The sequence below is a fragment of the Callionymus lyra genome, chromosome 9 (assembly GCF_982586985.1).
Source record: "Callionymus lyra chromosome 9, fCalLyr1.hap1.1, whole genome shotgun sequence".
Taxonomy (NCBI): Eukaryota; Metazoa; Chordata; class Actinopteri; order Syngnathiformes; family Callionymidae; genus Callionymus; species Callionymus lyra.
Genome location: NC_141826.1, coordinates 24,024,146 through 24,168,324, shown reverse-complemented (window position 1 = coordinate 24,168,324; position 144,179 = coordinate 24,024,146). Strand labels below are relative to the sequence as shown.

General features: G+C 37.8%; 3 protein-coding genes across 3 annotated transcripts; all 3 read right to left on the bottom strand.

The window, feature by feature from the left end:
* Positions 1–13,400: 13,400 nt before the first annotated feature.
* On the bottom strand, positions 13,401–33,433 carry LOC148072336 (protein diaphanous homolog 1-like). The gene is made up of 10 exons (XM_087799970.1): positions 33,336–33,433; positions 33,165–33,259; positions 32,478–32,579; positions 31,842–32,081; positions 31,425–31,554; positions 30,459–30,583; positions 30,198–30,362; positions 29,860–29,992; positions 23,286–23,375; positions 13,401–14,296 (listed from the first exon to the last, which is right to left on the bottom strand). Exons 2-10 carry the CDS (start codon positions 33,171–33,173, stop codon positions 14,112–14,114), a joined length of 1,179 nt encoding a protein of 392 aa, XP_087656096.1. The 5' UTR covers positions 33,174–33,259; positions 33,336–33,433; the 3' UTR covers positions 13,401–14,111.
* Positions 33,434–60,382: 26,949 nt separating this feature from the next.
* Positions 60,383–103,728, bottom strand: diaph1 (diaphanous related formin 1). The gene is made up of 18 exons (XM_087798663.1): positions 103,020–103,728; positions 87,198–87,224; positions 85,973–86,143; positions 85,635–85,736; positions 85,079–85,209; positions 84,907–84,990; positions 84,773–84,836; positions 84,299–84,438; positions 84,091–84,196; positions 83,897–84,007; positions 83,714–83,832; positions 83,429–83,545; positions 80,666–80,781; positions 79,185–79,249; positions 77,493–77,672; positions 72,158–72,733; positions 69,796–70,062; positions 60,383–60,475 (listed from the first exon to the last, which is right to left on the bottom strand). The coding sequence occupies exons 1-18, from the start codon at positions 103,116–103,118 to the stop codon at positions 60,383–60,385; spliced, it is 2,568 nt and encodes an 855-aa protein (XP_087654789.1). The 5' UTR covers positions 103,119–103,728.
* An 8,329-nt stretch (positions 103,729–112,057) lies between these two features.
* Positions 112,058–117,778, bottom strand: smim32 (small integral membrane protein 32). Its single transcript, XM_087799559.1, has 2 exons — positions 117,213–117,778; positions 112,058–115,266 (listed from the first exon to the last, which is right to left on the bottom strand). The coding sequence occupies exon 2, from the start codon at positions 115,243–115,245 to the stop codon at positions 114,898–114,900; it is 348 nt and encodes a 115-aa protein (XP_087655685.1). The 5' UTR covers positions 115,246–115,266; positions 117,213–117,778; the 3' UTR covers positions 112,058–114,897.
* Between the last annotated feature and the right edge of the window lie 26,401 nt (positions 117,779–144,179).

Here is a 144,179-nt window from a genome sequence, read left to right as displayed (position 1 = left end):
TCAAGAGAAAGAACACAAGTAAGACAAACAGTTTCATTTTTAATTTAATTGTGTTTTTTATTTACACACAAACAACAAAATAATAGTTTTTTTCTCCCATAAAATAATTACCACGTAAATTAAAGAAATATGAAAAGAAAACATGCATTTTATCGTACTTTATGTATAGAAATGCATTGTTATTATTTAGTAGGTTATCTTTGTTATACAATGTCATGACCCCTTACAAAAGTCACATTATATCATTTATAATTTATTTAATTTATCTTTTTATCATTATAAAATTCAAAGATATAATGATCAACTGAGAGTAAATGAGTCAGTTAACCCACATAAAGTCGTTTATCTTTTAATCCCAAATGTAATCATCAGATCTGAAAATCACTTTAAAACCACAGTGACACACTAAAGTGTGTAACCTGATTTATGGTCATGACAATTTTCCAACATTTTCTATATATATTCTTCAATAATGATAAGGTTCCAAGGTTGAGTCAGTACTTGGGTGACTTAGGTCAGTCTGTTAAACCGGGCCTGAGAAACCTGGGTGTTGTATTTGATAAAGACATGTCTCTTGTTCGACACTGAAGAAAACTGACACAAACAACTGAGAAAAATCTATAAACTTATGTATAAAGTTATGCGTTTGTGACGTCTCGCCTGGACTATTGTAACATTTTATTTTAGTTTCTAAACAAGAAGGATCTGTGTCGCCTGCAGTTCATACAAAACTCTGCAGCCAGAATTCTGAGCCGCTCTAGTAGAAGAACTTACATTTCTCCTTCAAACTCTTCACTGGCTGACAGTTTCTTTCAGGATCAACTTTAAAATTCTGGTTCTTACTTTCAGATCTATTCATGGTCAGACCTTCCATCAGTGATCTGATCCAGACTTACACCCCAGCTCAGGCTCTGAGGTCTGTGGATCAGAATCTGCTGATGGTTCCTGAACTTCCGGACCAGAGGAGAGAAATCCTTCCAGACTGTTGCTCCTAAGCTTTGGAACCATCTCTGTGTTTGATGATCTACTGACTCCTTCAAGAAACATCTGTGTTTGATGATCTACTGACTCCTTCAAGAAACATCTCTGTGTTTGATGATCTACTGACTCCTTCAAGAAACATCTGTGTTTGATGATCTACTGACTCCTTCAAGAAACATCTCTGTGTTTGATGATCTACTGACTCCTTCAAGAAACATCTGTGTTTGATGATCTACTGACTCCTTCAAGAAACATCTGTGTTTGATGATCTACTGACTCCTTCAAGAAACATCTCTGTGTTTGATGATCTACTGACTCCTTCAAGAAACATCTGTGTTTGATGATCTACTGACTCCTTCAAGAAACATCTGTGTTTGATGATCTACTGACTCCTTCAAGAAACATCTGTGTTTGATGATCTACTGACTCCTTCAAGAAACATCTGTGTTTGATGATCTACTGACTCCTTCAAGAAACATCTGTGTTTGATGATCTACTGACTCCTTCAAGAAACATCTGAGTTTGATGATCTACTGACTCCTTCAAGAAACATCTGTGTTTGATGATCTACTGACTCCTTCAAGAAACATCTTTGTGTTTGATGATCTACTGACTCCTTCAAGAACCATCTGTGTTTGATGATCTACTGACTCCTTCAAGAAACATCTGTGTTTGATGATCTACTGACTCCTTCAAGAAACTTCTGTGTTTGATGATCTACTGACTCCTTCAAGAAACATCTGTGTTTGATGATCTACTGACTCCTTCAAGAAACATCTCAAGACACTTTTATTTGAGCTTTTCCTTAATTATCTTGTTTCTGCCATGATTGTCTCTATGTTATCTCTGCCTTTTAAAGTATATATTTATGAATATTCGCTTTACTAATAAATACTTACTTTAGGAAAATAATTAAATAAAAGGAATATTAATCACTCGTCACAAATATTTAATTCCACAAATTCTGTCTTAAACAGTCATTTTTTAACTGAGAAATGTTGGTTTTATTTCTGCACTTTCCATCAGCGTCACCTAACGTCTCACAAGTCTGTGTTCAAATCATCTTCAGCCTCTTCGTCTGCAAACCTCTCCTGATCTCGAGTTAAATCCCGATGTAAACACAGATCATCTCGGACTCTTTGTTCAAACCAAACATTTTTGGTAATAAATGAGACGAATATTTACACCAGAAACGTCAAAACATTTCCAAGTATGTCACGATTATATAATGACGGATTTCCATGAGATTTATTAATCTCCTGGGAAAAGAAAGAGGAGAAAACAACATCTGATGGAGGGATTGTGGGAATATTTCATCACATTCGGAGTGGGATTGGGGCCACCGGACCGCCTGTCATGGACCTTTGGGGACACATGTTGAACCCATCAGGACCTCACTGAGCTGGGACAACAAACCAGGGACGCAAGAAGATTTTTGGTGAGGAACACAGGAGGTCCGAGGATGAATCTAAAGACCGAGTCGTCGCTGCATCGTTTGGAATCGACTCCTGATTCACGACGGATCTTCGGTAAATGCTGCAGAAGAAACAAAGCGAGGGGGTGAGGGGAAAAGAGGGGAAAACAAGCTCCGGTGGCCTCGTTTACTGCTCCCATGCTCTCATGCTACGTCACTCTTCCTCCTTCCAGCTCTTTGTTCTCCCTCCTCCTCCTCCTCCTCCTCCCGTCGCCGACTCGGGTTTTTTTCCACCTAAAAAAAAAAAACTCATTCACTCGCACAAACTCCTTCTTCATTTCCATCGTTCTATTCTCATCTCTTTCTTCTCCTCCCTTAACCCAGTTCACCAGACGCCGCCCCAGATAAAGATGGAGGTCTGTCCGTCACTGTGACCCCCCCAAGACCCCCCCACCACACACACACACACACACACACACACACACACACTGATCCCTCTGTTTGGATGTGAGGTGCTGGTCCGGCAGTTTAGTGTGTCACTGGCCTGTCTGTGTCCATGGATCTCAAATATTCATGCGCCCCCGACGACAGACGAGGTACATGCTCTCAGTTTCCATGGCAACCTGCACCATCCATCCCCTCCCTTCCTCCCTTCCTCCCTTCCTCCCTCTCTCCTCCTCCCTCCGGCTGAGACAGAAATGATGGCGGTCGTTTTTTTGGTGAAGAGAGAAGAAGGAAACGAGGAGAGACTTCAAAAAAGGAACGACTTCCTGTGTTTGTTGTCCGGTCGGCACATGTGTGTGTGTGTGTGTGTGTGTGTGTGTGTGTGTGTAAGCTGCTTAACATAATACACTTTTAATACCCCCCCCCTCTCCTTCCTCTCATCAGTCTCTTAAATCTCTTTTCTTTAGCACATCAGGGCGAAGACAGTCATGTGAACCTGCATCACAGACACATCTGGATCCATCCAGGTCATCTTTCCCTGACGTTCCTTTGAACCGAAAATGCAAACTCAGCTTTAATTTTGGCCAAAAACAAAGCTCAAAAAAAAGGAGCTTCAGGAAGCAGGATGTTGTAAAAAAAAAAAAAAAGAACAAAGGAATCACGGAGGGCGGCAGATGTGAGGAGCGAGAGGCTGGATATGGAGCAGGTGAGAGAAAAACAGAGAAGGTGAGATGAAAAAAAAAGGGAAAAAGGGAGGATGCAGAATGTGAGGGTTGCCATGGAAACCGGGAGTGACGTCATCGTCCGCTGCAGATGTTTCTCTCGCTTCTTCACCGAGAGACTGAATGTTGCATGTGAAGGTCGGGGGTTCGAATCTGCAGAGGGACCCTCTCAAGATTCTGTGACATTATATTCAACGTTGAAGTTTGTGTGTGATGGACAGGTGACGTGACTCCGCCCCCTTCCTCAGGAGATCAAACAGCCGCTGCTAGTTAAGTGTTCTGAGGTACAAAGAAAGAAGATTTAATGTGTCCAAATATTATAAAAAGTCCAAAATTCCAAATCAAATAATAAAAACATGTAAATGTAAATATAAAAATTAATTAATTGAATCAAAGTCCAATAATAAAAATGTCCAAATATTTAAAAGGATCAAACTATTCTAAGTAAGGATATAAACACTAATGACTAATATTGTCATTTTATTTTATTTATTTTACATATTTTTTATTTATTAATAAAGATCTGTGGGCAAAACTAGTAGGTTGACTAGACTTTTATTTTGTCTTTTTTTTTTCTTTCTCTTTTAATTATTCATTTTTGAGAGAAAGAAATACAGAAAACCCCCAAAATTAAAGAATAAAGAGGAAAATAAGTGAAAAATAACTGATCAGTTTTGTAGATTCACCTTGAACACTTGAAGGCCAACTACATACTCAGGGACTCATTCTTTCCTCGTGCTGTTAGACTATTAGAGCAGAGTGAAGGGATGATGTTATTCTGTTTTTAATCTTTAATCCCTTTTATTTGTTATTTCCTTTGACCCATGTTCTTTTTATTTGCACTTTGTTCTTGTTTTTAGGAAACTATTGTCTGCTGTGAACTGGGAACCTAATTTCCTCGAAGGAGCTCTCAGGAGGGATTAATAAAGTCAATCTAATCTAATCTAAACACAGACAAAGGGCCACACCTGGCCCTCAGGCTGCACTTTCCTCAGGTCTACTTTAAAAAAAGTATTTTATTTTTTAAATCACACACATGAATATGGACGTTTCGAGGACACACAAAATGACTGAAACATATATTTTGTGTGCGTCTCTTATATTAACACAAACAAAAGGTTCACTTGTTTGCACTGAACAAAGAGACACAAAAACAACAGACGTACACAAACAAAGAAAGATATTCCTGGTGAGAGAAGGACATTTCAACCTTCCTCAGATACACACAAAGAACAACACAACTGTGTGTGGACAAAAACATTTGACTTGAACATTCTCTCCATCGATTGTTTAGGTGTTACCGTGCCTGACCTCCATCTGTCCACACTCATCGACGGAGGAGGGGCCTTCAGATGTCTATTGACCCGGATCGGAGACGCCTTCGGGCCCTTCGGCTCCTGCACTAAAATACAAGTGTGCGATTGTGTGTACAGTTTAACGACACTATGAGCTCAACAAAACTCGGATCCCCGTGATCCTCGGCGGATGACTTCACACAGACACAACAGCCCGAGGAGGATGTTGTACGTGAACCCTCCGAACTATACTACGACTCGTACAAAAAAGACACAAGAGACAAACGTGTCTTTATTCTGGTCGCACACTTGCCCGAATGGTAAATACACAAACAACAACTCCAGGGTAGACAACACTACATCAAATTTCATAAAAACTACTGCATTGTTCGGCATGAAATAAATATTAGGATCCACTTCCTGTTTATTACCTCTGCCAAGGAGGTAATAAGTGTGTTTTGGTCATGAATTACAACCAAAAAAACAGCTAAATAGACTTAAATAATTGTTTGGAAATGTGTAGAAAACCCAGACGTGATAATGGATTTGTCCTGGATTACCATCTGGATCCACACATCCTTTGAAGTATTTATCACTGGTGAGATGTGTTGCGTGGGTTTACTCCGGTTTACTCTCACAGTCCAGGAACATACAGAGGTTGATTCAGAACTTGGGGAAACTCTCCGTAAGTATGAGTGTGTGTATGTGTGTGGGTGAATGGTCGTCTGTCCAGGGTGTCCCCTGCCTCTCACCCAATCAAACTGGGATAGACTCCCGTCTCCATGTGACCCCGATAAGGGATAAAGCGATAGAAAATGAATGAATGAGATGCAGCGTGAGCCCAAAGAACTCTTCTTCTTCTTCTTCAATCTTTCTCCGGTTGTTGTGCGAGCGAGTTAGGAACGTCACTGCCCCCTGCTGTCTTATTCAACTCATCAATGATATTATAAAGAGGTCAAAAGGTGGAGGAAATAACCATAGGTGTGAGAATAAACCACATTATTTGTTCACCTAGTATGGTAGTCTGCACTCTCTGAGTACTTCTCCAGTTATTAACATGTGTGTTCGGGAAGAGAACAATACTATGAGACATGAAAGTAAACCCTACACCAGCTTGTACACAGTTTTAAGGAGATGAGTTGGGGTCTCAAAGGTATCTCACAAAAAAAAATCCACCATCAACAACGACAATGATCAATAACTGCATAGACACACGAATAATGTAGTTTATTGACGCTAACATGGAACTGAACGATGAGCTGGTGTCTAAAGATTAGACGTGCTAGCTTGGCCAGCTATCTGGTCTAGCCAGAGAAGTACTTATCTCGTCTGATAACCTCGGTAAAGAGGTCTTGGCCGGAGAGACGCTCATGTCAGCTCAGATCAGCACAAACATCCTGAGTTGAAGGTCAACGAAGGTGAAACTTCAAGTCTCCTGACATGTTTCAAATGTTCAAGTCTTGGTTTGAACTTGTTTCTTGATAAAGTTGCTCTGAAATCTGGGCGAACGAGAGGTTACGAGAGGTCTCTCCGTCCGTCCTGCTACTGGGAAACATTTGATTAAAGTAGAAAAAAATTGCAATATTTGGTCTTTTTGTAAAATCAGTTTGACTGTGAGAAAAAAACGGAATATTTTTTGGTTTTATTTCGGCACTTTCCATCAGCGTATATTTTTAAAAAATACTGTAATTTATAAATATCTTAATAATGTTGTTGGTCGATCTCAAATCTCAAGCCACGAAGTCAGGATACAAAACAAAAACACAGACGACCAGAGAGTCTCTCATCATGACCGTGTTTTGAACTCATTACTTTATAAAGTTGCTCCGAAATCTGGGCGAACAAGAGGTTACGAGAGTCCATTACGACGTAATTATGGCTTCACTCCTCGTCCAGCCAGCTGTAATCACACCCCCGCTTTGTTTACACGACGACTCCCTTGGAGGTGGAGACTTTTTGGGATTGACGACGCGCGGTGACAAACCTACACACTCCACCAATCACAGGAGTAGGTGTGGTTATGGTAAACAAGATTTAATCTCCAGAAAAAAACAATTAACATTACAAAAGTATAAAATGAGTTAAAAAAATTGTAATGCCGACTGGAATTTGACTTGGTTCACAGGTGCATTGTGGGTAGACCCCCTAGAGTCCTCCATAACCATAAACTTTGCTTCTTCTGTCTTTATTTCCCAAAGGAATTTCCTCAGGGATCAATGAAGGTCATCGATCCACATGTGATGTTCTTGTGATGGACGGACACAAACATGAGTTTTGCCTTATTGTCCTCCTGAGGCCACCGTAGAAAACCACTCAAGAGCCGTTTTAATGACATAAACAGTGGATTAAAAACTTCTATATAATGGATCAAATTTGACAAATTGAGTCATTTTCATCTTCAAAATGTATTTGTTTTCAAGAAAACTGTTTGTGGATTGATTGACAAACAACAAGACATTAGCGTAAGTGTGTTAAAAGTGTGTGTGTGTACACACCCTGTTATTGACCACACACTCGTCTCCGGCCTCACAAACCCGGAGCTGGACCTGAAAGAAGTGTCCGAGCATGTTTTTGGAGAAGATCTGTTTTGACAAAAGGTCCATCTGGTCTTCTAACTGGATTAAAGGCTCAGGTTCGTCTCCACAGGGGACATCACACATGCACACATAGACACATGCACACATGCACACAAACGCACTTCACACGGAACTCCTGGCCGTGAACACACACAGGTCACGGGTCTTCTGGGTAAATGATTGTGTCACGTATTGTGTGGAGAACCAGAGCTTCGAGAAGAACGTGAACAAACGTGACAAAGCTTTTTCTTGACTCAAAAATATGTTGTTGCCAAATACTGTATATGATCTACAGCAGTGGTACCTTGAGGCGTTTAAAACTGGGCCCCAAGGAAAGAAAAAAAAATGTATAAAATGTATTTCCGTTGGTATTAAAGGTATTTTGAACAAATATTACCATCAGCTCATGACTCTTAGTGAAAATGAATGAAACACAAACTATACGATTCATTTTTAATGTTTTATCTGAAGGTTGACCCCTGAATATGAAGCCAACATTAACCAGTCCCATGCCAAAATAGGATGGAGACCGCTGGTTTAACTCTGGGTCAAGATGACCCGAAGGCCCGAGAACAAATGTATTTGTGGTATCCCTTGTGTTGTCTCTGGATCAATGTGACCCGAAGGCCCGAGAACAAATGTGTTTGTGGTATCCCTTTTGTTGTCTCTGGGTGAAGGTCATCGACCTCCCTGGCTTACATAAATACATATGCAGTGGTGGAGGTCGTTCACCAAGAGACAACACACGGGATACCACAAACACATTTGTTCTCGGGCCTTCGGGTCGTCTTGACCCTATGACACCACAATGGATACCACAAACACATTTATTTCAAGCCTCTGGGTCACGTTGACCCACAGAAAACACAAAGGATACCACAAACACATTTGTTTTCTGGCCGCTGGGTCACCTTGACCCAGAGACAACACAAGGGACACCACAAACACATTTATTTCAAGCCTCTGGGTCACGTTGACCCACAGAAAACACAAAGGATACCACAAACACATTTGTTTTCTGGCCGCTGGGTCACCTTGACCCAGAGACAACACAAGGGACACCACAAACACATTTATTTCAGACCTCCGGGTCATGTTAACCCACAGACAACACAAAGGATACCACAAACACATTTGTTCTCAGGCCTTCGGGTCGTCTTCACACTATGACAACACAAGGGATACCACAAACACACATTTTCTGGCCACGGGTCATCTTGACCCAGAGACAACACAAGGGACACCACAAACACATTTATTTCAGACCTCCGGGTCATGTTAACCCACAGACAACACAAAGGATACCACAAACACATTTGTTCTCAGGCCTTCGGGTCGTCTTCACACTATGACAATACAAGGGATACCACAAACACATATTTTCTGGCCACGGGTCATCTTGACCCAGAGACAACACAAGGGACACCACAAACACAATTATTTCAGACCTTGCGGGTCATGTTAACCCACAGACAACACAAAGGATACCACAAACACATTTGTTTTCGGGCCACCGGGTCACCTTGACCCAGAGACAACACAAGGCATACCACAAACACATTTGTTTTCTGGCCACAGGTCACCTTGACCCAGAAACATCACAAGTATGAATGGTTTATATTTCCGGCTCACACAACCGTGGACTCGACGCCAAACGCCGCGGGGGCTTCACGACGAAGATGTCACTCGGCTCCACCACAGCCAATCGGTTGACACCGACCAACCCTTGTTAATTCTCGGCTAATCGCGTGTCATGTGGAGATGTTTGAACAAGCGGGCGAGAAATTTGACGACAGGATAATATGAAGACGTCAGGAGAGAGAGAGAGAGAAAAGAGAGGGAGAGAGAGAGAGAGAGAGAGAAAAGAGATAGAGAGAAAGGGTGTCAAGACTAGAGTGTTTTCTCCACAGCTTCAGCGAGGAATGCTGTTGAAATGTCACTCAAGTGTGTATATCTCTGGAGCTGCAGGAACGTCGAGTCTAAACACACGAGCAGGAACTTTAAATCCTGGTTCCTGCTGACGGACCAGACAGGAAGCTCTGGGGTGTGGAGCCAGGAAAAAAAAAATAAAGGCCAGACGTGGAACGTTTAATCAGGAAAAATAAGAACCGAGATGCGAGGAGGTCGCACTGACTCTCCTCCTCCTCCTCCTCCTGCAGGAGGCAGATTAGCTCCGAGCTTCTCTTCGCTACCTGGAGACCGACAGCCTCGCCGGTCCGGCCAATCACGGGAGGAGAAAAACAGCCTCCTGCCCTCCCATTGGTCGACGGCGGAGCACAACTCACTGGGCTATCAATGGCCGTGTCACTGTTTTGTCTGGCAGCATGGAAGCCAATTATACTGACCCCCCCCCCCCGCCCTTTGTTCCGACACACACATGCACACACACACATGCAGACACGCACATGCACACACATTTTGTTAAAGCGCTTTGTGACCCTGGTCTCGAAAAGCGCTATATAAATATATATTACTTACTTACACACACTCAGGACCCACAACAACAAGAGACTGTGGGACTCTTGTGGACCTGAAGCTCATAGTAATGAGAGGATGAAGAGCCTCAGACGGCATCAGTGAGACTCAAGTGACTCAGTGTTTCTTTTAAACTAAAAAAACTAAAAAAACATTTGTTTGTTTGTTTCCTTCAGCAGAAACACAAAATATCATCTCAGAATCATGATCAATATTCAACAAGTTTAATATCTATAATAATAATTAAGACACGAAATAAAGACTAATTGCAAATATTACCATTATTATTCATTGTTTATTTTGTTATTATTGCAATATGTGAGTAGGTTTGTGTTTAGAACATTGTCACGGTTTATTTTTGTGTCTAAACAATGTTTAATCTTCGTATTTCTGTTTGTACTGTTATCTTGCTCCTGTGGAAAGTATTTTTTAAAAGATAAATCGTAGTGAAAACGAATGAAACACAAACTTTACGATTCATTTTTACTGATTTATCTGAAGGTTGGTACATGAAGCCGACATAAAACCCATGCGGGAAAAATGGATGGGAACAACTCAGGGTCAAGATGACCCGAAAGGCCTTGATTACAAATGTGTTTGTTGTATCCCTTCGTGTTGTCTCTGCCGCCGTGGCTTCCATAAATACAGTGTTGGAGGTCGTTCACCTTGACCCAGAGACAGCACAAGGGATACCACAAACACGTAATTTTTTTGTATGTTCTCCCCGTGTTGTGTGGGTTTACTCCTGGCACTCCGGTTTCCTCCCACAGTCCGAAAACATACAGAGGTTGTTTGAGAATTTGGGGAAATTGACCGTAGGTATGAGTGTGTGTGTGAATGATTATGTCTCTTTGCGTGTCCTGCGACAGTGTGGCTTCCTATCCAGTGTGTCCCCTGCCTCTTGCCCTAAGAAACTGGGATAGACTCCGGCCCCCACCGCGACCCTCATAAGCGGCAGAGTTTAGTTTCTAAAACTAGTTCTGGTCTGTCGTGGTTTCGTGATTTGTTGATGTGTCATGAAGCCTCAGCGCATGTTTAGCTCACCGTGTGTCGAGAGGAGACGCACAAAGACGCACAAAGACACACAAAGACGCACAAAGACGGGCGCGTGTCGACATCAGCTCAGGTTTACAAACGAGTTCAAGGACATTTGTGAGTAACGATTGCTTATGTACTCGAGACGCATGATGACCTTCGGTTTTACTCGTGTTAATCCTTGATATGAAACAGTTTGGACATTATTTTGGAGACTTTGAACTTGTATACAGTTTTTAAAAAGACAAAAACGGTGGATCTCAAGTCACTCATTCGGATGATTCCTATGACAACACATTTGCAAAAGATAAAAAGTGAATCAACCATGAGGAGATAATAAATTAATATAATTTAAATTAGGTGAAAGGCTAACGATCACATAAACGGCGATACATGTTTAGAGCAAAAAATACAAATCACTGAAATCCTGAAGCACATCTGACGATCATGTGACAACACAAGGGATACCAGAAACACATTTGTTTTCAGGCTTGGGTCACCTTGACCCAGAGACAACACAAGGGATACCACAAACATTTATTTTCTGGCCTTCGGGTCACCTTGACCCAGAGACAACACAAAAATGGATGGGGACACCCGTTTTAACTTAGGGTCAAGATGACCCGAAGGCCTCGATAACAAATATGTTTGTTGTATCCCTTCTGTTGTCCCTGCAGCCCTGGCTTCCATAAATACAGTGTTGGAGGTCGTTCACCTTGACCCAGAGACAGCACAAGGGATACCACAAACATGTAATTTTTGTGTGAAATGAAACCATTAGGACATTATTTCCAAGACTTAAAACTATTTATACCGTTTTTAAAAAGACAAAAATCTCAGTCACTCATTCCTATGACAACACATTTGCAAAAGATGAATCAACCACGAGGAGAACATAAACTCTTCATCTAAATTAGGTGAAAGGCTAACATCACATTAACGGCATCAGATGTTTAAAGCAAACAAATCACTGACATCCTGAAGCACATCTGAAGATCATGTGACGTAAACGTTCTAAATATAGATCTCATTATTGTCTCAGGCCTGTGGGTTGAGCATGTGACCAAAATTCAAACGGGGAGAGAAAAAAAATCTATGTATATAAAAAAAAACTAAAAGCGAGTGGAGAACATGACATCTGAGATGAGGGAGTGACCGTCTGTTCCGTCTTTAGTGCCGCCTTAAGGTTTGTGGTCGTTTTTTTTAGAAATTCCTAGAATCAAGTGAGAAACACTGGTCAACCTCAACAGGGATCGTTTTTGGGAGGCTGGAAATCTTTCAGTTGGATTGTTCCAACTCTGACTCAGGCTTAGTGAGGAAGGATCAGATGCTATATATGCTATATATTCTGTGTGTAGTTAGTATGTTCTCCCTGTGTGTTGTGTGGGTTTACTCCGGGCACTCCGGTTTCCTCCCACAGTCCAAAAACATACAGAGATTAATTGAGAACTTGGAGAAATTGTCCATAGGTATGAGTGTGTATGTGAATTGTTGTCTGTATTGTGTTGGTGTCCTGTCCAGGGTGTCCCCCCCTGCCTCTCTCCCTATGATACTGGGATAGACTCCAGTCTCCCCGTGACCCCCACAAGGGATAAAGCGATAGAAAATGAATGAATAAAAAGTTGTCCATGTTTGTGTTACGACTAAAAAGGGTAGATTTCCATTCACAATGACATTGAATCACGTTTTATGAAATGATGTTTGTGGTATCCCTTGTGTTGTCTCTGGGTGAAGGTCATCGACCTCCCTGGCATCCATAAATACATACGCAGTGGTGGAGGTCGTTCACCTTGACCCAAAGATAACACAAGGTACAACCACAAACACATTTTTTTCTCGGGCCTTCGGGTCGTCTTGACCCTATGACACCCTAAGGGATACCACAATAACATTTGTTCTCGGGCCTTGACCCACAGACAACACAAGGGATACCACAAACACATTTGTTCTCGGGCCTTGACCCAGAGACACCTCAAGGGATACCAAAAAACACGAACATTTTATGAAATGATTTCTTCTTTTTTTTTTTTTTTAACATCCTCTTGGCGACCAGCGAGTCATGGGCAGATTTTGGGGGAAAATGAAAACAGAAATCCTGTGTCAAGGCTCTTCAAAGAAAGGATGGTAGAAAAGTATGACATCAACTATTCCTTTGTCCACATATCATTCTTTCTCTCACACACACACACTGACTTACTCTTGCCAGGGATCATGCTGGAGTCCATCTTGGAAACTATCTGGAGGCCCCGGAGCCACAGCCGACCATGGAATGCGTCTTTGAAAAGCGGCTCCTTCTCCCACTCGCTCCACTCATTCCTCTGCAGTGGGTTTGAGTCACAAGTTTGGCGGAAAAAAATGTGGTCGAATCCGCTCCCGAATTTTTTTTTTAAGTTCCTGCTGTTGTGGGGGAAACGAACACAAGACATAAACACACGGACCGAACGTAAACACATGGAGCTACTGCGGACATTTTAATAGATCTGCGTTGGAACAGAGTCGTTATGTGCGTTTTACAGGAAGAAATCTGAAGGAAAAAACAAAACAAAAAAAACATCTCCATTGAAATACATTAAAAAAAAAAAAACAGCAATAAAAATTCGCATAGAAAAAAGAAGAATTTTTAAAAATAATTATAACAAAATCAAATTAGAAAACATTCATTACAGTGACGCTGGGATCCGTTGAATCAGTGGGAATGATAAAGTTTCCTCTAAGTGTGTGTGACACACGTGTGCGATCGTTATAGTCTCCAGTGTGTGTCGCTCCTCAGCTCCAAGATCGTGTTCACGGAAGGTGTATCTTCCTACACACACACACACATACACACAAGTGTGTATCCATACATGTGTTAACACAACAAACTAATACACAAACCCATGTGATGACAAGACGCTGGTCCAGTTGGCACTTAATAAATCACAAATTCCCATCATGCATTAGCGATACAAAAAAAAAAGCAAAGTGGTCATAAACAATGTGTTACAAACAAATTATTTCTGGAATTTTAAGAGTGAGTGCACCCCGTGTGTGTGTGTGTGTGTGTGTGCGCGCTCAGGGTGACCCATGAAGCTCTTTATAAGTGAATGTGCTCTAAAACATGTGGAGTCTCTGGAATGATGAGAAGCTATTGTTAGCTTAGCGCTGATGTTAGCCTAGCGCTGATGTTAGCCTAGCTTGAGCGCGAGGGCGCGGCCTCCAGCAGCTCCTCCAGCGAGTCGGCTCCTTCCATCGCCGGCTGCTTGTCGTCCATCTTGCTCTTCTTGAGGGGCAGCTTTCCGGGCGAGGCCGCGTCCTCCTGCATCAGCTCTTTGGCCAGGATGTTGGTCACGGCGTGACCGGCTCGTCTGTGGTTGGCTGAGAGAGGAAGTCGTAGATGTCAGCGCAGCAAAAATAAAGGTCAGCTTTTATTCCAGTTTTTTTTTTTTTTAAAGTGAGTGATGTCGTCCGGGCTGCACAACCACAGGCTGATGTACTTTATGAGCGTATAAAACAAAACAATTAATACACAACAGTGTGTTGCAAAGGGCAGGGCCTATTGTGTTTGACTGCATGTACGTGGCCCTGATGAGGCTCGTAAAAAAATATTAAACTAAAAAAGCCCTTTTAGCCAATTATCACAAAATAAATAAATAATAAATAAAATAATAATAATAAGTAGTTCTAATAAATATAATAATGAATAAAATAACAATAATAACTAAAATAAATATAATAATAATAGTTTAATAAATATAATAAAAAAAGAATTAAAAATAATAATAATAACAAAGGATAAAGAAAACACAAAAAAGCAATCATAAATATAATAATAATAATATAAAAACACTAATAAATGAATAAGGAAATTAAAAAAACAGTCATACATATAATGAAAATAATATATATAAAAAACAATAATAAATGAACAATGAAAAAATATATATATAATAATATAAAAAAAACAATAGTAAATGATTAATAAAATAAAAAAGATCATAAATAAAATTATAATAAATCAATAAAAATAAAAACAAGCAAATATAATATTAATATAAAAAATATAATAAATGAATAATAAATAAAAACAAGCAAATATAATAATAATAATAATAATAATAATAATATAAAGAAAACAATTATAAATAAATTATACAAATAAAAAAACAATCCTAAATATAATAATAATGATAAAAGAAAAAACAATAAATGTATAATATAAATAAATGAAAACAATAATAAATTAATAATGAAAATAAAAATAAAATCATAAATATAATAAAAATAATATATAAAAAACAAAATATAACAAACATAAATGATTAATCTAAATACATTAAAAAAAATCATAAATATAATAATTTAAAAAAAAAGAAAAAAAAGGAAATTATTAATTAAATAAAAACGATAATAAATAAAATAATAATTAATCAATAAAAATAAAAAATATAAAAAATATAATATTAATATACAAAACTATAACTGAAAAATAAAAAAATCAAATATTACAATAATAATATTAAGAAAACAATAGTAAATAAATAACACAAATAAAAAGACAATCATAAATATAATAATAATAATAATAATAGAAAAAACAATAATAAATGAATAATGTAAATAAATGAAAACAATAATATAATAATAATATTAAAAAAATAATACAAATAAAAAAACAATCATAAATATAATAATAATAATATAAAAAGGCAATAATAAATGATTAATAAAAAAATTTAAAAACCCAATCATAAATATAATGATATTAAAAAACAAAGATAAATGATTAATAAAAATAAATAAAAAACAATTATAAATAAAATAATAATATTTTTTTTTATAATAAATGAATAATAATACATTTAAAAATATGATAAATATAATATGATAATATATCAAAATAATAGATTTTATTTGTATAGCACATTTGGACAACAACATTTTAAAGTGCTAGTTTAAAAAATATATATAATAATAACATCAATTCATTAAAACAAGACAAAAAACATTACAATATTAAAAGTTATTTATTTAAAAAAAAGAATAAGCACCTCCATCTGTGGAGCTTTGAATTGTATTTAGTACTTGTTTAAGTAAATTAATTATCTTTGTGTCAACTTTATCTTGTCTTGCCAAAATAAAGAAACAAATATAAAGTTTATAAAAAAAATAGCTATGTGATCTCGAGAAAATCTGTTCTTTTTTTTATTTTTATAAATAAACATCTTGTAGATCAATAATATGCTTCGAACGCGTCACTGACCAGAACCAGTCCGCAGTTCCATCATTTCAGAATTGTGCAGCCCGAAATAATTTCAAATGAATTTAGTATTTGCAAACACAAACACACAATTAGTTCACTGCAAACAAACACAGGTCAGTTATTGTTAAAACCACGCGACAAAACCTTCCTGAGGTTCTGAACGACGACGTGAACCACGAGCAGCTTAATGGAATGTTTGGATTAAATGAATCTGGAGCGGCTGCAGCGACTGTCAGATTACCAGGACGGGAAAACATACAGATGGAAGACAAAGGGTGTCGAGCTCAGCTCGGCAGCTTGAAGGGATGAAAAAAACGAGAGCATGAAACCGTGGAGGAAGTTTAACGGAAACACTGGAGTCGCCCAATGGGCGATGAGGAGGGATAAGTGAGACAGAACGTGCCCGGAGGACGCCGTCGTTCTGTTCACTCCACCTGCTGCTTCCCTTCTCTCTCTCGCCGACACTCGCTACTCCTCTCTTTCATCTCCTGCCCTCCCTTTCTTCTTCTCTTTCCTCCTGTGTGGGAGGACAGCTGCGCTGCACGGCGGCCATTTTGAAAAATATAGGTCAGTGGGAGATTGTGTTTGTGCTCAACGGCGCTTCGTAATCTCAACTTTTTCACTCTCGCCGCGTCACGTGTTCGCGGCGTTCGTGACGCACGACGTCGAGCGAAAAAGTTTAGCATCTCATGTGGTTTGAGATGCTAGCGGTTAAGACACAAAACATGCATGTGTGCAACGTCACGGCAAACAAAAAAAAACAGGGCAGACGCGTCAACAGTTACCGGACAGGTCTCCAGAATTAGCTGCGACAGAGACACAATCGAGTCTGGAAATAAAAAGAAGGAGCAGATTCTTACATTCCGAGAACAGATGACTTTTTGTAAGCAAGAAGAGAACGACAGTATCTCCAGATTCACAAATAGCTAAGAAAATCCTGATCCCAGATTCATCCTGTTGTATTTAATGAGATATCTGCTTAGTATATGAATATATACTGTATCTTTGTATATCTAGTTATACAATGTTATATTGCGTTTTATTACATTTACTTTTACGGGGATATATATATTTATATGTATATACATTGTATGATTTAATAATTTTACATTAATACATATTAACATTATATGTATATATATATATATATATACATATAAGTATATACAGATATGCATGTAGTGTTTATATATTATGTGGTTATATGAATATCTGTGTAGCAATAGTTGTGCAACAAACTGAAGAAAAGTTAAAAACTATGAATTTAAACACATTTTTTTACCTTCCTGCTACCCCCTTTCAAACTACATTGTTATCATCTTTAGTTTCAGTTTTTTTTCTTTCCTTTTTGCACGTATAAAAAGTTACATATTTTAGTATTAAAAAAAGAAGTCACGTGAGCTCAGGTCAGGACACCTAAAAAATAGGAGATGACCCTTCGTTACATGATACAAAGTGATGACTTGAATTTCATTTGATTATTTTTATTTGATTATTCAGTCATGATTTAATAATAAAACTATCCATACTCCAATATCTTGATCTTGACTTTTAGAAGTTGAATCTTATTCAGTTTGGTAGTACAACCAAAAGAAGAAAATGTCATAAACTCCTAGTGAGGATGAGACCTTGAATGCAGCACCGATGACTTCACTGCAAAGTTGTAGATGAAACTTTTTTTTATTTTATACAATACTTTGTATCCACTTTAATTTAAATAAACAAGTTAAAGTTGACATGTATCTTTTGTTGGTTTTAGATTTTACTACCAGAAAAAATAGAAAAAAATTAAATAAGATATGAAACATATTATACGTTTATCTTTCTATTGTGTAACAACCAATTCAATGTAATGCTTACGTTTTTATTTACATATAAAACACATTTGAAAAGAAAATGTTGGTTTTTAACGATCAGCTTTTTAAAAGAGGAATTTAAATGAATAAATAAAAGATTTCCAAAATCAAATATTTCTTTTAAGAAAACAAATCAAACTTAACGTGTTGACATTCAAGTCATAAACACAAACCTCCCGTGTAAATATCAGAGTTCGTTCCACTCGAGCAACATGGGAACAAGTCTCTGTTTATTGAAGTCGAGACGTCGCAGCTTAGATTCCTATCGTTGTTTAAATCTGCAGTGAAGCAGCCCGAAGTTCTGGTCGCGTCACGGCCGACTTGGTGCCGACAGTTTGATCTCCCGGACAATATAAACTCATTAATAATTAAATTAAACTCTTCAATTCAGAGTTCAACTGAGGTTTACCGACATATCTTCATGCTTTAAATGCATATTCTTGCTTCAATCTTCAGATTTCCATGGATTTCTGTCTATTAAATAATCAAAATAACGCATTTTCTCGCGCACGATTAAGGATCTAACTTAAACACTCCCCAGAGAAAGTGTGACACGCTGCACTCCCTCAACATGTGCCACACAGGAAACTCGGTGCATGCGTGTCGGATCCAGATCTCGGCGCAATCTGGCTTTTGAGTCAACGATCCATGAAGCTGGCGTGATGCCTGGACTCCCAGCGCTTGGAAATTAGGCGTCCAGACGCACAACAAAGGCTTGTTTACAAGTAAGAAAACGAGAGCGAGAGAGAGAGACCTGTGGCATAAGAAGAAGTGAAGAGATAATCTGGCATAGATTAAGCCACAAAGCACTTGATGACTTCCTGTTAAGAGAAAAGCTTTACTGTGCGCTGTGGACGTGCTGCTTTTATGAGGGAGGGGGAGGAAACCTGAGGGTAATGAGAGAAAGTGTGTGGGGCAGCTGGAGTTCACTGATTAAACCAGAACTCAGCACTTTTTGTTGGAGTGAAGCTCACTCCTCAAGATGGTAAACAACATTTTCATGTGGTACTACATGATAATAACAGGATGTTTGCCAAACGTGCGTCTGATGAAGCAGGGTTGGACATCGCCCTCTTCAGGCCAAACGGGGTAGCACAGGCAACGTGGTCATAACAGGGTTCCTGCACCTTAAAGGGACAGTTTCACCAAAACATTTCCTACTCACCCTCGCTGAGTAAGGGTTAGGATTTCTTCTGACAAATCTGTGTTGTTTTCGAACGTTCACAAGACTGAAGCGACCGGTGCTTACCTTTGTTTGTTCAAAAAACACTTCCTAATACTTCCTAATACTTGTACTGCTAACCTTAATAAAAATCATTTTGAATTACCCTGAGGTACTAACTAAGCTAACAACAAGATTCAAATAAGGATTAAATGAAAACTATTCAGAACAATTTCTCATGACGGGGCATTAATAGAAAAGGGAGATAAAGAATATTTGGTAGTTTTTTTTTACCAGGGATTCTCTTCAGTAACTCAGAAAAGTATCAGATGACTCTGAAAATAATCCCAACCCTAAATCGACATGAGGATGAGCGGAAAATGTGTGACATTTGAATTCAGTGTGAACTATCACTTAAATGCAAGTTAAATTTAATCCTTTAAAATACTTTTTAATGCCATTTCAAGGTTTATAAACAACTCGACAATCAACGGAAATGTCAGATATATGGGTTTAGGGACAATTTTACTTAAATAAAGATGACATTAAAGTCCACCTTTAACTTTCCTTGACTCCAATCCAGCAGGTTTCAGGAAACAAATCTACACAAAGTAGAATGTCCCTTGAACAAGTTGCCCGTTATCGCTTTCAGCCATGAAGAAAAATATATTACAGTAGTAGTATTACGTGCATCTGGACTGCAACCAGTGTTTTGTTCTGCTGTTGTGATTATTTTTAAAATGTATACATTTTACCAAATATTCTGAGACACGAAACTAACCACAAATATTACTCATCTTTTGTTCACATTTTAAGAAGTTTGAAATATTGATTTAAGACGTTTTATTGCAGAATAAGGCCTTATTTTTCGAATAATTAATCTAATGAGATTTAAGACCTTTTCTTTAGGATCAATGTAACCCTGCATAAGGGTCATCCACCACCTGCTGCTATTGGTTGTGTCTGCAGATAAACTCCGACAATGTCGTAAAATGACTCGACCGGGGAGCACCGGGGGGGTTATTGTCTCGCTAGTAAGTGTGTCTGTGACGTCACAGTTGCTACAGCGATGGAGAGATCGATCGTCTTTGTGGGGGGGGGGAACATCTGTGAGAGCACCAATCTTCGGCTCTTTCTTCTGGTTGCGGGGGAGCGTCTGCGAAGCGTGTGCCCCCTTTGTTTGCTTTGGTAACTTGTTCTGGGGGCTTCCCTGTTGTGATTGGTCGTGCTGGCATAAAAGGTCGCGACCCAGCAGATGGGTGTTTGGATCCGTCATTCCTGTACATGAACAAATCTCCGGTTTAAAAAAAATAAAAAATTTTGCTGATAAGACAGAGATTCGGACACACCCCGGCCTTGATGGCGAGCGAGAACTGATAAATAATTCAAGGATGTCTGCGTTCCCGAGGAGAACACGTCTGTGTTTGCATGTGATGGTATGTCCGTGTCAGAGGAGCATCTGTCGTGCGTGCGTCTGAATGGTTTCGGGGGTTCGACAGCTGAGGGGTGCCCACAGTCTGTCTGCTCCATACAGCCGACACAAACACGCTCAAAGTGAGCTGCGGCACAGGTCAAAGGTGAACGGCGTGCACCCTTCCGAAGCCTCGTGGCCCGACCATTAAGTCCGGCAGCTGTGACACAATGACCACGAAATCGCAGCACAATGGGCTGTTGGTGACGTTTGCGTTTTCATTCCTTCAACTTTGTGGACTCGCACAGCTGCGAAGGATGTTTCTGTTTATCCTCCGACGTTTTACTGCCTGTTTGTGCTTCGGTTCGTCTAATAATAGAAATCGTCTGAAGGCAGACTCTGAAATGGTTTATTTTCTCTGACAATATATTGTTTCAATGTATTTTTGTGACTCGTTCCTGTCAAACACATAATAAAAAGGTGAAAAAAAAACGACATCTTCGTGCCAAGTTAAAGATATCATTCATTACCCAACTATGTTTAATCCATTTTATTTTATATTAAATAGTAGATCCTGATTTTAATGCAGCACTTTGTTAGTTGAAAGCTATTAACTATACTTTTATTTACTGGAAACAGGATTTCTTAAATCTTTCCTAGAGAAGCTTGAGGATAGATTTTGGAGACAAACGACTGAGCGAGGTTGCGATTATGTCAGAGCGAGATGTGTGTGTTGCCAAAGAATGTCCATATAAAACGTGCATACATCCCTCAGCCTGCAAACACAAGGATAAAACACCTTATAAGGGGAAGTATTTTGGCCATAAATGAGCTGCTGCTGGACAGAAAGCTCGACTTACCACCACTTTAATCACTTAGAAAAGCAAACAGGGGTCTTACTAATTCATTTTAAGGGTTTGGGTTCTTGCTGTCGCAGCCATGTGGGGAGAAGGAAACGACCAACAGTAGTGTGCAAGATTTACAAGACCTTTAAGAGGGCCCCTGGACTTGTTTTTTAACATTTCCTCCTCTTAGCTCCTCTACTCTCCACATCCATGATGAGTATGATCAACATATTCCCATCATCAGATCGTGACTCAAACAAAGAGACACTATTGTTGAAGCAACACTGAAGGACAATGAAACGCAGAGAGACTGGAGGCAGCTTCACTCTGGAGTACACGGCTTCACATCTGGCTTCTATTGGAAGGAGGATTGGGTTTCACATTTTCTCCTGCAGCTCTCTTGTTCCCTCATGTGTGAATGCACGACCCACAAAGGCACTAACCCGCGCTCGCCACCGCACACACTTGCACGTCCGGAGGTGTGGAATCCGTCTCCACATATGGTTAAAGTAGGTTCATAAAAGTATAATCTTACACTGGGATCGTGTTGCAGGAGCTACAGGACGTTTGTGGAGAGGGCAAATCCTGGCTTGATTTTAACAATTCTTGGGGGGTTGGAACTTCCTTTGAAACTAAGCAGCCACACACATATCTTCACAGCTTTTTCGGGGTTAAAAACCGACACTTTATGCTTCTATTAAACACAGAAATATTATAACATTCCTTCCAGAAATCATCAGCATCAACAATTGTTCTAAACTTAAAGCACTGGAGCTCTCACAAGAGCTGTAAGCTACGCTTCTACTCAACTCTTTGGCGACATGTGTGCGACATTTTCATTCAAAATATCAGGTTAGTCCTGCAATTGTTGTCCAGGAAATAAACCCAAATTGACCAAAGATGTTTAGTATAAATCAGTCAAAAATGATGATACTTTAATCAGTCAATTGACAAGTTATTCTAAAAATATTCAAGTCACTCATTACAAAGTTCTATTTTTAGACCTTTCAGAAACATGCGAGTCTTCTTGTTTTATAGTAGTTTAGTTTTAACTATATTCAGTTTTTTTTTATATTGCAACCGAGAAAAACTTTGGATAAAGCTATTCGTATATTTATTTTTTCAATTTTATTTCATTTTTTTTATCTCATCAGTATATTTGTAAGTTTTATACTATCACACACAGATTGTTTTGTATACGCCACACATGCACAATAAGAAAAAGAGAATTACAAGATTATAATGAATTAATTTAAGGCACTGTTCATGTTCTTCATTGAGAATGTTTGTAATATGAGATTTTCTTTTTGTTAAAAAAAAAGTGGTTATCAAGATAAATACAACAACAACAACAACAACAACAGCTACTTTCGGCAAGAAACTGCTCCAAAATAAAGTTTTATAGGAAGTTGTGACTTGAACCTAATGTTTCTAAACTATATTCAGAGAAAAGCCTGTTTGCTTGTTCAGCTAGTTTTTAACACTCAAACTTCACACTTATTGTCACAAGAAATTGAAACAAGAAATACGAGATACAATATGATATCATAGATGCAAATTACAAATTATTTCTGACTATTAACAAAAGAGAAAATTGACTAAAAATTCCAATAATTCTTGACTTTATTTTTAAACTGACCTTAGTGTTTCGTTATTGAAATATTTTTTTATATTTTAAATAGCAGTTTACTCTCACATTCATTTAACCAACTAGTGTAAACACAAGAGTGATAAAAAGTATAAGAAATACATTAAAGTAATAGAAATATAAGAAATATATTATTTAAAGTGATAGAAAGTATAAGAAATAAGTGATTTAAAGACGTGTACCTGCTTGGCGAGGACCTCGTTTCCTCCTGAAAGCAGCACCAGACTGCAGAGCTTCCAGAAGTCCATCCATGATGCCGGTCTCGTCACCCCCTGCAAACAGATCATAATCCGTTAATCATCCTTCAATACATTTGGATTTTTTGAGTTTCACAACAAAAGGTCAGACAAACATCCTGTTTGCACACGTGGGAACACAGTGTTGCAGCCACGTGGTCATGTTGGTAACTTACCATTAACCTACATGAGCAGTGACCCAGTTTCACGCTGCACTTACCAGGCTTATGACCTGTACATCAGAGGGACACGCCCTTCAAATCAGAGACAGTATTCAGCTGCAGTCGACAAGAGTTAGAGCTCATCACTAGTGTTGGTTCATAAATTAAAATAAAAATCACTTTTTTTTTAAACTTACATAAAGCTGTATCTATGTGGCAGACATGGGAAAAGTAGGACTCAGGAGCTGAATACCGCCCTTTGACTGTATATATGTTGCCCCCATTATGTCAGCGACAACTAACAATTATATTTTGTATTAATTAATGATTTTACTCTAAATAAAACTTGCTAAAGTAATATGTTTAGGACGTTTTTTTCCACTTTGGAGAATATTTCTGGCCCCTCAAAATAATTTGATTGAATATTTTATTTGCATTATTTATTTTATATATTTTTTTATCATTATTCCCATATTTAGGTTTATTTGATGTTTTATTAGAGTATTTCTTCCATCACATTTTGCTCTTCTCTTTTGGCTTGACGGCCCCTCACAGTCACAATTTATAATGGGGCCCCTGAGGAAATTTACCTGCGTACCATTGCTATATAGTAATAAAATAAAATAACAATACATTTTATAATTAAGGCGCCTCTTACAGCTGTAGTGAAAAACAACAGACAGAATTAAAAAGTTAAGAGGTACAAATGAGTTTAAAAACTATACTTTAAAAGAAGAAACTACTAGGCATGAATTACAGTAACTAAACTAGTAGTAATTGTAAGTTAGGAAGGTGTTATTCTACATTATTTCATTCTAATTCTATTCTCTAAAGTGACTTCTTGAAGTAACCAAGCTGGGCTAAAGAAAGAGGATCAACTGTAAATCTCTCTCAGGACAAAAAGTGAGATTTATTTGAGTGTCACTGCCTAAGCAGATGGTTTTAATTGTATCCATTTTAACCTGGAGCCGGGGGTCTGCGAGGGATACACAGAGGTCAAGGGTCGGAGGTTCACGTCGCCACCTCCCTCAGTCACACACTTTAAGATACAATAATCCTGCAGACAGATGGTTCTGCAGTGTTTGCCAGTCAGTTCCACAGCCCACGTGCACCACTTAACGTCGAAAAGAGGAAACTGCACAGCCGGCGCACAGGAAGTGGGTCATGTTTTCCTCCTCCTTCATGGGAATTACAACCAGATTTTTTTTTTTTTCCATTCGCCCATAATCACAGGGTTTGGATGAACCAGCAGAAGAAACGCACAAACATAATTCTACATAAATACAAGTTTAAAGTGAACAAAATAATGTTTTTGACTCCAAAGCCTTTAACTAAAAATAAACAATGAGATCATAGATAGAACAGAAGGCGTAGAGGTCTATGATTAAACAGTAAATAAAGGTATATAAATCATGTTAAAAAGATTATTTTTAGAATTCATACAGTACAATAAAAAAAAGATATGAATATAATATAATGATTATGCAACTTCATCTTAAGCAGGTCAATAGCGCCTCTAGTGGTTCAACACACTATAGAAACAGAGAAAATCCGCTGGAATACAGCAGTTAATGAAAAGTAAACACTACAGTTAGTGAGTAAACCAACCACTCCCTCTCTAGCCGCCTGTTCTCTGCCCCTCCCGAGATAAAAGTCTAATCCTAACCACAGCATCTGCTGCTCAACTCCTCCCCTCCCCCAACAACCACCGGCAGGACTCATGCGTGGAGCGTGAGCACTCCTAGTGTCGGTCGGAGGCATACGAGGGGGGCGTTGACGAAAAACACACAATCACAGCGACGCCATCCCACGGCAACTCTCACGAGCGGCAGCGGCCTCTATCGGCAGCAGGAGGGAACTGCACATGATTCCGGGTCGTGAGAGAAAGAGAGAGAAAAAAAGGACGGAGCGATGACTGAGGAGGAGCAGAGAGCCTCAAGAATAATACTCTGAATTAAAACAATGATGTTTTCGGTTCCTATTAATATGATCTATGATCATCATCACTCACAGGGGGGATTCCACTAGTGACCTCGGGTCTGGACTGGGAAACAGTCGACCTTGCGTGGGTTAATAAGCAACACAAAGTGTGAGAGCAGGTTGGTGGGAAACAAAGACTCTGAGAGGAACGAGGAGAACAAAGAACAGATCAGTTCTCCTGCACCTGAACGTTGGTAAAGTGGAGGAATAAACAAATCCAGGGACAAAGACCAGGTGCATGTGTGGGCACTTGTGGAGTGTCATTTCAATAAAGTTATTTGAATGAGTTAAAGGTCAAATGCCTGGAGTTACCACCTGTATGCAAATGTGTCGGAGCAGAGATTTGAACAAAGAGTCTTTTGTGCTTCACTCTCCTGCTGCTGAATATGAAACTTGATGGAAACGGATATTTTATTTTTAAATTACTGTATGGATTATGACAAATATGACAAATATAATATTTACATGTTTTATTTAAAACGTTTATACTTGTTTTGTTTCTTATATTAACGTTTTAATTCCTCTTAATGAATAAAATGTTTTTTTTATAACTTTTGAAAACACAAAAGGAATACAAATGTATATGTAAATAATAGCTAAAACCTTTTTGCTGCCTTTAATTTAATTAATAATATTTAATCTTTACCTAAATATTTAGATTAAGCTGATATATATATATATAATTATAATATTATTATATTACAATTATATAGATAAATAATAATTCATTATAAATATATACGTGTATATATATATATATATATATATATATATATATATACGTGTATATATATACGTGTATATATATATATATATATATATATATATATATATATATATATATACATTAAATATTTTTATTATATATTATAATTATAATATTATTATATTACAATTATATAGATAAATAATAATTCATTATAAATATATACGTGTATATATATATGTGTATATATATATATATATATATATATATATATATACATAATTAATTATTATTTATCTATATAATTACAATATAATAATATTATAATTATAATATATAATAAAAATATTTAATGTAAGCACTTAGCAGTTGTGTTGAAACAACAACTTTGTGTTGATTTAAGTGTGTGTTGTTGTGATGCGTGACTCTATTGTATCATCAGTGTGTGTTTGTACAAAACTCTCTTTTCATTGAAATATTGACATTAGAAAATGATCTTAAGCTCCGCCCACTGAAAACACTGTTTCAACATGTAACTTTATAATTTGCTCTGAAATCTGGGCGGACGAGAGGTTACAAGAGTCCATTAGGATGTAATAATGGCTTCACTCCTCCTCCAGCTGTAATCACACCCCGCTTTGTTTATACAACCAGTCCCTTGGAGGCGGAGACTTCCCGTATGGATGCCTTGCTGTGGTTATGGTCAACAAGATTTAATCTCCAGAACACATCACAACAACACACACTTAAATCAACACAAAGTTGTTGTTTCAACACAACTGCAAAGTGCTTACATTAAATATTTTAATTATATATTATGATTATAATATTATTATATTATATGGATATTAAATCTTGTTGACCATAACCACACCCACTCTGCTCTGATTGGTCGATCATGAAGGTTTGTCACTCGTATCCATAAGGGAAGTCTCCGCCTCCAAGGACATGTTGTATAAACAAAGCGGGGCATGATAACAGCTGGCTGGAGGAGGAGTGAAGCCTTTATAACATCATAAAGGACTCTCGTAACCTCTCGTTCGCCCAGATTTCAGAGCTTTATAAAGTACCGTATTTTCCGCACTACAGTAAGGTAAGGTAAGGTAAAACTTTATTGATCCCTCAGGAGGTCTCCTTTGGGAAATTGTTTTTTACCAATAGCCAGCAATTTTTCATAAACAATAAAAAATAATACATAAAAAAATAAAGTAAGAAGAACATAAAGAGGAAGAACAAGATGACACAATCTAAGTCTAAAGACAAAGACAAAGAACATAGGTCAAGGAAAAAAAACAAAAAAAACAACAAAGACAAAGATACAAAGACTAACATGGAACAGAACATCCAGATACTTTCACTCCACTCCTGCCCCCGAACTCAGAATTGTACAATTTAATAGCCCGAGGGATGAATGAGTCCCTGAGTCTATTTGTTTTGCACCTGGGTAGGAGCATTCGTGCACTCATTCTGCTTCTCTGCTCACTGATGACAGTGTTCAGAGGATGACTGTCATCATCCATGATGGACAGCAGTTTGTTCAACGACATCCTCTCAGCAACTGTCACCAGTGAGTCCAGCTTCATTCCAACCACAGAACCAGCCCTCCTGATCAACCTTTCCAACCTGTTGACACTCCTCTTGGACACATTTCCACCCCAACACACCACAGCATAGAACAGGACACTGGCCACCACAGACTGGTAGAACATGCAGAGGAGCTTCTTGCAGATGTTAAATGATCGAAGCCTCCTCAGAAAGTACAGTCTACTCTGAACCTTCTTATACACATGGTCTGTGTTGCAGGACCAGTCCAGTTTACTGTCCATCCACACACCGAGGTACTTATAGTTGTCCACTATCTCCACCTCGTCGCCTCTGATGGACACTGGACGTGGCTTTGTCCTGGACCTCCCGAAATCCAAGACCAGCTCCTTGGTTTTTGAGGTGTTCAGCTGCAAGTGGTTCCTCTCACTCCAGTCCACAAAGTCACGTATCAGACTCCTGTACTCGTCTTCGCTGTTGTCCCTGATGCATCCAACAATGGCAGTGTCGTCAGCATACTTCTGGACGAGACTCAGCTCTGAGTTGTAGCAGAAGTCTGAAGTGTAGATGGTGAAGAGGAGAGGGGCCAGTACTGTCCCCTGAGGTGCTCCTGTACTGCACACCATAGTGTCAGACTTGATATAGTATAAGGTGCACTTAAAAGCCAAGATAATTTTCTCAAAAAACAACAGTTCCCCTTATAATCCAGGGCTCTTTATATATGAACATTACCTGGTGGATGACCTGTTCACTAACACTTGACTCATGACTCTACCCCGACACGCCGTGGTCGGGATTACTTCTTTGCCTCATCAGGGGGACTAGGATTTACGACGCACGTCACATCATGGCGGACGTCTATGCCGTGATATTACTGCCACCGGTTTGAGCGAGTGCGTTCAACATGTCATACATGCACATAAAGTTTGACTTTATCTGGCTGTTTCGTCGACGTTCCCTTTAGCACAGCTTTATCTAGTGGTTGCATAACGCAACCCCAGTCAAACGTTTGACTGTATCTTTTATTCTATGCGCATTATAATCCGGTGCAAACTATTTATGAAAACACTTCTAAAATAGGCCATTCATTGAAGGTGCGCCTTATAATCCGGTGCGCCTAATAGTGCGGAAAAATACGGTAATAAGTGTAAAACATGGTCATGATGAGGGACTTCATCTTGGAGAGGAAGAACATTCACTACATGTCAGGAGAGTTGATTATTAGTTGACCTTTAACCCTTGTCAAATCTGGGTCAAGGTGACCCGGAGGCCCGAAAATAAATATGTTTGTGGTATCACTTGTGTTGCCTCTGGGTCAAGGTGAATCCTCGTCAATTTCTGGAAGCCAGAGAGGTCGTTGAACTTGACCCAGAGACAACACAAGGGTTAAAGAGTTGAAGGTTACATAGATCAACAAGGCAATTATTATTAATAAAGAAAATAAATGGAAAGACAACCTTTGGGAAAATAAAAACAGAGAAGCTTGTGGACGAGCAGGAAGTCCAGGAAGACTTTTCATTAGGACACAAAGAAACACAGGACAATATATATATACATATATACTAATAAAACACACTAAAATGTTTACACACAGGCTGCACATGAAGTCTATGCTGGCTCACTAGTCCTGGCAGTGTCGTGCACAGAATGAAGGGAAAGAATGCACTCAATCTAGGTCAAAGCAGGCAGAGCAGAGGAAAAAGTGCCTCTGAGTTGCCAATTGGCCAAATGCGTCTATTGAATTGAAATCACTTCAACTTTTAGCTCTAAATCGGCTAAACAAAAAGTTCAATAATGGACGATGGAAGCTTCTCCTCACATCCAGAGAAAAGAGGTCAGCAAGTTTATCATGTCCTCCGAAGAACTCTCTGAAAAGATTCATTGTTGTTGTTTTTTTTCTCCAGCAACACGCTGGTCATCAACATTGAATTAACTCTGGTCTTTAAATGTTTCCCCTCCTCCTCCTCTCTCCTTCTCTCTCACACACACACAGACAAACACACACACATTGATTCAAGTGTGGACTCTGACTGCCCCCAACAGGCACATGAAGGGAATGCAGACATGGCGGCTGCATTTTTCTCCTCATGATAACAAACCTGGGGGCGGATGAGTGACATGTTTGCTTCACCTGTGTTGATATCCAGGAGCTGGTTCCGCTTCAGCTTCTCCTCCTTCTCCTTCTCCGCCTTCTCTCGGGCCAACTTGGCTTTCTTGATTTTCTCCTCGGCCTCTTTTCTCTTCTGGTTCTCTTTCACCGCTTGCTGTCGGGAACACAAACAAATCAGCCTACGTGGAGAGAATGTCGGCCCGCAGGAAGGGAGTTCTATAAACTGCAGATCAAGAGAAACGGAGGATGTGTGCAAACACAACTTAATAACAGACGGTTCATCATAACAGATGAAACAAGTTATGATCAGCAGGAATCTGTTTACACATCAACAAGCTGAACTGCTGAGGCGAACACACCTGGAACATGTTTTTGAAGTTGTTGAGGTCGCCGAAGAACTCCTCCGCCGCGACCTTCCTGGGGTCGAAGACAAAGTATTCCCCCAGCTCCAAGTACTGCTTCTCCATATTCTTATGCAGCATGTCCAGCTTCTCGTACTGCTCGTGGGAAACGCTCACAAAGTTGTGAGAACATGAGGTCAAGGGAAATATCGTTTACCGTCATCAACCCTTAAGATATATTTTTTTATTGGTGATCATTAGCTCGACTGATCAGGATATCGACATCTTCTCCACAAATTGATCTTTGTCGCTCTGCGGAGGAGGGAATGTTTCCAGGTCCTTCTCCAGGCTTTTAATCTGACGACCCATCAGCTCCAGGTTCTTCTGGATCATCTCTGCCGACACTGTTCGTGACAGAAGGAAAAAATACAGTTGGTAAAAACATTAGTGGCTTGTTGACACATAGCCGGGCATTTATAAAATAAATATTATATAAAAAAAACAACAACATTGTTGAAAAAAAAAGTTGTCATTGACATCATAGTCAAGCAGTGTCATTATAAGGGTTAGGGTTCTATTTCTATGGAAGTGTATAACTTCCATCAGAATATTTAATTGTTAATTGTTAATTAATTAGGTCTGTTCTAAACGTTTGATTTTAAAAATATATATTTTAATTCAATAAGGTCTGTATTGAAAGTTGTTTCTTTTACTTTTTTTATAAAAAAGAATATTGAATATTTTTAAAACGTATTCATTTTATTAACACAAACTTGATTATCTTTCCAATAAATACATTTTAAAAATGTTCTACATTCAATATTTCTTCATTTGTAGCCTTTTAAATTCATTTGGTTTTTTTTTTGGTGTTTTTTTTTATTATTAAAACATGTTGGGGGGGGGGGGGGGGACAAAGATGTGTCTTATTATAAACTCTTCTGCACAAATATGTGTTTTGCAATGTCTTTATTCCGTGGAAAAGACTGATCTGGGAACTCTTTCTGGGAAATATGCAGCTTGTTTACTCGTACTTGGTGTGAACCTTTTTCGCTGTTCACACCGAAACCCAGATTATTTTCAATTGCACAAGACATAATTGAAGGTTTAAAAAAGGGCATCAAAACAAGGAAGTCACTCCTCAAATACATGTTAAATTCTCCTTATACGTAAACATACCGGTGCAGAGTGTGTACAGCACGAGGTAATATGAGGGTTTATACAGACAAGATGGAGGATTTGAAATACCTCTGCTGGCTTTTTCCACGTGGATGAGCTCATCTGGAAAGCTCATGATTTCAGGATACTGTTCTTGGCACACGTCAGCCAGGAAGTGAAGAAGCGTCTGCTTGAGATCCGCCGACTTTGTGTCCCGTAGCTGTTCGAGAGACAATGTAACGAGACTTAAAATGATCAGATGAAGACAACTTCACACAGGACGTTCTGTAGAGCGTAATCTGACAACATCCAAGTCATATTAAAGTTATTTTCTTAGCACTTAAACTCATCTAAGAGGAGATAGAAAACAAGGCTCGTTAACTACTTATAAGAGCCGAATTTAAGTTGTTAAAATGTGCATAAATGAAAACCTATTTTTATTTCACAGCTTCCGTCTGATCGCTGGACTGTGGGAGGAAAGCGGAGTGCCCTGGTGTTTCTCTTTACCTTGCACAGGTATGATATGTGGAAGCCAAACGACTTCCCGTTGCGTGACCCGGCGTTCATATAGTTCCCCACCAGGAGGATGATCTCAAGGAGTTTGGTGAAGGAGTCGCTCTTCCTGAGCTCCTCGCAGGCCGCCGTCACCGACACCACGTCCGGCTTGATGTTGTTGATCTGCTCGTCGAACTGGATCTTGAAGAGGATCGCCTGTAGCCGCGGTTTCAACCTCTTCACCGTGGACATCTGGAGGAGAGGAGGAGGAAAAAAAAACACTTTTTCTTCCAAACAATAATGTTCACGGTAGAGAGAGGAAACACGAGGATAGTAACAGGAAGTACATTTTATTCTGGAGCAGGAAGAGTCTCTTAAGGTGATTTAAAGGGAAGGAAACAAGAGATAAGGGGCCACTAAAGATGGCTAAAAAAAAGTTGTTTTGATGCTGTATGCGGTCGTTTCACTGCACATTACGACAGATCTTTGTCTCGGTCACAAGGCTACAATTCATCAGCTGTGGTGTGACTTATCCATGCGTCATTCCTGCTCCTCATTTTAACGTCCGTATCAGACGTTTCACCAGTCAGGAGGCCACTGAAAGCTATTAGTATCTACTTTATTTTATCTTGTTTTTCTTGTCCTCACCACGACTCCGAACTGCTCCGACTCGGCCATGTCTTCGTACTCGTCCTTCATCTCCCCGAGGTCCTCCAGCTGTTTCGGTTCCGGCATCTGCTTTATCAGGTTCTGAAGGAAAAACAAAAAAAAGGGAAAATAAAATGCTTTATCGCTCTCTATGGCAACAATGTCATCCCTTATCGGGGAATGTTCTGACTTTAATTCCATCTCCTGCCCCTGAATGTTCCTGATAATAACAACATGATATCATGAGTCACTAAAGGAAAACAAGAAAAAAAGAGAATAAATTTGCCTAAACTTCTTAAGACTCGTCTGGTGTGTACTTTTTTATTTATCTGTTTTAGAATAAGAAGAAGCAGCAGAAGAAGGTATAATTACTAAACTTGATATTACTTGCTCATTATTTCGAGGCTTTATTTTACAGACAGAAATTTGTTTCTTTCTCAATATTTGGATTCAAAATTTAAACTTTTCATTTGGTAGCTGTTGTAGAAATCTTCTGTATTTTTACTGAAAAGAGTAAAAATGAGTGCAAGATGGTGCAGATTGTGCCTCTCAATGTGGCAAAATAAGTCAAAGTCTTTCAAGTATCGGGTGCACGAATAAAATATGCTCCTATGAGGACACATTATAGAGATATTCACTGATTTTTAACACACTTTATAAAATAAATACTTGCTCAATAAGACTTACCGAAACCATCGACTCTGTGAGAACTTTCTCGTTCACCTCCAGGATGGAGCTTTTAATCTCTTCGTACGGGACGCGGAAGGATCCCAGGAAAATAGCTGTCGAGACACAAAAATGAACTCCATTAAACCTCAATAAAAACCCAGTCAAACTGTCGATTTAATTAATACTCACAAAGGTTTTGAGAAATCTTTGCGTCGATCACCTTCAGCTCCTTCACTTTCTTCTTCTGCACTTGCTTATTTTCATTTTGACCGTCCTGCTCCTTTTTAGCTGGGGAGTCAAATGGAAAAAATGATAATTTTAAACACTTTCATTTCTATAAAAACAAACATAAAAACTTATTTAGTGATGCTTTTAGGGCTTGTTAAGGGACATGACTCAAGTCTTCTTTAAATCACACGCTTATACAGTAATATGGCGTGACAAAAGACAATGTATGACACATTCACACTTGGCAACGACACTTGTGATAAATGTGCTCGGACAAGGTCAGCGTTGTTGCCGTCAGGGGGGTTTTGCGAGTCCGAGGTCGACTGTGTAGACTCAGGCTGGAGTACGTATGTTGGACCAGATTCAACCCGTCACCACCGCTCAGTCGGGAGTTTTGACTTTCTTTGTTTTGCCAAACATTTACGTGCACATCATGATTAACGCAAGATGACGCACGTTGTGAAATAAACACATTTAAATACAAATAAACTCTAATAAATGCAAAGAGTCCAGTTTTAGAACTTTCTTTTCTGCATCTTGTGATACTCATTATTCTTTCATAATTTACAAAAAGCTTATATTTTTCAACAAATACTTTCGAGCGCAAGCATAACTAGACATCATTTCAAAATAAAAGCATCAAAAGAGGAGTCACAAAAGTCACAAAAAGTTGTGTATTGAATACACATAATAAACATCCATAATAACAAACAATAAATAAGGACTGGATATATTTTTGTGACATGAAATATTAAGATGAAAAAAAAAAGGGTCAAGAACAGGCTGTACTTGTCACTTAAGGACGGGAAACGAAGATGGAAAGCCACAGATACGAGAGTATAAACGGTCTTTATATTCCTCCATCAAACGCTGCTTTGTCTCCACGGAGACCAATCACAGGGACAATCTGTTTAACAACTCCCCGCCTCGTAATGAGTTCATCATTTCTTAATTTAGCCGCTGGCTGGGAACGGGGAGGCACACAGAGAAATCAATTGACAGAGACATTAAGGTCCAATTTGTCTCCAGGCGATTAACTTAATTTCCGTAAATCTTTTTTTCTATAATTCATCATTTAATTTAGAAACTTTCCAAAGGTAATATTTCACAAAATGGGTCAGCTGGAAAACAATAAATATATTAATATTTTCCTAAATGATGACAGATAACTTAAAGAAATATATTGAAAAAAATAATTGATTCACATTTTATATTATTTAGCTGTAAATTAACTCATTTTAATGATCAATTTCAGAATCAAATGGGAAGGATTACTGCAAAAAGACACATAAATAGTGTGATTAGGATCCCACTCAGGAGTAAACAGTGTTCAGGTGTTCTACATCCATCTAATAATCCAGTTAGGAAGGGATGAGAGCTGCTCCGTCACTAGGTCAGTGGGTGTCTGAGCATCTGCGTTCACACCGACTACAGTCTGCAGCAGCTCTGGCCAATGAAATCAGTCACACACACGTTGACATCACATCTGATTCATAAAATGGGGTCTGAGAGCACAGGCTTTTAAAATGGCTGCGCTGTGGGTTTTTTTCACATGCTTTTTACAGACGGCTTTATTCCATTTGTGGACGGATGGCGCCCCTTGTGGCCAACTCGGAAAACTGCACCGTGCTGTTAAGCAGGGGGGATGAAGGAAAGGAGGAGGACAGAGAGAGAGAAAGAGAGAGAGTTTTTAAAACCCTTGTTTGTTGTTTATATTGGAGTTTTAATGATTTAAAAAAGGATTTTAATGAACTTCACAGATGTTTTTTCTTTTCTCCTGAAACCAAATATTTGTCTTCGCCTCCAAACAGCTGCACCAACTGATGACTGGAGAGAAAAAGGGGGGAGGGATGTGTGTGTGAACTTTTTTAAGCAGATGTGTGTGTGTGTGTGTGTGTGTGTGCATGTGTGCACAACATTCCGCCATATCTTACTCCTGTATTTAATTAAATCAATGCAGTGGTCAGAGGGTCGTCATGCAGTGAGACTCACTGTCAATGTGTAACTTAGTGTGTGTGTGTGTGTGTGTGTGTGTGTGTGTGTGTGTCACACAAAGAGGAGTCTGAGTGTCAGCAGACTTGCGTCCATCCGTCCTTCACCCCCCCCTCTATTCTCTTCCTCTCACATGTTCATTCCTTATAAGGGAAAAAAACAGTGGAGAAGTTAATTTGCAGCTTAAACTAAAAATAAAAAGTTTCTTAAAACTTTTCTCTCCACAGACAAAACATTCGTCTTTTTATCTTCTTTCATCACGTTTGTCTCTTGATAGTCGAGGAGCTGCCGCGACCAACTAAGTGATATCACATGTTGAACTTTTTTCTCTGGAGGAGAGATTATAAAGAACATTTAAACTTTTACACAACTTTTTTTCCTCGACGAAACATTCCAGAGCTGGAGATCGTCTAAACTGGGAGCGAGGTCACTGGTTTTAAGTTTCACCAGCGGTAAACACGTGGTCAGACATTCTTCTGGAGAAGACCAGACACATGTTGGAAAAAAAAAATGAGTTAAACCAGTTTGTTTTCTTATTGTTTATCTGAAAAAACCTGGATTTTAAAAGTTTTAAAGGGACGAGTCGACGTCAGTTCTTTGTCCGTCTCGGGCAGACGGCCACGGCTCGCCCAGACAATAGCAACAGCTGTAGTCCTGCTCCCTTTAAACTTTAAACGTCCCAACTTTCCACTGGTGTCTTTACAAGAGTGTGTGCTGGGGAGTGATCATGTTTGACACAAGAAGAATACAGGGGTTTCCACAGTAACCCCGGTTCTGAAAGAGTCCCTTCATCCTGTTTTTCACAGTGAATAGGAAAGAAGAAAAAAAAAAAAAAGATTCCCGGCAGTGTGTGTGTGTGTGTGTGTGTGTGCGTGAGAGTTGGTGTGTATGTGGGCTTCTGTGAAAAGGACCAGATGGCAGGGTGCGGCAGCGAGGAGGGGGGAGACCAGGCAGGATGTGGGAGGACCAGGGGGGACGAGGGAGGGATCAGGGGAGGAGCCCGGGCTGTGCTCACTTGCGCACCCCTGGCGCATGAAAAGCACAACTACAGGCATTTTTAATTATATTTAACAGAAATTTAGTAATTTACGGGAATAAACCAATAAAATACGCCTAAAAAAAATCTGACGCATTTGCAGAATTAAGTAAATATTGTTGGACGACAAGTCATCGCGAAAAATAAGCAAAAAGATTATTTTAATCAAATGTATTGAAACAAAAACTATCCATGTACGCAACAAAAATTAAATTCAAGCATGTGCGTCTATAGATAAATGCCCCATAACATAAAATGTGTGAATAAATAAATATAATGTTTAATATAATTCCACGGAGATAATAATAAATAAAAAAAACTTCCCTCAAACTTATAATAACATCCCATTTTGTTTTGTTTCAAATTATCCTTTCTTCTATCAAATTACTCAAGTGGTTCCCCTAATTATTTCCCCCGAAATTAGTTATTTTATTGCATTTCTTATTTACTTTGTAAACCACAGGAGTCAAAAAGTAAAGAGCCTTCAGTGAAGTTATATTTTATCTGTGGAGTCACAGTGCCCTCCAGTGGCGGAACTATGAACTGCACTTGAAAGCATGGAATGAATGCCTGCTTATAACCAATAATAACCGCAAATAAATGACGTTAAGGCAAAACTATTGCGTTAGAAACATGTAAGCAGTGATGGGAAGTTTATGGATCAACGTTTGTTCTGCGATTTGAACAAGAGATGCTAGAAAAACGTGTGTATGTGCTTGTGTTGTTCTCCCGGGGACACTATGACCTCTGTTTTTTTTTTGTTTTTTTTTACCGTTAAGGTCGACAGTGATGACGCAAACGCACAACCTGATGACACACGGTGGCTTCCGAAGCCTATGAACGCGCTCGCATCACCACATTGAATTTTTAAATCAAGCCAAAACACAAACAAACTGGCTATAATTCCGACGGCGGAGAACATTCCGACCCGACGGCCCCCCGGCACCAATCAGAGCGGGATGAGCTGCGGCGGTGTGCTTATTAAATCAGTCCTATATCAGCCGGTCTCATTGGGGAAGCAGAAAAAGATTTACTACAGCAATTACACCGGCTAATTACAAGGAGGAAAGATGGCGGGAGTGAGAAAGCAACTGATCTCCAGGAGAGAGATGCAATTAAACCAAAAAGGTAGAACTTTAAAAAAAAAAAAGGGGAGTTGAGGAAGATACAAGGGAGGGGAGTTTGAAGACACCATTCAGGTGACGGCGACCTTGACTACATGCACATAAAAAAACAAAACTTCAGTCGTGAAAAGTGCACGAGCGGAGGAGGGAAAACCAAGTTATTCACGGAGAGGACGGGCAGTAGTAAAAAAAAAAAAGTGTTTCTGTTTATTATTCCAGGAGTGAACGTCCTTGGTACCTCGCTGGCCTCCGCTGCAGAGGGCTTCCTCCACAAGAGGGGAGTGAGTCATTCATGTACGGAACATGTTGTGATGTGGCTTTGTTCTCATGTGACGTATGTGCAACGACAGGATCAGAGGAAAAACCTTCATTTCCGCAAAAGGTCCTTCGTTCAATGTATATTTTTACATATCAACACACTGGAGCTGCGGCTGCGTTTGTCCACGATAACGATATACATCGTGGACTCGCTGGAATCAACCCCACATTATTCTCATCACTGTAGACGTGAAGCGACTTATTTCGTTAATGAACGAGGACACAACAAGCACGTCACATTATAATTGCCCCGAGAACAAAGAATTTTAGTCCTCAGTAAGTCTTTAAATATTCATATTTTCCCTACGGAAAGACGAGGAGACGAAAGGAATCGGAGCAAGCGGGACGAGAAGCGAGTGAGTTGGAAAATGAAATACGTGATAAAGAGAAACTTCATCAAGTATTTTAGACTTATGCAAAGCGATGTAGATGAAAGGGGGGGTTGGGGGGGCGGAGGTCTACAGAGTGTCATTGCCGGCGAAGACGGCTAAAAGCTAGTTGTAGCGCCGGGGCACGTATTCGCCGGCTGTTAATCCCACAGTTTCTGTCCTCTCGTCTCCAACCATCCATCCCTTTTCCTCCATCTTTATCTCTGCTTCAGTGATGAGGACAAAGGAAAGCACTCATTTGCCATCTCCTTCACAAGTTCTACCCTCCCCTGTCTTTTTTAGTTCCTCAGCTCTCCTCAGGCGTGGCTCGTGGGCCTGATTAGTAATTGTGACTTGACCGCACGCTGGAAACCCTGGCACACGAGTGCAAACGCACACGCGTGCTTAGACGTACACATATGTGCGGGTGAGAGCGACAGGGGCCACGTTTGCTTGGCCTTATTACTCTCTGAACAAAGCATATGTGGAGCTGAAGAGATAGAAGGAATTTCTTGCCTCTTTAAATGTCAGCGACGACTCGACTAGAGGCTACGGAATATGTGTGTTAAATAAAGAAATAATCCTCGGCCTGCCAGTGCATCATTAACACAGCCGGACGGGGTTAAGTCAGCAGGAGTGAGAACGGACCGGTTCATCAGCCCGGGGTGTGGAGACGTTGGCATTTTACTGAAAAAAATTAGCAAATTGTGACCTCAATTTCCAGACACGAGGTGTGGAGGCTGGTGATAAACGTACTGAAGTGTCCACCGTTATAGAAAATAAAAAAACAAATATATTGAGTCCTGAAGATTGAAACAAACACAAATTAATTTGCCATTAATGACTATAACAAATGACAATAATAAATTATAAATAATAATAAACGAGCATCATAAATGGTGTTTTTATCTATACAGTCCACATGTTTGGAGCACATAATGGAGATCAAATGCTAAAAGATTAAAATAGTCTGGGTTTGAAAGTTCTTTTCATGCAGCAGTGCTTCCTTAGAAAAGGCTGCTGTATAACTTTAGTCGAGAACACACACACACACACACACACACACACACACACACACACACACACACACACACACACACACACACACACACACACACACACACACACACACACACACACACACACACACACACACACACACACACACACACACACACACACACACACACACACACACACACACACACACACAAAAACAGACAGAAGGACACCTGATGTCAATAATACTCGCTTATAATGGAAAAAGATGTCTGCCTGTCAGGCACGAACTCCTCAACATAAGCACTTATTTGTCAAAGCAACTCCTCTCATGTCTAGTCACATTTATTTAGGTCAGGTTCATCTACCGTGTCATTGGGGCTGAAAAAGGACTAATTTGTTGTTTGCGCTGTCAGCCTTTTTCAGAATATTTGCACCAGATACTTTTCCCCTCAGTCGTTTGCACTCGAATTGAAATGTGTATTATTCTTTTAAAGTGGTTAAAAGCACTCAACTTAACCGTGGAAATGCGGAGCTTCACTTTAGAAGAACTACAGATATATTTAGTAGGTTTTTAAGCATCTTTTCACGTTGAAACTGAGGAGCGGGCGGATAATAGTCGGCGTAGGACGACCATGGAAGCACCAGAAGAAGAACAATAGAATAAAAACATCCACCCATCCTTTAAGCGGTTACACAATGGCGGTAATTAAAACAAATTCAACAAATCTGTGCGACGTTTGAGGGGGGATTGCAATCATGGCAGGATTGTTTGTGTCATCCATTTGGGTTCTTAGAGAGATGATGGAGGTGAACAGCTCTCACTTGCCCACTCAAAATAATCAAAAATGCAAATGTTTCGACATTTTAAAAAATGGAGGAGAAATATCTACCTGTTGCATTGTGTGTCGGAGAACAATAGAAAGTCGTCGCTTCTGTAGCAACATTTAAAAAAAAAAAATGTCTTTAACGCTGACGACAAGGGCATCGATGACGAATCACAGACCCTGAAGCAACAACATCATAAACTGCCAAAGAAACGAGACTTCAAACGTTACCAGGTGACACAAGATGAATGTGTCTGATCCCAGATGTCAGCAAAGTAACTCCGAAAAACGGTGTCGGTCTTTTAAATTAGCTTATCAGGATCCCATGTTTATGCATGAGTGTAAAGATAAAGCTAATCTGTGGAACTTTTGACTTCATTTTCTCAGAGCGAGGTTTATTTTTTTATTTTATGAGAGTCAAATTGAAATAAAATAAATAAAATGCTACAATAGAACTCTCCCTCATGCTTGACATGCACTTTTTACTTTTGTTGGAAACTTTTGAAATAATTATTTATGTATTTTCATATGTTTGTATGCATTTATTTGATTGTATTCATGTATTTATTTTTATTATTTTTTACACATCTGGTCTTAAGAGTTTAATCACAATGAGACTAAACTGGATAAATAAAGGATGAATTAAAAACAGGGATTTTTCGATGGATGTGCTATCCATCCTTCCATCAATCCATCCATCCATCATCAAAATTTAGGGATAGCATCGATATAGATATGTGCTAATTTAGGGTAAACATAGAAAGCATACAAATAACACATTTCAATCACAAAACTTAAAGAAAATATGGCATACATGAATCAAAGTGTCTCAAGTGAACCTCGTAGATGATACATTTTATTTTTATTAAAGGTACAGATAGCCTGAAATAAACTAAAAACAGGACAGTTATCGAAAAGTAAAAAAATATCTTAAATAATAATAATATCTTAAAATAAGAACTTGTAAATTCTACCAGAAAACATGTAATTTTTTCCAAAGAACTAGTAAATTATACCAAAAAAAGGGGGGCTTTTACCAAAGAACTAGTAAATTCTACCAGAAGACGTGCAACTTTTACCAAAGAACTAGAAAATTCTACCAGAAAACGTGGAACTTTTTTGAAAGAACTTGTAAACTCTACCAGAAAACGTGCAACTTTTACCAAATAACTAGAAAATCCTACCCGAAAAAGTGTAACTTTTACCAAAGAACTAGAAAATTCTACCAGAAAACATGGAACTTTTTTGAAAGAACTTGTAAATTCTACCAGAAAACGTGTAACTTTTACCAAAGAACTAGAAAAACCTACCAGAAAACGTGTAACTTTTACCAAAGAACTAGTAAATTCTAGCAGTAAACGTCTAACTTTTACCAAAGAACTTGTAAATTCTACAAGAAAACGTGTAACTTTTACCAAAGAACTTGTAAATTCTACCAGAAAACGTGTAACTTTTTCCAAAGAACTTGTAAATTCTACCAGAATACGTGTAACTTTTACCAAAGAACTAGAAAATTCTACCAGAAAACGTTTAACTTTTACCAAAGAACTAGAAAATTCTACCAGAAAACAAGTAACTTTTACCAAAGAACTAGTAAATTCTAGCAGTAAACGTGTAACTTTTACCAAAGAACTTGTAAATTCTACCAAAAAACGTGTAACTTTTACCAAAGAACTAGTAAATTCTACCAGAATATGTGTAACTTTTACCAAAGAACTAGTAAATTCTACCAGAATACGTGTAACTTTTTACCAAAGAACTTGTAAATTCTACGAGAAAACGTGTAACTTTTACCAAAGAACTTGTAAATTCTACCAGAAAACGTGTAACTTTTACCAAAGAACTTGTAAATTCTACCAGAATATGTGTAACTTTTACCAAAGAACTAGTAAATTCTACCAGAATACGTGTAACTTTTAGCAAAGAACTAGTAAATTCTACCAGAAAACTTGTAACTTTTTCCAAAGAACTTGTAAATTCTACCAGAATACGTGTAACTTTTACCAAAGAACTAGAAAATTCTACCAGAAAACGTGTAACTTTTTCCAAAGAACTTGTAAATTCTACCAGAATACCTGTAACTTTTACCAAAGAACTAGAAAATTCTACCAGAAAACGTGTAACTTTTTACAAAGAACTTGTAAATTCTACCAGAAAACAAGTAACTTTTACCAAAGAACTAGTAAATTCTAGCAGTAAACGTGTAACTTTTACCAAAGAACTTGTAAATTCTAGCAGTAAACGTGTAACTTTTACCAAAGAACTTGTAAATTCTACCAGAAAACGTGCAATTTTTACCAAAGAACTTATAAATGACACAAGAAAACGTGTACATTTTACCCAAAAACTTTTAAATTGTACAAGGAAACGTGTAACCTTCACCAATTAACTAGTAAACTCTACCAGAAAACGTGCAACTTTTACCAAAGAACTTATAAATGACACAAGAAAACGTGAAACACTAACCAAAGAACTTGTAAATTCTACCAGAAAACGTGTAACTTTTACCAAAGAACTAGAAAAACCTACCAGAAAACGTGTAACTTTTACCAAAGAACTAGTAAATTCTAGCAGTAAACGTCTAACTTTTACCAAAGAACTTGTAAATTCTACAAGAAAACGTGTAACTTTTACCAAAGAACTTGTAAATTCTACCAGAAAACGTGTAACTTTTTCCAAAGAACTTGTAAATTCTACCAGAATACGTGTAACTTTTACCAAAGAACTAGAAAATTCTACCAGAAAACGTTTAACTTTTACCAAAGAACTAGAAAATTCTACCAGAAAACAAGTAACTTTTACCAAAGAACTAGTAAATTCTAGCAGTAAACGTGTAACTTTTACCAAAGAACTTGTAAATTCTACCAAAAAACGTGTAACTTTTACCAAAGAACTAGTAAATTCTACCAGAATATGTGTAACTTTTACCAAAGAACTAGTAAATTCTACCAGAATACGTGTAACTTTTACCAAAGAACTTGTAAATTCTACGAGAAAACGTGTAACTTTTACCAAAGAACTTGTAAATTCTACCAGAAAACGTGTAACTTTTACCAAAGAACTTGTAAATTCTACCAGAATATGTGTAACTTTTACCAAAGAACTAGTAAATTCTACCAGAATACGTGTAACTTTTAGCAAAGAACTAGTAAATTCTACCAGAAAACTTGTAACTTTTTCCAAAGAACTTGTAAATTCTACCAGAATACGTGTAACTTTTACCAAAGAACTAGAAAATTCTACCAGAAAACGTGTAACTTTTTCCAAAGAACTTGTAAATTCTACCAGAATACCTGTAACTTTTACCAAAGAACTAGAAAATTCTACCAGAAAACGTGTAACTTTTTACAAAGAACTTGTAAATTCTACCAGAAAACAAGTAACTTTTACCAAAGAACTAGTAAATTCTAGCAGTAAACGTGTAACTTTTACCAAAGAACTTGTAAATTCTAGCAGTAAACGTGTAACTTTTACCAAAGAACTTGTAAATTCTACCAGAAAACGTGCAATTTTTACCAAAGAACTTATAAATGACACAAGAAAACGTGAACATTTTACCCAAAAACTTTTAAATTGTACAAGGAAACGTGTAACCTTCACCAATTAACTAGTAAACTCTACCAGAAAACGTGCAACTTTTACCAAAGAACTTATAAATGACACAAGAAAACGTGAAACACTAACCAAAGAACTTGTAAATTCTACCAGAAAACGTGTACATTTTACCAAAGAACTTCTAATTTAAGTAAATCAAACATATTTGACACCGACAATCACAAACATCTCAAGCAATAAAGGATCTTAAGCAAAATCCCAGCAGGACGACCTTACAGTCGAATAATAGTTTTTGCAGTAACTCACTTCTCCATCTCATGGAACAAGTACGAACTCGTAAACACACATGTCACACATCTTATTAAACATCTGTCTCAACTGGCCCAGAAAACGGATATCGGCTGCGACACAAGACGCTCCACTCGCCCATAGACAAATTCACACATCACAAAAGTCCACATCTAATCCCAGCAAGGGCTAAGGGAGACACTGGGGGATATGTTGCCAATCAGACGGCGATGTGATGCCGGCCAAATGAAAACAATCAAGGCACCAAAGACAATACGGCCCAGACAGAGGCGTTCATTTGTGTGGGTGAATGTGTGACGACGCCGACGCCTGATTGAGTTCCTCAATTCATGCACACACACAACCAGCAACTAGACATGAGTGCCGGCGCCGGCAACATTCCTTCAGGGAAATGCTGGTAAAGGATTTTCTTGGTCTTCTGTAACCCGATTGATTGATGGTGAGGCACAATCAGAGAAAAACAAATCAATGCTTGAACATTCAAAGCTTTTATGGTCCGAGCGTGGGCAACGACCTCGCTCGGTTCCACACTATGAGATTTTTTTTTTCTAAAGTACACTTTTTTAACCAGAATCCTCAAATCTTTTCCTTAACTCAGCTTAGCCACGTTTTCACAATCCATACATGACTTGACAGTTAAAGCTGCTGTAGCTAAAGGTCAGTATTTACCCAGACATCTGAGACAATATGATGGCTCTCACACACACACACACACACACACTCACACACACACAGATGTGTAGCATTTTAGAGACAGAAAATCAATGGAAAAAATAAAATCGAGCACCATGATGGCAGCAGCTCTCGCATAGACGTGCGCATGACGCCTTGGTTTTAAAAAGTTAGAAAAATAATCTTTAATCTCCACATTTGTGCAAAAAAAAACGAATGGTTTGATTGACATGCTTCCCTGAGGTATTATGAACTAAATGCCATTTTTGAGAACAAAAGAAAAATGTTGTTATTATGAGACAAACAATCGTATATTTAAGCTTCATTGGAAGAGGAGAGGCGAGAGATGCCACATAAGTAATTTATATTTATAGAGCGCTTTTCCGGACCAGGGTCACAAAGCGCATAGTAATCAAAACAATACTCAAAAGATATATACTTAAAAGGTCAAGATAACAAGGAGAACAACAAAGGAGTTCCAGAGAATGAAGGAAAAGCCTGCACGAATAAAAACGTCTTAAGATGTTTCTTGAAAGAGTCAGTAGATCCATCAAGCGCAAAGAGAGAGGAAGATCGTTCCAAAGCTTAGGAGCAACAGTCTGGAAGGATTTCTCTCCTCTGGTCCTGAACCGTGTTCAGGAACCATCAGCAGATTCTGATCCACAGACCTCAGAGCCCAAGCTGGGGTGTAAGGCTGGATCAGATCAGTGATGGAAGGTCTGACCATGAATAGATTTGAAAGTAAGAACCAGAATTTTAAAGGTGATCCTGAAAGAAACTGGCAGCCAGTGAAGAGTTTTAAGGATCGGAGAAATGTGAGTTCTTCTACTAGAGCAAAAGAATTCTCGCTGCAGAGTTTTGAATCAACTGCAGGCGAGACACATCCTTCTTGTTAAGACATGAGAACAAACTGTTGCAATAGTCCAGACGAGAATAGAACTTATAGAAAGAAAGCAATAAAAATGTAATATTAAAAAAAAATCCCATGTTTTCGCTTCTAGGCTTCTGTATCTGTGAATATTTTTTTAATCTATCCATCCATCACTCTTGTCCATATAAACATCACCCTCCCATCTTGCATAGTTTCACCTTCCATGTTGGAATAAGAGTCTGCTCTCTATTGGCCGCCCGTCAGAAGCAAACATGTGTCTGGACCAGCTGTGCGTCTTGGAATCCTGCCCTCTTGATTGCCTCCATCTCAACTCTTGAGCTTTCTTGCCAAAGCGTCACGTCTATAATGGAGACATATGGTGGACAACACCGAGCACTTGTTTGAAGGATTTTCCACGTACTCTCCGTCTGCCTTTTGCCAGAGGAAAACCCCCCCCGACAACAATGTGTGAAGATTAAAAAATATTTATGATTTAACTGTTTTTTGGGGGGTATTTATTTGAGAGTAATTAATCACTTAAGGCACAGAAATAGAACAAAATCAAAAAGCAAACTGCTGTTCCAGAGCAGACTCCCTTATAGCTTCCGCGGTAAACTGCCATCCATTACTTATTCTCCCTCTCCAATCTTCCACCTGTTGTTTGTGCGAGCATGTGGGTGTGCGTCTGGCGAGCTATCACTCCCCTTCTCTATCTTGTCTGCACTTACGGCTCGGTGAGCCCGTCAGTCTGCATCGGCCCTCTTTCAGGAACTACATGGACATGGCAGGACCATTAAATTTTAACTCACTATCTCACCATCGCTGACAAGCGAGGCCGGCAGAGTGGCAGCGACGGCCAGACAGACACGCGCAAAGATATATAAATATATATATATATATATACGAGGCATGTATCCTACGGCTGACATGAGCTCGTAAAACACACAATCGTTCCCGGGAAGTCAGTCACATATAATGACGAGCATTGAGACGCAATGAAGTGGAAGATTACAGGCGCCCCTATAAAATGTAGAGGGAAAAATTGAACTGATAAGAAGGACGACTTGTGAACCGCACACATACACAACTTGCTGGTGCAAAACCCTGACAAGGACAATGGAGGAAACCGAGAACATGTGCGAGCTTAAACTGTAGTTCTCATTATTAGGCTTTACTAGGTAGTAGTAGAACTTTATCGATCCCTCTGGGGGTCTCCTTCGGGAAATTGCTCAGTAGGTGTGTGTATAAGAGTCTGGTGATACGATATGTATAATGATGCAGGGGCAACTATACAATATACAGTGATACTGTAGTGAAAAGGATATATTTGTGGTATTGTCGAGTACTTGACTTTACAGACGGCATGACTCTTGACGAAGTCGTAACTGCTTTAATTTGTTTTGAAAAAACCTTTAGGTTTAAAAGCTGCTGTATCCTCTGGTCCTCAGTCAACTCTAGGATCTCACGGTGTTTTCATTGTCCCTTTAGCTAGAGCGCCATCTAGTGGCCAGAAGTTCATTTTAACACGAAGAGGAGAAAATGCTGTGAATATTTGCATGTTAATTTAATTCTTTTTCTTTTTTTTTTTAAATAAACTTTTACTTTAAACACATTTTTATTGAACTGTACAAACAAAAAAACCTATGCTTAAATTTTTTTAAATATGATTAGAAAGACAAACGCTACAGTTCTGGTTGAAACAATATTGTGAAAAATAAATATTAAGAGATATCACCGCATCTACATTTTTTAACAAGCCAACCAGGTAGTTTCCGAATCAGCTTCACCTGAAAAAAGATTTTCTACTTTTCTTTCAAGGACTTTGCCCCTCCTCCCAGTTCCCTCGGCTGCTAAACTATGGGAAAGAAAGCTCGGGACTCTCAGGGTCTTATTTACGGAACAAGGTGGAACAAGGGCACGTGCATTTGCATTCGTCTACGTGAGCGGACTGGCAGGCACCTGCGACACAGCTTAATAACACAACATAATTGACCTCGACCGTAACCCTTAAATTAACTTAATATATGGCGGCCGCTAAACAACAAGGTTGCGCAAACATGTTCCTTTTTTCCCCTGATAAAAATAAGTTGCAGAGAAGTCCGACTGAGAGAGAAGTGTGGTGGACGGACAATAAGAAGTCGACACACAAAAAAAAGGAAGTCCATGATATTATTCAGTCTATCTCATCACTACACACACGGGAGGGGGGGGGGGTAGATGGAAGCAGCTATTTTGAGAGTGTGTGCGTACACTCTCTGCAAGGTGACTTTGGGCTGACTGGAGTTGTAATTGGGTATACATACAAATGCTTTTTTTTCCCCTTCTCTTCCCCTACATTCAATTATAGATCTTATTTTTCTTTTTTTTTCATCCTGAATAATTCACCTGGAACAGCAGAAACAATAGTTGCACAGCTAATATAAAAACCGGCAGATTTGCATTTGATTTCCGACATGCGTCCTGACGCGCCTCTACACATATTATCATTACAAAATGTCAGCGTGATCTGCCGAGATGCGCATCAGGACACAAGATCCAATTTTCTGAGACAAGTGACATTTTCTTCATTTCTTTCTCTCTCCTCCAGCTCCCGGTTGCTGTGGAGATAAAATTAGCATTCCCTTCTTTTTTTTCTCTCTCCGCTGCTTCTTGCTCCCTTGACGGCTGAACAAGAGGTGAAGACCACAGGGACCGGAGACGAGAATTAGACAGAAACCAGAAGGAATGGAGCAGCATAAGACATTACGAGGGAGGAAATATAAGCCCCGGAGACTCGCAAATACAGAAGCAGATAGCAAGCAGCAGCCTGATTAGGAGAGAGTAGCAGTCAGGACAAAGATGGATGCAATGAGCGAGATAAACAGAGGACAACAACATGAAGACTTGTACAGAAAGAAGATGAGATGGGGAGGGTGACGCAGGGGTGTCTGCGCTGGGGATTACTGTAGTTCATCAACTATTATCTTATCAGGGCACAACTTTCGCGGGAAGTAGTGCACGCACACATGACAATAATTCAATGCATATCATATCTTTGAGTGCATTATTTCAGGAGTGGCCCGAGCAATAATGTGCACTCTACCATGTGTTTGCGAGGAAGGAAAAACACCCAGAGAGTATAATTAAAAAGCAGAGGAAGAAAATCCTAGGGAATGATTGCAGACGAAACTCGAGGTTTACAAGAAGAGGGCTAGAAAAACCAATTGGATATAAAAAAAAAAAAAAACGTATTTCAACAACGGGAAGATTGGGAATATAAAAAAACAAAAAACAATCTTACAATTGTTCTTTTTTTATTTCCAGGACAGAACCCTCATCCAATATTTAAAGAACAAAATAATATTTCCGCATGAAAGAAAGGAGACGGATGATGGAGACGCTTTCTCATCATCACCCTGTCGGGGAGAGGAAGGAAGACAATATGGCTAATCCTACTCAGCAACAACACATCACGAGGAAATACATTCCATGATTCCCGGTGGAGGGAGGAGAAGCTGCCGGGTCAGCTGGGTGAATCCTCGCCCGACAGCGCGTACGTGTTTTCTAGAATTTATGGTTGTTCACACATTCACTGCCTGGCTGCCTGGGCGCCTTTGCCCTTGAGCCAACCTTGACTGCTGCATCGCATAGCTGCTTTAATATCCCAAATCAAACCCCATAATCCCCTCACCCTGTCGTCTTCTTCTCCCTGAGCTCGCCGCGACTTCATGATGGCGAGATAGGAATTGGAATCTAAATGGCACTCTTTGCCTTTCAGTGTTCCTCGGTAAACACAGGCGCGAGTAACAACTTCAAACAGCCCGACAATTTCGAGCAAGGTTGTTTGTCTTTGTCCTTAATTTGAAATGGAATCCAACTGTAAAACCCAGACGCACACCTTTGTGTCATCTTGTTTTGTTTTTTTTAATGCCTCATACCACATCTGTTGAACAGATTAGTTCTGATTAAGTGTAAAGAAAATGATAATAGAATAATTATCCTAAAAGGGAGAAAAATGAGGATTAAAAGTATGTCCTTGCTTTAATCCAAAATGTTCTACACAGACGCACAGAAAAAGATGTGGGTCCTAATAAAAGCGTGTCCTGGTCCGAGATCAAATCAATGTTGTTAAATGATTTGCTTCTAATAGGAAAGGTCGACACAGAAACAACTGTTTATTGAAGCTTCGTAAGAAAAAAGTTTAAAGGGGGTTTTAAACTCAACTAGCGGGGGGCCATTCATGGTAAAGATTCTTGTTGAGAGCCGGGCCTCGGACTCTGTGGGTAGTGCTTTGTGACCCTGGTCTAGAAAGGCGCTATATAAATAGAGATTATTATTATTATTATTATTATTATTACAGGTGATTTTACTGCATGCCTTTGATTATAACTTATTAAACTACAACTACACTTTTATTTAGGTTAGATTAGGTTAGGTATAACTTTATTGATCCCTCAGGAGGTCTCCTTCGGGATATATTTAAATATTTAAATAAAATATTAAAAAATCAAAATAAAATGGAAATATTTAAATTTAAAACTGTACATATTATCTATTTTATATCCCTTTTTTCCCGTAATGCCTTGTTATTTTTGACACTCCGTCGCTGCTAAATTTCGTGGTACAATGTGCAATGGCAATAAAATGATTCTGAATTTATATTATATTTTAAACTTTTTGAGTAGACAGTGAATTTGTACTTTCCTTGCAGAATATTTTTTAAGCTGATACATTTAAACTCTATAATCAAAGCTGTATGAATGATGACAATTGACTAACAAAAACATCCAACAGAGCCGCAGCAAATATCATCTTACAATCCGCAAAAGTTTGGACCAAATGTAATATATGGTTTGTTGTTTATAGCCTTGTTTACGTTGCATTATATCCAATAACAAACCAGATATTCATCTATTTTAATTAGACAAGTCCCGCCAGCACGAGTAAAAGCTGTAATCTTGACAGAGATACAAGTGTCCCGTGGCAACGGATGATTGGTTCCCAATTCTTTCCTGAAGGTCAATGACAGATGTGATATTCAACCTACTTAAAATGCTCTCCCTGCGTCTCCTCGCGAGGCACCTCTCACCGAGGACTTCTTGCCAATCACGTATTCTCCCTTTCTCCAACTCCCCGTGCCTTTCTCTCTCAGCACAGCTTGAGTAATGACGAGAGCAAAGAACAGTGGCAGAGGGCTATAAAAGTCTAATTTGCTCCATTTTTCTCAGGAAAAAGAAATGTATTTTTGAACCGGCACAACAATCTGTTAACTTTCAGATGCCCAGTGTACCATTCACGACACACACCAGTGGCCACGGGCACAAAGAAACTCACACAAACACATGTTTTTAAGAGATAAAGTAAGAGGTAAATAAGAGTGTGAGCATGTCAATACAAGTTTAAACCTAGAAAAGGGTCTTCTGAAGGCCACAGAGACATAAAGTGAAGGTCAATCTATTCCAACTTATAAGAGATTTGACCCAAATTGTAAAGTTTGCTTTGTCCTGCCAACCCTTTCTTCTTCAATCTGTTCTTATCACTATATTGTTTTGGGGGCTCACGCTCCCCTCTCAAGCTTCCCTTCTTCATTTCCACTTTCTTCTTTCCAAATCTTCTTGACTCTTTGTTGGCTTATTTCCCATGATTGTCTTTTTCCTCTCCTCACTTGTTCAGCAATTCTCTCACACTTTCATCCCGTCGTTCCACCCGCACGGAGATGCTTTCTCACTTCTTTCCATCCCTTCCCTCCATCCAACTCCTCTCTCGGGGAGCTAATAGCCTCCCCCTTTGTTCTTGGAGAACAGCGGGGAACAATGGCGAAGTGGAGCTTCGTCGTTGTGGCAACAGGCATGAGACAAGAGGGAGAGAGGGAGGGAGGGCGACAAAGAAGAAAGGGGGAGAGAGAGAGAAGGAGCTGCACGCAGAGGGGATGCTGGTTGTTAGCCGGGCGGCAGGGAAGTGAGCGCCGGCTAATTACACTCGTTTCTATGCACACTACAATTAAACCCTGATGCATGCACACCGCCTGAGCTCAGAATAACCACACACACACACACACACACTCTCACACACACACACACACACACACACACACGTCTGCTTTGCCACATCAGAGAAAATGAAAAGTGAGAAGGTGGCTGAGAGGCAGATGATAAAAGACGACGAAGGGGTATTTTAAGTAACTGCTCTCTGTGCCAAAAGTTCATTTAACTTGCATGTGCGAAAAAACTTGTCAATTGACTTGATGATTTTCCATCATTACCGGGCGAGATTCTCCCGACGAGCTCAAATCCAACAGCGAGAGTAACATCCTCGCTGACTCTCGGCGGCAATTCCCCCGTTCCACGGGTGCATTTGACTTTGTACAAATTATCTACATTTTTAAAAGAGAGGGGAGTTTAAAGGAGTGACATATGCAAATGAGACTGATATCGAGGTCACGCGGAGTCGGGGAGAACTTTCCAGAGCCTTTAGAATTGCTTCTTTCCTGGGTTCTTTCATGCCCCAACACTCCTTTCCATTAACACACATCTCAGAGGAGCATGTGTTCCACGCTGTCTGCCTGTCTCGTCTATTATTCATGACGTTTAATGCTTGCCCTCAGTGTGTGCATGTGTGCGTAAAGAGTTTGGGAAATTTGTGTTAAAACGGTGGCAACATGTCACTACATGTGTGAGGACCCGCTGAACACGGCTCAGACGAGGCTTTCGGCGTCGACGGCGGGGAAAATAAAGCAGCCGTGGAGTGGGCATGTGCGTGCACACATGAATAACAATATGAACGCGGAGAAAGCACAACAGCAGCGTGAGCCGGTAATGCACGCCGCCAACCAGGCAGATTAGGAGTGAAAGGAGTCACATTAAACGGACGAAACTTGTGCTGTTTCGCTTTCATAGCCTCAGTCCATTTCATAGTGCATTAAAACCACCAGGGAGGAGAGACGGATACATGCCGGAGACAGGGCCAAAAATGAGTGAGGTGGGGGGGGGAGAAAAGAGATGGATAAACACAGAAAACGACTTGTAAATAATGATACAAAAGCTCATATAAACATTATGAAGTAACATAAAGCTGCTGGTTTTACAAGCTCGTAAGGGGGAGAAGATAAACGCCGGGCCAGTGGGGTGGACATTAAAAGACCTCGTCTCCGAGGCTAGATGTTGACACAGAGAGTGGTTCGTATAGCGAGTGAGTCGAGAAGCAGATAAAAGACGAAAGATGCAGTAAAAGATAACTGCCACAGATTGTATCATGTGGTTAGAAATGTATTTAATTCCTATCATTGGGTGAATGTTCGCAAGAATAATTGACTTTTTTTTTTTGTTGTGCAAGTGTTGTATTGTGTCCTGTGGGTATGTTTTGTTATCTACTTTTTTCTCTTTTTTTCTTCTTCTTTAAAGAGGAGCAGAAGGATCTCGGTTTCAGCACCAGCAGGCTGATGAGAGTTTGGGGCCAAACTGCCGGGAGGCAAAGATGGCCTGGTTACTTTTTCACTTTTCTTCCTCTCCTTCTCGAACAGAAACAGACACGAGAATGAAAAACAATGACATAAAAAAGAGCGAGTTAAAAGTAGCCACAAGGTAATTTATCAAAAATAAGTTTGCATCGGTTATTGATCAGGACATTTTATTATGATAAATCAGTAAATATGCAAGCTTAACGCAATGTAAGAAAACTCAGTGGGTCTGTTTTTTCTGCCCTTATTCGAAACTATGAATGTTTGACTCAAACAGGTTTGTCTCTAGGCTAGGCTGGAAAATTTAGGATTAGGAATAGATCATATTATTCACTTAAAAATAAATAAATACATTACACAATTCAAACCCGTTATCCTCAAAGCGCTAAAGTGGGTCTTAAAGCCGTATTTAACTATCATATGTGAGGTTCAAACTGCACATTTTCTTCTTTAATATGTATCGATATTGACCAAATATAACTGTCCAAAGCCGGACCGGCACAGAACCGTTGGTCTAAACAACAGTCAAACTGGATTTAACTGTTAATAGCCAACAGACTTTTTCCGATCAATTCCTTTCTGGAATTGTGTTTTACCACACATCTTTTTTTTAACTGATAAGTGTAACAAATGTATCAATACTTAATTTATTAAGACCAGTTTCACTACCGTTTGAAAGCAACAAGTTGAGCAAAAAGAAAAAAAAAACGACACAAAACTTGTTTGAAGACAATCCAATTATAGCAAAACGTAGCTGGAGGCAGGTCGATATTTCTTTTCTGCACTTTAACAAACATTAATTTGAAGTGTTGACAACAGAAAAAAGGATTTATTTTTCTAAACCGCGATTTACTTTCCCCGAGTCTAAAAATCGCCTGAAGAAAACAATCCATCAAAGCAAAAACAAACTATTTTGACAATATGATCATTAAAATAACGGATTGGAAACTAAAGCCCTGAAAACGACTTTTATGGAGAAATAAAAGAAACACAATTAAAGTCTAAAAAAGAAATAATGAAAAAGGCACGGAAGTGGATTCAGGAAGTCGGTGTGAGAAAAAGATTGAGGCATTTATATCTTCCCTGGACATTTTTCTGATGGTCACGTCACACACCTGACAGAGTGCCAGAGGCGAGACTGAGAGAAGCAGCAGAGGAGCAAGACAAAGAAAAATGTAGTCCAGAGTAAACAAAGAGGGAATGGTAATTAAGTACATTTTGTGGATGTACGCCTCATTTTTATTTGTTTTTAGCTCATTAAAGAATAAACTAAGCAATGAGGGAGCGGCGTTCAACATTTGCACGAGCACAGAACTGACAAGGAATGAGCCTGAGCGGAAGCAGCAGGCACATGTTTAAAAATTAATCAGGCATTAATAAAAACAATATCATTAAGTCTGTTGAGGGATGTAGCAACACGCTTTACTGACTCAGGCAGGCAAATGAGCATAACATTAGAGTCGAAACTCACTTAGCCAGAAACATCCTTATGACATTTTAGCTGCGAGTACTGAGCATTCATTTCCCCTTATCCTTTCACTTGTTGCCTTTCATCTGTAAATGTGCCTTCATTACCGCCGTGCCAGAGAAGCACATGCTGCGTACGGACACAGAAGTGCACACGTAACAACAAACGCACTGCTAAATGGAAGAAAAAAAAAAAAAAGAGTCTGAAAGCATCATCCAAGGGAGAATAGGAGCACTCGTCTCGTCTGGAAGCATCCCTGTTTCACGCAGCAATGGGGGTAGAGATATCAATTGCAATTCACATATTCCCCAGTCGCACAACTCCCGCTAGAATTTTCAGGAAAAACACATGAAAAAAGGGAGAAGCCAGATACAAAACAGACTAACAGAGTGCTGCCTGAATGCTGTATTGAAAGATCAGCAGAGCCATAGAAATAAATTCCTCACGTGGTCTTCCTTTTGAGAGAATAACAAGACGGTGGAGATAAAAGCTCCCGACTGAAAGCGTACATATAGAACCTTGAATAGATTTTGAAAACAGAAGCAGAGGACACCAGACATACGGAAACTGATGGCGACAGAAAAGTCCTTTGATGGGAGTTAAAAAGAACCGACATCGCTTTGTGACCCTGGTCTAGAAAAGCGCTCAACAAATATTACTTACTTACATCTTCGGGAGTGATGAAAAGTATAATGTAAAATTATTAGAAAAGCCAAAATGGTGTATTAGACAACATATTGTGTATGTTTTAATAATGCCCACAACCTTTATTTATTCATTTGAGCTATCCCATAAATCACCCACTATGTACAGATGCAATATAACTCAAAAGTAGTATTGTGTGTATTGTATTACTGTAGTAACCATATGTGTATTATTGTCTGAGTACTTGACTCTGGTGTTGCAGGTTTTCCAGACGAGTGACTCTTGAGGTCAGAACTGCCTTTATTTGTTCTGGAAACCAAAACATGTCCAAACATCAGCTTTAACTGTATCCTCTTGTTCTCAGTCATCGCCAGGATCTGACAGGATTTAAACGTCACTTATTGTTCTTTTTTTTTGTAGCAATAAACCGCTGCATTATTCTATTTTGAACACATTTAATTAAAACTGTGAACCATAATATGAAATAGAAATATGGTAAAAATAAATAAAAGTCAAAAAATGCAAGTGCATTTCTAAAACCATCTTTAAAAAAAAGATAATAAATGGTTGTTAGGGAAAACATTGCGATACATCATCCTATCAGTATTTACCAACAGCCCTACTAAATAGATAACAATGATTAAAACATGCAGAGCAAAAAAAACAGCATCAAACGACCATTTTCTTATTATAATTTAATATGAATATTGTGTGTTTTATGGAGGAAACGGGTAAGAGCAGGAGAGAAAAGCAGCTGATAAGGATAGAGTGAAATGAAAAGGGTGGCAGGAATAAAGAGGATGCAAGAAATAGATTAAGGTGGAGGAGATGGATTTGCTCAGACAACCCCTGATGGGAAATGCCGAAAGAGGAAAAAGATGAAAAAAGAAAAACTGCGCTAGTGTGTCAATTTTCCAGGCTCCCCCTGAGGGGTGTCAACGTAAGTTTACCTCATCTCTAACCGTCTCACATCAACTTTTAAGACACAACGAATCACACTTTTTATGCTTTCATTTTAGAGAAACCAACTTTCAAAGTGTAGTCTGGTTTAAATCAGGTATTTAATTGACAACATATTTTAGACTATCTGAGCGGTAGACTCACTTTTGCACATCGTCGGTGTCGCGTTTTGAAACATTGTACTCAATGTGGACTCGTATTTAGTAAGTACCTGCTGCTGTCACTTCCTGTTTGTGGAGAGAAGTGGTGCTTCACCAGGAATTGAAATAGATGTTTGAAGTGGTCGCAATCAAGACTGGGGGCCATATCACAGCAAGATACACAATCACTGGTTGCAGCTGGAATTCAGTTGGTAGATACAACGTCACCATTTTTGTTTCACTCTAGTCATCGAGGCGTTACGGTAAATGTTAAAGGACAACTAATGTAAAAACCCAACTCTCCTGACATGTAGAAAATGTTTTAAGTCTTCCTCTCCAAGATGCAGTAAGTTCCTCATCATGACCATGTTTTCAACTTATTATTTTATTAAGTTGCTCTGAAATCTGGACGAACGAGAGGTTACGAGAGTCTACTATGACATAATAATGGCTTCACTCCTCCTCCAGCCAGCTGTAATCACGCCCGCTTTGTTTATACAACGAGTCCCTTGGAGGTGGAGACTTCCCGTATTGATGACGCGCAGTGACAAACCTCGATGCTTGCCCAATCACAGCAGAGTGGGCGTGGTTGTAGTCAAACATTTCTATAACAACTACACTTTTTGTTTTTCAGTGGGCAGCGCTTAAGATCATTTTGTAATAAAAATGCTTTTGTACAAACGGACACATACTGATGAGGAGTACAACAGAGGTCCAAAGTCAATTTAAGACACACTTATATATCAACACATTAGTTGAACTTTAATTGACTCGATTACTTCATTGAAACTATGTTGTAGGATTGTTTCTTCCATCATGATATAAAGGAACTAATGGAACGAAATGTATCTTCATCCAAGACAAATCTCATTGAATATCCTGAAACAAGAGGACAAGCCAAAATCCCAACAATCCCATTAAAGAGAATCTCTACAACAATGGTCTGAGAGTTAGCGTTGAAGTATGAGGCTAGTTGCTCATCATCCTGATCTAAATTGTTCACAAATGATGGTTTTATACCAATAAAAATATTGATGCGCTGGCACTTCCAAGTTACAAAGACATTTGCAGATTTGATGGTCTTGCAAATGAGCCTGAAGATATGATCCAATGTTCCAGATCCCAAACTGAATACTTGCACTTAAAGCTGAAATAGTTGGACAGAGTCTGATTTCCAGCACACGTCGTCAAAGGTTTTCCGTGAAAAGCAATTTATAGTCTACTTTGGGTTTTTGTCATACAAGGCCAACAGTATTTCTAAGATAAGTAAGGAGTCCACCATAATATATCAATATTTAACAGCACTGTATCATTGGTTCATTTATTTAGTCTGCTTTTAAATATTCAAGGCCTTCATTTTTGTACTGCAATTAAACATCCGGCCAAATGGCAGCAGTCATTACGTCCTGCCCTACATCTCTATCTCAACTCTACAAGAACAATGGAATCCTGTGAGCCGTCTCCAGCAGCCTTGGAAGCTCACTTCAGCTAAAAATGACGTGTCCCCGAAATCGTAAAGAAAATAGTGCCAATATATCAAAATAAATTGTATCGTTTGGTGAGTTAGCTGAAAATATCTTATCGAATCGATTAGTGTATGGCTTCAGCCCGAATGAAAGCTACAGAGACGAAGCGTTTAGTAAAGAATAAACACCAGAAAAAATTAAATAAATGTAAATCTGAATAAAATCCAGGCTGCGAACCAGGGCAGCATTTATTCTTGACCTTCTAAACTAGGTTTGAGCAAAGAGTACGACAAGATCTGGAGTTTAACCATTGCTCAGTGTACAGTGTGTAGACGTTTGTGTGTGTGTGTGTGTGGGTTTGTGTACATCTAATGTCACTTTGCCTTCCTTCAGCTCTAGATCTCAAAGGGCCGGCGTGCCCTCGGCTGATGAAGTTGGGAAATGGAGCTGACAGTTATCGGAGATCTCACATGATACAAACTCCTCTATTTACTCTTTCACACATATTCCACGTCCCTTGGAACGACGTGGACGCCTGGACTCCCCCGTGAAGGCTTTTCAAATACTTAAGATCATGCCGAGTGACAAGAAGGTTTATAATGAATACATAATACCTTCGGAGACGGAGTCCTGCAGACGCTTATCTTGGTTTAAATGTTTCAAACAAAACTGTTTCATACATTCCCCGTGTGAGGACGGAATATGGCGACTGCAACTATCTGTACGATCTTTTAATTAAAACTTCTTTAAACCGTTTAAAAATAAAATTATTGTTTGAAATATGTATAAGATTCTTTTTTTTTTTTACTAAAAAAAACAAACAGAAGTACGATTGTGTTGCAATTAAGACAAAGACTTGCCGATACTGTTGTATTGGAAAAACTAGTACATAAGTGCAAAGATTCATCAGTTCTTCTTTAGAATAGACACTTATTTTTCACATCATAGGCTTAAATTTTATTTTTTTAGAACCTTTTTAATATCTTTTCAACTTTTGTTTTAGTGAGATTTAAAATAAATTATGTTGAAAAAGTTTTAAATATAAATCATTAATCTTTCCATCTTTTTTATTCTGGCCTTTTTCTATTCTTTGTTACTTATTATTATTTTATTTCATGTATTTTTTTCTTCCTGGTTCTGTCATCAAATTACGGCCCTTTTTTTTCATCTCTTCATTTTCCTGACGGCCCCTCTCAATAGTCACAGTATATAATGTGGCCCCTGAGGAGATTTAATTGCCCACCCTTGACGTAGGTGGACAGTTTTTTTCTACATCAAACTACCTTGAAAACCATCTGGCTGCTTTCATTCCTCATATCAAGCAGCCAAGTACTCATTTGCCAGGGAGGTGAAAAGTATTGAAAGGTATGTTCAGTAGGAATCTTGTTTTAATGGTGCTCCAAGCATCAGGATGGGGGTATTTTAAGCCAGTTATAGGTGCCTCGTGCCTACCTTACTTTATAACGCTTTGAATTTAGGCGTAAACGAACAAAGCATTACGATGTAAACTTGAATCAACGATCATAAAGGAAGCGTGTAATTACTGTGCAACTTTGACTTTTTTCTCGTTCAAAAGAAAACAAACAGTTTCTTTGAAACGGTGATGAAAGTGGGTTTTTGTGTGATCCTTCTTAATATCATCCTCAGTCTATTTTGCCTCAGAATGAGCCCTAAATCTAATGTAATCGTTTCACAAAACAATGTAAGTGAATCAACGGTGCCCGTGGACAACAAATCTAATCAAGGAGCCACAAAAAAAAAGCTAAAGTCTTGTACTCATTTTCCATCGCTTAAGCTAGCTGTCACACACCTTAAACCTGGTGCTGATTAAATAAAAGTATTTACACCAGTTCTTACATTTACCAGCAGAAATGAGGACAACGGCATACGAGGGAGGGAGGACTTGGTTTTTACATTCAAATGTGCAAAAAGTTCACGAAGCCACGCTCTATCCAGCGGGGATTTATTGAGGTGAACAGGGCAAAGGGCGGGAAGCATTGCAGTGGAAGAGGGTTGTGGGGTTGTCTCCGAGGGATTGATGTAGTGGGTTGGATAGAATTAGCATGTTATGTGTAAGTGCCTCGCTTCAGTGAACTACCACAGGGTGTGTTAATGCCTTTAAGTGCAATTCAGCATTAGGATGACGAGTGCACGGAGGGTCTCGGGAGGAGAATGTGCAGTTTGTCCGTCAACTTCGAGGTATAAAATGACAAAAACTATTTATTTGGTGTAAAGAGCAACTTAGAAAACCATAACAATTTATTTATTTGATAAAATATTCATTTTTAATTCACCTCAGCTCACCATTCCTCACAAATTGAACTCAAATTATCCTTTTTTTATCCCACAATAATGAGTTATCAACTAGTCTTTTTCAATTATAGCAACAGATGCCCTCCTCCAATCTTGCTGCTTGAAAAGTCTCAGTTTCAGCCTGCAGTTAATCTGCTGGGTTTCCCTGACGAGTGCTTTGGGAGTCGACGAGAAGATGAAGCAGACGAAGGCGGAGCGGGATGAGTGGAGGTGGAAAGGCAGTAAGGAGTGAGATGTGGCCATGCATTATTGAGCATACAGAGCGGAGGTTTTGAAGGGATACATGTGAAAGCTTGTTTAGGGACAACCATTTTTCCGTCGGCCTCCCACATCCACTCTGTTCGCCCATGCCGAGCCCAATCCTCTTTCCTTTCCCTTCTCCCGAGAGGACGGCCACATGTCTTATTCAGCGGGGAGGTTAAAAATGCAAAGCTATTGGGGGGGGGGGGATAGAGAAGTACCTGAAAGTGGTCAAAATGAAGGAATGTCTGGAGGGAGTTTTTCAAAGTACTAATCCAGAGAGCCCTTGCTTTGATTAGGTGTGCGTCTGCGAGACAAGGCAGTGGGTGGTGTTTGTGGTTTGGGGAGTGTGAGGATAGGGAGCTGAAGGGGAGAGGCTGGAGAGATGGAGAAAGGGAGTGGGTGTAAACGCGATGAGCACTGTGGTGTAGCACACAGCATGGTGAAAAATTAAGGTGCCTCCAGGGTGAAGCAGAGCCTTCGTCTGGCAGAACACAACACAACACACACACACACCGAGTAATGGAGCCGAGGCCTGACCATTAACACAAGCAAATCCATAAACAGTGCAAATATGGGGTGAATAAACAACTTTAGGGTCAACAGGATGAAACCAACCCTTCCAGAGCACGTTGGATTTGCAACTGTACACTACAATCATGACTGTTTGAACAGAAAATACTTCATATCAACCAGTGTGTCCCAAGACAACTGGTCAAGAATCAAGATTAAAAAGAAAATATTAAAAAAGTTGTAAGTTTCATTATTTATTCTGCAAACTAAGGGCACTATTATTTTTCATGTTACTATTACTATTTCATTACTATTGTTTTCATGTCTTAACAAGAAGGATCTGTCTCGTCTGCAGTTGATTCAGAACTCTGCAGCCAGAATTCTGACCCGCTCTAGTAGAAGAACTCACATCTCTCCGGTCCTTAAAACTCTTCACTGGCTTCCAGTTTCTTTCAGGATCAACTTTAAAATTCTGGTTCTTACTTTCAGATCTATTCATGGTCAAGCTCCTCCTTCCATCAGTGATCTGATCCAGCCTTACACCCCAGCTCGGGCTCTGAGGTCTGTGGATCAGAATCTACTTATGGTTCCACGCACACGACTCAGGACCAGAGGAGAGAAATCTTTTCAGGCTGTTGCTCCTAAGCTTTGGAACGATCTTCTTCTCTCTTTGCTCTTGATGGATCTACTGACTCCTTTAAGAAGCATCTTAAGACGTTTCTATTTGTTCAGGCTTTTCCTTGAATTTCTCGAACTCCTGTGTTGTTCTCAGTATTATCTTGATCTTTAAAGTATGTACTTTTTTTAAGTTTTGTTTTGATTGTTTAAGCGCTTTGTGACCCTGGTCTCGAAAAGCGCTATATAAATAAATATTACTTACTTACTTACTTACTTACTATAGCCTTGTAATCAGCGTCTGGTACTCTGTAGCAACTGACTACATCTGTACAGTTGAGAGATGGCCTTCAACTACACCAGGGGTGCCCAACACTTTTTTTTCAGTTCGCAAGCTACTTTTAAAATGATCAAGTCCAAAAGATCTGCCTTCATCAAATTTGCTCAACGTAAGTAAGTACATACATTTAATTTATAAAGTGTATACAACTTTTCTTTTTTATGTCTAAATTGAGCTGCTGTAATTATGTTCTCTCCACACTGTGGGATAAATAAAGTTAATCTTATCTTATCTTTCATCTTTGACTTTCACTGACGAGACTTGTCGGTCATGATGGAAGGATGCGTGGACTTAATCATTTTGATAGAAAAATAACTTCAAAATAACACTCGAACCAAGAAAATGATGCAGAAAAATATTCAGATGTTTGAATCCGTGTGTGACACGAATACAGGAACTTTGTTCATACAATTCAACAAAGAACATCAGACGGGTTCATCCCTTTTCACGCCATCATTTGAATATGTCAATCAAATTTAAGAGATTCCTCTCTCCGTGATCATGACAAAAAACAAATGAAACCATGAATTCAAACTGGATTAACGGTTTGCATTCGTTCATTCGGACGAGCTCCGGTGTAAATGTTACAAACACCGTTATTATCAAGAACACTGTATTTAAAGAGGCTTATTTAAAACATCTTCACATGCAGTTTAACCAGAATAAAACTGTTAATCAGAAACTACCGAGCGCTTTGTCTGATCGTCTGAACTTTGTTAGAATTTGTGGCTCATCTGCGCAAAACATGCGTGTATTTTTATTATTATATTTATAAGAGAAGTGTTTTACAAATAGCCCTCCTGAATGGTGTATTAATACAAGTGTGTTTTAGGGATATAGCTTTCAATCACGTGATCACATGTAAGAAACCAGCTTTTGTTGTCATTTGAAGCTGCAGCTTAACTTTGGTAGATCTGACGTGAAGTCGTTTCTGTGACTCTCGTAGCGAAGATTTAAAGTGATCAAAGAGCATATTTTTGTTTGTTGTCTTTTGCTCCTTTTATTCTTGATGCATATAAACTTTGCTGTACGCACACTGGAAAAGGGGGGAGTTCAGATTGGCTGCTGTCCATGTCAATGAAATCGTCAACCAATCAGCGCAATAAACATTTGATTGACATGCACAGCAGCCAATCTGAACTCTCTTCTCAATTTTCTTATTTCATATTTTATTATAATACGCTATCAACTCGCAACAGCTTTGACATATTGGGCACCCCTGATCTACACTATGGGTCTCCAAATTCTTTTGCACCATGAACCAGTTCTATGTTGGCATTATATTTCCCTGACTCATCAAGATAAACAGTACATTTTAAATTAACCGTTTTTTTTCCACCCCCTTACTAGTTTACAGGGTTATTTTTGAAGTAAACAAGAGTCACAGGCTAATGTTATTTTGTAGAAATCAAAACAGAACATCTTTCAAAGTGATAACTATGTGTGTTGAAAAATATCAGTATGGCAATATATTGTGATATTCTTTTTCATGATACTGTATCGATATTTGGCAGCACTTTATTTTTTAGCTTTCAAATTATATTCGATGTGTAACTATAATTGTTTTATGGTGAATAGTGTGTAAAAAAGAACATATATATTTATTTATATTACAATTAACAAGAAAATGTTCATTTTTGGGTTGCAATTAAACTTCAGCCACTAGACGCCAGCAGGCATCTAGTGGTCCTGTGATGACTGAGGACAAGAGGATACAATCCACTGCAGCAGCTTTTAAAGCCGATGTATGGATATATTTTGATTTAAAGCAAAGAAAAGCATTTACATCAGTCCTTTGGCAATACTACAAACATATCCTTGTTCCTACAGTATCACATTATATCGTACAGTCATACGTATTGTACCCCAAGTTTCTTTCCAATATATACTCCTAATGATAATCAACATAACATAAATTATATTTATTATTTTTTCCTTCACTGCAGCCATTTTAAAGTTAGTTAAATGTCATTTCTAAGACAAAGAAAAAACTACATTACATCGCGACTTTAACAGAAGATCATAAATGTAGGTTGAAAAGAAAAAACAGACAAAGGGTCATTAGGTAATCTACAGATAAGACCAGACAAGACACAACTGTTCTCAACATGTGTCTGAACACAGCACGAAGAATGAGGGTGTTTTCCAGGAAGCAGAACATTTAATTGTTATTTGTATATCTAGAAAAGCGAGAGCCCTGGTAAACAAAGTCTGGGGGAAATTGATAGCTTTAATATTGCATACACACCCTACAGAAATAGTCTAAGCCATCAGCATAATAAAGGAGATAGGCTAGCAGCGCACTATATATCACTTGCTTACAACACATCAGGAAGCACCTAGGGCTACTATCAGAGGATGTGACGGAGAGAGGAGATTTCGGGGCCAATTGTACAACTGGCGTTATCTGTTCTACCCCCAGCAGTCCCTTGTCATCTCCCTGCAGCTTTTCTTTGTCTCCGTTTTAGAATTCACATTATTGCATAAAAAAAAACAATAAAATACAGCCAGAGAGAGGAATCACTGGAGGATTTGAGTTTCTTTGCAGTAAACCTCATGTTTGCGTTTCATTGCTGCGTTCATATGTATTGGTGAGCAATAACAAAATTCAAGGAGATATTTCACATGGACTTGCACTCGGACGATAAAAGAAAGAAGGGAAGAAGAAGAAAATGCGAGCATAAACTTAGGAGGCCTTTATTACTTCAGTGAAGCTTTGCCTTCCCCAACGCACAATCCATATAGAAGAGGCTTATATACGGAATTGACATACATTACATTTAAACCAAGAGTTATGTTAATAAAAACACATATTATGTACGTTATAGTTAGAAAAACAAACTCTAAATTCCATTGTCGGACATAATAAAAGCAAATAAAAATTAATAATAACCAACAGAGATGATTTTTTTGCCATTATGCTCAACAATAAACCGGCTGTAGGTCAAGATTTGCATTAAAATGGTATCTTGTTGATGAATACTTTGAGGCTGTCAAACCATGCACACCTGCTGATTAAGCAATTTACAAGGTGTAGAAATGATACATTTTAATCAGTGAAGAATTGCTTGTGCAGTCATGACTGAATGCAGAGAAAATGTGTTTGTGCACTTGACTGTATAATTACGAGTCTGAAAAAGAGAATCCAATTATTTGCATTGTTTGCGTCGTGAAGAGTCATTACATCCGTGTTCTTTGTTTAACTATTGTAAAGGAGATTACTCCTGAATATTAAACAAATGAGAACAGTTCATTTGCAACATTTATTTGATAACAAGCATGAAATAAGGTTTATAAATCATTCTTTGATATGACAATGAATACATTATGAGTAGAACAAGAGAACCATCTAAATAATCAGAGTAATAAATGAATCGTTTCTGCACACGGATTTTTCTAATGCAGAAATTTACATTTCAAATATGAATATCATTTGTTTGTGTCTTTATGACTGTGACTGTCAAATGATGTCAATTCTTAATTCAGATGAATCTCAGGTTTATTGTGGCTGCAATTTAATCAATGGCTATTAAATAGAATATTTTTGTATCTTTTTTATCCTTTTCTTTGCATTATTTCCTTTGATCTATGTTATACTTGCACTTTGTCATCCCTTCCACTCTGTTCTTTTGTTTATGAAACTTCTGTACCTTCTATTGTCTGCTGTGAACTGGAAACCCAATTCTCCAAAGAAGATCTCCAGAGGGATTTATAAAGTCTATCCATCCATCCATTTGAACCTACTTTAATCGTGTTATTATGAAGAACCGAAGGCCATATTTATGCTCTTGATGTACTCATTAACACATTTAACAGTTTATGTACTTTAAAAAAAGCTATTTAAAAGATAGATATACGTATATCCCTGATACTTGCAGACAAACCAACTTGTTAACATTGTCCAAGAGAAGCTCTGATCAATTCTTATTCACTAACATTGCCATCAAGATTAGGAAACTTTCAAATGACTGTATTACCGTCAATAAAAAACAATAAATACATTTGGAGATCATAGATTAAACACTTGTGATTACAATTAAAAAAGACAATTTGAAAAACTGCTCAACTCTAAATGCTAAATACTCTTATTTCGGGATGTGAACGCGACAGAAAGTACGATCTAGCTAAACGCACCAGTGGGCGTATTCATGAAAACGAGAAACAGAAGATTCAATAACATTTTGTGAATGTTTTGTCCCTTCAAATAAATGGACACTTTGTGCCTTGAATCCTGGAATATCCTAAAAGTATTTGAACTCATCAAAACTATCACACTTTTAAACGGTGCTCTCAGACCAACCATTAAGGTAGTTTGTGCTCTACTTGGTTCGGCACATCAGAGTCCACCGAGGCGCCGTCACGCATTGGTATAAATTGTGCCTCCGTGAGTCATTGTGTGCAGCAGAGCCATCGTGACTAAAAGTTTCAGCGTTTCTATTGTAGCAAACTCTTCCTCTGGTGCTTCGGTTCAGTGTCAGAATCACCTTTGAACAATCTTTTACTGGATTAAGGGGGTTCAAATAAACAAAAGACTTACAAAAGAGCAAAAAATAAACCCCTTCCGTGCAGGACTGCACCATGACCATATGTGGACGAATTGAAAAGGCAGTTTTCTTGTAGCCAGGTATAATGTAAGGCATGTCTTCTCGCACACATTAGCCAACAGTGCAATCCTCTGTCCAAACTAGCCCAGGGGGCCCTAGCTTTGTGCTATATATAGATAAACCCATGTCATCATGAGAAATCTGTGGTATAATTTTGCATGTACTTGAGAGATAGTCGGTGAGAAAACAATGTGTTGAGTAAACTGTGACGAGACGAGGGATTGCTATAATCGGTTATTCAGACGACTAAAAAAGGGCTTCCTAAAGCTTAAGGCAATTTCAATTCAAGACTTTTCAATACTTTATAATACCGTTTGAAATTACATTTCAGACATAAAGTTGAAATCTTGTCAATTACATGGGTTTAGGTACAATTTAACCGGTTGTTTAAGCGAAACATAAACATGAGTTTTTATTTCAGGATTTAAAATATTTTCCTGCAAAAAGTAAAAATATTTGGATTAAAACAAACTTGTCATGTGTTCACAATAAAGACTTTTAATTCAAGAACATTCTTGGTCTGAATCTGCAGAAACCGTCTAAAATCAAAGATGACATTTAATTGGCGATCACCGTAAAAAAAACAATTTTATTCCCCCCCCCATCTTTAAATCTGTTAGTTTATCCTCAATCCATCGCAAAGATCCAGTCTCTCGGAATACAGACATACCGGGCATCTGTTTCAAGCTTTACAGCTTATCGGCCCCAATTAAAAATAAACAAAGCTTATAAGCGTACTCACAGTTACCATGATGCTTTCATTTACATTTTAATGTAGCTGGAATGAGATACAGGAAAAATGATGCGGCAGACTGGCCGACCGACGTGGGGCTAGAGGAAAAGTATGGAAGAAGGCCTATTGCATTTAAAAACAGGATAATCTCCAAGAAAGAAAATAGAGGCAGCAAGGAGATTAGGCATACAGTGGTGACGCTCCAACCGAGCTCGCACGGCTCATTTGCATGTAAAATGGGGGGGTACGAAAATGGATGCAACAAGGGAGGTAAAGTGGGATGAGAATATGTGGGACAAGAGTGTGTTTGTTAGAGGTAGATGACGAGTGACGCGTATATATGGATACACACTCAAGACTATATGCATCTGTTTGTGAGTATTAGGGAAAAACAGTACGAGTGCAAAGATGTGTTTGGACCTGATAAGACCCGATGAATAAGCAGCACTTTTTGCGCCAGTTGCTTATCCATAAATAGACGGTGAATGAGACGGCTGTTGCACTGAGAATAGACATAAAGGCAGTGAGAGTAAGCAGAGCCAACCTAATGCCCCTGAGCTTTTTTAGGACTTGGGGTTTTGGTTTGTTTGTCTGTGCCAGATAACTTATTAAAAGCTCCCTCAATAAAACAATTTACACACTCCTGATATACAACATATATAAGCAGCCATATTGATTCATCATATGTCAAAGATGTTCAGAGTTATTGACAGGAAGAAGCCTCACAGGTAAAGAAAAAAAAAAGACTTGTGAAAGAACGGAGAAGTTAAAGAGCTAATTAATTCATCTTTACTCCAACCTTCGTGACCCTGGCATTAGGTTTTGTCTCCTGTGTGAAGCTCCGGCTTGGACACATATTTTATTAACAAGCATGGCTACAAGTCAGGAGCGCGCCTGACCTCTCGGAGAAGAAAGGTAAAGAATAACAGAGTGGCTCTCCATTTTATGTCCATCTGAATTCAGTTTACATAATTGTAAAGACTGCAACCTGAAGGGAAAATGAAATAAAAATATATATATACATAAAGACTTGATCACACTTGTATTTAAAAACAGATTGTATCTTTATCCGAAGCCAGAAGAGCTTGTAAAAAAAAACAACACACACCTGGAAAACCTTCCACACAAACGATATAAAAGAAAGCTGCCTGAGTCAAAATAATAATTAAAAATAAACATCAATCTTACTGACAAATTCACGGCAACACATGCAGGCAAAAGTTAGTTCTTTCATGACCTTAATAAAATTCCAATCCACATTGGAAATTGGATGTGAATGTGGAAATCAAATGCACACACATTAGCATATAGACACGGAATGCCATTTGTAATGGATAGGATATAAAAGTAGCATAAGACTTTGTTTTGACAACGTGGGTGTCCTTCCCAACAATGCACAGTCGCTGATAAGACCAGACAAAGCTTTCTTGCCAATAAAGGATTTGTGGCTGTTTTTTTCAATAAAAAATCCTATAATGAAGACTCACCATTCAAACATAAACTTTTCAACCAACTTCCCAAATATATGCCCTGGATTTATTTGGATCTTTCTTCTATTTCCACCCACAAGTCTTCAAATTTCTTGCACAAAACTTGCACTAGTTTGAATTAAACATAACATTTTTGTAATGGCATATTCTAATATATTTCTATATACTTATCTATCCATTATGAAGACCATAAATGGCTTAAATTGCAAACATAAAGGGTTCTGACATAGTAGCTGTAACCTGATAAACGACAACGGACAAGAAAATAAATAAAACATAATTGAAGAAAACTAATCCGCACAGAGTAATGGTTTGTTGTCACAGCAACTTGGAGAGGCTTGTTCGACAGTTATCCGTGAGCCAGTGTTGAGGCACATTTATAGCTTAATATAGCTAATGCTCGGGCATATTAATGAGTGACAGGAGACGTTTTGAGAGCCAGGTGAGGCTGGAATATGGGCAAACTGCCAAAACTGACATTTAACTTCCATCAACCGCCAGCATATGCTCGGCGTGCATCTGCTAGTTTGTTTATGGCAATAACACACTGGCTGGACTGCACATCAAGTGCGCCGGTGAAGGTCAGGGGGATTATAAACACACCTGCAGAGTTATTGATGCCCTTTTTATGACATGCATATGGAGGAGTCGGAGCAGAAGGTGCAATGACACGGGAACAAGGTGATAGAGGTGGACAGGTGTGTGAAATGCATATCCACGTGTCAACCTTTTGTGCTCGTACAGCAGGTGGCGGTTCGAATCACATCGGTGACCCTCGGAGTTTATACCTTCTTCTCACGTAGCTTTCCCTACTGACCCATCACCAGGTTCAAATAAATTAAACACACTTTTTCCTTGTGAACCACGACATTTTGACATTTCCTCAAATTCGAATGCATATTTGGCATTTGATTTAGCCTTTTAAAAAAATGAACAATTGATGATTTATCAGGTTGAATAATGAAATTCATGCATAATGTAAAGTGGTTTTAAGCAAACACTAAAATGATTAAAATTCGTTTTTATTCACTTGTATTGTATGCTAATACTTGCCTAACCTTTGTAAATCCTATGCTAAGTGCCAAGTTAAATGTGAAGCTGCTATGCTAAGTTTTGAATATAATTTTTAATTTTTCCAGTGTGATAACGTTCAAAAGAAAAACAAGAGGTTGGTGGAAAAAGGCAGCGATTTCCCAAAATACCTCGACACCTACATAATCTATAACTAGTTCACCCTGACAACAAAATTGGTTGCACGGCACGGAAAATCAGGTGCACGCGAGGGCGTGTGCGTCAATTATTTTCAAACCCGTTAATGGTTCATAAAAAAGGGGTGAACCTGAACTCCAGCGGTGTTTTCGACAGGGGTGTGCGTTTTATGTCCTTACCTTTATGGGCTGGTGATATGCAGGAGGAGGAACACCAGGAAGATACGGCCGGAGATCAGGGGAGATAAGAAACAAGGGAACATTGTGTCTCATTACTGAGGGAACATGAATGAGAGAAACGAGTCGTTGAGCCGTGTTCGCGGCACACTCACTCTTTGTCTGCGACGAGAAGGTCAAGGTGAGTTTGGCAAAGAGCTCATTGTTTTCAAATTTACCCTCCTTTGCCGTGGTCCAAAAACTTTTCTGGGAAAGGTCTTCTGGTCCAATCTTGAAAGGAAACAAAGATAAATAAGTCATGACCAAAAAAAGTTATGGTTTGAAACCTTATATAATACTGGCCACAGGAAAAAAAACAACTTAAAAGGATGAATTATTCTTTCATACAGGTCAGAGGTATCTGGATTCATTATGCTTCTTTTCTTCCCGTACTTGATATTCCCTTTTACCTTGTGTTGTTTCATTATGAGCGTTGCTTGAGGGCATAAACAGCTTTCACATTTATTTTTCAGGTTGTTGATAATGAAAACAAAGAAGAAAAAAAGAGGAAATAAATAGTGATTGAGTGAGAAAGCAAGGGTAGTAAATCTAAAGATATCAGGCTTTTCATTACGGACAAAAGCCTTGGGTAAGCGGCGTAGGATGAAAAAGACAGGGGAGAAAAAAAGAAAAGGAAATGTGATATGGGGATGAGCTGAAGAAGCACGAAAGACAGCACACGAAATGGGGGATGAGACCACGCCAGGAAAAAAAAAAAGTTAATTTAAATTACAAAAGAATACTGTCCTTTCTAGCTGCAATTTAATTATCTTTCAGTGGCACAGTTAAAAGAAGGAGGCTTATTAAAAAGCAATTTCTATGACATCCTTGTCAAACACTCACCAGCTCGGCAAGCAAGGGAGGGAGGAATAGAAAGAGAGAGAGAGTAACTAAATACTGATGAAGTCTGCCGGAGCCATTAAACAGTAGCTCTGGGCTAAAGCATGACAGAGAGCCGTTTTGATGTTTAAACCATCACAGATGAGAGGGAGGAGAAGAACATGTAGCACACATAGTCATGGAATTCACGTATTCACACAAATCACTCTGGTCCAGAGACTTTAGAAGAAGAAGAAAAAAAAGAAATATCCATCTTGAATCAGACTCACACATTTACATGAGAAATGTGTACCTCGGGCGAATCGTCAAAATTATAGTCGGGACGTATTACAGTACAAAGATGAAGAGGAAGAATGAATATATGAGGCCATTTTCAAACCTACTTTACTCTGACCTAAAGAAAGTGAACAATGTGAAAACTTCAATCAATTACCAGCATAACACGGAGTGAATGGACGGATAATGAAACGGGTGCAATTAGGTTCAAGCCCAGATCAGGGGATAGGGCAAGTTTAAATCACGGTTTATTTCGGTCGAGAAGATGAAGCAGAGAAACGAACATTAACGCTGACCAGAAATACTGCACGGCATCAAAGATCGGCGCGTCAATCCATCTGATTTCTAAAACCCAAATGACTAACTAGAAACATAAGTAAACCAATTACCCTCCGCGCTCAAAGCCCGGAGACGCGAGGGCTGCACGAACATTCAATGATTTTAACGATGTGGAAAGGGAGGTGGGGAGGAGGGCACGGCGAGATGATGAAACCTTCAAACTTCTAAGGTCACGACTGAGGCAAGTAAATAGACCAGAGTTGACACCAACTTTCTCGTGTTGCCGTCGCACATGATCCTCTTGCACACGACGGACAAAAACGAGTCGTTTCTGGTCGTTTTAAAAAAAAAAAACTTTTGGACTTGATGCCATGTTCCTGACGGATAAATGAATCCCATTATGAATTTGAAAATAAAGTCCCAGCGCAAATATTTTCAATTAAATACACGATCCAGTTGATTTCTGCCATCAGATAAGACGGAGGTGACGCTTGAATCAATGGCTCAGTCGTCAACAAATGTATCAGCGCTGGTAAAAAAAAAAAAAAAAAAGGAAAATCTAATTAAGCTCTCAAAATAAATGAAAACTGAGTGAACATTCTGCTGCAGGGTGGAGTAAAAAATAATTTACTTGCTAGAACACAGATAAGACCAGAGCTCACGACTGTCTGCTGCAGGGATGAAGTTAATTCGTAAACTGTCCTCCACCAGAAAGTTTGTGCAGAGAGAGATGTCGTCGAGTTGTCGTGAGTCAGATTGGTTACTAGATCGGTCAACTGCAGACCTTGCAAGTTGTCATTTAAAAACCATGTTAACTGCCCTTGGACCACTTTGAAGACCACCTTTAACTGCCATCTTTTAAGTGTGAACCTAATGAACACATCGATTGTTTTTTTCATTTTTAAACGACTATATTAGTCCCTGGACTGACCTTGCTCCAGTTGGCTCTCTTCAGCTGGACTTCTGGCTTGTACTCCTTCTTGGGTTGAAGGTCAAATGGAAGTTGAGGTGGCGCCTGCACAGCCCCCCAACCACCCATACCAAAAGGCGGTGGGGCAGGAATACCTGGACCTCCAGGAGGTGGCGGTGGAGGTGGTGGTCCCATCCCTGGGAAAGGAGGAGGGGGTGGTGGTCCCATCCCTGGCAACGGTGGAGGGGGTGGTGGTCCCATCCCAGGAAGGGGTGGAGGGGGTGGTGGTCCCATCCCTGGCAACGGTGGAGGGGGTGGTGGTCCCATCCCAGGCAGGGGTGGAGGCGGTGGTATTCCCATCCCAGGCAGGGGTGGAGGCGGTGGAGGCCCCGGCATGCCGGGAAGGGGTGGTGGTGGTGGCGGTCCCGGCATGCCAGGTAAAGGAGGAGGTGGGGGTGGACCCGGCATACCTGCTTGACCAGGAAGGGGTGGCGGTGGAGGTATACCGGAATTCTGGTTGGGAACGGTTGGCACTGGAACGGTTACTGTGACAACTCTATTCTTGGCCTCTTCCAGGTCTTTTGACATCTTCTCCATCTGCAAGGAATGAAATACAATGATTAACCAGAGAAAACGGTGTAGGTAAGTGAAGGTTTGTTTGAGAACGGCGTAGCACAGAAAGTTGTATTAGATTAAAAATGATTATACACTATACGTATACGCCATACTTAAATGAATGCTAAAAGATAATCAAAATATAAAGTATAAATTACTCGCTTCATCTAAGAGCTTAAGCGTTTGAATACACATTCAAAATCAACATTTCACTCAGACTGATTTACACTGTTTCAAGACAAGCTTGGAACAGAATTAGAGACATGACACCGGTTATTTAAAAAAACGTCTGTTTGTTTGCCTTTTCACACCTTGGGTCGTGGATCAAAGAACGAAGTGGGACACATCCAGGAGTGGGGGGGCTGGAAGACGGAGGCCCCCACCCGAGAACATTTGAATCATAGATTGCAAGAGGGCAAGTTTGGAAGTTCGCTCTGCGGGTGATCGAGACACGGGCAACTTGAAAGAACCATTTGCCCCGGAAATGACGACCCCCTGGAAGGGAAATTTGCCTTAAATATCGCGATGTTTCTACAGCTCGAGACCGTTTCTCCCGGGGCTATTGAACTGTTGCCGGAAGAAAGTGCGTCCGATCGATTGTAAAGCTTGTATTTTGTTTGACTTGAAGCGGCGAATGAACGACCTGTGACACTGCATTGTACCATTTTTCTCCACAAATCGAAGCATAAGAACTGTTTAAGTTGGGAACAGGTTTTCAGGATTCAAAATGGGATCATAAGATTTTGTTGTAGTAAGGGCCTGACCTAACATGAGGGTTAAGACGCTGCAATGTCACCCAAGGGACACAAAGTGGCGTAGTGGTTAGCCCTACAGTCTGTATGGAATCAGTATGTTGTTCTTGGGTTTCCGTGGGTTTACTCCGGTTTACTCCCATTCAAAATGAAAGTTTTAATTAATTCATATGTCATTTTTGTATGAAAATGTTTTGAGTCAAGATGGACAAATCAAACTAATCCTAACGCATCAATGATGATGTGACAAGTAACAAATACCAAAAGTACTTTAGCTAATTTCTCTTATTTCTTTCTGTAAAACTAGAGGAAATAAAGTTAAACTTTGCCTGAAGGAAGAGAAACTTACATTCACACACAAGGTTTTCTGCTGTGAGGCGGCTTTCGTCCCGTCATTACATTTTCTAAACCTTTTGTCGCCATAATTGGAAAATATTTTTGTTGAGTTATGTTTATTGTTTGTGGATTTAAAACCAACATTAAGTTAAGCAGCGATTAGTGATGAGGGGAACACGGCGAAACAAAAGGTGGCGTAAGATAAAGAGCCTTTAAAGTCTGGGCTGCATTGAGTTTTTTTTCCAACGCGAGAAAGAGCATGTGCGGGGCGGAAACATAGATTTCAGAGTGGAGGAGGATTAAGTCGACAATGGAAATCAAAGGGAACATTTAAATTGAAGGACAAAACTAATTAAACACGGGGGAGTCATGCTTTGTTTTCGAAAACACCGACTCTTAGAAGATCCGGAAACTTTAAATATTGAACTCGACTCGGGGCAAAAAAAAGAGATTCATATTTATGCGAGTTTTAGATGGTGATCAGCGTGTTTGTGGATCGGCTTTCTTCGCTGAAAGTGGGAGACATTCATGAGCCTCTTGAGCAGGCTTTCTTTTAGTGAAGCAGCAGATGAAAGGTTGGGCTCGGCATCACAGGGAGGGAAAGTGTGGGATCTCCACATGAGAAGAAACCGTCGATGGGCACACTCTCAAACGGAGAGGAAATATGTGAAGCCTGAAGCTGTGCTGGACAAGAGTTGTGTGGTGACGGGCGGACTCTGAACCACCATCCGCTTGGGGTTTTTTTGTTTTTTTTAGTAGACACAGTGGTGGAAGTGAGAGGCGCGCTGACGACTCCTGATGCGACTCGCAGCAAACTCGCATCGATGAAGACGGTTCTGGGTCATGTGATGCAATCGTGAGCTTGGGTGTCGTGATGTTTCAGGGTCCAGCTGGTATCACAGCGGGACAGTGACGGAGAAACATTCTTTGCCTCGATTTAAAAATACTCATTAGGCTTCATTGGAATAATTAATAATTAATGCTCTTTAGAATTAGTAAAAGATAATATTGAAGGGATTATATTTTAGGAAAAGAAAGTCAGCGAGAAAATGTGTTTTTCTGATGTAGCGGAACTTTAGCTTGACAGCAAGTTTGGTGGGAGGTTGAACTATACAGTAACAGTTGAATTAGCTAATAATGATCATTTTTAATTCAACAAGGTTGCGATTTTCACTCGTGGTTTAGTTAAACGTTCATTTTATTATTTATTTTTGTCAGGATTTATTTCCCCTAAAAAGGATATAAAAGAAAATCCAAACATTTTTTAGGAAATTAGGAAAAAAGTTTTTTTACGAGTGTTTTTTGTTCTATTGTCACTTTCAGCAAACAAGGTTATTGAACCTTGTATTTTTTTGCATTTATTATGAATTTGTTTTGCTGTCTCACTGGGCCTTGGTAACTAGTTTCGCTCCATTCCTGGTGAATGGAATGATAAAATAAAGAATGGAATCCTTGAATAAAGTGCTTTTACACAATACGTTTGAAAATAAAGTGTTTTTATGATATTTTAACAGATTGACTGAATATTAACATAGTTAAAAAATGTTAATCAAATAGCATGTTTTATGTTGTGGCATTAATTTCTTTCTTCTATCACATCAAGGCTCTTTTTCTTCATAACTTCATGGTGGCTTTTAACAAACTGTTTATGTAATTCAAAATCTTTTTTCTAGTATTTCTTACCAAACTAGAAATGACTCAGTGATGCTAAAGAGAAACGAACGAAGAAATAAACAAAAGGTATGTATAAATCGCCAGAATGTATGCTTCACTGAACTCAAGCCTTATTTTGACGATCAATCTTTTGCTATAAATCTTTTACATCAAGAATTATTATTCTCTTATTGATCCGCTTTAATCCATAAACGCATTCCTCGTGGGTTTGTGGTGTTTACTGCCACATTCTACAGTCTTTGATGGATTCCTTGTGAGCACTTCTAAACACTGAAGACACATTTCCAAAGCTTCACACAGAGCAAACTAAATGCTCCAAAAACAACATCTACAGCATCAGTTTTACGTTATAAATTATTCTCATTCATTAAAATAAACAAATGCAGCAATTTTCAAACACAGCTCTTGGATTCAAATGTATGTCATTCTTTTTTCTTTAACTGATTAAATATTTAAATTCCCTCTGCCTCTGATTACTTGCTTGTTCCGTCTGTCTGTTCTCGAAATGTTCGATTGTATCGGAACTGTTGCATTAAATGTTCTTTCCCTCCTTCACTGTCCAACACATTCAATTGCCTGTAGCATGCAATACGCAATAAAAGTCAATTTGCTTTGCTGTTTTCTCCCTTTAGTCATTCCTTATTCTCCCACTCACTATCTTTTTGTGATGTTTGGTAATCTCCTCAGGATTTGCCTTCTTTTCGCGATATCATTTTAAGCCTCCCATTTTAATGCAAAGCTAGTCGCGGTGGGCTTTTCCGGTTCCTCTGTCCACTGATGTTCGGAGGAAGTTTCGATTGAAGAATTGTTTTCTTTAATCCCCAGAAAAGATTATGTGGTTTCATTTTACCGGGGGTTTTTTCTTCTTCCCCGCATGTATGAAAACACGCTGCTCAAGAGTCCAGTTCTCAAAACAAATTCTAAACCTTTTTGGTGTGGGAGATGTGGGGAAGCACTGCTGAGGGGTGCAACACAACAGTGGGCGCAACAAAACCATGCATAAAAGGAAACATTATTTAAACATTGTATCAAAAATAGTGAATAAACAAGACGGTTAACTTGTTAAGTTGAAGATTTAACTAGCTACATAGTGTTCCTAAATCAATAAAATGTAACATTTTGATATTATTATATTTTCTGTAATTCATTTTGAACCATGCCATGGTAAATATTAGCCATTATTCTAAAAACATGCAGTTACGATGTTCTGACACTAGGGGAACCCAAAAAATATAAGTAAGTAAGTAAGTAATTTTTATTTGTATAGCGCTTTTCCAGACCAGGGTCCTTAAAACTCTTCACTGGCTTCCAGTTTCTTTCAGGATCAACTTTAAAATTCTGGTTCTTACTTTCAGATCTATTCATGGTCAGACCTTACATCACTGATCTGATCCAGACTTACACCCCAGCTCGGGCTCTGAGGTCTGTGGATCAGAATCTACTTATGGTTCCACGCACACGGCTCAGGACCAGAGGAGAGAAATCTTTTCAGGCTGTTGCTCCTAAGCTTTGGAACGATCTTCTCTCTCTTTGCTCTTGATGGATCTACTGACTCCTTTAAGAAACATCTTAAGACGTTTCTATTTGTTCAGGCTTTTCCTTGAATTTCTCGAACTCCTGTGTTGTTCTCAGTATTATCTTGATCTTTAAAGTATGTACTTTTTTGAGTATTGTTTTGATTGTTTAAGCGCTTTGTGACCCTGGTCTCGAAAAGCGCTATTTAAATAAATATTACTTACTTACTTACAAAGCGCTTAAACAATCAAAACAATATTTAATAAAGTATTTACTTTAAAGGGCAAGATAAAACTAATATAATATACATGTTATATACCAATATTGTTATTATGTTATATATAATATAACATATTGCTGCTTTATGAAGTTTGGAATATTTGTAACATAACTCTTCATTAAAAAAAATGTCTATTAATGTCTATTATAAGTATAATGATCATTTTGTTCCGTGTCTTGTGTACCTGTTGCTGCAGATTGCCGAGCTTTTGTTGCAGCTCCTGGTTCTCCTTTTCTCGCTCCTGTTTGGAGGTGGCCAGGTTTTCCTTTTCATTGCTCAAATCCAGCAGCTTCTGCTCGTAGTCGCCTTCCAGTTTCTTCATCTCCACTTGCAACTCGTGACGTGTGGTCAACTCATTGTCCAGCTGTTTCACAGAAAATTAAAAAAAACAAACAAGAAAGATGAGAGGTTACTATGGTTTGGTGATTAAGGCAAGTTTAATCAACTTTAAACAAAAAAAGGAATGTTGTTCATAAACATGCTTCATTTTAATTTAACATTAAATCCATATATTAACCTTTTAACCCCACTTTCATCTCTTTCTATATTAAATTACGTTTTTGTGTTTTTATTTAACGTTCCTAATGCAAATTTGACTTTCAAAATGAAAGGAATGATCCATCTTCACTCACAAATAATCAGTGGAGCTCATTTCCTTTTAAATTGGATCTCAGAATCTCACAGGAATGACTGACTACTAGTGAGGCTTCAGTTAATCTCAAGTGTCTTACAAAAGAATCCTCCAAAGGTGTTCACCCGCCAGCAGAGTATGGCTGCCTCTTGCGAGTCTTTTAGATTTAAAACAGAGATTATTCATTCGTTTCCTTCCTTTTATTCCCTCGATGGGAGCCAAAGCCGTTCCCAGCTACTCGGGGTCAGAGGCACGGGACATGCTCAAAGAGTCGGCTAAAGTTGGAATTGAACTCGCAACCATTTTGAGGTGATAGACCAATCAACAAAAATAAATACGTTAAGAACACCCTGATCCAACTGAATATATTATTTAAAGATACATTTGAAAGATTTTCTCTACAGACACAACAAAACTCTTAATCTACTTCTTATCGTTGTCCATTACTTAAAGGAAGCAGAAAATCCCTCTGAGGGGTTTATTTGGAGATTCACTGCAAATGAAACAATGTAAATATTACTTCTCATTTTTCGCTGCACTTCAAGATGCATTTCCCAGGTGGATTTGTCAAGTAAAGGGAAAGTATTAAACGAGATGAATCAAGTGAAAAGGGAGGCGTACGAGACTGTTTAATTTGCAAAATGTTACTTCTGCTGTCAGCGCCCTGACAGGCTCATCCCTAATTCCCGCCATAAAGTACTGTGATGTGCGCTCGGTAAAGAAAATGAATTCAAGTTTATTCATATGCAGGATTATTCCTGTGGATGAGGCTTCATTAAATGGATATGATCTGACTGCGTCTCCGTGTGGCTGATTGAGGGCGAGTTTGGCTGTAGTTTTGCAATTATGCTGTCGGTTTGACGGAATGGTTACACGAGCAGAACGTCACAACCGCTCAGCGTGAAGGTGTTTTGATGCACATGTGCTCGCTATCCGAGTCGTACGCCGTTCTTTCCCGCGGACGGAACAAAGTCATTACGACGATCATTCTGGAAAGTCCAAAAGCATGTAAGTAAGTCATTTATATTTAGTTCCATAAAGCGCTCAAACAATCCAAAAATATATACTAAAAAGATTAAGATAACACAGAGAAAAACAGTTTTCCCAGGAAATCAAGGTGTGCAGTTTGTACCGCAAACAAGTAATATCACCTCTTGTAAGGGTGAAGCTGCTCTATTCAACCGCCTTATTATTCATAAAGGATGCCATGTTCTTTTTAAAGGGGTTCAGATAAGTGCCTTGTACCTTTTTCTCAAGCTCTATTGCTTTGGCCTGGCTCGCTTCCACCTTGGTCTTGTCCACCATGTTGTCTGCAAACGACAGGAAGGATAAAAGAAAGCACAAAACAGGCAGAGAGCGTGAGATTAGGGATTCGCATTATGTTACACATCTCCATAAACACATTTGTTTGTGTGACTCTTTCTGTTCGGGAAAGTAATCCATGCCAACCCCATTTTTCTTATCTCACCCCTCAAAGTCAAAATCTCCAAGATTATTGTGCTGCGATGGCAGGCGGAATGGGATACAATCTGCCGTGCCACCTGGTGCATAAAGCTTTAAGATTGCTATACTATTTATCAAAAACAAAACAACAGCAGTGGCCAATCTCGGAATAAGTATTCGGCTCTGCATGGAACGAGGTTAGAGAGACGTGGGTTGGGGGGTAAAAAAAAAGGTGTAATTGCAGTCTACAGGTGCTTTATTGCCTTGGGACAGACTGAGCATGTGCAGTTTAAGAGCTAATTAACATGAAGATGAATGTCATAAAGTCACTAGATCAAACACAGCTAATCACGGTGCCCGGGGGGGGGGGAATCGAAAAGGAAAAAAGTAGAAGAACAGCTTCAAAGGAATGATGTAGCAACAACATAAGACAGGAATATTAACAAGGACAATGAGAACTCTCCAACCATGTGTTTACTCGCAGAAAGGACAGTGAGCAGCTCAGAAAAAAAAAAAAAAAAAGTTTTATGTGGAAAACTTTTAGTTTCAGACAAACTTGAAATATGTGCCAACCCACATATGGAATTGCACGTCAGAATTGACATGGTTATTGGATACATAATGGAGACGGGTTCTTCTGTCATGGTGGCGAGACTAAATGGGACAAACTTTGAATAGAGAACACAGGGGGAGACAGAATGTGGAAGAAACTGTGCTGAATTTCAGAGTTCAAAGAAAAACACTAAATAATGCATGCAGGGCAGAATTGGGCTGCTTTCCACCGATAAGAACTCTGGCAGCCTTTAAGGAGGCCAGTCAATGTGTGTGTGCGATATTATGCGTGCACGCCTGCGTCGGGACTCATTTAGAAGTGCTGCAACCGGAGTCTCCTGTGGCGAACAAGAAGACTTCTGTGAACACTTGAGACAAAGATGCACCTTCAGCTCAGTCTCACGTCTCGCAGTGTAGGTCAAATAACTCTTGATTTCGGATTTATCTTCCAACACTGTCGCAAAGTGAAACCACGCCGGGAAAAGCAGCATCAACTTAATGAAGAACATCTTCCATCCCCTCCGAGTTTATCGAGTTAATTGTGACGATCAATTGGCATGTGCTCCACGCGTCGTTAACGCCGCCCTGAGGCGACACAAACATGCTGCACACTTGTTCGCATCCAAGCAGGAGGAACCTTTTTTTTTTTAAATACGTCTCATTCGTCAGTGAGATCTCACATGAAGTCGCAGCTTCAACTGATGAATCTTATGTGTTGACGGACGACTCACCTATTAAGCCCTCAATGTCAAAGTTGAGGTTACGGCACTTAAAGTCGGGATCGGCGCCGTTCTTGTGGAGCACGATCTGGGCGATGCACTCATCGATCACTTTGTAGTACTGTGGCCTGCAAGAGAAGCATGAGGCAGATTAAGAAATGGACAGATTATGTATTTAAATGTGTTTAATGTTCAATGGCAATTTCATTTTTATTAAAAATGGATGATTTACACAACTATACAAATAAACATATTATAAACGTATATAAAAACATAATATAAACACTTAAGAGCATTCATTGAACCAAAACACAAGTGGAAATGTATATTTTATTTTGTTTGGATGCACAAATGTATCAACCACACGAGTGTTTGTGTGCGTGTCCATATCAAACTAAGTACGTGACTCACTTCTGAAAAAAGTCTTACTTTTCGACACAAAATAGTCCTTTTTTTAATAGTTTTCTACCTCACTTGCCCTTCGCTCAAATCCGTTCTATCCGTGGAGCGAGGGAGACATCTAGTGGCGTCTTCAACAACATGGTAATATCTCAGAGAAGAACATCATCCATTTATTTCAGATGTGCATCAATCAAACTACATATAAAAACTACATACTAAACACCAAATCGTGTCCCCATATATCGCCAAAACTATGCGATTATGACCAAAACACATATTTTCCCTCCACTAGGAAGTTGGAATTCGGTAGGAAAATCCTACTATATTTCCAACACTGTCCAGTAAAAGTAAGTAAGTAAGTAAGTAATATTTATTTATATAGCGCTTTTCGAGACCAGGGTCACAAAGCGCTTAAACAATCAAAACAATACTCAAAAAGTACATACTTTAAAGATCAAGATAATACTGAGAACAACACACCGACCACAAGTAAATCTTACTTCTATTTATTACTTACATTAACAAAATATATAGCATATATCTCAACCATAAATGTTGCGATTCTTTTAACCTTTTTTCTTGGTTGGTTTAAGTCAAAATGAATCTTTAAGTAAAGCCATGAAACAATGGCAGTGCACGTTCCTAACTAATTGCAATTAAAAGTGTAATGGAATGACAAATTAGTTCTGAGGCCTAATTTAAAATATGCTGCACTCTTGAATGTGAAATTGTTGTTTCTTTCTTTCCCACACATACACAATCCCCTCAAGCCTCTCCTTAAATCCCCACTTAGCAATTCACATCAACTATTTTTATTTTATTGTTGTTGCATTATTGTCTCTCCCTCACCTCCCTTTCTTCTCACATGTGTAATTACCAAGCTATTTTCTGGCAACGTAAAAAAAACTCTTCCTCCCACTTTTGTTTCCTCTTCGAACAAACATTTAGAAAACCTTATTAGCAGGTGAATTATTTCAGTACACTGGCAAAAAAAATGAAGGTATTTTCTTTGAACTTTTGCTTATTTGTATAATAAATGCGACTCTGTGTTTGTGCAGCAACATGTACCTAAGGCTTCCCTTTCACGGTTTTATTTTTAGCTTTGCATATTTACAAGAAAAATGTTTGCACAAACAAAACAGGCTCGCACTGGAGCAGAGTTCCACGACACTAACAGTGACATCATCACATACTGTTCAGTTATACCCGTCAAAGACACTTAAAATGCTAAAAGAGATCTAAGTTGTTGTTGTTACTAAGTTGACTTGAGCTCTGCTGCAAAACATCATTATTATATGTTAAATGTAAGAGAGTATTCAAGTACAAAACTTCCTTCTATATAGTTTGTTCATATCTCGTCAGTGTGATGGGTCTGTTATTTCCGCTATAATCTCTGCTATATATAAAATCTTATCTTAATCATCCTGAAGTTCATTAAAACCTTCTCTGTTCACTGCACTACGTTTTAGTTAAGCTTTTAAGTAAAGAAAGTCTAATTATGAGATGAAATTTGATTTATATTGTTTAACCCTTGTGTTGTCTCAGGGTCAGCTTGATCCTGAAGTAAGACAAAGGGTAAAACAACCTTTAGAATCAGAGGGTTTTTTATGATTATTTACTTCCTTACTCTACTATATGTCTACTTTACTTTTTTCTTATCTAGAAATGATGAAAATGATTCTTTGTTTATGGAATTAAAAACACCATTAATATGCATCGTGTCTGGACTGACAACCTCTGTGGAAAATGTATGGACTTGTATGTTTATTTTTGTTACCTATGATTTAACCATCTTATCCACTAAGTGTATCTACATGTATGATCTCATTCTTACTGGTCAATCCCAGTTAAAACACGAGCATCGTCAACTCTGACTCTGTTAACTCTGTTTCTTGTCTTTGTGTGAGCTGCTGTCTTTGAACAAAACATCATGTCGGTTCCCACTACCATCTCATTCCGTCTCAAGTCTAGCGGCTCGTCTTCTGACGCACTTCATCCCTGACATGATGAAAATAACAACTGAAAGTGATAAAAGTTGCAGCACCCACAGTATCACTCTCAGTTTGTTTCAAACTCCTCAAACTGTTTTTTCGTGCCAAGTTCATTTGGAGCACATTTAGGAAAATAAATGATTTCCTGCTGTGCCAGAGTGAGTTAGATCCTCATTTGCAATTCTGTTCCAAGACAATGAGGCAGAGAAAAACATTTTCCAGGAGACAAGGATTGTAAAATGTCTATTCAGCTCAGTTTAATTATTTAAAGTCTCTGAATGCATTATGATTTTAACTACATTTGGAGGATTCTATCCTGTTGTGCTGTGTTAAGTGTTACGTCAGCATCGTAAAGTGTCGAGTTTGTGCGTTATTGTCGTACCTGGCTAGATAGTCGTTGCGGATCAGCAGGAGATGCTGCATCAGGGACAGGAAGTGGTTCTCGGCTTTAGAGTCCTTCACAGTGTTGACCAATATATCAAACACTTCCCTGACATCAGTGAAAGCACGACAGTCAAGGTTCAAAACTGAAGCTCTGGAAGTAGATCTTCTCAAGTAGGTCCATGAGTGTTGTACATGTGAATCACAAAGTGAAATTCGTATTCATTTTTAATCATTTCATTTAATCTTTTTTGGTCAAAGAAGATTTCAAAATCAGAAAGGATATTCCATCTCCATGCGCACGTCATCAAGACGGGCTTTCAGCTCCTCAGAGTCGTCTTCGGCCTGGTCGTCGAAAACACTGAGCTGCACCTTGAGTTCCTCGTTCTCTATCAGTCGCACCTCCTGCAAAATAAGAGCAGTTCAAGGTCAATGCTGCTCAAAGTCCCACAGGAAGTTGCAACCAGACCTTCAGTTCGTCCTTAAGTCCCAATCTCAGAAGTTCAGAGCGGATATGGATTCTGAAGTCCAGTTCTTCTCCTCGGCTGATCAAGGCGTTAATAAGAGTCATGCAGCCACCCTGAAAAAAAACAAATTGATTATGAGTGCAATCAAAAACAAGCGACAACTGCCGAAATATTCAAAAGCACGGGTTATTCATACCTTAAGAGCGATATTGTGATTGTTCATTCCAGCCAGAAGTGGTTGAAATCTCTCGATGTCACGTTTCTCGGCCTCCTCTGTGATGGCTTCCAAAACGCGCTCATGACTGCAATCAAGAACGACACAATCGTTTGTATAAACGGAGGAAAACGCATAAGTTGGTTTCAAATTCAGAGCATCAACGGTCATCGATGGCGTGTGATCTTACAGGTTCTCTGGATGCTCTAGGATGGATATGGCAGAGAGGAGCTTCACAGCGTCCACCATCATGTGAGGTAATCTGGGGTTGATGGCTCTGACCAGCAGAGGAATCCCCTCGTCTGACTCCAGCATCGATTTCAAACCATACTTCGAGGAGCGATGGAGAAAAAACATTTTAATTTAACCACAAGAGAATGTATTAATCACTTCATAACTTATAGCTTAAGAACTGAGGTACAACTATTATTAAAGATGATTATAAAAAAATAATCTTCAATGCTTCCAGGGCGAGTTCATTACACGTATTCTACAAAATTGACAAATTGAGTCATTTAGAACATAATGGAAAATAACTCCATCTAGTGGACAACTGCTAAACTACAATTTAATAAATCAATCAAATAATAGAAATAACTTTAATTTTAACACAACTGTATAAAGAATATATTGACATAACACAGACAACTACAAAAAGACTCACCTTGTTGTTCATGAAGGCTTTCAGGCAGCGAATTATCTCATGTTGACATTTCACACACGTCAAACTGCATAGTTAGAAGCAGACAAAATTATCATTTTCAAATTATGATTAAATGTATTGTTTTAATAACATACGGGTACTCGTCTTTTTCTTCCTGCAATCTTCTCAGGAGGGATAAAAGAATAGCCAGGCCTTCATTTCCAAAGTTCTGCACCCAACTACCAAAAGAAACAAGAGTAATTATTATCAAGATGTGATCTAAAATGAGAAATATCTGAGATCTGAAGTTTCTGAATCATCCACAACCTGACGGGGTTGTTGTTGAGAGAGACCCGAAGAGATTCCAGACAGCTAAGAAGTTGTTCGTCCCTGTAGTCCGACTTTAACTCCTGGATGTACATCATGGCTGATTTAGCGCTCTCCTTCTGGTTCTGACCCTGTATACAAACAAGACAAATAGAAGAAAATTGTTACAGCGCTTTACGAGATAAATTGTATTTTGAAATTAATTTAGGGCAATGTAACTAAGTAAAATATTATTATTATATGTTAGAAGTCAGAGACTATTCAGGTAAAACATTTCATTCTATATAGTTTGTCCATATCTAGTTTAATTAAAGTAAATGTATTTATGAGATGAAATTAGATTTTTTTTGTGTCACCTTGACCCTGAGGTAAGACAAGGGTTAAAACAACCATTAGTATTATTGGGGGTTGTTTATGATTATTTACTTCCTTACTCTACGTCTACTTCACTTTTTTCTTATATTGAAATGATGAAAATGATTCTTTGTTTACACGACTGAAGGTTTAAAAAGAAACACAACTGTTTAAGAATTAGAAACAAAAGTGTAAAACTCACAGCTTTAGATGTGTGGAGGTACTGGGAGACCATCTCTCTCTTTATCATGATGTCCTTCGCGCGTAACGGCTGCTGCTTCTCCTCGTTGAGGTTCATATCCAGCTGGGAAAGACAAGTTAAAATGTACCCATCAATTATTTCACAAAATGGGATTGGCGTTTTGAAAAAATGTTGACTAAAACGCAGGAAAATAAATTTAAACATGCACTTCTATGTTTTGGCCACTAGGTGTCAGGCTATATTCGGAATGGAAGCTCAGAACAGGAAATGGAAAACAGTCTGAATATTATTGTTAAGATCATTTTAAGACAGAATGTTAATAATAAGCATGATCTCACCAGCATCTGTTCGAAGAGCTCCAGCACGTATTCGTCAGAGTGGTCGTGCAGCATGGCACCTTGAGCGTTGATTTCATAGTTGGCAGCTGAAGAGTGGCGCTGGCCTTGATAGTGACCCGGCTTCTCCTTGTCCTTGTCCTTTTTGATCCTCATGCTGGTGAAACGCTCCAACTAGCACATAACGGGGGAAAATGGATTGAAAGTCATCATCACTCACATGAATATCTACCAAGTTTCAAGATTTAAATACCTTAAGACAGAAACTTAATACAAGGAAAATAAAAAGTTAACAAAACAAACATTTATAATATATAAAATACACAATTGTATTATTGAAAATAAATATTTAGTAAGGTAGGAATAAATTAGACCTTTTAAGGCTTCTGAGCAAATAAAATGTACTTTAATCTGCAGAATTCATTACATTCTTGTCTTTTTAAGACCAAGAATACGACCAAAACAAAATATATATATAGATAGATATACATTAGGGCTGCAACATGTATAGAAAAAATATCGTGATATTGGCACCTGCGATATGCATATAGACATGTGCGATAATTTATCATTTTTTATTGTATAGACTGTCGCATTGATATCGCAATTCAAGGCATCAATATCGAATATAACACATATTTCCAATATTGTGCAGCCCTAATATATACATGTACATATATACCAACTTAGTATTGAAATGAATAACAAACATTCAAATCCAAATTAACTGTATGTATTTATGGTCTGTCCCAATATGAGATGATTGATTTTAGCCGATGGTTATCCTTCTGTTTGGGAGAACAGAACGAGAACCAATGACTACAACCAGTCACTGATATCTATCATTTTCCAAATCTGTTAAGAACTGACAATCTGGGGAGGATTGTCTTCTCTCAAAAGACTGTCACAGTCTGAAGCTGAGAAATAAATTGGCCCTTTTGAAATCACTCACACACGGTTGGATAAGCCAGACACAGGGTGAGTATTTTACACACAGAAAATACAAACCTGTAGTTGACTCTTAGAACCTAAGTGTAGTCCCTAGAGTCAAACGTGTTCGCTAAAATTCGAAATTTTAAAGAAATATCACAGCGAATATCAACAAATACAGGAAATATAATCATGCAAAAGTTCACAATAACAGACGGACACACAAAACAATCTGACATATTTCATGAACACAGCAATCGAGTACACAAACATGAAGAGTAGTTAGTAAAACTCCTACCTCATCGGGAATCAGCCGTTTCAAAGTCTACATGATTCAAGGTTGCAGATTTGAAGAGGGAAGTAGCAGAAACAAAAAGAACCAGAACAGGGAGGAAGAGAGAAAGAAAGAGAGGGATAAATTAATTGCATTGTCATTCTTTGCAAAAATTAAATGATTTACATGCAAGAGCAGCTACAGTTCAAAATGTATAACGGATTGTTTTCATTTTCAATTAATAATTGAATCGAATATTTGCATTTTGAAACATTTTAATTACAACAATGATGTGCTAGAACGTAAAAAGGAATTGTTTGTTAAAAAAAACAAAAATCAACTTTTCAGAGAACCTGCACATATAATGGTAGATGAAGATTCACCATCAACATGTTACAATAAAGAAAAAAATGTATGTCCATCATTCCTAATTTTTGCTCGTTGCGCTTTCAATTAGTGGCCACTAGATGTCAGCACAAACAAGCTTGTGTTTAAACAGGATCGTTGAACTCATAATACTTACATTTAAAAGAAAACAAAGTATGCAGAACACAGCCGAAAACAGCATTCTTCTTTAAATAAAGTACATTTGTGAATAGTAAATAATTCACAAAAAACTATATAGTAATTATTCAAAATACATTTTAATATTTGGAATTATTTCACATTTGGCATTAAACATAATTTTGCATTCACATTTCAAATCATAGAAAAGTCGACATGATGTATGGTAATTAAATAGCTATATGAAAAAAATAGACATTTGAACCAAAAACTTCTACGTCTAACAACAGGTACAAAAGTTGAGACGTGACCAATGGAAAATACATGTTAATGTTGAAAGATTACTGTATTTTCACCATTTTGTCTTCGGAAACAAACCCTTGTGTGGTGCCACTGTTGCTATGGTTACACAACGAACGCACTGTACACTGTGGTGATGTGCGAGGAGGAAGAAGTGGTTTGGAAAGGCACACCCATGAAGCAAAAGTTTGCTATTCATGGGTCATGAGCAGGAAGTGTCGCAATGCACACAAAGGCTATGATCAGGGTGTTTTCTGGTAAAAATGTAACAGACTAATGAGTCAGCCACCTCCGAGGCGTCGTCTATCGAAGATGAAAACTAATTCAGTCGCTAAGATAATGGTCTGAGATCACTGATGATGTTTCTCAAGCCTTGTGAGAGAATCGAGTGAACACCTGCTGAGAAAAATGATGACAATATGTTGTATCATGACTTACTGCAGACGACAGCGTCAAGTGTTTCCATCTTCAGTACACGACGTTCAGTGCAGATACTGACAATGAGTGTCACTCAAAGGCTCATTTGGATCCTGCGAGGACTATCGACTTACTTGTTAGCCAAGATTACAGCCATCAACTCTGCCTTAAAAGTTGTACTCCCAAGTGAGCGATCAGTGAACAGTATATTGCTGAGGATATTTGGACTGTATTTACATGGCGACGACTAAAAACTACTGAACGGAACTGAAGAAACCTCTCCAGTTTGCTGTCAGGCAACATGAATCCAATGAATTAAAGGATTTGTCATTAATTAAAAGTAATTGAACATGTTTCAATCTTGAAATGTTAAATCTGCTTAAGTTGCCCAAATGAAAAAAAAATGAAAAAATCTTGTCACCACATTCACTGCTGACATAGCAGTGAAGTCACGAGAACATGACATTGTTTAGAGGGGGTTGACAAAAATCCAAACTTACAGTATCTGATCATAACGGATTAAACTCAAAAGACCACGAAGAGATCTGGGGCTACAGTACCAACTTCTAGAATCAAAATCCTGTATTTCTTAGTAGCTTGAAAGTTTCTCCCTACAACAACATGCAAAACGCATATCTAACCGCTCGTCTTTCACAGTTGAAATTAGTCAGCAATAACTTTGCGATCAAGTTTTTCTGTCTTTCTTTGGTGGCTTTTCTCATTCGTTTACCAAGTTTTGCGACAGTCGTTTTTGCGAAGTGAGCTCACGGTAGCACTTGCTACGACAACAGTGGAACTTGTACGGACGTGTTTAGCGTTTAAAATGATACGTCAGACTAAAGCAGCTTCAATGACGAGATTTTTTTTTTTACAAAAGCTACAGGTCCCAACATTTGTTGACTTTTCTGCCTTTTTCTTTGTAAGTAAACATTCAAAGGACTTTACTACCATCGAAAAAGGTTCCCACCTCCGGCCAGTTTCCTGCGTAGAGTCAACATGAAACCGAACGGTGGCGGATTCTATCATTTCTGTCTGAACGAACTCATGGCATTCGAGGTCCATTTCAGATCGATCTGTAGACAAGTTTCTTTTTTTTTGATGGAAGCAAATGTCTGATGCCCAGGGAAATACTTTTTGTAAACTGGTAAACTAGACGTCTGCCTCTTACACAACACTCAAGTTCATAATGAGGTAGTCTGAGGGTTAATGGGTTGAACCTTGCATCTGTGAAACATTTCATCCAATTTTGTATTTAGTTTCTCTGGGGAAGGTTGTCTTCCGATTGTGAAAGGACTCAAGTGAAAGGTCATGCTGTGGATTGCCGGCCAGATTTATTTGACTCACAGTAAAGGCTCGAAAAGCCAGTCTCAACACCGGTGCTGGTATATTGCATCGAGGAAACCTTCGTACACAACCGTAAATACACTTCTCCAGACGAGAGATGAACTAAACGGGCACACAAATGTATATTTTTGTGGCAGAAATAACCAATTATTGAGAAAGTTCTATTTTTAAAGTGTATTTCACTTGGAAGGAAATATTGGATTGATAAAAAAAAGTATGCTTTTAGAGTTATTATGATTTCATTTCAACAGCGATGGATTCGATGCCTCTTTTGTGTCGTCTAAAATTGTTTTCTGTCTGAGGTTGAATATAATGTATAGCAAAGTGACAGACAAGGACAAGCGATTTGAATAAATATAGACAACAAAGACATGTTTACGAGAAAGAAACTTCCCTTTTCTGATGCTGCAAAAATGGTACATCTGCTTTCTGTATAGACAACATGAAAGCTTCCTGGCAATTATTGCAGACATTGAGAAAAACTAACAATTAAATGTGCAGTTCCCAGAACAGAAACACTAATTGATACTATTATTAAAGAATCTCAACAATTTATCCATATGTACAACCACATGTTTACTTTTTCCTAATACATTAGATACACTAGAGTCACTTCTTCCAACACTGATCGACTTAGTCATGAAGATAAATGTCTTCTGTGATCACCAGGATCACCTGTGATCAATCCTGCACGGCATATTACAGCATAATTAAATCATGAAAACACTGATAGAAATAAAAACAAATATTGACACAAATGATGATGGGTATATCCACAACATGTTCCATAAAGAATAAATGGTATTAATCCGCTGTTCTATTAGACAGGTCGCCGTTTATGGCGGTGGTGTCGACACAGTCTGAGATTAGCAGTAATCTGTCAAGGGGAGACGAGTGGGAAACTGCATAGGTGGTCTGAGCTGTAATCCAGTCTTAATCCACTAAACAGTTAGTGTAGAAAGGGCAGATCATGACTGTCTGTGTTACCGTTCTAAAGGAGTGTCTGTTCAACTGACCTGGGTGTTAAGTCTTTACTACAATAACAGACACAAACAGACTACTTAGCTAAAATGTGTCTTTTACTGAGCTGTGTGCAGTTTGAATACACACAATAATCTGACTCGACCATTTTCATTTTCACCAAAAGTCTAAGAAATGCTGTTTTCAGCTATTTTTAAGTGACCCTTTCTGAAAGTGCATTTATCTTACGTAATTTGACTATATATAACCCCTTAGGAAAAGAGTTTGACAGCAGTAGAGAAGAGATAAGGAAATATAAAGAAGGGCTGGACTATTGAGCACATCCTGTTTGCCGTTTTTTCACAACTTCCTGAGGCTATAGTGTTTAAGACAGAATACAAAGGAGTAGCAGACGCATCAAAATCAGCCTTTAAGGAGAAATTAAAAACGCTCAAAGCTTCATTATGGTCGACAAGCAATCCCTTAACAATTAAAAAGAGTAATTTATGATCGTCAGTCACCCTTTTTGTAAATGTAGTAAATACGGTTACTTTTCTCTCAGTATGACAAGAAATGAATTAAAAGCACACACTTAACATATAAAAGCATTCAAATGAATTAAGAACTGAACAACCGTGAAATTATCTGGTATTAAATAAGGATGTCGGGGAAAACAATTATTTGAGAAAGTAAAAACAAGCAACCCTCTTGCAACAGGGCATTACACTCGGATGTTCATGTTTTATGGATGGCAGATGTGTTTGACTTTAAAGTGTGCACTTAAATTACGCATTTTCATTTGAACAAATGTGACCATTTAATTTCTTTTCTGAAGTTAATTTTAATAAGTGAATATGATTATACTCACAATTAGATGACTTGTGGGTTAATGAATATTAATCAGTCTTATTCATATTACATGAACTTGGCTCCATTAGGAGCGCATATTAAAGACACATCTATACTGAATGGAGGTGAGAGAAATGCTCAAACTATTTCGATAATTAGTCTAAATAATAAGTCATCTAAATCATGTCATTAAAGGTAGGATTAGAATAGATTTATTTTTTACTATTTCAACTATATTTCTTAAGGTTTCCTTAAAACCAAGTATTTAAATGTTATGACACAAAAAAATTGTAGTCAATACTTTTTTAATGAATTAATTTCTCATGCTTTCAATAGTTAAACTCTACTATATTAATTAGTTTCTCATTCGCTCAAAACACTACGTCTGTCAAAGAAAACACGTTTGCCATTAAAGTTAAATTGCATATTTTCTTTCACACATTTTTGATTGCTCTTTAACTAGCAAAAATATCAGATTAATTGGTTACATTTTTTGTAAAAGTTGACTTCTAGTTCCTAATATACAATAGTTGTCGACCCTAATACCCAAGATAAACTGAAAAATAGATCAAAGCGTTCATGAAAATGGAGCCTCTTAGGTCAAACTTTAGCTCTGGATTGTATCATTTGAGTCAGTCTATTTCCATTTGGAAAGCAAGACTAACTACAATGGAGGTCAAGAAGAAAAAGACTGTTTAGACAATAAGTGCAAAGCTGGACAAAAGAAAGAATGTTCCATAAAAGAGCTCTGAAGGAGACAACAAGGACAACTGAAGCAACTGAAAGAACTGAGGGTCACGGTTTTCTGATGGTAGGTAAAGGAAGGCTAAACATCAATTCCTTCAACTCAGCTTCCCTTATTCCAATGAAAAAGATAATGTTAGGGATAAAAAAAATTTACCTTAAGTGACAAGAACAGTCAGAATTGATCACTTGAACCCAAATCCAGTCTTTTAAGGTTATTGAAGCTCATAATTAGAGTTTGTATAATGATGATGATGGTGATAGAAATGTCTGCTAGACAATAATGAGATAAATCTGTGTATCACTGAGAGTTAATGATCGTTTCATGATCGTCTCTAAATATTTTATAAGATAACACTTAGTTTATACTTGGATTATTAAGTCGCTCTGAATTCAATCGGGGGAAGTAGATAAGGATAGTTCCATTACCTTTGAGTGTAAATGACCAAGTGTCTTCTAAAGGTCATACCAGTACAAGATATTATCATGGGAAGACAAAGGACCATAGCAGGAACATATTAATGAACTGAATGTCTCTATAATTACTTTGATATTACATTCAAAAAGACAGCTCTAAAAAGACACAAATTAGATCTACAGCTGAATCATTACTTACTCTCTATTAAGGTTGTCAGACAAACCAAAACTTTGGTACCAACATGCTTTCAACACTTCAATAAAGAGGTGCACCTTTGTAATACCTGCTCGGTACCAAACATTACTATGTATGTATTGATGGTTAACTGACGTTATCAACTAATAACTAACAAGTCCCTTGGAGCTGGAGACTTCCAGGAATGATGGTGCACATCATCAATTATGCACATTTAAAAGAAAAGAAATGTTACCATCATCACTCTTTCAATGTAAAAGATTAATTGTTGGTTTTATTATTTAGTTCGTTTTTGGATTCTTTCTTTTAATCATGGTATCGGAAGGTATCAAAAACATTTTCTGGTATCGCTATCGACTACCTTATTAATCTTGGTATTTTGACAACCCTACTGTCTATGTTTCATGCATCACTACACAAACGATGCATTAGCCAGCTCACAAAGAATGCAGAAGAGCAAGACATACACGAACAACCAAGGCCATGGGACATCAATACACTGTAGCCCTTTATCTATAAGCACTATAAAAAAAAAATAACATGAAATACCTACAGTATATATTCTTTGAATCCTTTTTGTCCGTTTCATCATTAAACCTAATGTCACATTTGACTTTAGGGTTGACGTCACTTAAATAAAAAATAAAGTTATGAGAGATGGAATAAAAATAAACCTTTAATTGATTTGTTCTAAAAGGTATTGATTATAAAGCTATCGTTTGTCATATATTCAAATCTCGGGAAAAATTGTTAAACAACAAACAATCTCTATCAAGCTGAACCTGCAAAAGCCAGACTTTCCATTATCATCTGATTTCTATTCATGCCAGTATAATTACCCACAAGGACAAGTGAATGACATGATGTCAAAATCTCACACAAATAACAAAAGCTATTTTCTATGTACTTAAATGGCATCTGCTCTCAAAAGCCTTTTAAAAGTTTGGAGACAATTAAAAGTTATCAGGGCCACATGTCTCACGGAAGATGCTTGTATTATTCAGCTTGATCATCAATTACATTTTTCAGTCTGGAAAAAGTATTGTTAGGGAATCAAAAATAAAGAGGAATATTTCTCATCTTGCATTTAATGGACATACTGAACAGATGGATTGTGATAACTCGTATCCATCATATTTCAGAATAGGAAATTACAGCAATTAAAAACAAGATGTTCACTCATTGTTTATCAGGCAATTTTCCCAGCATCCTTTACCAGTAACACTTATTTTCTTTGTGGAATGTACCCTTGGCCCAAGATGCAATCCATCCCCACTTGTTTTTTTTGTCTCATTTAAGCTTAACATATTCTGTCGCTTAGTTCCGCTTCTCGAAAACCACTCACTCTTGGGGAAGAGTTCTCCAGAACAAGCAAGTCCATTAAGAACTCCAGTTACATGCTGGAGCTCAGTCATCCCGAGCTTTACTTCAGTTTGCTTTTCATTTTAAAAGGGCAAGTGGAAGAAGGAATGCACTTTCCAATGTGCACAAGTGTCTTCGATAAGTGGGTAAAGTTAGATGTAAATGTTTGGGAACCTTCTCATAATGGGTAGAGGAGAGGGAATATTTGACAAGTCAGTGGCTGATCTTAAAATCTATTGAAGAGAAAAAAAAGAAAGTTGGAATATGAACCCTGGCACTAACTTTTGTTAACCAGGTCACCAGCAATAAAAGAAAGAATGACTTCTTATCTACATTCTTCAAATTCTTTACAATTTTTCAAGGTGTGAATAGAATGTTATTTACTCAGAGCTAAATGCAACTTGACATGTATACATGTATATTGAATTTCCACCTTATTATGCTGGTCCTGAAGTGCAATATAATACAAAAGTAAACACATACAACATTTAAATGTGCACAACTATATAAAAGGGATAAAAACTTAATCTTTGATTATTTTGTTTTTTAAAATCTTCTCTTATTCTTATCCTCTTGATATGTTATCAAACTTTGTAAACATCAATACGAGCCCCGAGTACAATGAAGATGTGAATGAAAAAATGTTTGAAAGACAAAAACTCAAAATAAAATAAAATCATTTATGCTTTTTTGAGTATGTTTGCAAATTAAAACATTTCTTTGGGTCATTTCAGTATTCAGAAAAATCCCTTTGGTTGTGTGAAATGAATGGTAATTAAATTTTAAGTCAAACCTAACATTTTTATTGAAATTTATCAAATGTCTTTTTTAATTCACAACATAGTATCATTTATAAAAATTAATACTAATTGTAATAGCTTTAGGGAAAAGTACTTTCAGTGTGTAGATTCTAACAAATACAGTGAGGATGTAACTCTGAACATGAATTTATTAAAAGATGTGTCAAAATAAAACACCATGTCATTGCAGAAGAAAGAATGTGATACGACGCATTTATCGCTTTAGTGAGTTTGGACACAATTTACTGTACATCTTTAACTGTTTAATTCATGTAAATTGTAAAAAAAATGATCTTTGAAGTAATATTCATGAAACATGGAACCTGTATTACCATCAATCCATCACCATATTTTGTGTTAATCAGCTATAAAATCCACCTAATTAGTTCATCAATCATTTGTATGAAGTCTTGTTTTACTTTTAATTTAACCAGACATATTGAAAACCATCTTTAACATATGTTCATCAAAATGTTTTATTTTCCAGATGATTGATAGATCTATTCAAAAGGATTATTTGCCATAAGAGCCAGTCGAGAGTTATTTCAACTTTATAATTTTATAATTTAGGAATAGTGAGGGTATAACTTTGAACATGCATTTATGAAAACATGTTTTTGGACTCAATTTACAATCAATAAAGTTTGACTTAAATGACTTTGCCATTAATTCCATTTGTCCAAAAGAACAATGTACATCAATAAATGAAATAAATCATGTTTACAAAGAAACATTTTAATTGGAGTCATGGTCTGGATATTCCACACCATTTCACTGTTGTTGTGTATAGTTTAATGTAGTCGCATATAGATTAATGTACTCGTCTATAGTTTAATGTTGTTGTGTACTGCGCTTCTGGGGCAAAGAAAGATATTTTACTGGAAATACTTTAAGATACTTTGCGATGACAAAGGACTGATCCGAAAGGAAATTGCGGAGGGAAATACCCTGCATTGCAAATACCCTCCATAGTAGCAGGACACTTCACTAATTTTTAACCACAAAACCACAGAATTCCGTAAGATTGCAACCACTTATTCATAAAAAAGTGAAAATGTGCTTCAGCCACTGGCAATAGTAGAGAAAATAACCACACACACATTGCCGGCAGCCGTTCATAATTCAATGAATCACTTCATTGTATGCCGTCTGTTCAATAACAATGAAAGCATTCTGTATACGAATAACTTAACTAAATTATCTTTATGTGTCTTAAATCTATTAGTTCTGCACTGAGGAGCTTGTATTTAGAGGGACATCCTATGGTTCATGCAAATATGAGATTTTTGTGACAGTTTAGAATTGGGAACACGTATTAACTATTAATAAGCTACTTATTTAAAGGTATAATAACAGCAAATTAGCCAATTATTAACCATTATAAAGTACTTACTGACACCATGTTAATCTTAATGGTACGATATGAAAGTGTTCACGCTGAACAGCATAACCGATTATTATCAAGAGGAAATAAAGAAGTAATTAAAAATCAACTTTGGGTAAAACTAACTTCTCCATATTTAACCTTTATTGGGTGTGATAGAGATGTAATGTTACATTTAGTTTCACAAGCAGAATTTTAAGTTTTACCTCTGTTTTTTTTGTTTGTTTTGTAAATTAAAATGATATATTTAAAAATACACTTTTTTTTTTTATATTTACAGATCACACTTTCACAAGTTACAAATATACTTATATATACTATACTAATATAAGCGCATAGTAATTCACTACAAATAATACTGTCAATCAATATATTACTACTTATAGATCCAAACATTTATCAACAGATGTCTTACATAAACCTTTAAAACATTTTTATTTGTTCAGGCTTTTCCTTGATTTTCTGGAACTCCTGTGTTGTTGTCGGTGTTATCTTGACTTTTAAAGTATATATTTTATTGAGTATTTTTTTGTTTGTTTAAGCGCTTTGTGACCCTGGTCTGGAAAAGCGCTATATAAATATAAATTACTTACTTACCTCAATATATAGCAAAATAATAACACTTGAGTCGGTAAAAAAATATCTTCTTTGAAGTGTATGATATCTGGAAATGAATAAGCTGACAGGGAGCAAAAACAAGGCTTTGCATGATTAGAACTTGTAACAGTAGCCAGCAGGTCTTCAGTCGTAGGACTAAGTGCCAACAGACAAGATTAATCTGCACATTTAATAAAAAATAAATTGAGCTTGTCAAGATAAAACATGAGTTTTAATGAATTCCAATTTTCTGTAAATCACTTCGAAGTTCTGTCGCTAAAGGTATAATAAGTATATTTGCATTATTAAAAACACCATTAAAAAACCACAACAACTGTTCTCTGCTCATGAGGAAGCGCTAACGGTGGAAAGGCAAATCTGCTCTTATTGCTTTCTTAACTGGCTTGTCGAGTCAGACCCATCACACTCAAGTAAATGAAGCATTTGCTGAGGTGGTTCCCCCAGGAAGCGGGCACACATTGCTGCAAAGAGATAAACGCAAGCAACATTTCAGCTTGAGAGAGTGAGTAAGAACCTTCATTACCACACCAGCACCTGGAGTGCATAGAACGGAGAGTAAAAATCGTCTAATGTTAAATTCTGCAACACCAGCATCAAGTACTCAGACACTACAAATATATCCTTTTTTCTCATCGCAATATATTGTAAGTAAGTATTATATTATATTTGAAGAGCACTTTTCCAGACCATGGTCACAAAGCGCTTAAACAATCAAAACAATACTCAATAAAATATATACTTAAAAGGTCAAGACAATACAGGAGTCTCAGAAAATCCAAGATCCATCAAACACGGAGGCAGAGGAAGATTGTTCCAAAGATTAGGAGCAACAGCCTGGAAGGATTTCTCTCCTCCGAGTCCGTGTTCAGGAACCATCAGTAGATTCTGATCCACAGACCTCAGAGCCCGAGCTGGGGTGTAAGTCTGGATCAGATCACTGATGGAAGGTCTGACCATGAATAGATCTGAAAGTAGAACTTTTTAAAGTGGATCCTGAAAGAAACGGGCCGCCAGTGAAGAGATTTAAGGATTGTAGAAATGCGAGTTCTTCTACTAGAGCGGCTCAAAATTCTTGCTGCAGAGTTCTGTACCATCTGCAGGCTAGAAAGAGCCTTCTTGTTTAGACATGAAAACAAACTGTTACAATAGTCTAAACAAGAAGACACAAGACACACATGGATTACAAGCTCCAGATCATGTTGTGACAACATTTTCCTAAATTTAAAGAGATTTTTCTCGGTTGAAACAGTTTGTAAGTAAGTAAGTAAGTAAGTAATATTTATTTATATAGCGCTTGTGGTCAGTTTTCTTCAGTGTTGAACTAGAGACATGTCTTTGTCAAATACAACACCCAGGTTTCTCAGGCCCAGTTTGACAGACTGACCTAAGTCACCCAAGTATTGACTCAACCCTCGTACCTTATCATCAGCAATAACCAAGTTGTAGGGTTTTCCCGTGTATCGTAATATAGTTTCAGCAGATTCTTGGTCTGGGGACGCCTCAAGGTCCCCCTGGAGAAGCTAAATGATTTAGCTGGGGCCAGAAAAGTCTGGGCCTCTCTTCTGAACCAGGATAAGCGTAAGAATACGAAAGAAAGGTATTTCTTTGGCTCCTGAAAAATGTAAGGGAAAAATAAAGCTACACTTATCTGAAAGAATTATTCGGCGACCTCTCAAAGCAAGAGCTGGAGGAATTGTTTACTGGGAACATTTCACCTGTACTGTATGGAATCCGTTTCACTTTTCGGTATCATATAAAAGTTTTCAGCAGGGCAGAGCGGATAAAAGAGATTTTTTTGACATGACCTGTCAGTTATATTTATTCTTCTATAAATAAAATATGTTCTATGTAAAAAAAAAAAAAGGAAATAAAAACATATGAAAAACAGTTAAATAAATTGTAATATAATAATAATGGGATAAAAATACAACTTAAGTAAAATCAACTTGACAGTCAATTACACTATACATTACCACGTTAATAAATCAAATGTTGAGCATAAATCCAACTCTCAGTATGTTCATGGTCAAAGAGTGAAAATGAACCAGACAGTTGGCGGCGATGATCCGCATCTAATCTTCACAGAGCCAGTCTGTCGGACTTCGTCATTTGTTTATATCAATAATATTTAAGGGATGATGTGGAACAGCTTGATTTTGACACACGGTTTTGCTGTGATGGCTCTGCTATCTTCATCTTCTTGACGTTTGCAAATAAAACAATATATAAAAGCAGTTAGATTAATAAAATTGTACACGCAATTACATTGTGATTTAAACATCGCAGCCTTTTTTTCCGACAAAAAGACGAAACATTATACACACATTAGGCGTCATTATTGTAAAGATATGGTAGAAAAAGATGATTATGATGATATAATTAGCTCACTACAGTGTCACCGATAGAAGAGTAAAAACACATCATTACAGTTTCTCTAAGTACAATGCGTTACATAATTGATCCCCTTTGACGGCAGCAGAAAAGCTGATTTTATACTAAATATATGCACTCCTGCCTCTTTAAGGCTGGTTTGGGAAATGCACAAACTATAATTCACTATCAGGGTTTTGGCAACATTTCTTTCACACATAAACGGAAGTTAAGCCAGATAACATTCCTTATTAAATTGAAAGAAACTTACTAATGCTTATGGACAACAACATGAAACATTCATGACTTGCAGAAAATAACTTCTGTTTCTTGATCAAAATCCAATGAGGAGACATGTTTCCTCAGAAACCATGTGGGCCTTAGATGTACTCTCTCTCTCTCTCTCTCTCTCTCTCTCTAGGGTTACTGGTTGGGATGAGAAATATCAGTTTTCACCTGCTGCGAGACATGACCAAGGGTTAAGTTACGTAGCCAAGGCATTGGCTGATGATAGGTTTCCACTAGGAACGCCACGGTGAATCACACTTGTTGACAAGTCAGGCCTACGTCATACTGGCTACAGTCATCGAGTTAGGTCATAAAGGATATGCTGTTAAAATGGAATTCTTCATTCCCACAACTATGACCAAACATTAAACTTTCCCCTTAACTCAGGAGGCAGTATTAACCAACAGTAGTCGCTCTAGGATTTCTGTTTACAAACAGCGCATAATCCGTTTTAGATAAAACAACATCCCAGATTATAAACAGATTATCGTGTTATAATCCAGCCAAAGATTTTCTACAATAATTATGTTGCCTTGCACAACAAAGGGATGATAATCCTTGTGGATTAACTTTATTAGCCGTGATTTTCTTGTGAAGCGACGTTAAGTCTTGTGAAAGGTGCTTTTAAATTACATTTTTTATTATTATCATTATGTTTCATTTTTGATATATTGGAACTGAAGTTGTAGTTTAACAAGTTTAAGTAACTGCTTCAACATTGAAAGCACAAAAAAACAAAAACAATATTATATTTCTTGGTGCCAAACACTAGCAACAATTTAGTCTATTTAAAAAACAAAACAAAAACATGAAAACATATAAGCAATATAAGAAATATCAAATATTCACTTTGAGATGATATATTATTGCTTGGCGTTAAACAAAATTGTAATGACAATTAAATAGGGATAAACTGAGCGTGAAGATGACTTAAAAACAATCACCAATACAAACTGCAAATGATTAAGTTTATCCAAACACTGCTGATATCATTAAGTTCCAATTCAGTTATCACAGAGACAAAGGTCCGAGGAGTAGGGATGGAAAGGTTACTACTTGTAGCGTCCCAAAGGTCAGGGGGAAAAACAGATAACCTGAGAAGCACCAATTCAATAGATTCATTATCTTTAAAAAGCTAGATATGCATATGGAATTTGTGTCTCTCTCGAAGCGTTTGCCATCAAAGACGGTGGAGTTTGACACACTTATTTACCGTTTTATACATCATCAGAATCAGATATATATCAATATGTCACAATGACAGTAATTAAGCAACGCTGCATATTAACTAGAGGTGTTTTTTGCTTTAAAATCATATTTAATTATGATAATAGTTATTTTATGGTTAACTTTAAAAAAAAAAAAAAAGGAGAGTTCGCTTTAATTATTTTAATGAAAATATATTATTGTGTATGACATGAAATGCATTAAACACACGAGAAACTGTGCAAAATATGAAGTAAGAAAAAAAAGAATCGCTGACTAGTGTTGTCACTTTTCTTTACTCTGAAGTTTGTATTGTTTATTATTGACTCATAAATATAAATGTTTAAATCACAATTTTAGCATCTTTTTACAGTAGTTTTTAGTATTTGCAGTGAATATGTTAGGTTTGTTTACAAGTGTAATTAGAGTAACTAAATAAACTTTCCCCCTTTATTTTAAGGTATGCTTAATTTGCCTTTATCATAAAAATGTATAACTTTATCTTGAGGGTCAAAGAGAAATACAATTTATGTAAAGTTAATAATTTATTGTATTACATTTAAAAAAAAATGCATAAAAAGGAAGACATTGAAAAAATAATCGCATAAATAAACGCTTTTGCAATATTTCGAAAAACAATTGCAATTATATTTTTTTTCAATAATCGTTCAGCCCTTTATCGTATTGTTGTACGTATCGCAAGAGTCTTACAAATACACAATCCTAATATTTATTGCATTCATATCATATACACGGCAGAATACTTTAACATGGTTTGCTAGTGAATTGTATTTTAAATATTCCTACAAATACTTCAGTGAATAAACGTTTTATTTACATCAACTCTGAACTTACAAATACATCTACAATTTAATTTGCTGTTTAAACAAAATAGAATGTTCTTGAGTTTGCTAGTTTAACTGTTTATGAGCTCAAGTACTTTGACAATACTACAAATATATCTTTGTTCCTACTGTATCGCACTATATTGTATTGTTGCACGTATTGCCAAAGTCTTACAAATACACACACCTTATATTTACTGCACTCTCATTCTTATTCTTATACAAGGCAGAATACTTCAACATGTTTTGCCAGTGAATGTAATATTCCTACAAATATTTCAGCAAATACATGTTTTATTTAGATCAACTATGAACTTACAAATTAGTTCACAATTTAATTTAAAGTTTCCTTCAATACAAAATAGAATGTTATTGAGTTTTCTACTTTATATTTTGTTCATGAGATCAAGTACTTTGCCAATACTACAAATATATCCTTGTTCCTACTGTATCGCAATATATCGTATGGTTGTACGTATCACCCGAGTCTTACAACTACACACTCCTTATATTTACTGCATTCATATCATATACGAGGCAGAATACTTCAACATGTTTTGCTAGTGAATTGTATCTTAAATATTCCTACAAATACTTCAGTAAATAAACGTTTTATTTAGATCAACTCTGAACTTACAAATACATTTACAATTTAATTTGCTATTTAAACAAAATAGAATGTTATTGAGTTCGCTAGTTTATACTTTTTTTCTGATCTCAAGTACTTTAACAATACTACAAATACATCCTTGTTCCTACAGTATCGCATTTTATATGTCATATTGTTGCACGTAACGCCAGTCTTACAAATACACACTCCTAATATTCACTGCATTCATATCATATACAAGGCAGAATACTTCAACATGTTTTGCTAGTGAATTGTATCTTAAATATTCCTACAAATACTTTACGTTCTATTAAGATCAACTCTGAACTAACATTCACAATTTAATTTACTATTTAAAGTTTCCCTTAATACAAAATAGAATGTTATTGAGTTTGCTACTTTATACTTAGTTTGCAGTATAAACAAAGTACTATGTGGACTCTCTTTGACCTGTTTGAATATCACTGGAGGGTAACTATTTATTTACTGCAGTAGTTGGAGGGATAGAAGTAATTACAGGTATTGGGCGTTTGTGTATTGCTTTGTGGCTTCTCTCCAGACAAGAGGAGACATGTGACAAGATCTTCAAGGCAGGGGATTTAAAAACAAAAAAAACCTCGCATCATACTCACAAATTTCTTCTTCCCATCTCCATCATCGTAGTTCTTCTTGGACTTCTTCTCCTTCTTCTGTCCTCCAGCCGAGGCGGACTGTCCCGTGTATGGATCCATGTTTGTGAACAAATCTTTGACTATTAAGTTAAAGAGTCAGGGCGGAGTTATGTCATCTGCTTTTGGGGGAATTAGTTAGTTTTCTTTTTTTAAAAAAAGAGGCTCCAGTTCAATCCCTCAGGGGCCTCGGCTATTATTAGCCAACTAGCTCCAGCGAAGGAGTTCACCTCGATGAAGCCGCCTGTCTGTTACTGAAGGAGGGAAATTCAAAAAAAATTAGATGGCTCGCTCTTTTTAAAGTACAAAAACCACCTGCCGCTTCTCTTCCACACGAAGTCTAGTCTTAAAAAAAGTTCTCCCCGAAGGGAAGTTCGTCGCGGCCGTTAAAAGTCCGGCAACTATATGTTATCGCTGAGCTAACATTAGCTTTAGCATGTCGAGCTACATCAGGTGAAGTCTTCGTGCGGTGGAGGAGGAAAAAAAACAAAACAACCCGAAATAAAGAAGCGCTCCTCGTTCAAAACCCCAAAAAAACCAAGGGGCCACCGCGACAACAAGCACCGAGGCGGTGTTACCAAGGTTTCGGGTCGCGGCTCTGGAGAGTCTTCATGTTTTTTAGGTAGTTTTGGGTCAACTTTTTGAACTCCTGCATGACAGCGACGCGGCGGAGCTGCTGCTTCCTGTTTGACAGACGGTCCCGGGGAGGTGGGCGGAGCCTGAGCGCCTCAGACACCTGAGAGGATTTGTTGCTATTCTGGCTGCAGAGTCTCGTCCAGGACCTCGAGAAAGAACACTAGATGGACGTTATTCACCAATAAAATAACTAGATTAAAATATTTACATTTAAATCTATTAAGATAATAATCTGTGTTTATTTTTATTTCACGTTGTTGTGTTCTTTATCTATTATCTTTATCTTTATCTTTTATCTTTCTGCTGAAATATTTTGAATTTTCCCAATGAGGGAAGAATATTCCTTCTATACATTCAAATTGAATATTCATGTAGTTGCAGGGATAGAAGTAATTACAGGTAAATTCTGTAATTGAATTACATTTAAGGGAATTAATTCTATGCGATATTTAAAACATTATTTATTTATTCAATTTATACTATATTGCACTATTTTTAGCTTATTCATATTTATATTTATGCTTTTTATATATATTCATTCTATGCGATATTTAAAACATTATTTATTTATTAAATGTATACTATATTGCACTATTTTTAACTTATTCATATTTATATTTATACTTTTATATACATTCATTCTATGCAATATTTAAAACATTATTTATTTATTCAATTTATGCTATATTGCACTATGTTTAACTTATTCATATTTATATTTATGCTTTTTGTATACATTAATTCTATGCGATATTTAAAACATTATTTATTTATTCAATTTATACTATATTGACTATTTTTAACTTATTCTTATTTATATTTATGCTTTTTGTATACGTTAATTCTATGCGTTATTTAAAACATTATTTATTTATTCAATTTATACTATATTGCACTATGTTTAACTTATTCATATTTATATTTATGCTTTTTGTATACATTAATTCTATGCGATATTTAAAACATTATTTATTTATTCAATTTATACTATATTGACTATGTTTAACTTATTCATATTTATATTTATGCTTTTTGTATACATTAATTCTATGCGTTATTTAAAACATTATTTATTTATTCAATTTATACTATATTGCACTATTTTTAACTTATTCATATTTATATTTATACTTTTATATACATTCATTCTATGCAATATTTAAAACATTATTTATTTATTCAATTTATGCTATATTGCACTATTTTTAACTTATTCTTATTTATATTTATACTTTTTATATAGATTAATTCTATGCGATATTTAAAACATTATTTATTTATTCAATTTATACTATATTGCACTATTTTTAACTTATTCATATTTATATTTATGCTTTTTGTATACATTAATTCTATGCGATATTTAAATCATTATTTATTTATTCAATTTATACTATATTGCACTATTTTTAGCTTATTATTATTTATATTTATACTTTTTATATACATTAATTCTATGCGTTATTTAAAACGTTATTTATTAATTCAATTTATACTATATTGCACTATTTTTAGCTTATTCTTATTTATATTTATGCTTTTTATATACATTAATTCTATGTGATATTTAAAACGTTATTTATTTATTCAATTTATACTATATTGCACTATTTGTAACTTATTCATATTTATATTTATACTTTTTATATACATTAATTATATGCGTTATTTAAAACGTTATTTATTTATTCAATTTATACTATATTGCACTATTTTTAACTTATTCATATTTATATTTATACTTTTTATATACATTAATTATATGCGATATTTAAAACATTATTTATTTATTCAATTTATACTATATTGCACTATGTTTAACTTATTCATATTTATATTTGTACCTTTTATATACATTAATTCTATGCGATATTTAAAACATTATTTATTTATTCAATTTATACTATATTGCACAATTTTTAACTTATTCATATTTATATTTATACTTTTTATATACATTAATTCAATGCGATATTTAAAACATTATTTATTTATTCAATTTATATTATATTGCACTATTTTTAGCTTATTCATATTCATCTTTATACTTTTTATATACATTAATTCTATGCGATATTTAAAACATTGTTTATTTATTCAATTTATACTATATTGCACTATTTTTAACTTATTCATATTTATATTTATACTTTTTATATACATTAATTCTATGCGATATTTAAAACATTATTTATTTATTCAATTTACACTATATTGCTCTATTTTTAGCTTATTCTTATTTATATTTATACTTTTTACATACATTAATTCTATTTTATATTTAAAACATTATTTATTTATTCAATTTATACTATATTGCACTATTTTTAACTTATTTATATTTATATTTATACTTTTTATATCCATTAATTCAATGCGATATTTAAAACATTATTTATTTATTCAATTTATGCTATATTGCACTATTTTTATCTTATTCATATTTATATTTATACTTTTTATATACATTAATTCTATGCGTTATTTAAAACGTTATTTATTTATTCAATTTATACTATATTGCACTATTTTAACTTATTCATATTTATATTTATACTTTGTATATACATTAATTCTATGCGATATTTAAAACATTATTTATTTATTCAATTTATACTATATTGCACTATTTTTATCTTATTCTTATTTATATTTATACTTTTTATATACATTAATTCTATGCGATATTTAAAACATTATTTATTTATTCAATTTATACTATATTGCACTATTTTTAGCTTATTCTTATTTATATTTATACTTTTTATATACATTAATTCTATGCGATATTTAAAACATTATTTTTTGTATTTGTTTTTGTTTTTACAGTGTTTTTCTGTGCAATGACAATAAAAGGAAGTCTAAGAATAAAGGAATATATATCAATCTATCTAGAACAGGGACTTCTTTTGTCGTCTTTTTGATACCAGCCTGCATGGAAAGAGAAATTATTTAATTTCCGTATGGATTATTGTGATCTGAAAGTTGTTTTATTAAACCCATTTGTTATCTCAGGGTCAGGGTGTCCCAAACCTAAAGTGTTTGAGGTATCCCTTGTGTTGTCTCTGGGTAAAGGTAAACCACCTTCATCGCTACATGTTTATTTCTGGAATCCATAGAGGTCATTCACATTGAACCAAAATACAACAAAATGGATACCAAAAACACATATGTATTCGCGCATCCGGGTCACCTTGACCCTGAAATTACAAGTGTTTAAAAAAAAATAGACAAGATTTTCTCCAAAATCATATTAGCTTTTGACTCTTTACTTCGGTCCAGTTATCAAAAAGAGTCAAGTTGAGAAAATGAGTAAAACTTATAATTATTAACTTATTATTAACTATATCGGACCATCTTGTTTCAGAGAAACCAGCTTCCGGCTCCTGCTGATCGAGTGTTATGGTGTATTGAATTTTAATTTTGCTGTTACTAACTGTTCATTTTGCCGGTTACTTACTTAATACTTGTTATTAAAGATGATAAATGATGTTCCACTAATACACATCATTAATAATCACATTATTGATACTTAAATAAATACCTATGGGGCAACAAGTAAAGCCTACACCAAATCAAACATAACAAGATGAATGAAACATGTTTTTTAACAGGCCCAAGGGCTACTTCTTTGGGGGTCGAGCGACACGTTGGTGACCCCTGATCTAGAACAACAAAACCTTCAAATTGTTTGTGAATTCAGAGTAAACTGCAGAATACCACCAAAATCTAAATCCTTTTGAGTGAGCCCATTAAAGTGTATTAAACAGCTGTCTGTGTAATTTTGTATTTTCATCAGTATTACCAAATTTTAAAACAATATAAAATATAACACAACAGACCTCAACTTGTATTAAAGCAAGAGACTATTTTTTATTATTATTATTTATATTTATTTTTCAGACGAGGGTCACAAAGCGCTTAAACAATCAAAAGATATACTTAAAAGGTTAAGATAACAACAAGACAAACACAGGAGTCTCAGAGAATCAAGGAAAAGCCTTCACGAATAAAAATGTCTTGAATAACGTTTGACTATCTTTTTGTCTCATTGATCCAGGTTACTTGCTTGTCATTAGGGATTGATCGGGGGTTCCATTGCAAGGGCAGTTTTACGCTATAATTTTGAGTCAACCAAAAAATATATGAAACAATTTAAGGGGAAAGATGTATTTTTCTGTTATTGTTTGTACAATTTGTTTTACATTAATCGCAGGCTGGTTATCAGAATCTTTTCATATTAGAAATATTAATAGATAAAACATGTGATTAAACAAGAATAACTTGAGAAAATTAAGATTTTCTACCATGTATTTTTTTAAATTCCTCTTATACCACTCAGATAAATATTCATTAACATGTACATGAGACCTTCATACAGCCGTTTTATTTCATTAATCTGAGGTTAGGACTCAGGAGTCGCATCATTTAGATTTATGTTCCCAAACCAAACCAGTCAAATGTTGGTATTGTAAGGATATGACAACTTTACTGGAATCGATCATCTAGATTTAAAACCCATTTCAAATAACCACTGGATTAGCTGATAATCTTTCATATTTAATTCATATTAATTATAATTTCCTCTCTTCAGAGGTTAAGTCGACAGTCAAGCTGAGAGATACAAAACGATCTGTAGATGATGCCAGAAAATCTGCTTCCAATAAGGACAAGGACAGACATCTGCGTAAGTCAACTGATAAAACATATTCTCTCTAGAAGACATCAATTGCGGTAAAATTCCACAACCAACACGTGAGACGGCCATCTTAGAAGATAACCATACATGCACAAATGACAAGAGGTGTTTACCTGAATATTCGTACTATAAAGATCCGCCATTAAGTCCCCGGGGTACTGACCACTATATCTACGGACCGACCTTCATTTTCGACCTGAAGTTTTTGAGTAAAATTGGCTCGACCTATTGTCTTGACATGTCAACAGTCACAGGCTTAACTTGCTTAAGAGAAAATATCATCTATTTTTTTCAAATCAAAACACATCTCAGACAGTAATAATCAATCGAACGGAAATAATATATCACTTTTTTTTCTTTTTTGTACTTCTTCAATTTTACCTGGCCTGTACGCCGATTGACTCAAATCAAAGTCAATGAATGTTGAAGTTAATATTGTGACTTATAAAGATGCCAGTGTTCAGATGAGATAAGGATCATAGGTCATCGATGTCAACCATTATAAAAGGATGACATATAAGGAAAGGAATTAGCTTCAGTGTTTGATGGTCAAACATAGATGTATTAGAAACAATCAAACTCATACTTACTGGTAAATATACATTTAGTTCGACCTAAACGTCTAAAGGATTGTTGCCCTTTTTTATTATTTTCAATTGCTGAGTTTGACTCAGAGCTTATAGATTATAGATTATACAATTGAGTTGAAAGAAAGTTGCATAGATTAAGATAAGATAAGAAACTGAGCCTGAGAAACCTGGGTGTTGTATTTGACAAAGACATGTCTCTAGTTCAACACTGCAGAAAACTGACCAAAAACGGTTTCCTTCAACTGAGAAAAATGGCGTCACAACACGATCTGGATCTTATAATCCATGTGTTTGTGTTGTTTAGACTATTGTAACAGTTTATTTTCATGTCTTAAGAAGAAGGATCTGTCTCGCCTGCAGTTGATATAAAACTCTTCAGCCAGAATTCTGAGCCGCTCTAGTAGAAGAACTCGCATTTCTACGATCCTTAAAACTCTTCACTGGCTGCCAGTTTTTTTCAGGATCAACTTTAAAATTCTGGTTCTTACTTTCAGATCTATTCATGGTCAGACCTTCCATCAGTGATCTGACCCAGACTTACACCCCAGCTCGGGCTCTGAGGTCTGTGGATCAGAATCTACTGATGGTTCCTGAACACGCTTCAGGACCAGAGGAGAGAAATCCTTCCAGACTGTTGCTCCTAAGCTTTGGAACCATCTCTGTGTTTGATGATCTACTGACTCCTTCAAGAAACATCTGTGTTTGATGATCTACTGACTCCTTCAAGAAACATCTGTGTTTGATGATCTACTGACTCCTTCAAGAAACATCTGTGTTTGATGATCTACTGACTCCTTCAAGAAACATCTGTGTTTGATGATCTACTGACTCCTTCAAGAAACATCTGTGTTTGATGATCTACTGACTCCTTCAAGAAACATCTGTGTTTGATGATCTACTGACTCCTTCAAGAAACATCTGTGTTTGATGATCTACTGACTCCTTCAATAAACATCTGTGTTTGATGATCTACTGACTCCTTCAAGAAACATCTGAAGACCCTTTTATTTGTGCTTTTTCTTTATTTTCTTGTTGCTGCTGTGTTTGTCTCTATGTTATCTCTGCCTTTCAAAGTATGTATTTTAACCTTGTATTGTTTTTCAACGGCTTTGTGACCCTGGTCTAAAAAAAGATGCTTTACAAATAACAATTATTTACTCACTTACTACTTACACATTATTTTGGCTCTTGAGTTCATCCTTTTTCTTATTCTGTTGCACCCGCAGTAGCTGCTCTCCGGCTTTCTTTCTTTAGTTAGTGAAGGCGTTTATTATGGTAACACGACTTATGATCCTATGATGTAAGGGCTTTTTATCCTGAATTAAGCTTCCTAAGATTGTTGTGTTATTAGTTTTATTTTTAGAAAAATGTAATACTGACCTAAATAGAAAGGTAACACTTCATTACTGGTGGATCTTTTCATATTCTATGCAACATTTGATGATCTACGTGCCCTGTAATGCATCAAGGGTGCCCCTCTCCTGGCTGTAGTGCCAGCTGGAACTGGTTCCACATACCAGCCATGCCAAAATAAGCAGTGGACGTTGAATAAATGCCACGTCGCGATAACAATGCAGCCAAAGCTCAGACAGTGATCCGGTCTGTGTCGGCGTGAAGATAGAAGCTCGGTGTGTTTGCTGGAAACATCGCTGCGAGAAAACCTGAGTCTGACTGTCGAAGGTGTTTTAACGGAGGGGGAGACGAGGCTCTTCTCTGACAGTTGACTCAACTTGTTGCTCCATCGGTAGGAGAAGGTCAAAAATCTTTCAGGATATTCTGGATAAAATCTTGGTTTTAAGAGGGCTCTGAGGTCTGTGGATCAGAATCTACTTATGGTTCCTGAACACAGATCAGGACCAGAGGAGAGAAATCTTTTCAGGCTGTTGCTCCTAAGCTTTGGAACGATCTTCCTCTCTCTTTGCTCTTGATGGATCTACTGACTCCTTTAAGAAACACCTTAAGACGTTTCTATTTGTTCAGGCTTTTCCTTGAATTTCTCGAACTCCTGTGTTGTTCTCAGTATTATCTTGATCTTTAAAGTATGTACTTTTTTGAGTATTGTTTTGATTGTTTAAGCGCTTTGTGACCCTGGTCTCGAAAAGCGCTATATAAATAAATATTACTTACTTACTTACTTACTTACAAAAGTGCTGATCAATGATAGGAACAATCAAAGACAGACATTAAAAATGGGGAGAAAGGAAGAATAGTACAGTGATAAATGTGTTTTTTTAAAATATATATTACATTATTCAATGTTATCTATTATTTTATAATATTATTATTATATATATTATTATTACAAATGTAAATAATTGAGGGACTTTTGGTTTGACTGTGGCCCTTAATGTTTGAAGAGGAAGTTGACTTTGTGTGGCAAAATATGATCAGAAAATCCCCAAGAATATTTATTGTACATTTTTGTACTGTATAATAAAAACAAACAGTTCTGGAAGTTGATTTGATGAGGAGATTCAAGACCTTGGATGTCAAGCGAGTCATTGTCCGACGTGTCAACACAGCTGATGACGTACACGCGCCGACCAGGGCCGGGTCTAGGCAGGGGCAAGAGGGGGCCTGGCCCCCTCAAATAAATGTTGTGCCCCCTCAAACTTACATGTAAGTAAGTAAGTAACAGCACAATGCCCCCTCAAGATTTGTGGCTGCCCCCTCAAACATGCCTGTCTAGACCCGGCCCTGGCGCCGACAGACAAGATTGATCTGATAGCGATTGTATAATCTCTAAAAAAAATCTGTTGCTCTCTCGTCTGGAATTGAGAAACTTCCAAAAAATAGAAAAAAGATGTGGATATGTTCACGGCCCAGGGTTCACAAATTGACCTCTGACGTAAGCATATGACGTCACACACGCTCTGAAATCAACAGATTTGACTGAGAAAAGGTAAACGTGTGAAATGCCTTTTTTTTTATATACTTCAAACAACTCATACAGCCTTGCACATGAACTTTAAACAAATCTCGCACTTCATGTGCGTCATTTAAGGAATTTCTTAAACGTTTCCAAACAATGACATCATCTCTCGTCCTTTGGTCCTACTCAGACGGAGCGCTCCCCCCAGCGGCCAATGTATGAAATGCAGTTCCTCGAAATAAACCTGAAATTCAGGTATTAAAATCAAGTTTATACAATGTATGTGGTCATACAAAGAAAAATAAATGATTAGCTGAATGACTTGTGGATGGAATCTCACATTAAAGTGATTTAATAATTCAATTAAATGTCAAACGTCACTCCTCCGGCTGAAAGAACACAGTGTATGTTTTCAGCATAAATACACTCACAAACCCATTTAAGGATTAAGGCTCCATCATTCGTGAGCAATATTTTATTACAACAGCCGGGGAAAAAAAGTAATTTACTTCAAGGGAGTCACAAGAAAAAACAACAACATTGTATTTGTTACACAAGACCTACTTTGTCCTCTTTATTTCTTGGTCTTAGTGCTTGGTAGTAATAATAATAATAATATATTTTGGAGGTTAATTAAAAAAAGACAAGGCCAGTGGCCCCGTGGCACTCTTAAAGTCGACCCACGACACACTGCGAGATGATGAACGCTGCACATCTGCAGCTGCAGCAGAACCAAATGCGTGGCTTCAACATTCACGAGCAGGTGGCCGCACATGAAAAGACGCCGGAGTATTTCAATATCTTTATATCAGGCCGTCGTTTAGTTACTTAATTGCCAATTTACAAGATGCAAAATTAATGTTTTTTTGGGCCATTAAGCAAGACAAACAACAAACACTTACAAAAAAAAAGAAGGTTATATTGACGAATGGCGTATTTCCACAGGAAAAAAAAAAAGCATTGCCAAAGTGACAAACGACCTTGGTCTGAAACCTAGAGTTTGAAATCGGTTGCGATGATTTGGATACTTTTAAGGATCTTTAGAGACTGTTGCCAGACATCCTGAACAGACAGGTTACAGCAAACTCAGCTTGGTTTGCTACATTCTTAACAAATCCGAAGCACGACAATAACATAGTTCCGGATTATTTCTACGACATTGAATTAAAAAAGTACGAAGCCCAGGACATGACATGGTTAAAAAAACGTTTCATTAAATGGCCCAAAAAAATACTTTTAATTCTTATAGATCTATTAAATTACTTTAATTGCATCATTAGCCTAGATATCACATTTGGTAGAGAACATTAGTAGTTGGGTGACTTAGGTCAGTCTGTCAAACTGAGCCTGAGAAACCTGGGTGTTGTATTTGACAAAGACATGTCTCTAGTTCAACACTGCAGAAAACTGACCAAAAACGGTTTCCTTCAACTGAGAAAATTGGCGTCACAACACGATCTGGATCTTATAATCCATGTGTTTGTGTTGTTTAGACTATTGTATCAGTTTGTTTTCATGTCTTAAGAAGAAGGATCTGTCTCGCCTGCAGTTCATACAGAACTCTTCAGCCAGAATTCTGAGCCGCTCTAGTAGAAGAACTCACATTTCTCCGATCCTTAAAACTCTTCACTGGCTGCCAGTTTTTTTCAGGATCAACTTTAAAATGGTCAGACCTTCCATCAGTGATCTGACCCAGACTTACACCCCAGCTTCGGGCTCTGAGGTCTGTGGATCAGAATCTACTGATGGTTCCTGAACTTGCGGACCAGAGGAGAGAAATCCTTCCAGACTGTTGCTCCTAAGCTTTGGAACCATCTCTGTGTTTGATGATCTACTGACTCCTTCAAGAAACATCTGTGTTTGATGATCTACTGACTCCTTCAAGAAACATCTGTGTTTGATGATCTACTGACTCCTTCAAGAAACATCTGTGTTTGATGATCTACTGACTCCTTCAAGAAACATCTGTGTTTGATGATCTACTGACTCCTTCAAGAAACATCTGTGTTTGATGATCTACTGACTCCTTCAAGAAACATCTGTGTTTGATGATCTACTGACTCCTTCAAGAAACATCTGTGTTTGATGATCTACTGACTCCTTCAACAAACATCTGTGTTTGATGATCTACTGACTCCTTCAAGAAACATCTGTGTTTGATGATCTACTGACTGCTTCAAGAAACATCTGTGTTTGATGATCTACTGACTCCTTCAAGAAACATATGTGTTTGATGATCTACTGACTCCTTCAAGAAACATCTGTGTTTGATGATCTACTGACTCCTTCAAGAAACATCTGAAGACCCTTTTATTTGTGCTTTTTCTTTATTTTCTTGTTGCTGCTGTGTTTGTCTCTATGTTATCTCTGCCTTTTAAAGTATGTATTTTAACCTTGTATTGTTTTTCAACGGCTTTGTGACCCTGGTCTAAAAAAAGACGCTTTACAAATAACAATTATTTACTCACTTACTACTTACACATTATTTTGGCTCTTGAGTTCATCCTTTTTCTTATTCTGTTGCACCCGCAGTAGCTGCTCTCCGGCTTTCTTTCTTTAGTTAGTGAAGGCGTTTATTATGGTAACACGACTTATGATCCTACGATGTAAGGGCTTTTTATCCTGAATTAAGCTTCCTAAGATTGTTGTGTTATCAGTTTTATCTTGCCCTGTAAAGTATATACTTTATTGAATATTGTTTTGATTTTCTAAGCGCTTTGTGACCCTGGTCTAGAAAAGCGATATACAAATAAAAATGACTTACTTACTTACTAATAGCTACTACAAGCCCATATCGTCACTTCAAAGCATGGAAGATAAGTAAAATGGTGAGGAATAATTCATATTCTTTAGCATTAGCCATAATAACAGCTATTATTTTGACCAACTCACACCCAGATTATCATCATTTTCTTGGCGACGTTTTAGTCGTTTTTTGTTTTTTTTTACCATGTCACGTTCAGGGGCGCCGTACAAAAGTGATGAAGGCAACATGTTGACGCTTCACGTAGCAGTTCAAGAGCCTCTTGATTATCAGCTACTGGTCTATTTATAGGACGTCCGGGCTTCTCTCAGCGACCTGTCATATGGCATGGAGGCGAAGAAAGAGTTCCGTAGCTGGCAGTTGATGAAGAAGACGATCAGCAGGACCAGGAGCAGCAGCAGCAAGCACATGACGATGTAGGTGATCAGGTCCGGCTTGTGGAGCTCGCCGTCCCGGATCCCGCCGCCGCCGCCCCCCCGGCCGCTCGTGGGCCTCAGGAGCGCTGCCACGTTGACGGGGCCGCCGTGCGAGGCGTTCAGGGACGCCGGCGAGTTGGTGGACGACTGCGACATCAGCACCAGGTGGAAGTTGGCCGTGTCCGTGGAGTTGAGGAGGATCTGCCTCAACATGGCGGAGCTGGACGGGGTCAACTGCAAAACAGAGATTAGTGTGAAATAGTTTTCTGCGACGGATATGTCTCTCGGATACCAACAAATAATCCACACATCATCCTGTCATTGGTTGAGAATCCCCCGCATGTTTAACCACCACATGGAAAAAGTTTCCCTGGAGCAAAACTCCTCCAAATGAAACCGACAGAAGTGATGGATCTTCGGCATCGATTCATCGACAGGTAACCTTTGCAGATGGTTCTTAGAAAGCTCCACCTGAACGGTTTAGTGACATTTGTCAGAGCAGAAATTGATTTTAAACAGTGTTTAGCTCTAAACGAACTAAGGCTGTACTCGGGGTTCGGTCGTGACCACAGTCAGATGTTTCAAAGACACACAAAGAGTCCGATGTTTCAAAGACACACAAAGAGTCCGATGTTTCAAAGACACACAAAGAGTAGGATGTTTAAAAGACACACAAAGAGTCCGATGTTTCAAAGACACACAAAGAGTCCGATGTTTAAAGACACACAAAGCCAGAGCATGATTCATGTTGCCAATTATTCTGCAGCTTCCACTGCGAGATCCATGTAGTCACACCGGACTGCACTAAATGGTCTCATAGAGGATTGTTTCCCTGTTTTCTAAACACTATTTTTCATCATTGATTCCCGTTCATTAATAACAATCTTCTCTTTCATTTCCCAACAAAACCCCTGATCAGCAACGGAGCCGAACAAGAGAATTAATGTTTCTAAAAAAGAGCAGTAATAGGGTAATAATCGTCTATTTCAACTGGGAGCCTCGGCTCAAGTCGAGCACCCACTGGCAGGAACGTGAATAAGCTTTTGTATGTTTACTTTTGTGTGTCTCCTGCATTGGTGAGAACACGATCAATAATGTGTCTATTTCCGTCCCCGAGTCAAGAAGGTCATCTTCAACCTGAGTCAATGAAGCAGCGTTTCTATTGGTGAGAAGAAATCCTAAACAACCGATGCGGTAATTTGAGGATGTGGAGAGAAAGGCGTTCCAGGGGGAGCAAGAGAGCTTTCTGTTTGTTTTTAATTCTTCATTTAAAAATATATTGGCTTTTTTTTGACAGACTTTAAGTCTAGTGTGCGAACTCCATTTCAATGTTGGTCACCTAGCATATTCATTTGAAATAAAATAAATAGATACAAATGTATATGAAACGTTTATTATGACCTAGAATCATGTCCTTAACCTGGAACTTTGTTGTTTGAAAAGAAAAAACTAATTTTATTTTATTAAATTATTGATTAGAAAAAGGTTGGTCACACACATGATTTAGAAAGATAAAGATACTTGTGTCTTTCTTTATACCAAACGTTTAAGACTTAATCCCACTTATCACCTTCCTTATCAACATTTTCTTTAACCTTTATTTAATCAGGGAAAAAAAAACCTTCGAGTTTAAAACCTCTTCCAGGCCAAGAGGCTGCAAAGTTACACAATGAACAGATATACTTCTTTTTTTTAACGTTAAATCAAAACCACATTAAGTAAGTAAGTAAGTAATTTTTATTTGTATAGCGCTTTTCCAGACCAGGGTCACAAAGCGCTTAAACAATCAAAACAATATTTAATAAAATATATACTTTAAAGGTCAAGATAAAACTGATAATACATTAAATCTCGTTTTTTGTTTATTGAATTTTTAAATTTAAAACACATTACATTAAATCCCAGTATTTTTTTGTGAATTTTTGTTTTGGTAACCCCTCCCTCTTCTGGTTTACCTATTGGGTGGGCGGGCTCTGGCAAGATTTTATCATCATAAACCGATTTTTTTTAAAATATTTGCTTCTAGAAACCACTGTGAAATAAAGCAAGTCCCAATATTATTTGCTTATCTGTGTAAACAGAAACAGGATTTCCAAGATTTAAAGAGCATTTACAAAAAAAAAAGTTTTTTAGGAAGATTTATGTATAATAAACGGTTTATATGGATCGCGATAATGTACCTCGTTTTCAGTGGATTCTTCACTTTGCTTCGCGGTCCAAAGAGTTCCGCCGTCGAGCTGGAAAAGACTGGATCCCGACTCCGCATTCCTCAGCGTCCCTGTCTGCGTGTCCTCCGCCGAGGAGTCTCCACTCCTGCGCCCCCGAGCGTCTCCTCTGGGAGGGGGGGGGGGGGTCTCGATCCGAACCACCAGAACCCACCGAGACTCCGAACCACCCGAATAAATCCCCGGGATCTCTGGGTCGTGTAAACGGTTCTGTCTGACGCCGAGGTCGAGGTGTCAGGTCTGGGGAAGGATGGAAGTTTGTCCAGGGTCTCCGCGCGTCATGGTGCGCACTTTGGAAAAAAAAAACCCAAGAACGTCAACCTGTGACTCCCGGATCGAGGGGCGCAGATCCCGGATCCATCCGCTCAACGTTCAGGGTCTGGTATTCCCAAAAGAATAATCGATCATCAAGTTCCAGAGGTTTTTATGGATGAAATGGAATCAACAGACGAAACAAACGGTCTTCAATCCTCGCCCTTGGCTTGTGTGTCTGTGAGTGTGTGTGTGTGAGAGTGTGTGTGAGTGTGTGTGGCTGAGCAGGCGATGAGGGGATCTGGAGAGACCGCGTGTGCGTCCGTGCGAGTGTGTGTGCGTGTGTGTGTGTGTGTGAGACAGGAGAGGGAGGGGGGGAGTGAAGATGAAGTAATGTCGCACATTTGTGATAAAGTCACATGTAGAACCTGTCACTCATAGAAGTCAACGAGTCTCTCAGTCTTTAGTGCACCAATGTCAGGGGAATCGAACCAGCAACTTCCACCAGCTGAGCTACCCAGTCTAGTTCTATTTCTTTCATTTTTAGAATCAGAATTCTTTACATTTTCAATGTCAGTAAAGGGTTCTACTAACTACTTATTAAATATCAGACTTCGTTTTTAATAAAGTAAAATTGAAAGATACAATAATACAATGAAATGACTTTGATGGGTGGATACGACTCTTTCTACAAGAACTATTATCATAAAGTTTGTTATGCTTTAAAACAAATGTATTTACTTAAGTTTCTGTTGCCATCAATAATCTCTATTCTTTATGTTATTATGTTGTTGTTTATGTTACTCTAAAGATCTTTATCTTTCATTATGAAAATTTACATGAATATACTTTATACTATACTACTATATACTATAGTTTTTTTTCCCTTTGTAGTTTCACACTATTGTAACAGTTTATTTTGGTGTCTAAACAAGAAGGATCGTCTCGCCTGCAGTTCATACAAAACTCTGCAGCCAGAATTCTGAGCCGCTCTAGTAGAAGAACTCACATTTCTCCGATCCTTAAAACTCTTCACTGGCTGCCAGTTTCTTTCAGGATCTATTTTAAAATTCTGGTTCTTACTTTCAGATCTATTCATGGTCAGACCTTCCATCAGTGATCTGATCCAGACTTACACCCCAGCTCGGGCTCTGAGGTCTGTGGATCAGAATCTACTGATGGTTCCTGAACACGCTTCAGGACCAGAGGAGAGAAATCCTTCCAGGCTGTTCCCGATCCCGGAAGTCTCCACCTCCAAGGGACTCGTTGTATAAACAAAGCGGGGCGTGATTACAGCTGTAGGAGGAGTGAAGCCAGTATTACATCATAATGGACTCTCGTAACCTCTCGTTCGCCCAGATTTTAGAGCAACTTTATGATTAGTTCAAAACATGGTCATGATGAGGGACCAACTGCATCTTGAAGATAATCTTAAACAAAATGTATTTAAATCCATTTAATTCTGAACAATGAACGTCTCATTTGTCCAGTCAATTTCATGATAATCATTTATTCTATCATCTAAAATTATCATTTTAATTTAACATTTTGATTTCTTCACAAACTCTAGACATGGCTACAGTTCATGCCATTAGAAGACAATGTTTTTTTGTATTTTTAAAACCTTTTCAGGAGCCGTGGTCACAAGCAGTTCCTAGAAGAATTTGATATGATTAATTTCCTTTTTTTGGTAGCTAGATGAGGTCCATAAAGCTCAACCTTGCCACCTGAAGACAGAGAAACTGCTAGAAAGATGCTAGGATTTAAGATATGATAAGGTGCAGAGATTAATAATAATTATTATTAGTATAGTAATATATTATAATTATAAAACAATTTATCATAATTATATAATAATATTATATTACATATCATTATTATTATTATTATTATGATTATATTTATTTCCAATAAAATTAAAACTGAGGCTGAGGGATTTTTTGTAAATATTAAGATAAGTAAGATTTAATTTGATTGAGTTTGCCTCATTCTAAAACCCAAGGACGTGCTAAAGTAGATGTGATACCTGCTAGCATAACCGGTGGGTAATAATACTAGCTGCAGTATTTCTTCCGTGAATACAGAGCGGCGTCCATACAGGCAAAGGTAAAGTAAAACCTTCCGCCACAAACCACTGTTCCTCCACCTCCGCTGCCACACATCACTTATTCAAGGCTCGCAAATAGAAAGAGAAGCGAAGACGGAGACATCTTTTCCCGCCAGTCTCGTCCTCGCTCCGGTGTTCGACGCACCTGTACGAAGGTCGACGAGGAGCCAGATTGCGTTCTCGTGATGTTTCCCCGACACGTGCATACAAAGTGCCAGACACTTAAAAAGAAACGCCGATCTGTTTCATATTCATCTGCACCTGCTCGGTCACGACAGAGCGGCCGGCGGGCGCACACAAACACAAACACAAACACACAAACACAAACACATGTACACACACACCTTAGCAAACACATAGCCTCCAACTTTCCCTCCAATAATTGCAGACCCTCCCGGCGCAGGACACAAACAGTGAAGCGAAGTTTGGGGTGAATTAGCTGACAAATTGTCGTGTCCTTGCACCAGCACAAAAATGAACAATAAAGAGGATTACTGGCAGTTCGGGGGTGTGTGCGGCGTATGGGAGAAATAATTAAAGCCTAAAGCTCTGCTCGTGTATGTAGAGGGGCAATAATATTTTGGAAGGCGATTACTGTTTATTATTGCTTTGCCCTTTTGCTGCACGGAGAGAAACACTGTTTCTTTTCGGTGCCAAAAGTCCCCAAATAACCCTGAAGCTGCGAAGGTTAAAACCAGCAGATTTCCCCCCAAAAAAAGGAAGCGACATCACAGCTGCGGCTCATCATCGCCGTAATTAAGGTGACGCTGACAGGGAACCGGTGATATCTTGTAAATAAGATGTCAAGCCTTTGCTCCGTGCGGCTATAACCCAATTAGCTGCGAAGCTATTACAATGGAACGCCGCCGCCTCGGAAATGCAGCTTTCATTAACGGCTTTCCAGACGGCTGGGGTGAGAGAAGGAACCTCCAGAGGTGTCGGAAACTTCAGGAATGGGAAAAAAAGGGCGAGAACCGAGTTGCGGACGGAGGGAAGTGTCCTTGTGTTGCATCAGGAGTGGAATCCCTGCAACAATCTGAAGGATATTTCCTGCTGGTTTCTGTGAGTTGTTGTGGATGTAACTTAAGTTCTGGACTGATGCAGATATGAAGCTTCAAATCTACGGTTAAAGAGCAATTTTTAGCCAAAAAACAAAAAGACAAACCTCATGAATGTGTACGAACACAACCTGAAACCAATTCCCCAAATAAATGTCATTTATAGTTGCATAAAAACCTGTTGACGGGTATATTTTATACTTGTATCAGGAAACAATACTCGTCAAAAGTCAGATTTAAGACGCCTTTTATGACCCAATTGAAGAGCTTTTGAAAATAATTATTTAGAGGTAATTATCAGAATCAGAAAACTTTATTTTTTGCAAGTATTGTATAAAAATGAGATAATATGAATGGACTAAAAAGAGATTGATAAAAAATAATACAATAAATTAAAATAAAGGAAGAAACATTCCCATTAAATGGTATATAAATCAATAATTAATCATTAATAAAATACATTAAACAATAATTAGGATCCGGACAGCAGACGGTTGAAGAATGCCAAAAAAAAAGATATTTTTTTCATTCATTCTTTCAGGAAATGATTGATTTAGGAAGCACAGGTTTTCCAAAGATACCAAACCCAGTCTCTTGAACTGGTTCCACTGCTTTGACAGTCAGTGAAAACGGCTTATTGAAAGGATGATAACATCTTTTGTCGCAAAATAAAAGAGACATCCTGAAAATATTATGGCTTTGACTGTGTTTGTGGTGTGTTTTCTCAGGGTTATTCAGTGGCTTAATTGTGAGTTTGGACAATGCCAGAGTGTGAGCTGTCAATCACCTCTCTCCCTCTATTGATGAACAAGTTTTATGTTAATGCTTTCATCAGTGAAAATATTACTGAGGAAAAAGGTACTTAAAGTGACATTTTCTACTCTTCCTTATGTCAAATAAAGGTTATAAGATTTTTTTTAGAGTAATCTGTTCTTTTTAGAGTTATAGACAAAAATGTTTGTTCATTTTAATGTAGCGACTGGAGCTCAGTTGACTTTGTCTTCATCTTTTTCCCCCCAAAAAAATCACTTAAACATATACATTTTGGAACAGATATTGTTCCAAAAAGAATTTAAAGAAAGTCTAGTTACTTCATCTTAGTCTGAACAGTTCTTCATTTCAATGCTTCAATACAAGAGGGACGATTCAGACGTTGTATGTATGACGGATGTTTTTGCCACGAGGTAGCTTATATCTAGCCCAAAAATATGGCTTGTTGCTATGGAAACACGGTAAGAGCACAATTGCACTTTGAAGAATTCTATAAGAAAATCAACAGCCTAAAACCCCTTTTTTTCTTCTTAAAAAAAAGATTCTGAACCAGATTTTTTGCACCAATTGAAAAGCACATAAAGATTCTGATTGAAAATCTAAAAATATCCCAGAGCTTGTACTAAAATGGAAAAATCTCAAAGCAAGATTGAACTTAATGACCATTTATTTTTTTAATAAGCCATTTTAGTGCTCGAGCAAACAGCACATTGAGGCAGTTGTGTGTCGTTGTGTTGCCACGTCCGACACTCATGAGGAGTCAGGACCCGTAACAAGACCAGAGCTCTGTCTCAGATCGCATACTTGTGTACTTAAACTTAGTATTTTTAGTGGATAAGTGCGTCTCAATTCTTAGTATTTTTAAACTGAGTATGGATCGATGGACACATTCTAGCCTAAATGGCTCCATCTTAGTGACTTTGACGTTGTATACTATATATATATATATATATATATATATATATATATATATATATATATATATATATATATATATATATAGCGAGATATTTACACCGGTATCAGCAGCGAATATATATATATATATATTTCTTGATCCAAACAAAACGATTTGCCAGCAGGTGGCGATAGTGTTCCTACAGCTGGTTGAAATCATTGTTAAATAGTAGTAGAAGAAGAAGCTGTCGAGTCATTTCAGGTAAGTGTGTTTGATTTAAGACAGTACTAACCAGTTCAAATTAACATGCACTGTCTTACAGTGTACTGTAAAGCAGTGCACATACTTCTCCATAGTGTACACACTAACCAGTAACTAATTCTCCACAGATAGTATGTCTCGATCAAACTCTGCTGCTACGAACTAACAGGAAATGACGCGACTGCTTCTTCTTCTACTACTATTTAACGATGATTTCAACCAGCTGTATGAACACTATCGCCACCTGCTGGCAGCACGTTTGGTTTGGATCAAGAAATATGAGAAATAATGGCGAGATATTTACGTCGGTATCGGCAGCGAAGACGAGTCATCCTCCTACTGCTGCTCAAAATACACGTGTAAGTATATGAATATATATATATATATATATACATATATATGTATATTTATAAAGTGTCCATCGATCCATACTCAGTTTTGTGGCTGTTTAAGTGACAATTTAGTGTGTATGGAGCACTACATTTTAGCATACTAAGAATTGAGATGCACTTATGCACTAAAAAATCCTAAGTTTAAGTACGCAAGAATGCGTACTTGAAAAAAAAGGTCAGGTGACGGATTAAAAATCTCCACAGTCTCTCCCTGAGTAGGTGGTAGTTCATCTGAGCACGAGGAGCAGCAGAGACTTAATCTCCCACATGACTGAAGCGTAACATTTTTCTTTCTTTGTTCCACTTAAAAACAAAATTCTTACATTTTCTTTTTGTTTTTTTACATCCATTCCCATTCTTCTCTCTCCTTTATATATGATTTGACTCTATTTCTTAATCCCTTTAAATCCATAAGAACAAGTCGGTAAAGGCAGAGACAAGTCGTGCGTGGATAACTGAGGGCTCAAAACTGAGCGAAAAGACATTTTAATTAAAACGAAAACGAGACAAAGAAATTGCCCCAAAAAGAAGTTAATGCTCTTGAGGTCCGAACAAATGACATTTGGGATTACGTGCAGTTGACACACACACACACACTCTTTTTAATAATCCGCACCACAAATGAAAGAAGAAAACGTCCTTCCAGGTGATTAGAGAGCTGAAGGGTTGTTACTTCGCGTCGCCACGATGGGGTCCGTACGATAATCAAGGCGTCTGCGGCTTTGTTTATACTTTTAACAGTTTCCTTGTTTATTCTCATCAGCGAAAGAGCAACGTTGTTGTCGCCGCTTCTCACAGCGTGAGCTTTATCGGCATTTGCCTGAAGTCATTTGCAGTACCGACGCACAACAGCCGCACAAACGGCGGCGCACATCAATCACGGGATTGGGCCGCAGTCTAATTGTCACTCTCCATCTTTTAAATCTGTTTTCTTTTCTTTTTTTTTTTTAAAAGCCCGTGTGTGTCGCAATAACAAACTGCTCACACAGGCTGCTTCGACTTAAGCCGAGAAGGTCTAACACAACCTGAGCCACACATGTCGACAATATAATTACTAATATCAGCCTTTTATCTCTTTTGTCAATTCTATTTTCTCTCCAACATACAAACGAGTGACGAGGAAATCTCTCCCTTCATTTGGTGTAATTGTGTTCATTTCTTTTCCTCTTCCTTAACCACGGACGGAGAAAAACCAACGGACATTTTGGGGATTTCTTGCTTCCCCGACACATCAAACGCCCCCCAGTGGCACAAATCACACGCCGTACAATATTAGTGGCTTATTATGGGCAGAACACGGAACTTCTCGTTTTAATTCCTGACATGTGGAGATTATCATGTCATGTTAACACACGCGTGCAGTTACTACAAATAAGGCTTGAGCGTCATCTGTGTTAGCGTCGTGAAAAAGTGTCGGGTTAAAGTGTGCAAACTTTTTGTTGGTTATTTTATGAACGATGGGAAAATACTGAGCTAGTCTGTTGAGTGTGAACAACTTTGCTGAACCACAGGTATTAAAAAATTAATGGTGTTGTGTTTCAAAGCACTGCTTGGATGTTATCTGGCTTCGTGATGTCCGAGGAAGTCGCAAAAAGACAAACCGTTAAACTTCGTTTGCCTAATTTAAGAACCTTTTTCCTGTTGTCTTTGTCGCTCCGCAGTTTGGTTCCGTGTCTCGTGAATTTCCACTTTTATTTTGAAAGGTATCTTCTCTCTCCCCTTCCTCCTGTGTCACCTGTCTGGGCGGTGTCTCAGATCGCACACTTCTGCACTTACACTTAATATTTTGGAAATGAAGTGCGCGATGAACACTCAATTGGTGCACTCAAACGACAAGAAAGTCGAGTGTGGATCGATGGACACTTTCCACCCTCGACGTCCTCCATCTTAGTGACGTAGATGAAGCTAAACTGAAGCTAAAATGAAGCTAAACTGAAGCTAAACTGAAGCTAAACTGAAGCTAAACTGAAGCTAAACTGAAGCTAAACTGAAGCTAAACTGAAGCTACGTCACTGACGACGCGTCTTCGGAGCAGATACTGACGTAAATGTCTCGAGAAAACACTTATTTTACCACAAAACAACACAACAACAGTAATAACACAATGAAACACAACTTAATAACTTGTTTCTATCGGTGAAAAGTGTTGTCAAGTGTCAGTGATAGAGTTTCAACGACTGGTTACAATCAGTGTTAAAAAGTAGTAGAAGAAGAAGCTGTCGAGTCATTTCCTGTTAGTGTGTAGCAGCAGTGTTTGATTTGAGACAGAACTACACATAGACATACACTACAGCGGTGTGCATACAGGGCGGCCATCTTGGTCCAGTGCCAATCGCTCCTACAGTGCTTTCATCTATAGAGGAATGATGTGTTTACACTATAAACGTCATCATAAATCGCTTGTTTCTCAAGCTTTCGTTTTTTAAACCTCAGACCAGATAGACAGACATTATAAGAAGGAATATTCTACTATAAAATCTGTTAAATAAAACATTTTGAATATGATGAATTTGATAGATGAAACAAATACGGACCAAACCGTTTGAAAATCGCTCCAGAATTCAGCGAATAAATATATTTTAAGATTGAGACAAACATCTTTCCCTGTAGTTGTTAATGCGCCTCTGATGACACTGTTCCAAGATGGCGGCGCTTTATACACATCCGTCTATAGTCGATGCGCCGTCTATGTATACATGTCTATGGGGTATAGTACTGTCTTAAATCAAACTCTGCTGCTACACACTAACAGGAAATGACTCAACAGTTTCTTCTTCTACTACTTTTTAACGCTGTTTCCAACCAGTTGTTGAAACTCTATCACCACTTGACAGCAATTTTTAACCGATTGAAACAAGTTATTAAGTTGTGTTTCATTGTGTTTTTATTGTTGTTGAGGTAAAATTCATTTTAAAGTTTTCTCGTAACATTTTCGTTCGGTATCTGCTGTGACAACTCAAAATGAGAAGACTAAAAATCAATCAATCAATTGATCAACATACTAACCATTGAACTAAACTAAAACCAAAAGGTTCAAGTTTTTAAAAAAAATCACTCCATGGCAGAGGTAATAATGACATAAAAGTTAAACCTCAATACTGATTCACTTCCAGTGACCACAGAAGAAACTGCCATCACCGTGTGGTACTTGGCTGCAACTGAGTGTACAGTGAATGGCATTTAACACAATGATCTTCCTCTTTATTTAGAATTTTTTCTTCTACATTAAAAGATGTTTCTGCGAAATACACCATTTTAATGTTCGGTAACACTTTTCTAAATGTATCTGTTTGTGTGTCTGTGTGTCTGTGTGTGTGTCTGCATGTGTGTTTATATGCACGTGTGGGCGTATGTGTGTGATTATATATGTGTGGATGTGTGTTTCTGTTTGTACATATGCGAGATGTGTGTAGATGTCAGTGTGTGTGAGTGTAGCTGTAATGGTGTGTGCACATGTGGGTGGACAAGTGTGTGTGTGTTTGTACGTGTGTGTGTGCACAGAAGGTCTTTTCACATGGCGTGTATGTACGAGTGTATGTGTGTATGTGCTTGTGTGAGTTCACATTAAGTTTTAAAAAAAATCACTCCATGCAGAGGTAATAATGACATAAAAGTTAAACCTCAATACTGATTCACTTCCAGTGACCACAGAAGAAACTGCCATCACCGTGTGGTACTTGGCTGCAACTGTCACTCACCCGCACTGGTTGCAGCAGATATTCCAGTCGACTCTTCCCTCGCACCACGACCAGCTCGACCGATCTCATGAGAGTCCTGATGAGATCAGAAGCCCAGAGTTCTCTCGGCGACATCCTCCGCTTTCAAAGCAGCGAATGGGCCTGAGAGGCCTGAGACACGAGGTAAGTGAACCCCCTGGTGTGAGCAGGTACCAGAGTGTACAGTGAATGGCATTTAACACAATGATCTTCCTCTTGTACGCCCACGACTCTCCTGAGGAGGGAAGACGTTTGTACGCCTTCACACATTCACAAAAAGCTCACAGCGGTCGTCGCACTTTCACACTCCAGACTCAAATGTCACAGCTTTTGATAGATTTAGAATTTTTTCTTCAACATTAAAAAAATGTTTCTGCGAAATACACCTTTTTAATGTTTGGTAACACTTTTCTAAATGTATCTGTTTGTGTGTCTGTGTGTGTGTGTCTGCATGTGTGTTTATACGCACGTGTGGGCGTATGTGTGTGATTATATATGTGTGGATGTGTGTTTCTGTTTGTACATATGCGAGATGTGTGTAGATGTCAGTGTGTGTGAGTGTGTGAGTGTAGCTGTAATGGTGTGTTTGCATGTGGGTGGACAAGTGTGTGTGTGTTTGTACGTGTGTGTGTGCACAGAAGGTCTTTCACATGGCGTGTATGTACGAGTGTATGTGTGTATGTGCTTCTGTGAGTTCACATATTAATGGTGTGAATGTTAATTTGTGTGTATGTGTGTACTTGTGCACACTTGTGTGTGCAAATGCGAACAGCAAGTCTGTGCATGTGTCAGCCTGTGTATACATGTTTTTGTATTTGTGTACAAATGTGTGTGTAGACATATGCATTTGTGGGCATGTGTAAATGTGTGCGTGAGTGTGTTTGTGTGTACTTGTGTGTGTATGGATTTGTGTGTAAGTATATGTGTGTGCGTTTCTGTGGATATGCGCGTGTTTGTACATGTGTGTGGATATGCATGTGTGCATGTGTGTGCGCACAGCAAGTGCACGCATGTGTGTGTCTGTGTTTCTACGTGAGCAAGTGTAGATGTTGGCGTGCCTGCATGCAAGTGTGTGTCTTTGCTTGTGTGTGTTTAGATGTGCATGTGTTTACATCAGTCTATGTGTGTACTTGTGCACTTGTGTGCATGATTGTGTTTGTCTGAACATGTGTATACATGTGTGCGTGTGCATGTGTTTATCTGTGTGTGTGTGTACTTGTGCACTTGTGTACATGATTGTGTTTGTCTGAACATGTGTATACATGTGTGCGTGTACATGTGTGTATCAGTGTGTGTGTGTACTTGTGCACTTGTGTGCATGATTGTGTTTGTCTGAACATGTGTATACATGTGTGCGTGTGCATGTGCGTATCAGTGTTTGTGTGTACTTGTGCACTTGTGTACATGATTGTGTTTGTCTGAACATGTGTATACATGTGTGCGTGTGCATGTTTGTATCAGTGTGTGTGTGTACTTGTGCACTTGTGTGCATGATTGTGTTTGTCTGAACATGTGTATACATGTGTGCGTGTGCATGTGTGTATCAGTCTGTGTGTGTACTTGTGCACTTGTGTACATGATTGTGTTTGTCTGAACATGTGTATACATGTGTGCGTGTACATGTGTGTATCAGTGTGTGTGTGTACTTGTGCACTTGTGTGCATGATTGTGTTTGTCTGAACATGTGTATACATGTGTGCGTGTGCATGTGTGTATCTGTGTGTGTGTGATTGCGTGTACGTGTGTGTGTGTGTGTGTTTGCGCACATGTAGATGCATACAACTGTTAAGTGTGTGCGCTCAAGTGTGTGATCACATGTTGTCATGTGTGTGTTGCTGAACACAAATGTTCAAACTCTGTCCATTAAAGATCAGTTACTTATTGTTCACTTACTCTCTTAATAGTGTGAATCCCAGCTACTCGGGGCGAGATGCAGGGGACTAACCATACTTCGATCTTGACTGGAAACAAAGGGGGATAAATGTATAAGAAGACGACACAACTTTGTGAAGTTGCTGGTTTGAGTTTGTGCTCAATAACACTCTCTTCATTCATATTCATCAGCAGGCGTGAAAGCATTGAATCCTCTCTTCATATTTCTTCTTCTGTTGTTTCTGCTCGACGCGCTTTGATGCGCTTCAGCTGCCGACAACCAAAGGACTCGAACCGTCGTGATTACATTTGCATCCGTCGGTCATAAACAAGCGTCGGAATCTGGAGCCGCAGGGGTCGGAGGTCGAGGCCGGGCGGACGCCACCGTGGACGGAGAGACTGGACGGAGGAGGAGGAGGAGGAGGAGGAGGAGGAGGAGGAGGGCGGAGACAGATGTGAAGCAAAGACAGAAGAGTGGAAATGAAAAAGAAGTCGAGCGAAGAGAACAAGTGGGAAATAACAGAGGCAGCCAGGCGTGCTCGCGCAGAACCACTGGATCAGGGGTTTGTTTTCTCGTCATGTGAGTCATTACGGCGTTAATCGAAGAGAGCGAGAGAACGAGCGAGAGAACGAGTGAGTCACACCTCCAGACGAGTGCAACTTTAAAGATGGACGCACAACAAACGACAGAACGAGAGGAAGAACGTGTGATAGCCCGGGCCCCGGCGAGTCCTCGGATGTCGGATGTTTGTCGTCCAGGAAACGATGTCGCTCCGGGACAAATTAATCATCAGGCGAAGCCGAGGATGAAGATCGACCAATCAGGAGCTGGAGATCATTTGACTTGATAATCATCGTCTTCAACATTAACTCTGCGATGAAGGATTTATAGACGCGACCTATTGTCCGAGTCTTTAAAATTTGTAACAGTCTCTTCTTTTAGAACGACCTTGAATATTTTCACATAAACTTGAAAAGCACTAGGAGAGTGCATACCTCCGCCAAGGAGCTCATTTCAAACAGTATAACAACGTATAAAACATCTTTAATGGTTCAAGACTCATGGTTCTTGACCAGTGCTGTGTCTCAAATCGTGCACTTCTCCAAATGCACTGCTTTACAGTACAATGTAGGACAGTGCACTTACTTGACCAGTGCACAAATTTGGACAGTGTAGTACCGTCTCAAATCAAACTCTGCTGCTACACACTAACAGGAAATGACTCGACAGCTTCTTCTTCTACTACTTTTGAACACTGATTGTAACCAGTCGTTGAAACACCATCACTGACACTTGACAACACTTTTCACCAATAGAAACAATTTATTCAGTGCACTACATTTTCGCACACTGCTCATCGGGACGCAAATATTAAGTGCGCAATTCGGGACACACCCCAGTGCTGTGTCTCACCAACCTGTGAATGTTTCAGAAGTTAAAAGTCATACAATTGCAAGATGATTCCTTCAAAACATGCATGGATCCAGATGGCTCGACAGAACACCTCCGAAAATTCATCCCTTGACCCATTGACAAAAGTGAGTTTCTCACTTAATTTTCCATAGTTACAAGTTCCTGGTGAAGTTTTTTTTTTCCACACTTCATTGATTAAAATCTACGTTTTTTTTGTGTATATTCTGTGTCATTTCAAAGTGAAATGAATGGGAATTTAATAACAATGAACGCAATTTAAAAATCGTCTAGAAATATTTTTCATCTTATGTTTACAATTAAAGCTACAGAAATAATAACGATGATGGTATTTCTTCCCGAAACAAAATACAAAAACCCATTGATTTGTCTTGATATGTTCAGATATTTCTCTTTAATTTAATATCTGTCAGTCCTTCCCTCCAATTGACGACCTATCAAGGGTGTCCCCTGCCTTTCACCCCAGGTAGCTGGGATAAACACTAGCCTATGAACAATATGGATACACGTTCTCCACTGACACCAATAAAATATACCTTTATAGGTTCGGACTGTCCTTGAAAATACCCATAAATCTGCGGGTGCTTGAGAGTATAGTGTGAGACAAGTACCTGAGGATCATGGATGCGGTAAATAAAGACGATGGGATGGATGATCAGGATGAGGCTTCAAGAGGGATGCTCGAAGAAACAGGAAAACGCACTAACAAAGTCAAATTAAATTAAATTGCATCATGTTTAAAGCGTTTAATTGATCGTTTTATGACCGAGACGTCAGGATCTATTTCTCTCACATGAAGTATTATTGCGGGGCCACGTTATTAAACATGCCTCATAGATGCGTTCACTTAGGTCTGGAAATAATTGGACATCCGATGAGACGCGTCTAAGATCTTTCCCTTCGAAAAAACATTTCTGTTGATAAGCGGCTCCTGCTCGCTGCAGTCCCGGGTTTATCAATACAAGCTTTTCATCTCTATTTTCGGGGGAATTTCAGGTTAAACTTCCACAGCTCCTGCGTCTGTGTGTGTCGTCGTCACCGGTGACACACACCAGCGCTGACACAAACTCCACTTGACACCATCCAATAAACCAAACCCGCTTGTTTTCCATCGCCAGTGGGAGGAAAAAAGCAAAGTCTCGCAGGAAATGGAGACGACAGGCCATAATTCAGTGTCGCAGTCCGGGGTTAATAAGTCTTCCTGATTGTCCAGGAATTAAAGTATCGATCTTCAGACTTGTTTTCTCTGGGAAGTGACAAACCTGCGGATGAAATGTCTTCCAGCTGAAAGAGAGAAGGTCAGGAGAGGTCGAGTCTGTCGCCACGTCGGCGATTGACCGACTACGTTTGATTCAGGTCAACATTGTCAGCTTTTATTACGCTTTACATGAGAGAGTAATCTGTTTTCTACACTTGTTATCCCAAAATGATGTCATTTTTAACTAACATTTCCTTTGAAAATTGCTTCGCTAACCTGCTAAAATCTAAATTAAAACTTTCCAATAGAAGGTCAAGCAGTTATGAGGTTTATTTGAGTTCAAATAAAGCATTTTCATTTTGTTCTCACCCTGCAAGCTTCTTCAAATAATTATATTGAGGTTATTAACTTACGGATAATATACATGTTTTTCTAAAGGGCAACTTGTGTGTGTATGTGTGTGTGTGTTGTTGTGTTGTTGGACTCTATTGTATCATCAGTGTGTGTCTGTTCTATCTTAAATGATCTTAAGCTACGCCCACTGAAAACACTTTCTGGAGATGACATCTTGTTGACCGTAACCACGCCCACTCTGCTGTGATTGCTAAAACATGGAGGTTTGTCACCGCACGTTATCAATCCTGGAAGTATCCACCTCCAAGGGACTTGTTGTATAAACAAAGCCGGGTGTGATTACAGCTGGAGGAGCAGTGAAGCCATTATTACATCATAATGGACTCTCGTAACCTCTCGTTCGCCCAGATTTCAGAGCAACTTTATAAAATAATAAGTGTAAAACATGGTCATGATGAGGAACTTACTGCGTCTTGGAGAGAAGAACATTTACTATATGTGAGTCTGAAGATTTGGGTTTTCACATTAGTTAAAATTGAATTTAAATCAGGAGAGGAAAACTTCATCATTTCAAACATGTGACTCAGGAGAGCTGAAGTTCTACATTAGTTAGACTTTAAATGAACTATACGAGTTTAGAAAAATGTATTTGAATCCAACGCTGAACGTGTATATGATCAATTTAAATATCATTGAGAAAATGTAACATGCAAAAAGGGCATGAAATAAATAAATTAAAAATGTAAATTATTTGCAGGAAACAACTGAATACATATCTATAATATATATCTAATTTATGCTGAAACATCTTCTAAAAAAAGATCAATATTTCAGTATGTCTTGGAGATTTTGTTATTCATTTACTGAAACGTCAGTAATTCATTTACTGTGACCCCAGGCGTTTCTTTTACCAGATTTTCTCTTGTTTTTAGCCCAAAATCATTTAATTTTTCGACTTGACGTTTGTGTTAGTGGCGAAGCTGCAACGTCACGCTCCAAATTCCATTTTAGAAGTAGAAGTTAATGGAGCAGGCTAGCAAGGGACGCAGCTACAGTAGATTTAACTACTTTATGACTTTATGTCTCAACTAGAAAAGGGGAAAAAAATATTTAAAAAATCATGACTGTAGTTTGAGAAAGTAGAGAACAAGAAATAAAAAGGACTCAGATCTGGACTAACGAGAGGTCAATGGTAACATTTTTCCTTCAACTCTCGGATCCCGAGGCTCGTCCGTCTGCAGGCATCAGAACAAAGTCACCCTTCGCTCCGTCTTTTCTCCGCTTCGCTGCTCCTCAATGTAAACAAAGCGGTGTCAGCAGTGTCGTCCGTCAGTTGTCTGTTGGCTGCACATACAGCAACTCTCGCCCTCTTGGCCTCGGGCGAGTCCAGCAACCCCGGGGCTTGTCAGGAATGTGTCATCTGTGAGGAAAGTTGTCGGTCGTTCTATAGAAAAGTGGCAGAATCTTCGACTTCTCCTCTCCAAAGACACTCCATTGACACGTCTGCCCGGTGATTGATGACCGCGATCTCGGCTGTGACTTCTTGATGATCTACATTTGCCTTTTGGTTCAAAGAGTTCGTCCAGATGACGAACCTCACCGGGAGGTTTTTCGCTCTAATGAGATCCTGGATGAGAGACCATAGATGGCTGTAGGGGACAAGCCTTGTTTTTTTTTCTGTGGGTGTCTCAGCATTAATGATCGACTTTCTTCGAGCGTCCACGTCAAAACGTGTACATATCGCGGCTGCGCTCGCTCGCTCCAAACGTCTTTGTAATGACGGTTATTAGGCCGAGAAACGACGGCGGAGAAGGTCGATCGGGTGGAAGACGACTCTCAGGACCTTTAAATGCAGCGGAAAATAAACGCTGACTGGTTTTAGATCGACCTGAGATCTGGATCCATCTCCTTATTGGGTCATAACTCAAGTAGACGAACAAAAGTTCCCAGAAATGTTCCCTTTGGTTCTGGAAACCTGTTAACAAGATGTTGAATTAATCAAGGTTATTCTACAAAACTGGTGCTTTTTTGTCTACGACCCATTTCATGAGCTTTCAAAAGCATTAAAGTTGCAATTAAAACGATAAAAACATTAATTAAAGTCTTGTCAATAACATAATAAATCATTAATTCTGACTATAAATCTACACTCTCCTACCTTAGTTTCACTAAAAACATAAAAACAATATCCTGATGTCTGACCGTCCTATATAGAATAAACTCCTAAAATATTTATTCTTAAACTGGCTTAAAATGTATATTATTATTTATTTATTATGGAAAAAAAATCATAACACACCATAAGATCTTCTACAGGAGTCTTGTTCTCAAGCAGGTTTTTCCAACCATAGCACTAGCCAGTAGCTGGCAGTGCTAGCTTAGCCAGTAGTTAGCTGTGCTAGTTAAGCAGGTAGATAACAGCAAGTAGGAAGCAGTTCTAGCTTCACCGGTAGATAACAGTACTAGCTTAACAGAATATAGTAGTATCATAGCCAGTAGAAAACAATGCTAGCTTAGTCCGTAGATAGCAGTGCTATCTTAGCCAGTAGATAGCAGTGCTAGCTTAGCCAAGAGATAGCTACGCTAGCTTAGCCAGTAGATAGCTGTGCTAGCTAAGCAAGGAGATAGCTGTGCTTGCTTAGCCAATAGATAGCTGTGCTAGTTTAGCAAGTAGATAACAGCAAGTAGGTAACATTGCTAGCTTCGCTAGTAGATAAGGTAGTAGCTTAACAGGAAGATAACAGTAGGAGCATAGCCAGTAAAAAAAACATTGCTAGATTAGACAGTAGTTAATAGTGCAAGCTTAGCCAGCAGATAACAGTGCTAGCTTAGCTGGTAAATAACAGTGCTAGTCTAGCCAATAGGTAACACTGCTAGCTTTGCTAGTAGATAACGGTACTAGCTGAACAGAAAGATAACAGTAATGGAATAGTCAGTAAAAAAAGATTGTTAGCTTAGCCTGTAGATTACAGTGGTAGCCTAGCCAGTAGCTGGCAGTGCTAGCTTAGCCAGCAGATAACAGCACTATCTTAACAGGAAGATAACAGTAGAAGCATAGCCAGTAAAAAAAAAAGCTAGCTTAGCCAGTAGATAGCAGTGCTAGACGAGCCAAAAAGACAGCAGTGCTAGCTTAGCCAGCAGATAGCAATGCTAGCTTAGCAGATAGATAACAGTACTAGCTTAACAGGACGATAACAGTTGTAGCATAGCCAGTAAAAAAAATTGCTAGCTTAGCCAGTAGAACACTTAAATAATAAATTCTGCAAATCTCAAATTAAATAAAATATATATTTAATATTTAATATATTTCTAATATATATTTTCTTTATATTTATAATATATATATATTTTTATTATATATTTAAATAAATACATTCACAGAATAAATAAATGATCAAAAGGAGTAAATTATTGTTCGTTATAAGTTGGAATCATTTATGTATTTTTCTCCTGGAGGACATTTTTACATATTGAAAAATAGAAAAAAAAATGCAGCAGTTACATGAACTAGAAATCTATATGTGTGAATATTAACATGCGTGTGATTGTGTGATGTGCAGGCGAGTATGTTTCGAACGCTGCTGTGAGAACATACATCATGTGTACGAGTTTGAATCCTCAGAGAGCAGCTGATGCAGAAGAACATGAGGATCTGAGCAGCTGTGGAACCGTGAGTGAGAGGCAGGAGGTCAGCGGTCTGAAGACGAGTCAGAACAGGTGAGCGAGGAAGAGGAGGAGAGGAAGAGGAGGAGGAAGAGGAGGAAGATATACATCCTTGGCTGTGTCCTCTGGGTCACATGGTGTTGTTTTGGAAAACATGCCTCAGATAGACATCGAGACAAAATAGCTTCTCAGTGTTTTAATCTGGACTTAAAGTCTGAGAACACCAGGGACGACGAAACCAGGTCAAAGGTCGACCGATTCAACCGGTCACACTGTTACGACGGTTAATACTATTAAATATTGATTCTAATTAAAGTCCTTCAGTTTGACACCAACTACATGCAAGAGTGGGGTCAAGGGTCAAAGGTCACCGACGCCCTTCAGGAGTTTATGGAAGGAGTCGATGTAACAGGAAGTGACTCTGAAAGATCAACGTCTTTATAGCCATTATTCGTTATTATTATTATTATTGATCAATGACTTTGTTATTAGCGTTATTGGTTTCCTCAAAAAATATCACTTATAACAGCAATTAAATATTCTAATATTTTCTTTTATTTTTCATTTATGAAATAGGAATGAAAAGAAAGAAGAAAAAAAAAGAATTTTACATACATCAAGCTTTTACTGTGAAAGTCCAGCTTCCTGTTCCATTCTTACAATACATTTGCAAACAAATCTAGCTTAGCCACTTGATTGCTAGCTTAGCCAGAAGATAACTGTGCTAGCTTAGCCAGTAGATAGCTGCACTAGCTTAGCCAGTAGATAGCTGTGCTAGTTTAGCCAGTAGATAGCTGTGCTAGTTTAGCAGGTAGATAACAGCAGGTAGGTAACAGTGCTAGTTTAGCAGATAGAAAACAGTACTAGCTTAACCGGAAGATAACAGTAGTAGCATAGCCAGTAAAAAACATTGATACTTTAGCTGGTAGATAATAGTGCTAGCTTAGCCTGTAGATAACAGTACTAGTCTAGCCAGTAGATAACAGTACTAGTCTAGCCAGTAGATAGCTGTGCTAGCTTAGCCAGTAGATAGCTGTGCTAGTTTAGCAGATAGAAAACAGTACTAGCTTAACCCGAAGATAACAGTAGTAGCATAGCCAGTAAAAAAATGTGATACTTTAGCTGGTAGATAACAGTGCTAGCTTAGCCTGTAGATAACAGTACTAGTCTAGCCAGTAGATAGCGGTGCTAGCTTAGCCAGTAGATAGCTGTGCTAGTTTAGCAGATAGAAAACAGTACTAGCTTAACCGGAAGATAACAGTAGTAGCATAGCCAGTAAAAAAAATTGATACTTTAGCTGGTAGATAATAGTGCTACTCTAGCCAATAGGTAACACTGCTAGCTTTGCTAGTATATAGCTGTTCTAGCTTAGCCAGTAGATAACGGTACTAGCTTAACAGGTAGATAACAGTTGTAGCATAGCCAGTTAAAAAAAACATTGTTAGCTTAGCCAGTAGAAAATAGTCAATAAAAAAGCTAGCTTAGCCAATAGATAGCTGTGCTAGCTAAACAGAAATATTACAGTAGAAGCATTGCCAGTAAAACATTTCTAGGTTAGCCAGTATAAAACAGTACTAGCTTAGCCAGTAGATAGCTGTACTAGCTTGGCCAGTAGTAAGCTGTGCTAGTTTAGCAGGTAGATAACAGCAGGTAGGTAACAGTGCTAGTTTAGCAGATAGAAAACAGTACTAGCTTAACCGGAAGATAACAGTAGTAGCATAGCCAGTAAAAAACATTGATACTTTAGCTGGTAGATAATAGTGCTAGCTTAGCCTGTAGATAACAGTACTAGTCTAGCCAGTAGATAGCTGTGCTAGCTTAGCCAATAGATAGCTGTGCTAGTTTAGCAGATAGAAAACAGTACTAGCTTAACCGGAAGATAACAGTAGTAGCATAGCCAGTAAAAAAAAATTGATACTTTAGCTGGTAGATAATAGTGCTAGCTTAGCCTGTAGATAACAGTACTAGTCTAGCCAGTAGATAGCTGTGCTAGCTTAGCCAGTAGATAGCTGTGCTAGTTTAGCAGATAGAAAACAGTACTACCTTAACCGGAAGATAACAGTAGTAGCATAGCCAGTAAAAAAAATGGATACTTTAGCTGGTAGATAATAGTGCTAGTCTAGCCAATAGGTAACACTGCTAGCTTTGCTAGTATATAGCTGTTCTAGCTTAGCCAGTAGATAACGGTACTAGCTTAACAGGTAGATAACAGTTGTAGCATAGCCAGTTAAAAAAACATTGTTAGCTTAGCCAGTAGAAAATAGTCAATAAAAAAGCTAGCTTAGCCAGTAGATAGCTGTGCTAGCTAAACAGAAATATTACAGTAGAAGCATTGCCAGTAAAACATTTCTAGGTTAGCCAGTATAAAACAGTACTAGCTTAGCCAGTAGATAGCTGTGCTAGCTTAGCCAGTAGTAAGCTGTGCTAGTTTAGCAGGTAGATAACAGCAGGTAGGTAACAGTGCTAGTTTAGCAGATAGAAAACAGTACTAGCTTAACCGGAAGATAACAGTAGTAGCATAGCCAGTAAAAAACATTGATACTTTAGCTGGTAGATAATAGTGCTAGCTTAGCCTGTAGACAACAGTACTAGTCTAGCCAGTGGATAGCTGTGTTAGCTTAGCCAGTAGATAGCTGTGCTAGTTTAGCAGATAGAAAACAGTACTTGCTTAACCGGAAGATAACAGTAGTAGCATAGCCAGTAAAAAAAATTGATACTTTAGCTGGTAGATAATAGTGCTAGCTTAGCCTGTAGATAACAGTACTAGTCTAGCCAGTAGATAGCTGTGCTAGCTTAGCCAGTAGATAGCTGTGCTAGTTTAGCAGATAGAAAACAGTACTAGCTTAACCCGAAGATAACAGTAGTAGCATAGCCAGTAAAAAAATGTGATACTTTAGCTGGTAGATAATAGTGCTAGCTTAGCCTGTAGATAACAGTACTAGTCTAGCCAGTAGATAGCTGTGCTAGCTTAGCCAGTAGATAGCTGTGCTAGTTTAGCAGATAGAAAACAGTACTAGCTTAACCGGAAGATAACAGTAGTAGCATAGCCAGTAAAAAAAATTGATACTTTAGCTGGTAGATAATAGTGCTAGTCTAGCCAATAGGTAACACTGCTAGCTTTGCTAGTATATAGCTGTTCTAGCTTAGCCAGTAGATAACGGTACTAGCTTAACAGGTAGATAACAGTTGTAGCATAGCCAGTTAAAAAAAACATTGTTAGCTTAGCCAGTAGAAAATAGTCAATAAAAAAGCTAGCTTAGCCAGTAGATAGCTGTGCTAGCTAAACAGAAATATTACAGTAGAAGCATTGCCAGTAAAACATTTCTAGGTTAGCCAGTATAAAACAGTACTAGCTTAGCCAGTAGATAGCTGTGCTAGCTTAGCCAGTAGTAAGCTGTGCTAGTTTAGCAGGTAGATAACAGCAGGTAGGTAACAGTGCTAGTTTAGCAGATAGAAAACAGTACTAGCTTAACCGGAAGATAACAGTAGTAGCATAGCCAGTAAAAAACATTGATACTTTAGCTGGTAGATAATAGTGCTAGCTTAGCCTGTAGATAACAGTACTAGTCTAGCCAGTAGATAGCTGTGCTAGCTTAGCCAATAGATAGCTGTGCTAGTTTAGCAGATAGAAAACAGTACTAGCTTAACCGGAAGATAACAGTAGTAGCATAGCCAGTAAAAAACATTGATACTTTAGCTGGTAGATAATAGTGCTAGTCTAGCCAATAGGTAACACTGCTAGCTTTGCTAGTATATAGCTGTGCTAGCTTAGCCAGTAGATAATAGTGCTAGTTTAGCAGGTAGATAACAGCAAGAAGGTAACAGTGCTAGCTTGGCTAGTAGATAATGGTACTAGCTTAACAGGTAGATAATAGTTGTAGCATAGCCAGTTAAAAAAAACATTGTTAGCTTAGCCAGTAGATAATAGTAATTAAAAATATATATTTGTCAGTACTGTGTTTTTCTGTAAATAGTATTGGTGTGTGTGTGTGTGTGTGTGTGTGTGTGTGTGTGTGTGTGTGTGTGTGTGTGTGTGTGTGTGTGTGTGTGTGTGTGTGTGTGTGTGTGTGTGTGTGTGTGTGTGTGTGTGTGTGTGTGTGTGAGTGTGTGTGCAAGCCACACAGGAAGGATTGAGGGGAAAACTAAGAGAGGAAGTGAAAGAGTGACAGTGAAAATATGCAGAGAGAAGTCTGGAAAACATCTGGACGTATGTTGACGCTCCGTGTTTACGTTTCACATTTCAAGTTCAAGTGTAGAAACAAGTGTGCGTCCATCTTCCTCTCCGTCCGTCCTTCTGTCTATTTTCCATTCGACTCAACATTCTGCTGATAAAAACACATTTATCTTCGGAGGCATTCGAGCAAAATCATCGTCGCGGCGAGATAAGTGCGTTTTTTCTTTTTCCGTGTTTGTTTTTTGTTGGACAATGTAATTACCTCGTGGTACAAACAGACTCTCGCGCCAGCGATGGCGACAAATCAGCAGAAATGATGAAAACTAAATTCTAGAAACGCTGGTTAAACGGGTTTGTTGCTGCGACAGATGATGGAAAAACTGCTCAACCTTCTGCCGAGGAAAATATTGAGCTCCGTGGTCATGAAACCATGACGTGCATTCAATCGTACGTGTTTATTTGACGCCCTTTGTTGAAACAATACTTTATTTATTTGTGTTTATTCACCAGAATAATTCCTGCCAGTGTTTGTTGAGCTTCCATCGTTTGCTTCTGTTACGTTTCTTTTACTTTAGGACATATTTTTAACCTTGAGACACAATTTTATGCAGAAAAATTAATAATATGAACTGAAATAATATCTTAATATAGAGCAGGTCCGAAAATGATGTTGATATTATTAATATAGCAGTAATACTCAAATAATAACAATGATTAACAACAATAATAATAATAATAATAATAATTGCTAAAATAGTTTACTCTTCTTATTAATCCATCTTTCAAATTTTTCTTTGGAAAAATTTGCTATGTTATGCTATAATAATAACAATCAAAATACTTTTGAATAAAACACTTTTTAATCTTTATTTTTTAAGCTTTAAGCTTTTTATAAATTCATGTTTCAATGTTTCTTTATTAAATATTTTTATGGCGAAAAGAAAAAGTTGTCTTTTACCTCATACTTTTAACAAATGACAATTATTAATTATTTAAAAATATAAATATTAGTTAAAACCTTATGCAACTGAAGCTTTTTGCTTTCACTTGAAAAAACAACATTACATTAGGTTTTTTATGCAATTCTTTTTCAGTTTTTCTTGCATATATTTTTACTACATTAACTTTCTGTTGGTCAACAGGTCAGTAAAGTGTCAACAAATGCTTCACGACACGTGTTTGTTCAAGAAAACTACAAATAAACTCATTTTATACTAAAACTGAGGCAGTGTTTTTGAAGCGAACTCTTTATACAACACATTTATTAAACTCAAGACCACTTTAACAACGTGTACTTTACTTAAACTGACAAATAAAAAGACCTAAGACCAAAAAACGTAATCTTTTAATTAAAAAGATATTGATCTTAAAGAAACTACTGCTATTTCTATAAAGCACTTTTCTTACATTTAAAAAAAAAACCCCACTAATGATAATCATCACAAAAACACAAAGAGAAACAAACTAAAATAATGTTAATATTGTTACTATTCATTTTGTGTCTTGTTTTTTAATGTATTTTATCTTGTTTCAATATCTCTGCTTTAAAACTGTAGCACTGTAATATATTATTATTAATGTATTATAATGTATTATTATTATTATTATTAAATAATAAATTACCTAAAAAAAGGAAAACCATCCAGAAAATAATTTATTATATTTATAATATCATATTTTCTATGTATTTTTCATCTCAGAATACTGTATATTCAAAAAAAAAAACGTATTTTATTCTCAGGAAAATGTAGAATAATCAGATTTTTTAGGGTCAGCTGCTGCTTTGGTAAAATCCTGAGACGTTCCTTGATCAAATGAATAACTTCCCCATATCCCGGGTCAGCCCCAGGATCTCCACCCAGCCTGTAACTATATATCTATGCCTGGAACCGATTGAATCGACCACACAAACTGTTTTTCGCTTCTTACTTTTTATTTCAAGGAGCAAAAATATGACAAATATCCAGCAGAATATTCTAGAATCGCTCGTTCACGTGAGATAAAAATACAGTGTTTCAGGTCTTTAACAGCTCTCAGTGACAGTCTGGTTCTGGTCCAGATTCTTCCGCACTCCAGACGAACCAGACGAACACATCGAAACACACATTGTTGTCGAGTCGAAGCTTTGACGTGTTTTGCTACGAGTTCAAACCTTTGAAAAGTCGGTTTGTTTTCTCCACCACAAAAAAATACACCTTTAATATATTTTTAAAAACTTTCTTAAAGTTTATAACGAGTGTAGAAGAGTTTCAGAATAAATATTTTCAAGGATGATGTAGAGATAAATAAAGAATAAACGTGTTAAAAGCAAACACAGTCAGTGGTTAATGTTAGTTAAGTGTCAGAACCTGAACTGACGAAAAGACAGACGAGGTTTTGACGAAAAACATCATCTCAGACCATATTTTTTACTTCATTAATCCATGTTTTTGGCTCAAAACACACACCGGACTCAGTGGAAACGAGTCAAGATGTCGTTGAAATGAAGTAAAAACGTGTCCAGATGTCGATCGTGTTCAGTTTCCTGAAGCGTTTTTTCATCAGTTTCTCATGAAATGGGGCATTTTTAAGGGGCGTCGCGTGGAGCTGGACACCCCGCTGCGACGGAAATACATGAAACGACTCCGAGCGTCACGTGGTTGGATCTCGACGCCGTTAAAGAAAAAAATCTCTGTCAGCTCTTATCGGAAGATCAACAATATTCCGCAGTTAATAAACGACTATTGCCCCGCGGCGTTTCCGACAGGAAGTGTTTCATATCGTCCTGATACACGAGTTAAATAAAAAAAGTCCCTCGAGGAAGATTTGATTGGATTTGTTTTTTTTTTGCAACAATGAGCTGAAGATGAAACGATGAGTTGCCGTCGTAAATGTTTTTAGGAAACAATTGGAAAATTGACTCAATGTTTGTCAATTATGTGTCAAGTTATCAGGAAACATTTTTTGATAAATAAAAAAAAATGAAGATTATTAAGATAAGAGAAAAATCATGTATATTTTAAACATAAATTAGTAAAAATAAAGCTGAATTCAAGATAATACTTTGACAACTTCCTGTTTATCGACCTGCTGTGTCAGCTGATTCTGAACATGCAGATCCGAGGTCTCCTATTGGCCACATGGGGTCATGACCTCATTATCGTCCAGAACACAGCCTCGTTAGAAAATATACTTATTTTCAAAAAATTAGGTTGACCAAAAATTACCAGTTTTTTTGAAGTTTTAAAAAGCACTCAGAGATCGCAGACCTCTGCCAAGCAGGTGGTTTATAGCAATAATTATATTTATTCTATCTATATACGGTGTCATACTTGCAGTTAAAATACATTTTAAAAATCGATAGACTGTTCCCCAAACACGCACACATTACACACTAGGAAAACATGGAAAGACAGAAATTCGGGGGAAAAATCCCCAAAAATCGGAAAATATCATTGAAATCTATTGATCAGTTTTTTAGTTATTTCGCGAACAGTTTAAATGTTTTGTCGTGGGTTTGGTGACATACAAATAAAATCCAACATGAAATTTGTGCCTTGTTAATCTAACAGAAATGAACCTGCTAAGTTGCTCATCCCTGATTCATTCTAGACATGGTCGAGATAATAAATGCACCTCAATCACCGCAGCCACGAGTGGACAATTACTCATACGTACTGTTGGCTACCACATGTTAATACAGACAGATTGATCAATTAAAGGTGCGGGTACATGATGAGGAATTCAAAAAACCCTCTTCGATGTAGCTTAGCATCGCTGTGCTACGCTAAAAATAGCATAGTGGGAGGGGCAAATGTCTGGTGTGATTGATTGACAAATCATCATCCACTCATTCTGACAGGTCAATAGAAACTCAAGTTAATCCGTGCCAAAGGTTTTGTTGTGATTTTTGTGTATTTCGATGATTAAAAATTGTGTTTATGTCACTAGAAACTAGTGATGAAGCTTCATGAGACAGTGTCATGTTGTTCAGAGGTCAGTAGGTGGTGCCATCAGTTTAAAAAACGATGTTTCATTAGAACAGTTGTTCAAAACAAAGGAAAATAGTTCAGAGACGCCAACTAGTGGACTGTGAAGATAATGACACTGCTTCACGAAGCTTCATGAAACAGTGTCATGTTGTTCAGAGGTCAGTAGGTGGCGCCATCAGTTTAAAAATGGTGTTTCATTAGAACAGTTGTTCAAAACAAAGGAAAATAGTGCAAAGATGCCCTCTAGTGGACTCTGTAGAGAATGACACTGCTTCACAAAGCTTCATGAAACAGTGTAATGTTGTTCAGAGGTCAGTAGGTGGCATCAGTTTAAAAATTAGAATAGTTTCATTAGAATAGTTGTTCAAAACAAAGGAAAATAGTGCAGAGACGCCATCTAGTGGACTCTGAAGATGATGACACTTCTTCACAAAGCTTCATGAAACAGTGTCATGTTTTTCAGAGGTCGGTAGGTGGCATCAGTTTAAAAATTAGAATAGTTTCATTAGAATAGTTGTTCAAAACAAAGGAAAATAGTGCAGAGACGCCATCTAGTGGACTCTGAAGATGATGACACTGCTTCACGAAGCTTCATGAAACAGTGTCATGTTTTTCAGAGGTCGGTAGGTGGAATCAGTTTAATTATTGGAACAGTTGTTCAAAACAAAGGAAAATAGTGCAGAGACGCCATCTAGTGGACTCTGAAGATGATGACACTGCTTCACGAAGCTTCATGAAACAGTGTCATGTTGTTCAGAGGTCAGTAGGTGGCATCAGTTTAAAAATTAGAATAGTTTCATTAG

Coding starts and splice junctions, on each gene's coding strand:
- LOC148072336 (XM_087799970.1), bottom strand. Junction 32,082..32,477: donor CGGAGCAGTTCGGAGTCGTG/GTGAGGACAAGA, acceptor CCTCTCCTCCAG/ATGTCCACGGTGAAGAGGTT. Junction 23,376..29,859: donor GCTCCTGGATATCAACACAG/GTGAAGCAAACA, acceptor ATCTGTTTGCAG/GGGGTGACGAGACCGGCATC.
- diaph1 (XM_087798663.1), bottom strand. CDS start 103,118: ATGGATCCATACACGGGACAGTCCGCCTCGGCTGGAGGACAGAAGAAG. Junction 80,782..83,428: donor CGCAACGACTATCTAGCCAG/GTACGACAATAA, acceptor CTTCTCTTGCAG/GCCACAGTACTACAAAGTGA. Junction 77,673..79,184: donor CAATAGAGCTTGAGAAAAAG/GTACAAGGCACT, acceptor TCTGTGAAACAG/CTGGACAATGAGTTGACCAC.
- smim32 (XM_087799559.1), bottom strand. CDS start 115,245: ATGTTGAGGCAGATCCTCCTCAACTCCACGGACACGGCCAACTTCCAC.